This window comes from Canis aureus, chromosome 10, assembly GCF_053574225.1.
Source record: "Canis aureus isolate CA01 chromosome 10, VMU_Caureus_v.1.0, whole genome shotgun sequence".
Lineage (NCBI taxonomy): Eukaryota > Metazoa > Chordata > Mammalia > Carnivora > Canidae > Canis > Canis aureus.
The window spans coordinates 15123323-15267501 of record NC_135620.1 but is presented as its reverse complement, the minus strand read 5'-3'; the positions used below and the strand labels follow the sequence as shown (position 1 = coordinate 15267501).

The window sequence follows — 144179 nt, the reverse complement described above, 5'->3', positions numbered from 1 at the left end:
GCAAGGAGGTCTGTCAGGGTATAGGGATCCATTTCCCCCTCAGCCTTCTTTCAAAAAACCAGCCCTGAGTGGAACGCTCTGAGCTACTGGGACATGGAGTGAGATTTGCTAAATGCATTCAGAGTGAAGAAAATGCAAGCATTTTTTGACCACATCAACTAAAGTGAGAATGTCAGAAGTAAATGACTCCATTTTTGTATAAATAGACATTTGAGTTCTTTTTTTTTTTTTTTTTTTTTTTTTTGAGTTCTTAAAACTCAGACAAATGAGAACATTACCAAAGAGTTGAGGGGAAAAGTCTTAAATATTAGGAACTTGTTACTTTTCAGAGTAATACATGGTTTCAGGGAGTGAGAGCTTGGAGAACTCTACAACAGACAGTACTGTGCTAGGTAAATTTTAACTTTTATGCTGATCTGCACCTGGCAAAATGAAAAAAAAAAAAAAAAAGGAAAATCTTGTTGTAAAAGGCTATGGACCATATTGGAGGAGGAGACATGTAACGTGGCTCTGCATCCTCTGGCAAAGGAGGCAACAGATAGTAATTTGAGCATCTGGAAATCACACCCGTAGGAGACAATGAAAATGTTTTTAAACCTTGAACAGAGGGCAAGAGAAATGCCTGAGCAGTACTTCTCTGGCTTTATACAGCCTCACTGTAAGCGCTGAAGTGGCTGATGGTGCCAAAATCACACAAACAGCAGAAATGGGAGCTTAAGGTGGGTGAAATGAACTCTTACTTCACTCATCAATACTGAATTATTTTCATCTAAAGAAATAAACAGGGGTGCCTGCGTGGCTCATTCGTCAAGCATCTGCCTTCTGCTCAGGTCATGATCCTGGGGTCCTGGAATCAAGCCCCACTGCTCCTATCTCTCCCTCTCACTTTCCCTCTGTTCTCTCTCCCTCTCAAATAAATAAAATCTAAGAAAGAAGGAAAGAAGGAAAGAAGGAAAGAAGGAAGGAAGGAAAGAAGGAAGGAAGGAAGGAAGGAAAGAAAGAGAGAGAGAGAGAAAGAAAAAAGAAAGAAAGAAAGAAAGAAAAGAAAAGAAAGAAGAGAAAGAAAGAAAAAGAAAAGAAAGGAAAGAAAAAAAGAAAGAAAAAAAAGAAAACAAGCAAGCCAGCCGACATCTCTTCCAATGTTTTTAAGGAAAGCCTTTAAGACCATATGTCTTAAGGGGAAGGAGCAATTGGTTGCCCATATCAAAAACTGCAGGAAGAGTCATCATGATCTCAGAAAGATATGACCTACTACAGAGGGAGAGTAGGCATTCTGCGACAGTGAGATAGTCCACACTCAAATGAATGAACTCCCTGATTTTTAAATAGAAGTTGATCTTACCCCTCCCACAATAGTGACATCAGCCCCAAATTAAATGTCATATTTCCATGAACACAGAGATTGATTTTTAAATTGCTGTCTGTATGAGATATGATTAGCACTTCTTTGCAAGCTGAGAGGCACAAACTCAGGTGCAAATTCAAGTGGAAAATGCTGTGCCATTATGGTAAGTGTTGATTCATGTCAAATTAGTGATTATGGTGCCACCCATCCCACCTAATACTACAGACTATAAATACGGGGGTGAAGCGAATTGTCACTGGCTCCTGGGCAAGGCTCTCGTCTGAAATACAAAGGTGGTACGTGGCATACATTTCATCATGGGCAGGAGATGCTGAGGGAGCTAGGTATCAGACTGGGAATAAGCCAGATTCTCTCAGTGACTCAATTACTCCCATGCTACTAGTAGACAATAGAGAGAAGGAGCACTTAGTCTTCCAGTTTACCATGCTAGCATTTAGAAAGGTTTTCATTTGAGTAAATTGCCTTTTCAGTGTACTAAATTGTACCTGGGAGATTGGAAATACTGATGACAGCTTCCTCAGAATGTCTCGTTGATCATCAGGTGGTAACCGAGACATGGTGAGAATGTAATCTACTGAAGAGCAACAGAACCAAGGTGTTAGGACTTAGTCCACTTGCCCTGTTTTTCCCCACCTCTGAGGGACAAAAAGGGGGCTCTTTATTCACTCATTTCTTCACTTACTGCATGGGTAGTGCCAAAGCGTATGGCTCTACCGTATGCTAAACTCTTCAGCTTTGTGTCCTGGCACCATATGGAGCCAAGGCAAGTATTTATGGTACCTGCGTTGCAGTTTTCAATTGTAAATAGAAATAAAAAGTACACTCCTGAGAAAGTTACAGTTGAAATTAACTGGTTGACTGTGGTCTTTGAACATAGCATTTGATAAGTGTTGCCTGTTACTATTAGACAATGATTTACTACGTATCAATTACATATATATCCTAGCAAATAAAATAGACTCTTTAGAAGTCACAGTGGGTCTCTTTGCAGTCATGAGAACAATGCCTTGTCTCACTTAAGTAAGGGTCATGATGTTTTAAGTAAATGTTTAAAATTTGTATAACAAATGAGGTAGCCTGTCCTTGAAATAATATTACATCTGATAACAATTGGGAGGGAAAGAGACATAAAGATGGAATTTTATAGCCAAATGAAAACTTGTTATCTTCATTTAAATTCCCTTTCCTTGGGACACCTGGGTGGCTTAGCGGTTGAGTGCCTGCCTTCGGCCCAGGGCGTGATCCTGGAGTCCTGGGATCGAGTCCCACATCGGGCTCCCCGCACAGAGCCTGCTTTTTCCACTGCCTGTGTCTCTGCCTCTCTCTCTCTGGTTCTCATGAATAAATAAATAAAAACTCTTTTAAAAATTGCCTTTCGTCAAATACCTGTGTGTGTGTATATATATACATATGTATATATATTGTTTTCCTCCATCCCTTCCTTATTTCTGTTTTCAATTCTTTAGCCATGTGCATATCTTTGTCACTTCAGGATTTGTCAGGATTCTTTGTGTTGCAAGGGGCGGCAAATTCAACTTGAGGAAAGAGAATTTCCTGACTTAGGTATGCACCTGAAGTCCAAGGGCAGGGTGGGTCAGGTGTAACTCACATAACGTCACCAGGCCAGGATCCAGGCTCTCTGCCTTTGTCAACTCTATCCTCCATGCTGGTCACATTCTCAGGCTTCCTATGGAGGCAGAAGTAGCTGCCAGCAAATCTAGGTTCATGTCCTCCTAGATCTGGATCTAACAAGAAGGATGGTTTACATCTCTCTCAACCATATCAGCAAAAGTCCTATTGTCTCTCATTGGCTGTTTAGACCACATATGTTCTGGACCAGTCTTGGTGGCTGGGGAAAGTAATCCCTTGGGTGTCAAATCCCAGTCCCAGGGTTTCCCCTGAATCCTCCCTGATGCATAAACCCTATCCTAGGTGTAAGGAAAATGTATGTAGATGAAAATTAGTGTGTTGTTACCAGCAGATGGCCCAAATGGCAGCAAAAAGGACACTGACTCACTCTACGCATCCTGTGGTTCTGATCCTGCCAAAGCCATTCTTACATCACCCAAATGATCCTTTTTACCTCTTGTATGAAATCCAGAGTCTGTGTGTGGCACTCAAAGTTTTTGACCACCCTAATTTATTTCTTACCATACCCCCTCTTGCATTCTAGGTTCTAGTTTATTCTTTAAAAATTTCCATCCTTTTTTAACTTTTGATTTTCTGTCTCCCCCATTCATCTTGGCTGATACCTTCTCTATTACCCAACAAGCTTGTGAAGTCAGGATTATTAGTATTCTCACTTTATAGATGAGAACATTGAAATGCAGACAGTTAAGGAACTCGGTCAAGGTCACGCTATCATTAGAGCCCAAGGATGGATTCTCCTTAGGCATTCTGGATCCAGAGTCCTTCTTCCTAGCTGCACTCTCTCGCCTTTGTTAAATAATTTGGACACATTAATGATACCGTATCCTGTATCATCATCAAACACATGGAAACATGTAGAGGTCAATGTGCTATGTTTGGTATCTTACTTGCCCTGATTTCCTTTGTAAGGATATGGGGATTTCTCAGTGGCATGACATTTTGTTCCTATCTGGGCTACACTTTGTAAAATGTGACAATCAAGGAGATTAGGAAGGGTTTTGAAAAACATGGGTTTTGAAAAATTAAGATGTGGTCAGTATTTTTCAAGATCCCTACCTCACTAATTTGAGTTTAAAGGTAGAAAACATTGCATAAATTTTATTTACCATCTAATATTACATGTCTACTAAAGAACAAAACACAATTTGCAGTCTGATGTTGCTTGTTGTTTAGCTAAGGAGACAGAATTATATACAAATTCGACATCCTTTAGGGTCATTCTTAGAATGAAGAAGGTAGTTGGTTTAAGCTTTTTTGGTGGGGAGGGAGGAAGTTTTCCAGTAATAACAATGAAGATTTAACATTATTTTACTGTTTTAAATTAATAAATAATTATTATAAACATATACTTAATACTAAGTCATTTTTCCATTCAACAACTATTTCTGGCACTTTGCTAGGCATTGATTAATGCCTAGGCATTGTTAAATGATGAACACAGTTGACATGGTCATTGCCTTCATGGCACCGGTCTTGGAGGAGGAGGCTACTTTAGGTAAACAGTCAGATTTGTAATTGAACATGCTGTGGGAGCTGCCTAGAGGGAGGAGGCCTGAGGGCAGTGACAGGAATACCAGGGGGCCCATCAATATGAGGGGATCACCAGTTCTCCAGGGATCACTTCACAATCTGTGAGCTGAAGAATGAGTAGAAAGGAACTAGTGGAGGATTGGGGGGAAAGCAGTGTTCCACTTGAAAGGCTGAATGCATGTGGAGAAGGTGTTTATGTAGAAAAGAACATTTAAGGATGGCTAGAATCTGCAGAACAAGGTCCATGTCAGATGAGTGGCTGGAAAAGAGGCTAGAGGAAGAGGAAGAATTTGAAATATAGGATCTTGTAGCCACAGGAAGAAGCATGGATTTTAAGTAGAGTGGGAAGCCGTTGACATTTTGATGTCAGAATGCATACTGAGGTTTTAACAAGATGGTTCTGGGTGCCAGTAGAGAGGTGGCAAGCCTACAATCAAGAGGGAGTTGTCTAGTGGAGGGTTATAAGGTGGAGGTGGGAATGAAAAGAGGTGGACACATGTGAGAACGATTTGAGAAGTAGTTTCAAGAAAGATGCCTAAGTTCTTTTGTTACAAGGAAGTTTAGGAGACCGTTTACTAAAAATTATTATTTAGAGTAGTCAGATCCCTAAGGAGTGGGGTGGGTAGTCAGATCCAAACTAAAGTTACTTCCGAATGAACGTTCTCCACTGGATTCCGCTTCTGGTTTTGAATAAAGATCACACGCAAGAACTTCCTGTTGATGCTACGGCTCCTGGAGTGGAATCTAAACTTTCCCAAACTGATCCTTTTCTGCTTCCACGTTGTTTCTCTTATAATTTCAGGCTGAGAACCAGCTGGAGAAACAGATGCTATGTGTACTGAGAGGTTTCTGTTCTAAGTCCTGACATATACTGACAGTCCGCCTGTTAGAGTGGTCTACGCTGCTCCCATCTGCAGGCTCCCCCCACCCAAAAGGCTGTCCCCAGGCTTTCTCCGGAAAGGTTAGTTCTGTGCTCTGAGGCGCTCTGTCTTTCATGTCCTGGCTCATCTCTCCCTGCTAGTAGGAACAGATATGTGAAACTCATGGTTCAGCACTGTTCTAAACTTAAAACCACAGTTGCTTTGCACGAAAGACTTATGACTTTTCCCTATTTCTCTTATGCTCGAGATCAACACTTGTGGGTTTATGTTGCTGTGTCTCTGAAATTCTGATTTCATTTTAAAGAGGTATTATTGTGGTTAGTACTCTCAAATAGCATCTGCTTCTTTTATAACTGGTTTTGACTTTACAAGGTGTAACATTGTCAGAGAAAAATTAATATTCCCAGTGTTGTGAAGTTTGTATATGTCTTTCATGTCCACTGTTATGTTCTTGATGATCTCCTTAATAATTAGCAGGAGACAATAGTATTACAGTTACATGAGGCAGTTGAGACTCAGAGGGTCTCAGTGAACTGTCCAGTGTTATTCAGCTAGAAAATGTCTTCTCCAGTCTTAAATTCACCACCGACTGTGATGTCCTTATTTCTGGTTTTGTTACAACAACTCATTTACTGTAGAAGGTGAAGGCAGTATATTTGAAGATATTCGGCTACATTCTATTTGGATATAAAGTTTTTGTTTCTTTTTTTATCAAGGCCTCCAGAAGTATTTATAGCAAATGCTCTATTATTTCCAGCAGAACATTCAGGGCATTAGAAAAGACAAAGAGTTGCAGAAAAGGGTTCGTTTGTCTTGCAGGAAGAAGACTTCTCCTCCCTAAGTAGCAGTCTCAGCTCTTTAGGTAATTTATAAATTGGTTTCTTAACTTACTACAAAAAAAAAAAAAAAAAAAAGGAAAAGAATGTAGGCTGTCTAATCCTGGGAGCAAAATTCAGAGAATAAACTTTGCAGCCAGTAGGTCACAGTTTTATTTAGCAAAGGCAACAGTTTCCATACCAAATGTCATGACCATGACCTCAACTTAAGGGTACACCATACCCATTAGAACAACTCCTGCTGTTGAATACAGAACATGGCTCCAGGAAAAATCTCATCTACCTTCTTCCAATGGGAGTCTAAATCTTTTGTTGTTGTTAACTCATGTTTTTGAAAGCAGGTTTGCGAAAACAAACTCTTAGGAAATCAAGCAACATTTTGTTTTGTGGCATATCCATACATTTGCATTGTTATTTCAAGATTTGAAAATTATTTCATGTTACAATGCCAGTAACAGAGAAATGCAGAAATGAGGGTCTGACTCTGGGATTGTGGAGATGAAGTAATCTGCCTGAGGAAGAAGCTGTGCTCAAACTTGAATCCAGGCATTCTGCACTCCCCTTGAGCTGCTCGGAAGGGTTAGAGTGTCCGACAGAGAAGACACTGTTAATGAAAGCACAACGTATATTAACTCCTCACCTAGCAAATGGACAAATCTGAGTGATCTCTTAACTTCATGACTTGCTTTTAAAGATTTTATATATCATTATAATTCAGTTTAGATCCTCCCCTGAAGTGTCCACATTAGATTGAGGTGAGATCTTTTTAGGATAATCAGGACGTCCTCAGGAAACTTTGCCCTAGGCCAGACTCAAGCATAATATTCTAATAAAAGCTACTACTGGTTGTCGCTTGTTGTGATGGTTACTTATTATGTGTCAATTTGACTAGGCTGTAACAGCCAGTTGTGTAATCAAATGCTAATCTAAGTATTTCTGTGATGGTATTTTGTAGATTTAGTTAACATCTACCTACCTTTCATTCTACCTGTCTACCTAACTATCCTATTGGTTCTGTTTCTCTGGAAACATTGATTTATAAAGATTTTGGTACTAAGAATGGTTCTAGAAGAGCAGAGTGTTAGAGATGAGTTTTCAATAATGGTTATCCAGTTTCTGGAATTGGTTCTCTAATTTGATTAGTTTTGAGAAAGGTATTGACTATTTCCAGTGGTAGAGAGGACACTGATGGCCCATGGTGTAATATAGAAGTAGAGATACACAAAATATCAGTTAGACACTCCTAATCAAACACTCATAAAAAGCAAGGTTCTAAGTGACTGCTGATCTCCTCAGGACCTATCCCCACCAACACCTCCACTCCCACTTTTAGACTTATAATTTGAGTCAAGTCTCAGGAGGTCCCGAAGGGTGAGATGCAATGAGTAGCCCATGAGGCAGTATACTGCACTCCAGAAGAACTGTGTGTGGTTCCAGGTTATGCAGACAGAAATCTGGGGACTATATGAGAAAGGATATGAAGGGTGTAGGATAATGGTGGAAGGAACATAAAGTTGGATCAGGCTGACCTGCTTGCTGTGGGAGCATTAAGCAGAGATTGCATTTAATGTTGCAGCTTGGGAATGCAACATTAGGTCTCTAATTGGTTGGTTGGTTTGTTGTCTAAAACATGCACCAAAAAGTGGCCTCTGGTCAATTGGAGTTGAAAAACTGACTTGCCTTACTATATTATAGAGAAAGGAATTCAAAGGCTTAGGAAAATTGAATGTTAGAGTGGGATTTATCAGTTTAGGACCTGATCATTCACCATGGGAGAGTCCAAAGGGCACACCTTTCACTTTGTGAGAAATAAATTTATTAAGGGAGTTCACTGTCTTTTGAAGTGCTTGGTGATCACTCTTTTCCACATATAGGAAATTACAGTGGGAGCTGCTGCATTTGATTTGGAAAACCTAAATGCAGTGGGGATAATGGTATCCCAGGGTGGCAGGGCCAGGTGGCAACATTTGATAGCCAGAGGCCAGGTGGGCACAGTGTCTAACTGGAGAGCAAAGTCAAAGCAGCAATGAGAATAGGTCTCACTGACAAAGGCTATGGTATTAGCTAGTTGATCATGGTATTCCTAGAAGCAAAACTGATAACAAGCCTGGTAAATTTTTACTTGATCTTTATCAGTGGAACAGTTCTAGGTCAGGGGAACAAAAGTCTAATGTGAATCACAAAAATGGATTCAGGGTTCTTCAGCCCATCTCCTGACTTGAGCCAGTTCTGAGGTCCAGGCCCCTTGAATGAAGGACAGGGAAGGTCCCCTTGAGGAAGGATCTTGGTGCACTAGTAAGTCTTTATCCCAGCCTTCCTGCAGCCTTTTACAAGTGCCTGTGTACTGGGAGAAAGGAAAATAATAATAATCAAACCTCTGAGGTATGACTAATTTGGCTCTGAATGGTCACTAAAAACTGTCACAGTGATCTACCAGTCAGAGGGAGCGTCATGGAGGTCAGGTGCTCAGTGGAGTTTTGGCTCAGGTCCATCTCTCGGTGGGTCCAATGGCTCCTTGAGCCCATCTTGTAGTTACTTCCTCTGTTCTGGAAGGCATCATTGGAAAAGACATACTTAGCAAGAGACAGGATCCCCACCTCGGCTACCTAACCTGTCAGATTAGGGCTGTTAGGTTGGTGAAGGCCAAATGTAAGCCATTTGAGTGTTTAATGTACATTTATAGGTTACTTTTATGAAGGTTATAGCATTTTATTGTTCTTGCCAGCAGAGGATGTAGCCCCATATCCTCACCAGCACTCGATGTTAGTTTTCAATGGTATGTGTGTAAAAATGAGCTCTCATGTATATTCTATTTCAAATTGTTGCTGAAATGACTGAGCACATTTTCATGTGAAGAGCCAGCTGACATTTCTTTTTGTATCACTTGTTTCTTCATTTCCTGTGTCCATTTTTTAAAATAGCATTACATGCCTTTTTGCACAAAACAGACTCTTTACAAGACTTCGATCATCAGTCTACATAATGTGGCCAGAAGCATGAAGGAGTCAGGTCACTGTGTATATAGATCACTGCAGCTTAATTGCACTGATACGTCCTCCCACCCCCAGGGAAAAACCAAAGGACCGACAGGATGGTGAGGATGTGGTGGACCTTGAAACTTCTGTGGCTGGCATGGCCGCTAAAGAAATTCTAAAGAAAAATCATCTTGTCAGCTTCCTCAAACTAGAAATGCATTTAGGCAGCAATATAGATCTAATGCCCAGCTTGCAGAATAGCAGAATTTTCCAATTTGGTGTTGCTCCAGGTTAAAAAACATACCAGCTGAAAAATGGGAATTGGAATCATTTGCCATCCGTCCGTAATGTAATGACTGATTTCCCACTCCAGATTCAGTGAGCTGCAGGCGGTGGGTTTGAATCGAGTCCAGGTGGAAGGGGGCCAGACATATTAAATTTAAGGCCTCTATTGCACAACTCCCTACAGAAATTGTGCAAATAATGTAGCTGAAGTGCTCTCTGCATGCTGTGTAACCCAGCTCTTTTGGCAAACTGATTAATTCCTTGCCCTTTTCTATAGGATGCACAGTTAGCAAATATACTAAAAGGCGACAGAATCCATAATAGAATCTGTCAACGTCATCCTCTTCATTTTCAGTTGAGAAAGATTTTTTTTTTTTTAAAGTAGCCCTCGTGAAGGTAGGATAGCACCTGCCAGTACTATTTGCCTTTGGTTAACCCTGTGGATGTCAGTAATATCTAAGTCCAGCCCCAGAGTAGGTGGTCATTCTCCATCCATGTTGCATCCTACAGCGTGCAAGATAAGTAGATACCCAAGCTTATTAAAAACTGGTTTTGTCAATACAAAACAGCTTTTAATGGTACCGCCTGAAATTGGACCATCATGTCAATGTGGATTCCTCAGTTTTGTATAAGTGTGTACACACAGTCTTCAGAGACGGAACTTCCATGGACCCTTCCTCTGCTCTTGGTACCTTTTCTCAAAAGGAGGCTGTGAGGGGATCCCTGGGTGGCGCAGCGGTTTGGCGCCTGCCTTTGGCCCAGGGCGCGATCCTGGAGACCCGGGATCGAGTCCCACGTCGGGCTCCCGGTGCATGGAGCCTGCTTCTCCCTCTGCCTGTGTCTCTGCCTCTCTCTCTCTCTCTCTCTGTGACTATCATAAATAAATAAAAATTAAAAAAAAATTAAAAAAAAAAAAAAAGGAGGCTGTGAGAGAGAGGTCACTTGTGGGCATGAATAATGAGATAACGTTTAATCCAAGAATTGCGGGAACTCCAGTGTTAGTCTTTACAAAGATGGAGGTGTTGATGTTGTCATGGTTCCAGTGAGAAAGTAAGGCCAAGCTCTATTCAAGTCAGCCAAAGCTAAGGCGTGTCCAAAGTATCTACACGTGTTACGTGGATACTATTTTTTTTCCAAATGGAAACATTTCAGAGGTGACTTCTATACTATTCCTTTTTCACTTGTAAATTCTTCTCTAATTGCAGACTATTGGATAACCAAGGGATATCCTATATTTGGCGTACGAATTCTAGCATATGACTTGGAAGTCAATTTGGCAAAAACAGGGGTGCGGTGACTTGGTGCATTGGTGATCAGGGGTAATGAGTGTCTCGGCAGCTTAAGTGAGGATTGTGTTACAAGTGCTGGGAGGATTTAGCACCGTTGGGAGCTGAAGAAATGAGGCAAAATGGATCTTATTAAGGCAACCTAGAGTTAGAGTCCAATTTTGCTTTTGTTTTCTGGATTTGGGTTTCTACATCTTTGCTACAGGCAGATACTTAGGTTTAAATGGGAGTGAACAAACAGCCTCAGCAATTAGTCACCAATTTGCTTTTAAGTGTCATGTTTCATGTTACACTTAACAGGTATCACGTGTTTTTGCTGGTCTTTTCTGTATGCAGACATTGCTTAGGGGGAAAAGGAATGCTAAATACTAAAGCACCGCCATCCTTTGAGATCATATGCATAAATTGTGCTTTGCTGTAACATCACTGTATGTTTGGGATATAACCATATAGCGTGCCATGAAATATTTGTGTGTACCTGTGTATTATGTGTGTACGTGCGTGTGTGTTTCATGTCTGAAAGTTCTTTTTGTGCAGCCGTCTAGCTTTGGCCTGCTGACCTAAGGAAAAACATCTGGCAATTAAATGGAAAAAAATTGTAGGGTTAATTGATAGGGGAAGACTAATAGGATTCTGACTGTGCTTGGGGTCAAAATGTGACCCCTGAGATATCATGAATAAGAAACTAGAAAACATTTTAGTTCTTGCACTTGAAAAAATATTTGACACAGCCTGACATGCCACAGTTAATCAACATCAAAATGTATTGTTCCACATCTTACTCTTAGAGGCAAAAGGTAAAGGAGTGAAAATAAGTCTGGTCTTTTGTTACAGATGGAGTTGTGTCACCCAACACTCCCCCCCTCTTCGCCACCCAGCATTGCTGATACCCAAACTGCCAGTATGATTGTATTTAGAGATAGGACTTTTAAGGTGATATGATGGTCAAATGAGGTCATGAGGGTGGGACCCTATTCAAATAGAACTGGTATCTTCCTAAAAAAAAAAAAAAAAAAGAGAGAGAGAGATGCCAGGGACATACACACATAGAATAATCCATGTGGGCACAGAGAGAGGAGGCAGCCCTGTGTAAGCCAAGGAGAGAAGCCTCAGGAGAACCTAACCCAGCCAACACCTTGATCTTGTGTTCTAGCCTCCAGAACTGTGAAAACAAATTTCTATCACGTAAGCTACCCAGTCTTATATTTAGTCATGAGAACCCTAGCAGACTAAGCAGACTAATAAACTTTATGTAGTTGCCTGAAAATAGAGGCTAAGGCACTGTGGGTAAAAATACATTCAAGTATCTCTGGTGCCAAAATGATCATCTTGTATTGTTGTGAAATATCTGGGAGCAGGAACAGCTCTAGCATCCAGCTGGAAGTTCTCATTGTGTCTGAAGTGTCTGTAAATGTTGTCAGAGTAGGTTGAGTGGACAGCTCTGGTTTTTGCTTGCTCGCATTTACTCTTCCTTCCCCAATAACACCACCACAGCTTCCCCATGAGGAATGGCTCCTTTTCTCTTAATCCACATGGTTACAGTGCAGGTGCGGCCCACCCCACGTCACCAAGTTGGGCAGATGACTCAGACAAGGGCAGGAATACAGTAGCCTCTTGCCAGGATGATTTTTCAGGAGTGGCTGTATGACAGTCACAGCCATCTCCCATCTACTGGAACGCCTGCAGAAGAGACGTGCACAATCTGCTGGATTTACTGACCTGATGTGTTACCAGCCTGGCCCTGCTGGTGGCCGTTTCTCAGAGAATCAAATCAGGGTAGAGGAAGCCCAAGCCAAGGGAAAGATATTTTGGATAGCATTCTTGAAGAAACATTAAGTCATTCCTGACTTAATGGGATTTTCCCATTATTGGAACTGATAAATCAATCTGTGCACAACCTGCTCGAGTCAGGTTCCTGGCTCTCACCAATTTCTCAGAAAAAAAAGAGAACTTTCTGGTCCCCATTAGAGCTGTAGAGTAAAAGAGAGATTTAAAGCTTTTGCCTTAAATGTCCTTGCCCTTTATCCACCTCCTCCAAACATCTCTTGAGCTCCTCGTAAGGTGGAGTTCAGGTTCCATACTTTCTTCGGATGGCCTCTTCTGGTCTTTTATCTCCTGGTCCAACTCCTGAGGTGTCCAGCATATACTCCTTTGCTCAGTTCTTTTGTGTGCATAGAAGTCCTAAAATCTAGAGTCTTAGAAGATAGCCTGGAAAATTAGTAATGAGGCAATTCTCTGCAGTTTAGTGAGTTGGATGGTGGAGGACAGATGGAAAGGGAAAGTCATCCCTGGGCATCCTCAGAGCCTACGCGAACTATCTGGAAGCAAAGGCATTAGAGGCAGATATCCATAAGTGTTGCAGAAAATAAACGGGGTGGAAGTGATGGTGTTGGTAGAATGCATGTAGTCAGCCACCTGGATTTGTGGGGTATAGGAGACAGCAGGAGCTGAAGGACTACTCTTTAGGAATAGACATGTTTACTCATTGTAGGGGGTTGAACGGTGACCCCTCCCAAATTCATGCCTCTTTTGGAACCTCAGAATGTGACCTTAAATGGAAACGAGGTCTTGGTAGAACTAACATGAAGAGTTTCAAGATGAAATCATGCTGGATTTCATTGGGCTCTAAACCCAAGGACTGGTGTCCTTATAAGAGATGAGAAGATGCAGAGACCTGGGGAGAGGGCTGTATGAGGACAGGCGGAGATTGGAGAGATGCCGCCACAAGCAGTGCCAAGAGCCACCAGGAATTGGGAGAGGCAGGGAAGGATTCTCCCCCACAGCTTCTGGAGGAATCCCCCTGGATTTTGGACTTGTGGCCTCCAATACTAAGGGACTATAAGTTGCTATCGTTTGAAGACCCCATTTTTTGGTGATTTGCTATGGAATCCGTTGGAAGCGGGTGCACTAATGAACCTATGAGTATGGGAAAGTGGGAAGAAAGTGGAAAATGCTAAGAGGTGGCTTTGCTAGAGAAGTGAGTTTTCGTGTGAAATTTCATTAGGGTTGAGATCACAAAGAAAGGAGCTATTCCCCATGTACATTCCACCTCGTGCTTTTAATCCTAATTAATCAGATACCAACTAAGCCTGGTATGTTACCTGCTGGCCATTCCTTGTCCAGAAACGCAGAGATTTTGCTGAGCTTTTTGCACTTTTCTGAGAAGGGGGAGCGATCCAGTGAAAGGGAGCACGGCGATTTTGCCACGGATGTTCTGCAGTGTGCTCTGGCATCGTGACAGTTTGGCCATCTGCTTGGTGGAGGTAGCCCAGCTCCATCAAAGAGACAATATAATTTCTGTCAACTTCTTAGAAAAGCATCCTTGTAACACGACAGTCATTTAGGGGGTTCATTGTCTGGCAGTGTCAATGTGCATGACTCGGGTCACTGTCCCGTTTGCTCCAGACCGTCTCAGTTTACAGGTGTTGTCTCTGCCTAATTAATTACAGCCCTCCTCCCCCTTTCACTGCCCTCTTTGGGGCATAAGCCATCTAGCAACCTGACGTAGGACTCAGTCTTTTATTTCTTTAAAAGCTCTAAAACTTTACAAACTCCTTTGCTTTTGTTTTCTTGCCAACCGCACTAGATTACTGAGTTACGGTGGTTAGAAAGTAGAGCTGGATTTTTATTTTATTTTTTTAATTAAGGGACTCCCGCTCGAGAATGAGGAAAGGGAAGTTTGTGACCGATTTGTTTCCTAAAGGCTGATGGGGGCCCCCAGCCTCCTCCCTTACCTGCTGTTGGCTTTGCAGTCAGAGGAAATTTGGCTGCTTCAGCCTTGTGTCCAAGGACACACAGCCATGTCTGCAGAGCAGGTGTAAGCTGGCATCCTGCCCAAGCTTGGCCAGACAGCTTCATAAATCCTGCCCTTACTGCAGCCCCGAATTACTTTTCATGACACAAAGCCAAGCTGTGTTATTCACCTAATGCCCCGATTTACAGTTCCCAAGACAAAAGAACGTACAGATAGAGTTTCAGGGCTCTGTTTGCCTTCACGTTTATCTAGAGGTTAGTTTCAGGTCAAGCTCAAGGAACCTGACAAATGGTGGTGAATAAACCTAAAAATAAATTAAGTGCAAGTGGGAAACTTATGCATTCCTTGTTCTCGTGCCAAAAGCAAACTCAACCCAATTTACGTTCTTTTAATATCTGAAACAAGCAGCTGTTCTCTTATTTGTGGCATGCTGGGGAATTATTATGCTCCCCGTCAGCTCTCACCAATGTGCATGTGCTAATGCATAAGGCACACGTGTGTACACACACACACACACACACGCACGCACACACACATACCTGCCTGGTCTCCATTTAGGTGGGTGTGCCTGTGTCTTCAAGGAGCAAATGGTTGCCTTAAGTAGTTCAAACCTAGTGAGAAAAGCACCTCTCTGGAAGGGTGCTTTGGGGTCCTGGGGTGCCACCCGCCAACCCGCCAGGTCCAAGAATACTAGGGCTTCAAGTGGGAAACCTCATCACTTTAAACATAAGGGAACCAGACCTAGGTATGCAAGTCCTTGGAGGGAGACACCTGCTCGTCTGTTAGACCCGCGTGAAGGTAGAAGCTGATGGGTGAACCTGAAGAATCGGTGAAGAGGCTCAGGCCTGCAGAGCACAACTGCGCTGGGGACAGTCACAGCTCACTGGCCAAACCGAGTTTGCAAATGAATTTCTTTGCTTTTGTTTTGAGTGGTATCTGCATTTGCAGCCACTGTGGGCACTCTCTCACGCCTCACCTTAGTCTCCCTGTATCCCTTCCTCCTCACCAGCCCTGCTCTCAGGAAGCATTCAGGTGAGAGGATAATGAGAAATAGGATGTGATTATCAATATGGTATTAATTACTGCTTTCTCTGGGCAGGGCTTCTGATTTTATAAAAGTAAATAGATGGGGGATGTCTGGGTGGCTCAGCGGTGGAGTGTCTGCCTTTGGCTCAGGGCGTGATCCCAGGGTCCTGGGATCGAGTCCTGCATCAGTCTCCCCACAGGGAGCCTGCTTCTCCCTCTGCCTGTGTCTCTGCCTCTCTCTGTGTGTCCCTCATAAATAAATAAATAAAATATTTTTAAAAAATGCAAATAGACGGAGACCAGGCAGTGAGTGAGTCTCTTAACACCTGGCCAAGAGCAGCATCGATTGAAAATGTCTCTGCAGTAACCCCAGGATGCCAACACTATCCTTGACCAGGATGGTCACCCCTGAGAGGGGCTGCCAGGACAGCCCTTAGTTCTCCAGACCTGGGGTAAGGGTATTTCTAAGAAAAACAGCTGCTGGCAAGGAAAGTCTACCTTTCCTCCTTCAGAAACCTACAACCAACTTTGAGATTTACGCTACTCCTGCTAATTTTTTCTAGACACATATTTTCTCTAGGATGTATAATTCCCCTTATTCCTCTACCACACCCCCCAGCCTGCTTCATTTTTCTATTCATGGGGTTGGGATAGAAATCTCACTGAGGGAAATAACATTCCTAAGGGGATAAATGCATTGATCCCATCCAAAATTTACAGTGGGTTTGTAGGGTCTAGTGTTCTTTGTTAAAGGGGTTACAGAATAAGCCCAAGATGTTTGCTAAAGACAGAGTCAGGAAACAACAACAACAACAACAACAAACCCACCAAGGTCAATCTTCTGAAGGTCAAGAGGAAATGTGGCAGATAAAGGTGATTCAGTGACCAATCTATAGTATGGCTCATGGAGAGTAGCATTTGGATAATTGAGGTAAAAGGAGCTTGTTGAGTGAAAGATGTGGGGGGACAGACATGTCCTATGTCACCATTAATAGCCACATGTGTTCTACTCCTATCTTGTCAGCGCTCACACTCCTACACCTGCTGATGGGGTTCTGCTGCAAGCCCTCCCGTCTGTCCTCCTGACAGCTTTCCTTGATCCACAAATGATACAGTGAATGAAATCCCAGGGGACAGCTTTTGGCCTCTGGCTCATGGGAGTTGGAGGGTAAGTGCCCCAATTGTGGACAACCAAGATACGCTTGCCACGGGCTCCCAACAGACCCCAGTGGGAGTGCATCCTCATTGCCCATGACACAAACTTGCTTTCTTATCTACCTTTGAATGACTTCTCTGCCTTCCCTGTCTTACTCCCCCTCCTTATTTCAGGGACCCCCCCTCACAAATAAAGTTCTGGTACTCAAACCCTTGCCTAGGAGGATCCCAACCTATGAAAACCCAACACAAGGATATTTGTGAAAGGGTGAGGTGAGACCATGGGACTTAGGTGACTTGTTTGTGAAGAGTGATCCTCATAGTAGATTTGGAAATAGCTCAGAGGACATGGCCCAGAAGCATTCAAATACATGTGTGGGGGTTGTAGCCTTAATTTCCAAATCCAAACGTGTGTGTGTGTGTGTGTGTGTGTGTGTGTGCACACGCACGTGTGTGTATGTGCAAGCAGGAGTAGGGGGCATCCTTCGGGGAGGAGGGGAGACTAGGTAAGGATTTCTAGTCTTCTGCTATTAGCGTCATGACGGGAAAGACAAAGCATCGCTTTGAGATTTGTCTTTGTGTTTGAAAAGGCAGTTGAACATTATTAATGTATTCCAGGAAGTAGTGAACACCAACTTGAAGCTTTTATCAGCTTTTCTTTGCTCTAATTTCTAAAGCAAAAATGCCTTCCCTCCAAATACTCTATTAAAAGAACATATGAAATTAATGAAACATATCATTACTTTTACAATGGCCAAATTGTAGATTTGTCACAGTACAGAGACAGAAACTCATTAAGTCATTGTGCTTCTGCTTCACATTTTATAGTGTATTAAAAGAAAAAGAATTTTCGAAACCTACCAAACCTTCTTTTTTTCCTATTGTTTCTCTGAAACTTCTTTTTATCGTTGGAGCTGCAAATCATCCAACTTGTCTCTCTGCCTCTCGTGCTGGTGGAACAGAAATTAAGGATGGCCATGCCTGAAAACGAGAATCTCAATTTGGGGTTGTGAATTTCATGGTTTATTTGAGAAGTAGGCTAGAGTTGACAATCCTTTGCCTCCTTTGAAAGCAGATGAGGAGAGCAGCATTCTTCTCTATCAGCCCGTGAGAGCCTTCCCTCACATCCTTCAGGGAAACTGAATTATTTATCCCATCGGGTTTGGGCAATTTTAGCAAACGTCAGCACAGTTGCAGTGGAGCCGAGCTGATCGTTCAGTTCCCCTCTACGTTATATTGAACATTGCTGCATCTTTGGAGTGGATGTTATGAATACCGGGAAGAATGATATGAGAAATCAAGTGTGAATCAAGGTGGAACCAGTCCGTTTTCCTCGGAGACTCCATCCTTACACTTAACTGCCATCCAGCAATTTGGAAGAATGTGAAAAGCCTCTAATACCTATGCAAACCAGTGCTTCTTAGCGACCTTTTATTTGTCACAGTCGATCTGCATTTAGGAAAGTGTATCACAGGAATAGTTTGACATGAATTACTTGTAAATATCCACACATTCTTTTCACTTTGGGGGAAAAAAGGAAGCAAGCAAAATTTCTCAGGAGGCACCTGACAGAAAAAGTATTTTTATGACCCTGGTCATGGAGCTTTGTCCTTCTTGTCTTATTCTAGAAAGTCACCAAGAAAATGATCTGTTGAAGGGAAGAAAGAAATGAACTTTGGTCCTTTCCCAGGTACTCTGGGTGGCCTTGGGTTACTTTTGTATCAGTGAGGGTTCTCCAGATAAACAGTATAAAGACAGATATATAGATATAGTGAAAAAAATATATATGCAGAGATAAATAGAATATATATAGATATGCAGGATATGTCTCTATATATCTTTCTCTCTGGAGAGAGAGATTTAATGCAAATTACTCATATGATTATAGGGGCTGACAAGTCCAAAATCCATAGAGCAGACCAGCAAGTTGAAAACCCAGGCAGGATTTCCATGTAATAGTCTTGGGACAAAGTCCCTTCTCCAGGAAACCTCAGTTTTTGTTTTTGAAGGCCTTCCACTGATTAGATGAGGCCCACCATACACATTAATGCAGGATTATTTACTTTACTCCAAGTCACCTGATTGTAAATGTTAATCATATCCACGAGATACCTTTACATCAGCAACCAGACTAGTACCATAGGCCTGTAGCCTAACCTATTGAAATTAACACATAAAAGTCACCATCACATCTTTCATAAAAAGACTATTGCCTTCACATTTCATGTTGAATTGGAAGAATATGGTATGTTGACTGAGAGAGAGACTTGGATTCAAAAATCCAGATCTGCCACTTACTGTATGTCCTTGAGCAAGTGTAAAATTATCTGGAGCCTTAGTTTTCTAACTTATAAAATCATGCATTTCAATTAAGGTCCCTTCTTTTGCAAGTTGCAGCAAACCCAGTCTACTCAAACATAAGAAAGGGAGAATGGATTGGGTCAGGTGACTACAGATTTGAGTCAGCATGAATTCAGGATTTAGTTTGATCCAGCCCACATGTGTCATGGTGACTCACTTAGGATCTGGTTCTTCTCTCTTAGATCTCAGCTCCCTTTGCTCTGTGTTAGTTTCCTTCTCGTATAGTTCTCCTGCTCTGGAGGCAAGCCATTACTGGCAGCTTCGATATACAGCCCTTAACGATAAAGATCATTTAAAGAGCACACTTCTGCTCTCCCAAGTCATGCCTGTCCCCAGCCACTTTCTGTGTCCTGTGGCATGAATTGTTTAGCATAGCAGGGCTTGGCTGTGATGTCTATTTCCTGGAGCTGAGCATAGAGCCTTATCCAAACAGATGGACTGAGCATAGGAGATGCGTGGAGACCCGTGAAATTTCAGATCGTGCATGTTCACAAAGGGGGAATAGATGCTAGAAAGTAAAAGCACGTGTCTTCTTCATGATGATTGTAGTGCTTAACTCACAGGGTGGTTATCAGAATTTGATGTGTGTTTATACAGCCTAAGGAGTGTAGTAAGAATTAAATGAATGGCTATTTCAGTTGTTGGTATACTTCTGATAGTATAAGCACGAGGGAACTCTGAACTGTACCTCTCAACGTTTACACTCCCATATCTTTGTCTTCCTTACTCACTGAATGTCTTTCTGTCTTTCAAAGGTCTGGCCTTTGAAGTTCAGACTCTTTCCAGTCAAATCAGCTCTGATTGGTCTACATAAGCCCCTAACTAAATATTCTCAAACATTAGGGCACACTGTGTTAGGACAGGAATGGATTTAAAATATATATATATCTTAGATGCATTTTTTAAATGATAAGCTATTAGGGGATTTGTCTTAGAGAGTCTTATCTAAAGATGGCCAACATCGTCTTGGTATATCATTTGTGTGTAATCAACCTGTCCTAAAGAGAATGAATAGAACTGATTGGAAGTGAAATTTTGGCAAATTGAAGTGACAGTAGAGGATAATTTTTAGTTGAAATTGAAAGGAAGAGAGTTCAGAGCAAGAAAAAAAAAGAACCATAATGGGATTTCTGAAAGGTTCTGTAATCAGCTTATCTTGAGCAAAAGAATTAAAAGCAATTAATGGAACAGATTGGCTCCTGGGGTAGACTTAAACACAACGCCCACTGCTCTCAGCTCTGTCTTTCGTTCTTTTAGATCTGTGCCCAAAGTTTCTCCCTTCCTCTCCTCTGCAACTTTTTTTTTTTTTTTTTTTTTGGCATTTTTCTCTATATTTCACTTCCAGTAACATTTTTGGGCTTGTCAAGTGGCATCTGTGCTTGTGACTTAATCTCATTTTGCCTCAAGGAGAAATGAAGGGTGTGTGTTTGTGTGTGTTTGTTGATGGTGGTGGGGTGATAGTAGACTTGCTGGAACTAGAGATTCTGAAAATAAAAAAATTATTCCTTTGACAGTATTATTTTGAGCACATCGGAATGGGAAAAGATGGGAGCTAAGAGTAATCCTGAAAATCAACTGTTGGCAGGGCAAGCACCCAGTGAAAACCTTAGACCCTAAGATTGACAGAGACCCAGAGGTGTTACTGTTAATGGGAAACAAAACAAGTATCCACTTTTAACAGCCACATCTAAAGGAAAAGAAGGAGGAAGTCACCTTGAGAAGATAGGGAACAAGATGAGGTGGCAAAAGACAGTTGACTCATGGGAAGAGTTTTACTATAGCTACAGAAATTCTTTGCCAAAGTATTTCTGAATACTTTGTCAAATCATTCTTTGTCCCCCCCCCCCCTTTTTTTTTTGCCAGTTTTTGAGACTTGAGGGTATTTGCATAGTCAAATGTTTTTCTCTGCTGTGCCAACAGCCTGGTTAGGTAGTCAAGGACTACTCTTGCTTCCTGAGCTGCTAGCATCAGCCTTCAGAGGGTAGGGGCGCAAGTGCACTGAAATACTGACTTGGAAAAACACTGGAGTTTTATGAAGAAATATTTAAAAGTAGATCACATTTCAGTCCTCCCAACCTTGGCAGACTTCCTTATACATGCAACTAAATGAAAACCGAGAATAAATCAAATGAGGGGAAAAGGAAGAAAAAGGTTTCAAGGAAAGAACTGTGTAGCTGCTAGACAAGTCATATTTACTGTGTCGTGTACATCTTGAATCATTAGTAAACAATGATTAGTTCAAATTACGATCTCAAAGTGTTAGTCGGCTAGCAAGCACTTGCAATATTTTATTTTTTTTCTAAATCTCTCAGCAGTACTTTTTGTTGACCCATGCTCTTACAGGGCAGCATTATGAACTTGTGCCAACTTGGCCTGGACACCTTTCATTGGAACAAAGCAGAGAGATTGGTGCTTTGGCAATAATTGAATTTTACCATGATCACAGCGGCCATCCAGGTGGAAAGGCAGAGAAATGTTTTCTTTATACCAGCAGTGACAATATTCATGGTGTGCTTCCTAAGGGCTGTTTTTGTAAATTATTACAATCTATATTTATATCAGCTATCCGAAGTTAGTAGAACTATCCTTATTGTTTTGAGTGAAGAATCTGAGGCTCTGCTGGATGAGGGTGAGCTGGTTCCTAACAGAATTTCATCCCATGACCTTCTGAGTCCAAAGCTCATCTTTTTAACCACTCATGTTATACTTAAGAGTAGACCTTGGCTAATACTTTTTTTTTTTTAAATGTTATTTATTTAATCATGAGAGACACACAGAGAGAGGCAGAGACATAGGCAGAGGGAGAAGCAGGCTCTCCACAGTGAGCCAGATGTAGGACTTGATCCCAGGACCCCAGGATTACACCCTGAGTCAAAGGGAGACACTCAACCCAGGTGTCCCCCAAAAAAGACTTTAAAGTGCCTCTCTGACTCCCATAAATTTTAGCCCTACTCACTAGTGCTATTTTTAGAGGATACCTAGATACAGTCCTCAGGCATAGTTATATATGTACCTAAAATTGGTACGTTCTTTATTATATTCAACTGCAACTAAGGACCCCCCAAAACATGTGAAAGACAGTAGCACTACAGCTGTGATGGCTTTCTCATTAGGTTTTCTCAATTATCAGTATAAAGCAACTTACCATGAAGTTTACAAGACTTTAGAAATGGTTTCCACCATGCCTTTCAAGTTACCTAACACTGCTATTCAACTGCCTTGTTTTTATCTTAGGCCATAGGTATGTTTTCCTCTACTCTGTTTAAACTCTGGCTTTCCATTAAGACACATGTCTTAATGGAAAGGCCACAGAGGTGGTCACTATCTCTGCATGGTTAATAGAAACCACTTCTCTAAAGGGAACCCTCTTACACTGTTGGTGGGAATGTGAACTGGTGCAGCCACTCTGGAAAACTGTGGAGGTTCCTCAGAGTTAAAAATAGACCTGCCCTACAACCCAGCAATTGCACTGTTGGGGATTTACCCCAAAGATACAGATGCATGAAACGCCGGGACACCTGCACCCCGATGTTTCTAGCAGCAATGTCCACAATAGCCAAACTGTGGAAGGAGCCGCGGTGTCCATTGAAAGATGAGTGGATAAAGAAGATGTGGTTTATGTATACAATGGAATGTTACTCAGCCGTCAGAAACGACAAATACCCACCATTTGCTTCGACGTGGATGGAACTGGAGGGTATTATGCTGAGTGAAGTAAGTCAATCAGAGAAGGACAAACAGTGTATGTTCTCATTCATTTGGGGATTATAAATAATAGTGAAAGGGAATATAAGGGAAGGGAGAAGAAATGTGTGGGAATATCGGAAAGGGAGACAGAACATAAAGACTCCTAACTCTGGGAAACGAACTAGGGGTGGTGGAAGGGGAGGAGGGCGGGGTGTGGGGGTGACTGGGTGACGGGCACTGAGGGGGGCACTTGACAAGATGAGCACTGGGTGCTATTCTGTATGTTGGTAAATTGAACACCAATAAAAAATAAATTTATTATTAAAAAAAAAGAAACCACTTCTCTGATGGGGTTAGTGACGTGTAAGTGGAAGAAAAAGTGTAGAATATTTGTTGAAAAATGTCCTTGATCGTGGGAGTCACTGAAGTTCTGTTTAAAGAAAAGTGAACATATATATATATTTTTTGTCCTGGCATTTTGGTCCTATTTTGGATGATTTTTTTAAACATTGCTTTGTAAAGGAAAGAATGATGTGGTACAAAGCAACGCATCAGAGTTCATAAAGGCTTCTGGAAAAGAGACAAGAAAGGAATAAACTGATCAAAAGATAGGAAGGAGGACTAAAAGAAAGGAAGGAAACATGAAATGACAGAAATTACAAAGAAAGGAGAACTATTAATTTTTCTATAAATTGAGAAAAAGGTTCCCATAGCTGATCAAAAAGATAGAGGTGCTAGACAAAGCTGAGTTTGATAGGAAAAAAAAAAAGAGGGGAAAGGAACTTACTGGATTTAATCAAATGCTATTAAAAAATGAAGCTAAAATATTTGGAAATTTAAGATTTATAAATTCAGAGTTTTGTGACTACGGAGTAAACAAGCAGTTAGTAAAAATCTTGTCAAGTAATTTGTTTTAAAGATTTTATTTATTTATTCATGAGAATACACAGAGAGAAGAGAGAGAAGTAGAGACATAGGCAGAGGGAGAAGCAGGCTCCATGCAGGGAGCCCGACGTGGGACTCGATCCAGGGTCTCCAGGATCACACCCTGGGCTGCAGGCAGCTCTACCGCTGAGCCACCAGGGCTGCCCACCAAGTAATTTTTTTTTAATTCACAGAAAATCAGAGGTTTAATCACATCTAGGCAGGTAACAAAAAAGATGCTGGAATGCAAAATTCAGGGAAAAAGAGAGCAACTCAGACTATTTGGGGGCGCTTGGATAGGGGTTCAGGGAAGTCTGCTGATGTCTGCAAACGTATCAGACCCTTGTCTTTGGGAATCCACAGGGTTGCCTTGTGTTGTGATTCTCTTTTGAAATCCATGACTAATGGGATGCCTGGGTGGCTCAGCGGTTGAGCTCAGGGCCTGAATCCCAGGGTCCTGGGATCGAGTCCCACATCAGGCTTCCCATAGGGAGCCTGCTTCTCCCTCTGCCTGTGTCTCTACCTCTCTCTGTGTGTCTCTCATGAATAAATAAATAAAATCTTTTTTTTTTTTAAAGAAATCCACGACTAATACAAGGCATATGAAGGAACCAAATCTGTAACTTAAGAACACAATGGGATTATTGTCAAATGATGGACAACAGTGAGCCAGAATCTCCAAAATGTCAACTGGAAACATACATACAAAATTCATTAATGTTGGAACAGAAGGAGGAGGAAGAGGAGGAAGAGAGTGCTTACTTTTGGCAGGCAACTTTCTTAACCCGGAGGGAGTATTTTTTTTAAATATCTTTCTATCTTAATATTGATTATTTTGTTAGAAAAAATATTTATATGTCTGTTAGAGAAAACCTAGAAATACCATTTTCTCTCATATGAAAAGAATCCTTTCTAAAAGGTCTGCCTCTTGCCTGATTTTCAAATAACATCTTTAATTGACATGCTCTTAAATATTCTGTAAAATTTAATTGAATTATCTTCCCCTCCTGTTCTTAGGAAATCAGATAATTTTCACTCTGATTTTTTTTTTTTAATACTATCATGAGCATCTTTTACTAAGATTTTTGTTTTCTTCCTGGATTCTTTCTCAAAGTAGAATTAGTCAAAAATAAGGGCTTAAATGTCCTTAAGACTCTGATTTTTAGTGTGCCTTCAGTTTGCAATCTTAATTTGGGGCCTGATTTAGAAAAGTTCGATTCTTTGTTGACAATTTTCCAAGTAATTTGGACAACATAAAATAACTGGATTATTCAAGTAGTCCATACATCCAACTACACTCCCTCTGCCTCATCTTTATTTCTCTTCCCTCAGATATAGATGGGTTGATTAAGACCTTTTTGTCCATCAGAAAGCATTCCTTCCCAGACAACGAGGGGCTGGTGGGTAAATTTTACACACACACACACACACAAACACACCACCTGTATCTCAGTATTTTGACTTTATTTTACCCATTGGATTCGAGGCTTACCGCAGGTTTTACTCCCCACTTTTAAAAATAGGTTTGTGATCATTTAAATGTAAATCTTGGAAATTGTACTCAAACTCATTAACTTCCTGTAATTTTCTCTAAAAGAAGGTACTCAGAAACACAGGGAATTCAGTGATGTCAATAAAGAATTATGCTATAAAAGGCATGTCCAAAAGCATAGTTACATAACCAGATTGTGGGATATGGGTGATTTAAAATTGTCCGTATCTGTCGCTTGCATCCTGACTTAGACACTTAGGAGAAAAAAAAAGCCAAAAAACAGCATGTGTTTTGGAACTTAGTGTTTCCTAAAATCTGAATTCGAAGATGACTTTGTAGACGGAAGCTTCCATTTACCTCCTCCTCTTTGACATATAAAACGCTGGCAGGAAGGCAGGACATTCTAGGATCCATTTTGTTAACTTTGCACGTCTGTTGTCCAGAAGGCTCCTGTCCTCCAGTCTGCTGCCTCTTACTGGGGCTTCTTTTAACCAGTTTGGTTTCCTGCCCTGCTCTCGGCCTTTTCCTACTGTTCAGCTTCTGACCCATGCAACAGGCCCACCTGCACATTCTTCCAGACTCCCCCCTTTGTCCACTCTTCTTTGGAAAGCAGTATGTTTTTCCACTTTGAGTCCTTGTATGTGTCATGGTCTTCCTGGTCTGTGTGAATCTCAAGATTCTTGCAAAAACACTGTACGTTTTTCTGTAAGTGGAGGCAATCATCATTGAGGTGGATGATGTTTGACCTGTCCAGGAGCAATCTAACTCAGGGCAAGAAAAAAAAAAAAATCTCTGAATGCTCTGTCCTTTATTGGTAACTGCATAAGAAATTGTCTGATTTTGGGTTAAAATTAAGTTGTGAATTTACAAGGATGTAGACATAGTGAGTTACAAAAAACAAGATTTCTGCTAAAATTAAAAGAGCATTCCAGCCTGACCTGCTTCTATCAGAAGAGTTGCAGTTGAGCTGGATGTAGTACCGTGGAGCTCTGAGAGCATATTTTCATAGAACACTTTGCATTTTTTATGTCCACCATGGGGGAACTCTTTCAAGAAAGTTGGCTCATGAGGTTACCTCAGTGCTTTTGAAATTCAAGATGCGGAGCAAGCTTTGCCAAATAGAGCAGTATCTAGTTCAGTGATCAAACACTGTGTGTTTGGAAAGCAGAACTGAAAGTCTGCTAATTGTTTGCCTACATTCATGACAACTAGATAGAGTAGGAGCAGAGCCTTTTTTTTCCATATGATTTGTTGCTTTCATTTCTTCTTTTTGAATAATTAATTCTCTGCATATTTACCTATAACATTTATTCCACCAAAAAATGCTTTGATGAAAGTCTTCACAAGCACAAATCCAAAAATTTTAAGTGATTGTGAATTTCAGGGCAAACTCCTTTGGTGATGTTCTGTTCCATGGAAAGCACAGGAGGCCTAGGAAAGGTACATATATTGATTTATTGATTTTATGCCTGACTAGCAATCCCTTTTTGCAAATTAGTTACTATTAATTCCCAGTTCCACTTAATTTACATTCTTTCCCCTGGTTGCTAAGTAGGCATGCAGTTGTCATATTTAAGAAGTAAATAATAAGACTACAGGTCACAAACTGGCAGCCTGTAGGATGAACCCAGCAGATAGATTTGGTTTAATTTGTAACATGTTCAAAATAGGAAATCTCCCAGCTTTCTCTTGAAAAACCCAAAGGTGTATCATTACTCTCCACACTTCTGCACACTGAGTGACAGATGCTTGCAACAGATAGAGGCTGGATTCTTCTGGTGACCGTCGTGAGCCCTCACCCTGTTATCCCCAGCCATTAATTGTCCATCTGTCCCTTGACGTCTTTTTGTTTTTGTTTTGTTTTTTAAGATTTTTAAAAATGTATTTATAAATGTATACATTTATATACACAGAGATATAGGCATAGACATAGGCAGAGGGAGAAGCGGGCTCCCTACAAGGAGGCTGATGCAGGACTTGATCCCAGGACCCCAGGATCATGCCCCCAGCCAAAGACAAATGCTCAACTGCTGTGAGCTACCCAGGAGCCCCTGAAGGCTCTGCATAAACTATTTTGGTTTTTTTTTTTTAGTTTTGATTTTAAATACTTGAAGAGGCTTGGGTAGAAGCCCAAGCCTTACCCCACAAGGTAAATCCTGGTCTTTTAAATAGTCCAGCCTTTCCCAATACAATAATGCTGATTGGGATCTTCATTTAGGTTAGTTACTGCAGTCGATACCTACAATTCTCTGACCTAAATTTTAAAAACATTACTTAGTATTGGTGATTTGCATTACCAGCATTCATAAATACATGGTGTTCAGAGTCATACTTTTTTATACATCGGTTTTCTACAATTAGAAATCAAATTTGTAGGATGGGATACCCACAAAGTTTTAAAACTTTTTCAGATCAGTAAAGAGAAAATTATAAGCCTGTGAAATATGATAATCAGGTAGGTCAAATAGAGCCTCTGGGACCATAGGAAAAAAAATCCCTATTCCCTGTTAAACTGAATCTCAAGTGTGTTTCGTGTGGAATGCTTTACAAAATACATCTGTTTGCTTTGGATAATAAATTGCTAGGGAGCCTATGGAGCATAAATAATTTTGTACTCAGATATCCCCAGTTCATTCAGCAAACTTTCATCTGGCACACCAGCCGTTATTCACGTTAATAATCCTTAGGCAGCCCTATGGCTTTAGTCAGTACATAGTGCTTTTGTTATTTTTTAAATCAGTTTGTGAGTCCTGGAGGATACCCATCAGCAACCAGGAAATATGTGTCTGAGTGATCATATTAGAATGTACTGTATACCTTTAAAAAGGTAAAATAAATGCACCCCAGATCTTATTTTAATAAAAAATTTGCATGTTGAAGTCATTCCAGACTTATTTATAAAAATGTTAAGATTAGGGCAGTCCCGGTAGCCCAGCGGTTTAGAGCCACCTTCAGTCCAGAGTGTGATCCTGGAGACCCGGGATCGAGTCCCATGTCAGGCTCCCTGCATGGAGCTTGCTTCTTCCTCTCTCTCTCTCTCTCTCTCTCATAAATAAATAAATAAAATCTTTTAAAAAAATGTTAAGATTATAAAATAAGCTAAGTGTGCAATAAGAGTTTGGGCACATAAACCATAGTGTATTCATAAGGTGAAACACTTTGTGTGTATTTCTATGTAGCAATATCACTACCAAGTTAATGGCTTAAAACGGCATACTCATAGGGTCTCACAGTTTGTGTGAATCAGAAATCTTGGAATAGCTTGGCTGGGTCTTTCACTTGGGATATCACAAGGCTACTTTCAAGGTGTCCATAGGGTCTGCAGTGTCATCTGAGGCTTGACTGGGCAAGGATCTGCTTCCAACCTCACTCAGGCTATTGGCCAAATTCCGGTTGTACTACTGAGAGCCTCAAGTTCTTGCTGGGTGTCACCTGGAATTCCATCCTCAGCCACGAGTATCCACCTGTGGTTCCTTGCCACATGGGACCCCCAGCATGGCCAAGTACTCCCTCAAAGCTAGCAAGGGAGAGAGACCCGGAATGATGGGTGCTACGAACCCAGATAGCATAATAGCACACATGTACAAGTAACCTTATACATACACCCTGTCAATTTCACTATATTTTGTGGATTAGAAGCAAATCACAGGTCCCACACAGAGAGCACATGGAGTGTGAGCACCAAGAGATGAAAATAATGTGGGCTATCGTTAGAGTCTGTCCACCACACTCTGCAACATTAAAGTTATGCTTGGGCAGCCCTGGTGGCCCAGTGGTTTAGCGTTGCCTTCGGCCCGGGCTGTGATCCTGAAGACTCGGGATTGAGTCCCGCATCGGGCTCCCTGCATGGAGCCTGCTTCTCCCTCTGCCTGTGTCTCTGCCTCTCTCTCTCTCTGTGTCTGTCATGAATAAATAAATAAAATATTTTAAAAAATAAAATAATAAAATTATGTTTTTGGGGGGATCCCTGGGTGGCTCTGTGGTTTAGAGCCTGCCTTCGGCCCAGGGCATGATCCTGGAGTCCTGGGATGAGTCCCACATCAGGCTCCCTGCATGGGGCCTGCTTCTCCCTCTGCCTGTGTCTCTGCCTCTCTCTCTCTCTCTCTGTCTCTGTCTCTCATGAATAAATAAATAAAATCTTTTTTAAAAAATTATGCTTTTGGAAATTATGATTGAGATTTGGAAAATTGCTCCAAGTATGATGTTAGGATGAAAATCAGACAAAAAGTAGTATGAGTTTTATGTTAAATATATGCATGATTTGTATTAAGTATAAAAATACAAGAAAAGAAAATATACATGCATACATAGCAAAAGCTCTTAATAACACTGCTGATTATTGGATTATAAACACTCTACTTATTTCATATGTTTCAGTGTGTTCCAACTTATCCACAGTCAACATAAATTTCTGTTAGAAATAAATACACTATTTTAAACTCAAGATTTTGAGAATTCAAAATTAAGTTCATTTAATTATAACTTTTCCTTATTTTCATTGCCAAAATGGGCCAAGATTTTTTGTTTTTAAAAGTTCTGGGTTTTTTTAGTTTGCAATAAAACCCAAGGACGTCTTTTAAATGGAATGCTTGCTTGATGGTTGCAATGTGGTTCGTCCGTGAACTGGAGCTGGTTCATCATCAAATCTAGAAGGCTTTATTTGTGACTAACTTTCTAAAAAAAATTTTTAAGAAATAATTTTTTAAAGGAAATTACTTTATTTTTTTTAAAGATTTTATTTATTCATGAGAGACATAGAGAGAGAGACAGAGACACAGGCAAAGGGAGAAGCAGGCTCCATGCAGGGAGCCCGATGTGGGACTCGATCCCAGGATCTGGGATCACGCCCTGAGCCAAGGCAGATGCTCAACCACTGAGCCACCCAGGCGTCCCAGGAAATTATTTTCTTTAATATACAATTATGTGTGGATGCTATTATCTCTTCATTCCTTTGGGGGTTTCATCCTTAAAACAGTAATGCTGCCTAACATGAACAGGGTCATGGGTTCCTCAGGTCCCTGTATATGGGACTCAAGTTTTGCTTTGGAGAATATGGTGTCAGGCAGATCAGAACCCCAAGTCATTTTATTTAGCTCGTCTCAGAAAAGATCAGTACTTTTTTAAAAAATTATTTGTTTGTTTGTTTGTTTATGAGAGTACAAGTGAGCAAGAAGAGAAGCAGAAGGAGGGGGTGGGGAAGGGAGAGGATCTCAAGCAGAGTCCCGACTGAGCACAAAACCCTTTGGAGGGCTTGATCCCATAACCCTGAGATCATGACCTGATTCAAAACCAAGAGTGGGATACTTAACCCTCTGATCCACTGAGGTGCCCCAGTACTCTTCTGATAAGCTAATAACCTCAACAAAACCATAAAGCACCTATATAAACAGTGTGTCCTGGGGAAGAGATATTTCAACATCCATGCTGTCTACAATAGACTCTTATCATGTGATAGTGCTTGAGATTAGCTGACTAATACACATGAGCCATAAATATATACCATGATATTTTTATTCACGTTACTACATTTTTTTAGTGAAAACTTCAGTGTTCTCACTGATAGTTTTGTTTTTGTTTTGTTTTTGTTTTTGTTTTGTTTTTGTTTTTGTTTTTTTTTGTCCCTCTAATTGCAAAGACAAAATAACATGTGGTCTTTATTAGGTAATCCTCGTAATCACTCTGAAAATCTTGCAAAGCAAAGAAATTTTCTCTCCATTTTTCAAATTCATTGTTATGGTCCTTAAATCTCAAAATTATTGTCTCATTTCCTGAACCATTAGATTATTCTTTCTGTGCAAATGTGTGGAAAATATAATTGGGTTCCCAAATCAAGACTTTGTAGAAGAAACAGTATCAAGAAAACTTAGAAAATTGGTACACCTGGGTGGTTCAGTGGGTTGAGTGTTTGCTTTTGGCTCAGGTCATGATCCTGGGGTCTTGGGATGGAGTCTCGCATCGGGCTCCCTTTGGGAAGCCTGCTTCTCCCTCTGCCTGTGTCTCTGCCTCTCCCTGTCTCTCATAAATAGATAAATAAAATCTTTTTTTTAAGAAAACTAAAAAAATTAATAAAGACAAATTCCTTCAATTTTATAGAAGTTTTTAAAAGCCAACTAAAGAAACTCTTTTTTTGGTGATGTGTTGTTTTTGAGATATTAAGTCAAAGGTTGTTATTTTTCCCCATAAGAACCTTATTAGAATGTCTGACCACAGCCCTTAGGAGATGTATTTGGTATTGTTTGGGAACGAATACTTGAGTGTCAGAGCTTTCTGCCAAGTCTAGTTATTCTTGGCAGTGAAACAAACAAAAATCACTTAGGTGTGAATTCAGTTTGAAGCTGGTGTCCTAGGTCAATGGCCAGCATCTTAAAGAGACCTTGTAAAGGAATGAGAGCCCCTCACCAGTAGATCCTGAATCCTATCATTTCCTTTTGAAACTGTAGGCTATTCAAAGAATTGTCCTTGTCGATTTTCCCTATTTTCATAGAGTTCCAATTTTCTGAAATTTGTCACAGCCACTGTACAGGATACTGAATTTCAAAGTGCTCCCATATTGATGTTAAAAGGAAATTATCTCTTTGGTTTAAATAAATTTCTCTATATAATTTTCATCTTATCATGTCTGACTGATGCTCAAGTAATTATCCTTTGCATGTGGTTCACTAGTTTAGTAATTTAGTTTTATGAATTTGAGCAGGGTGTGGGGGAGGGAGGGTGCTAAACAGTAATATTTTGGTAATACATTTGAAAATAAGGGGCACTTTTTTTCTGTTTGACTATCATGTGTTTGTGTTTAACACATAGTAGGCATTCAATAAATATTTGTTAAATGAATTTTGAAAAATGAAGGAATGAATGCAATTGCTGTTTTTGTAGGTCAAAATTTCATATGGTTCTACTCCACAGGGGTATTAGAGGAATTAAATAATATATGAGTTGGAAATTAGATTGGCAACAGAAATTCAAGTGATGGTGGCCTGACAGTTAGGTATTCATTTCTCACAACATGATAAGCGTGGCATTTGGCAGCACAGGACTGGGGCTTCTACTAACATGTTTTTCATGTTTATTGTTGTGAAGTTCCTGTCACTCCTGCTAGTTGAACGAGAAGGAGGTAGCAACTTCTTTTTCAAAAATCTTTTGCGTACGTTCCTACTATGTCTCAGAGACTATTACTGCATCTCATGGCAACCACTTGCTGCAGTGGAAGCTAGAAAATTAGGGGATTTTTGGTTGGTCACATTTCCACTCCGAACAAAATTAGAGAATCCTTACTGAATGGGCACGAGAAATGTTTGCCAGCATGTGAAATGCTCAGTGTCTGCCACGGAATCATCCCTGAGTAAATTGTAGCTCTTATTGCTTATTTATCAACTAATACTATTTCTTTCTTGTGATTCTTTCAGTAACCAAAAAATGGAAGTCTACGGAGAGGTGAACTTTAACGGTTTTGTCTTCTATCCGTGAACTTCTGTGAAACAAATTCTATTTCTTCATTTAGCAAATCTTGATATCTTTCTTTTTTCATTTTAACATTCCAAAGTATTCAAGGTGTTCAATCTTGTCATCATTTCCTTTAAAAAAAATGATCATACCCTTATTATGATCCAGACATCACATGAGGTACTAACATGCTTTCATTGTCAAACAAGATGCAGCCCATGTCTTGTGACTATAGTAATCCTGTAATTTATTATCCAAACCAGGACCCTTTGACAGTGAAAGAGGGAATTAAAATAATTATCCACTGTTAACTGTTGTGACCTGGTGTGAAACCAATACTCAGTCAAATCTGGAAGTAAAGTCACCCTCCTTAAGGAGTTCGCCGTCTTGGGGAGAGACAGACTTATAAATAATTAATTATGATCCAGTGGGTTAAAATAACAGTATTGGCATATATCAGATGCTACAGAAACACAAGGGAGGAAGTAACTAATCCTCCCTGGGATGATAGGCTTTCTCAGTTTAGATTTCCTCTTTGTCTTGGGTCATTTTGTACACTTTTTGAGATGCCCACATTTGCTTGTCATGCTGGTGCAACCCTGGTGATAACTTGCACTATTTTTGAAGATGTGGATGCAGGTTTAGAAACCCCACACATGTGCATTGGCCAAACTAGAGCCCTGGGACCTCTATCTCAGGCAATTGTTACCCAGAGCAGCCCAGAGACAGATAAATGTGAGAATATTAACATTCCAAAGGGCCATCTTGGATCAGAGAGATTCAGTGAATGAAAAGGAGCCATCAGATTCCTTCTTTGTCTTCCTTTCCCACAGACAGACAATCTTGAGACACCCTAGTGTGTAAGTCTTCTCAGAGTACCTCTGTCTTGTTTGGGAAATCACCTACATCTGTTATAAGTGTAGACTAGTAATTCTTCCAACACTCCTATCCTTTCCCTCTGCTCCTGTCTCCTTCCCCAAGCCTCTTTGCTTTTGTTCCTTTCCTCTAGTATTGTACCAAAGCTAAAATAAGCTTCTCTATCTTATTCTTTCCATTCTGTCCCTCAGCAGGATAACCCATCTTCACTTTTAAGTCTGCCCAGTACCTGTTTCTCACAGAGGACCTTTGAGAAGTGGTACAAGTATTTCTAGTAAATGAACACATTCTCTGCATAATTGGGATAGAGAACTCACCATTCCCGCCCCCCCCCCCCCCTTTCCATGGAAACACCAAGCCTGGGTATAGGAGTCTCATAATGACATAGATGTACATGTAAAGGCTGCCCACCCAAATGGGTCTGCTCTTATCCTACAATTTTTGATTTTGCAAGCAGGAGAACCCCCAAAACTGGGAAGATATTCTTAAGTCAGTGCATGTTGTTCTGAAGTGTGGTTGATGAAGTTTTAGAATATAAGTAAGGTTTGGTGTGGTGAGGTCTGGAGCTGATGACCAAGAAAGAATTCTTGAGGCATCTTTGGTGCAAAATGGTGGTTTTATTAAAGTACCGGGACAGGACCCATGGGTAGGAAGAGCGGCTGCCCCAGGCCTGTGAGCGGTAGCTGATTATATACCTTGGGGTTGGGAGGGGTTTGGGGATAGTGTACTCTAAGGAATTTTGGAAGCAAGGTTTCTAGGACCTTGAGGAGGCTAGCTGTTGTTGGGAAAAGGTCACTTATTACCATCTAATAAAATCTTAGTCATGAGACTCATCAGATGTGTATCAGTGGCCCTTGTGCTTGGGGGATGATTGCCAACACCTATCTTGGGGGGTAAAGATAAAGGAAATTTCTAAAGGAATCTTTATATGTTAAAGTAGGCTCACAGGACCCTGAGGGTCAGGCTAAGATTGGCTTTTGCCCTTAGCAAAGTACGAACATCGAGGGAGTTGAGTCTGTAGAAGAATGTCCTTCTGCCTGTTTCAAGGACTTGTCAATGTGCTGCTCCAGGTTTGTGCTTTGTCCTCAGCTAGTCCTCTGTTCCCTCATCATGGTCAGCTCTGGAAGAAGGAAATTCAGGAAGTACCCTTTGACTATTGAAATGTTGATAATGGAGATAGTTTAGTGTCCCCCCACCCCCAGTTCAGCCATAACATTCTTCTTGCTCATAACAAACAGTAGTACTGGCTGAAATGTATTTCAGGGATTGGTAATAATGTAGGACAGCAAGATTATGAAAAGCAGATGTCTAGTGGCTATGTCGATTCAGTGAACATTTCTAAAAATTGTTTTACTCTGTTGGCAAAGATGTCATTACTAGTAATAAATAGCAAACATTCAACATGGGCAGATGATACAAAGGTTATGCAATATTTCATTGCTTTATAGGACATGAAATATATGCTATTTATAGAACTTCAAATGATTTCCATTTTTTAAAAAACAGGATATGGCTTTGAATTATAAGGTTTGATTCCTTGTTTAATGTGTTGTTGAAAGAACCTGTTAAATTTCGAGTTGTAAATCTATTTCCTTTTCTATGAAATATGAATATAGTAGCCCCAAAGCATTTTAAAATTTTAATCGGGAACAATATCATTGGTATAATGTAATCCTCCAAAAACCAGTATGTTGTAGACTTAACACAGGCAAAATTTCTTATCAAATATTTGAGAAGCAGGGAGTTGGTTGATTTTTCTAATGGAGCTAAGCTTTTTTCAGTAGATTCTAAACTCGTGACAACCTGTCTGAAAAAGAGGGAGAAAAAAAATAAAGAGAAGAAATCTTAACGGAAAGAATCAGAAAATTACTTTGAATCTCTAGCTGAGTGAAGAGACAAAGAAATGTAGGAAAAGGAAACTGGGTATTTGCTTTTAATTATGCCTGGATCTTCTTCTTTCTCATTTGGTGTACCTTTTAGATTAGTCACTTAGCTGAACTCTTTTCCTGGTCTTCAGATCTATTTCATTGCTCACCACAAATTTCAAGGTGATTTTAATATGATTTTATATATCTGACATTTCAGGGGTTAACGGTCTCCTCAATTAAATTCCTGAAAGAAGAAAAGAGTCCTTTCAGGGGGCACCTGGGTGGCTCAGTGGTTGAGCATCTGCCTTTGGCTCAGAGCATGATCCTGGGGTCTTGGAATCGAGTCCTGGATCAGGCTCCCCACAAGGAACGTGCTTCTCCCTCTGCCTATATCTCTGCCTCTCTCTATATATATCTCTCATAAATAAATAAAAATATTAAAAAGAAAAAATGGAGTCCTTTCAGGTAAAATTTGATTTCATTTAAGTGAAACAACTCAGTTTACCTTTTTTTTTTTTAAAGGGAAATCTTTGATTCTACAAGGTTCCAGGACTATAGAAACAAAGGTAATAGAAAAATTACCTTCTCTGTGGTTTCTTCCCAATATCCTCTGCCAGAAGTATTTCTATTTTCAGGTGTAATCTAGGATTTGCCCTAGGCTTAGAGTTTCTGTTTTTCATTCACAGTGGTTTACAAGCTAGAAAAAAAGTAGTTCGGGTTCTTTAATGTATAAATTTCATAATGGGAAGGTTTTTTTCCCCCACAAAATATTTGGGAAACTTACCCTAAGAAGGTAGGTGTGGCTTTCCTAAACAGAATTTAGAAGACTTTGGGTCATCAGTGGGTAGAGAAAAAGAATGTATTTGAAATTCTTTCTAGAATTTTCAGTTTCCTTCTCAAGGACATAGAAGCATCACTGATTCTAAGGCAGTACCTGGCACATAAGGGATTCTTCATAAATGCCATATGCCTAGCATAGATACTCAGGAAATATTTATTGAACATATGTCCAATGAATAATAGACGATGAGCAAACATTTAGTAAGTGAATGCCTACAGCTTATTTCTTGCCACTGTCTCCTAGAGATCTAGTCTCTTGATCAGGGAAAAGAGGGAACTAGACATTCCTGTGGAGGACATTCTTTCTTACTGAAGTAAGGAGTCTCTGATGAACTTTAGTGGGTCCTTCTGTACATGCCCATGATGCTCTTGTCTTTGTCTTTATCAAGGCATTTTAGCTTCTGTCTTTGCTGGAATATACAAGGAGGAATAACTTGGAATGAGATATAACCATAAAACCTGGATGGTATAGCGACTCCTCTCTCTTAAAGGCTATTTAATTTTTTTAAAGATTTTTTTATTCCTTAGGGAAAAAGAGAGAGAACACGTGCATAGGGTACAGTTAGCAGGAGAGGGAGAAACAGACCCCTTGCTGAGCAGGGAGCCCAGTGTAGGGCTCTGTCCCAGGACCCCGGGGATCATGATCAGAGCTTACCAAGTGTCATATAGTCATAAACTTTGAATCTATTTTTCTCCCTTGAAAAGTGTACATGCTTTTACACTTAACTAAAGACCTCATGAGTGTATTTCATAATTTATGTAGCTTCCTATATTTTTCATGGAGGTATAACCATTTCACTGGTACAGTTTGGTAAGTGGATAGGGGATGAGGAGAGGCAATGGATTGAATTCACTCTGAATCTCCATTTCCAGAACTTCTTGAGGGTGTTTTTATCCTCTGAATATCTAAAAGCCTGTAACACATTAAGCACTGATAAAATATTTGTTGGATTAATATTAAAAAAAAAACAAATTGAAAAGGATTAAAGAAAGAATTTTCTTAATTGAAGACAAGGCCATGTGGCAGCTTTGACCATATTTTTCTACATGCTTGTCTTTGTGAATGAAACCTGATTGATAATTTCCCAGCTTTCTCCATAATTTTACCTGTGAAGACAGAACCAGAATACCCAGGGATATTACAGTGATTATTAATATTTGCTTAAGTCTTTCCACTAAGTATGACATAGGCAATATAGTGGAAATACATGGACGTACTTTTGGTTGGGAAATAGAAAACTGATTCTGCTTTCATGATTTCCCGTGCTGCCGAACTAACCTGTTTTTCTTCTCTCACTGTGAAAATTTTGGGAGTCTGCTTATCAGGGTCAGGTTAAAAGGAAAAGGCATTGCCAGGTTTTTATGCAGGCTAAAAAAAAAATCATGAAACACTGATGTATTTTTCCACTGCGAGTGGAAAAGTGAATGCAAAACAGAGAAATTCAGTAACTAACATGATAAAGTGGCGAAAACATGAAAAACACCAGATTGGAAAAAATAGCTGAGCTGATGTTTTCAGCTCCCTTAACAACCGAGTAGGCAAGTTGATTAATGGTGCAGATTGCAGGCAATTCAGTGGCCACCTGAATGGAGATAAGCAGATTATAATCACCTGACAAATTGTGGGCCAAACGTTCTGCTTGTGAAATGGGAACAAGAGACATTAGACACCCTGGCTGAACCAAAGCACCCATTAACCTCAAATTAGACACATAGAGAAAGCAGTTTTAAAAACCTCTGTGACACAATCTGGTTAAAATATAGTCCTGATCCACTGCATTATCAGAAGGTAAATTAAGAATATAAATTGACTTATAAATCTGAAACCCCAAGCTGGAAAACATGGATTCTCGTCAAATTGTTGCCTTCTTCCCCAGAAACAGGCAAAGGACTACACTCGTAATTCTGAATCGCTAGTTGCATAGTCTGTGGTTGTTGTTGGGTTTGTTCCATTTTTATATTCCCACCCATTCATCAGAAGCTAAGGAGACCTATAAATCATTTTCTCTAACTACCAAATTACATCATGTATCAATTGTAGTCTTGAAATAAAAATAAGATAAATGATTTGACATGAATCGTGGCCCGATGAACCAAGAACAAAGATCGGATACATGGTAGATCTAAAAATGCCAGCCTTGTTTAAAAGGCACATTTACCAGACTCTTCCGATTTGCCATTTCCTTCATATTGGCGGTCTGAAAGAACTACAGATTACTGAATGGAGAAGTTAAATCCAAATTAAATTGCATATTTCTTGTAAAACAAGAATAAAAGTGCTGGGTAACAGTAATACTATTCTTTTTACAGTCTTTTAGTCTTTCATGAAGGAAGTACCCAATCTTGCCTGTACAGAGTACATTACAGTTATTATTGATCTTCTGTTTGAGGCAGGCTCCTCACAAGGTTGCTCAGCACCATGGGATGAATGACACATTTGACTGAGTGACCAAGGACTTTTAGTAAAAGCCTGTGTTTTGTCTGAGTAAGCCCAGAAAAGAACACGTTACTATAAATACCTTTTAGAAGAAAGGTTATTTACCCACTTAGGGTTTATTATAATTGAATGGGCAATAAAAAATGATTGGGAGAGCTTTAAAAATATGGAAGTAAAACATAATGATAAAGCTAATTTACAGCGTCAAACACAAGAATGACATCTTTAATCCCGGTTTGTGCAAAGGGCTCAATAGTTCTCCAATGAAAGTATGACTTTCTAGAAGACCAACCTGGGTCACTGAGGGCTAAACCAGAGTTGTCATTTTATCATTCCCTTAATATTTGAGTACATGACTGATAAATACATTTGCCACTACCTCCTGCTTCTGTACCCTCACACCGTTAATGATACTGCTAGGAGCTTATGACCTTGTTTCTCACTGAGCCTCAGAATTTTCCCCCAGATGCTTCTCCAGTTTAAGCAGAATCAGCATACACTTGAGGGATCAACCCCTGGTCATTTATTGTGATCTAGAGCCACAATTTTTTATGCCTCCATTTTTTCATCTGGTACAAGATTTAGAGAGGTTGTCATAAAATAAAATATCACAGGCAAAGTGCATGTATTCGGGGGATGCTTGGGTGGCTCAGTGGTTGAGCTCTGCCTTCGGCTCAGGGCATGATCCCAGGGTCCTGGGATCGAGTCCTGCATTGGGCTCCCCGCATGGAGCCTGCTTCTTTCTGTACTTATGTCTCTGCCTCTCTGTGTGTGTGTGTGTCTCATAAATAAATAAATAAATAAATAAGTAAAATATTTTTTAAAATGCATGTATTCAGGATTTGATCAGGAACTAAGCACCCACTCCATGTGCTCCGGGTATGAAGGGCTTTAATATAACAGTTGCAGGGTTATATTGGAAGAGCCAGGGAAGCAAAGATCAGAAGAGCCACCTCTGATCTCAGTTATAAAGTTTTTTTTAATATAAAGTTATATAGAGAGAGGTTTTTTTATAAAGTTATAAAGCAGTTGGTTCTCAACAGCTCCCTGGTAAGCTCCTGTGAGTCCTATATGTCTATATGTCTGGTTGCGGGTGTCTCAGGAAAGGATGCCCATCCTTCCCTCTCCTGCTCTCTGATTTGAATTTGAATAGGAAGATCAGTGTGGTAGAAGAGGCACTGAATTTCAAGTCAAATAGGACTCTTTTACTATATTGATTTTACTACTCACTACCTCAATAGCTTTGAACAACTGGCATTATCTTTTTAAGTTTCATTTTTCCATTGATTATACTTTTCTGAGGACTAAATGAGATAGTAAATGGAATGCATCTTGATTTTGCTGTGTAAATATGGCCCATTGCTTTTCCATATAGTTGACAATATCATGGTACTTAACATTTACAAAGGCTATTCAAATACTCTATTAGTTTATGGTACTATTCAAATAAACATTTCAGAAAATACTTGGTCACAGAGGTCACTACTACCGTTATTTCTCTTTTGTTTATTCTTCCATTCACTCCACAAGAATCAGCTGAATTTCTTTATGAGGCTTAGGTCAAAGAGGCTATACTGTCATGTGGTGACAAATAAAAGAGGGGCTATTGCAAATCAACTTGCCACCTTTTCCCTGGCTTCTAACTTCTGAAAAGGCAATATTTGAACAGACTTGAATGAAACAAAAACCATGAGGAAATTTATGTGGATCCATTTCCAATCGAGGAGAACAAGTGCAAAGATCCTTAGTGAGTATGAATGTGGAGTGCTTACAGCATCATGACCAGAAATATGAAATATTTAGGATGTTTACTCTAGATATTTATATTCTCTTTGGATAATACATAAATAAATATATACTTTTGTAATTCTTATTATTGGATAAAGCTTACTTTTATATGCTAGAGCTTAGTTTTACCTTTTAAAAATAGTTCTCATTTTAAGTGTCGATAGTTCAATTAACTGATGGATTTTTATCAATTTCAGCTTAACATTTTCTTTTTCACCCAGTAATTTTTCACTTTACTTCTTCTTGCTAAAGTACATTCTTTACAGCCTCTTTAGTTAACTCTTGTTCTCCCTGCTGTTTTTGTTCTGTTTATTTTTTTCTTAAGTGATAGGTTAGCTAGGTATAAAATCTGAAGTTAGTAGTTATTTTCTCTCAGCATTTGGAAGATAGTATTGAATATTATTATATTGTCTTCTTGCTTCAGCTATCGCTGCATAAAGATTTTCCCAGTTTAAGGATTATTCTTGGTAGATGCATAGTCTTTTCTCTTTGGCAGTTTAACACTTTTCTTTTTTCACTAATAATCTTCAATTTTGCAGTACATTTCTAGATTTGGAACTTACTGGTATGTATCTTTTTTGGTATTCAGAATACATCCTCCTTCCTTTTCATTTAGAAATCAATTTTGACTTCCAATAGAGCCTCTCAGATTATCCTCCACCTCTTAATGGACCTTCATTTTATTTATCTCTCTGTGATGCACTTGAAGTGAATTCATCAGTTCTTAAAATTCTCTAGTTCTGGGGAGCCTGGGTGGCTTAGTTGGTTAAACATCCAACTTCATTTCAGGTCATGATTTTAGGGTCCTGGGATCAGGCCCTGAATCAGGCTCTTCACTTAGCATGAAGATTCTTTCTCTCTTTCTCTGCCCCTAACCTTTTTTCTCTCTCTCTGTCTCTCTGAAATAAAATCTAAAAAAATTATTTATCTAGTTTTGGTTTTGTGATGATTTCAGCATTTATACAATTTATTGAGACTTTTAAGATCATGTTTTTATTCTGAAGGCTTCTAAGAAGCTTTTTACATAGCCACTTTTTTTGTTCTTTATTTCTCCGCATTTTATTGTGTAATTTCTTTTCCATTTTGAAAAAGATGACCGGAGCATAATAAGTATCCTCATTTTAAAGACTGCCAATTGAAATCCCCCAAATTAATTTTACTTGTAATAAGTCAGTGTTCTAGTTGTTGATTTTCTTGGTTGTCAGCAGTGGTTTTCTTTGGCCTCTTTTTGTGATGGGTTTGGAGAGAGTCCTTGCTTCAGTTTCTGGCTTTAGATCTTAAGATTGGCTTCTGCCTGCCATTTCACCTAAAGTATTTCCAGCCCTGTTAACCTTGAAGGAGCCACAGTTCTGTCTAACCTGTCCAAGAATACAGTAGGCACTGGGTTTCAGCTCTTCTATTCCTTTGTATTTCTGTACTTGTAGTACATGGAGATATTTATATTGTTCTTTGAGCTGTGTTATTTCTAATTGATTTTATCTGCCTTTGCCTTACTTTTTGGAAAAGAGGTTATGTGCTTAAGTGTGAATTTTCAGAGCCATCTTAATGAGACATCTTATTAAAACTTATTTAAATGTCCTATGTTTCCATAATTCATCTTTTTCTTTAGAGATTTTAATAATTTATGTGCTTAGGCTTCCTGTTGAATATATAAGTGAGCTATGCATATTCTGGCACAAGCTTGACTTTAACTCCTTTAGTTCAATAAGAAATACACATGTAGGAATTAAAATTTGTTTATCATGCTTTGTTCCCCCAAAGATTTTAAGTATCATTCAAATATGACTTAAGCTCCATTTCTTTCTTAGAATTTTTCAAATTGCCTCAATTAGTTAAATGCCCAAGTCTTGATTTTTGTCTTAGGTTGTAATCTCAAGGTCTTGGGATCAAGCTCTGTGTCAGGTTCCATGCTCAACCCAGTCTGTTTCTCCTACTTCCTCTGCTCTTCCCCTAGCTCTCTTTCTCTCTCAAATTAACTAAGTAAATTAAAAATTTACTTAATTAAATTAAAAAAATAATTCAGATATTAGCTATTCTTCTTGGCAGAAAATTAAAAAAAATAATTCAGATATTAGCTATTCTTCTTGGCAGAAAATGTAGTATAGTTTTTGGGTTCTGTAAAAAATAACTTTATTTAAAATCCAAAGCCACACTCCAGAGCTCTCCTGCCCCAGACAATTATTTTCTCGTTCATCACTGAAGCTTCAGTCCTTTCCACACCAAAATAACCCATTAAATTGATAATTGGAGTGTCTGTACTTGTAACCTGACTACACTGAAGTCTGCCAATCTTCTCTTTCACCAGCACTGAAGGATTCACCACCATGAATCATGTAATCAGCCAAACATGGCTATAGTATCTGAGTTTGAAGACCTATTTAGGAAAAAATTATTTTCAAAGCAAACCAGGAATTTTTCATACTTAAATTGGGGCATGTAAAGAGGTACTACTTGGGACCTCTTAGTTATTCCCATGTCAGTGTCCTGAAAGAAGCAGATAACACAAACACCTTTAATTTGTGCTAACAAGATGTCTACCTCATTTGGAACAAATCCTCTGCTTTATTTTTTTTTTCTATCCTAAATTATTTCAGCTGTTCACAATTTTAAAAAGATAAAAGGTTTTAAAGGCATTGGTATTATTTGGGAGTAAAAAATGGCTACATCAGCAGTTGATTGTGTAGCTGACTTTGACAAGCAAATGCATTGATCTAAAGAGAGGGATGAGTAGATCCTTGAAGTTAATGTGTAATTTAAATTTTTTTTAAATTGCTGAAAGTCATGATAAATGGAAACATAAGATCTTAATGAGAGAGAGTCAGAGAATATTACCTTGAATTTCTTATAATAAACATTCATCTCAGAACTTTTGGCTTCATTCTTTGGTGTGTAAAATGATTGTGTTGAATATTTTGCCTTTTGAATATGTATTTATGATTCATGAGGGCTTAGGATTTATTATAGGAAACCTAGCTCAAGGCCCTGGATTATATAGAATTTTTTATTTTTTCAGGATGCCTGGGTGGCTCAGCGGTTAAGTATCTGCCTTTAGCTCAGGGTGATCCTGGAGTGCCAGGATCGAGTCCCACATTGGGCTCCCTGCATGGAGCCTGCTTCACTCTCTGCCTATGTCTCTGCCTCTCTCTCTGTGTCTCTCATGAAGAAATAAATAAAACCTTTTAAAAAAAGAATTTTTCATATCTAATTGGTTTGAGTATCTTCAATGTTGAATGAGAGTAGGATCTGCAGTAGAGCAAAACTCTAGGAATCTTGTAGTGTGCATCCATAGACCGTTTCTGACAGTCTGACAGTCCATCATTTATAGGACGAGGGATCCTCATCACTCGACTCAGCAGGCCATAGGAAGCTGCCTGGCTGATAGCATTTCTGTTATCTCTTTTAATAAAAACTTAATTTCCTTTCTTCCTTCTTATACTGTCAGATATCAGCCTGTTATTTATTTTCCTGACAGCTACCGGTCAGCTCGCAAGCACCCAAGACTTGCTGTCCTGAATCTCCCATTTCTTCTCTCCGCCTTCCCATCCTTCTGTCCTGGCCAAGCCATGGGAGGATGTGAGTCTAGGGCTGCTCCCTGGCAGGGCCAGCAGAGTTTCCATAAACATATCACAGCTTGGCACAAAGAAAATGCTGAAGGAGCAGCCACAGCATGTACAGCCAAAAGCACTTGTGGAAATCCTAGGAATGTTAACCAAAAGAATTGCCCCGAGTCCCCAAACACTTTTCTCCCAGAACACTTCACATACTGTGTGGCTGGACAAACAGCTCTTTCAGCTGCGTGGGGCTTTCAGCCTAGGGTTTGAAGCCTGACAGGATGTGGCAGCCCTGACTCTGGATAATGTAGTGCGATGCAACAAAATGCATCAAATTAGAAAATGGAAACTTTTCTTTCCCCGAACTGTAATTTAGCTGTCACTTGGCTTTAAAGCAGCTGAAAACAATTTTTTTGGAAGTGAATGTTTATTTCCTGAAGTTTTGTGAATAATTATAGGCCATTCTCTACATGTTCGACATTCCACCCGCCTTTCCCATAACGCTGTTGGCAATGGAGGCTCCTAGCAATGCATATGGCGGTCCTTTGCATTGAGGGGCTGCCATTAAATGTGTGGCACCTTTGATCTGAGGCATGTGGCATGCTTTACCTACAACTCTCTCATCAAACCCAACACGCTCTGTCAACATGTCTATGTATGTAGGTGTGTGTGGGTGTGTGTCTGTGTGTGTGTGTCTGTGTGTGTTCCCAAGTTCATTTTCTCAGCACTGTGAGAAGGATCTACTGGGAAAATTCATGATTTTACATCTGTCTTACCACAGGAAGAGAAGGGCAATATAATGAATTTTTTATGAGCCATGTTTCCAAGTGTTCACTGTGAGAAACCTTTGCCTTTCTGGGGGAAGCTTTTGACCCCACGCGGTGAGGGAGTTTGTAACCCATTGCTATTGTTAGAATAATTATAGTCTAAGATGTTCCTGTCAGCACCCAAGTTAGCTCAAGAAGGTTATATATTTTGAAATTCTTGTACCTTGTCCTCTTAAAATCCATGCTTTGCAAAATCAGGTGCTTGAAGGCCAATGAGGTGGTCATAAAGCAGCTTTTATGTTCCCGAAAGGAAAGACTTAGAGGTATATGTTTGTATCAAGATTTGCAGAGACAAGGGATATATACATTTAATAGAATTATTGAAAGGACATTTATCAGGATTTCCTGATACAGGAATTCAGTTGAATATTATTTCTGTTGAGTATTAAATTAATATTGGGAAATGAGATTATTATAATTAATAAAACTATTCTTACCTTGGCATTGCATGGCATTTCAGGGAAGGTACACTTTATCAGGATTTTTCATATAATTTCTCTTTTCGCTCATACTTTTCAGGGAAAATGATGTTGTTGTTTTTATTTTCCAGAGGAGGAAACTAGGATTCAGAGAAAATTCCTAGATCTTAAGCTGAACCTGAATATGAGATTTCTAGGATGCTCCTCTTAAAATGCTAAGTTGGCCTCACAGCAAACAACTTTTGCGTATCACCAAATGTTGCATTTGATTCCTGGTGTCAATTTTCTGAACCAGCTATGGTACTTTCCTATTTTCTATTTTGCCATCCCAGGACAGTAAAGATTTGTTGCTCTATGGTGTGTTATTTAGGAACATTTTCTACAGTTCCTAATGATCTCAAGATAAATTTGGTTCCAAACTTCCTGTGCCATAGATATAGAATCAGAACTATTGACAATGAAAATGTGTTGTTTTGTACAACAGTGTGAGACTGCAGATAGTGTGCAGAATTAGCACAGCTGTGCACTGGCTTAAATTTACCAGTACCACATTTAAGCTGGTGAAGTGAACACGTACATATAAGAAAATCACTCTTGGAAGAAAATGCATCCTTACTTTTATTTACTTAACTGTGAATGAGAACAGGGTTTTTAGTTTGTATCGGTCATTTTACTTTTGAATCTGTGGCATGTAAGTTATTGTCTCCAAGACATACATTTGTTCTCTATGTATAACACACACACATATGCACACACATATACATACATACAGCAAATTCTAGTATCTGTACATGAAAACAAACTTCTGACCATTGTTCAAACATATTTACAAAGGAGCAATGGACAGCTGTTTTTCATCCAAATTAGTCTCATAGGACCTACCCCTCAAGTTTTCGGGGAAGTATTTTTCTATGATGCTTCATTTTATGGAACTCATTGCTTTGGAGAAAAATGGAAATTGGGGAGTAGGGGTCAGTGTAAGAGGCAGATTTTTCTATTTAACAGATATTCAGAATATAAGTAGAAGGTGGTGAAAGCAGATCTACGAGCTGTCTCCCCTTATTATCGGCACCCGGATGATTTCACACAGATTAGTGTGGACACCCGAGCTGTCATACGCTAACTACTTCACAGTCACAGAGTGGGTTGCTGTTGGCCACTCTGGTTTGAAGCCATAACTGTGCTCCAGCTCACATCTCACATCCAAACTTCAGACTTGCATATCTAATTGCTTATTCAGTGTCTGTTTAGATACCTAATAGAAATTTTTAATTGAGATGTCCCAAATGGAACGATTAACCTTTCCCCTGCTATTGAGTCTACCTGCAGTGTTCTCGATCTTCATTAAATGGCCCCTGTAAACTTCCACCTGTTCAAGCCAAAACCCTTGAAATTATCCTCCTGTCCTTCCATTTCTCCAACCCCAAGCCTCATCCGTCAGAACATTTTCTTGGTTCTACTCCCTAGGTGTACCTAGAATCTATTCTATAAATCTATGATCTCAATAGCCTTATACCATCTGGGCTTCAAGCCACTCCCATCTCTCACCTTTATTATTACAAAATCCTGCTCATTGGTCCCCCTGCTTTGATTTTTGTCTCACATAAAGCAGAGTGAATCTTTTATTTAATTATTTTAAAGATTTATTTATTTATTTTAGAGAGAAAGAGATCAATAGAATGCAAGCTGGGAAGGGCAGAGGAAGAGGCCCAAGCAGACTCCACGCTAAGTGCAGAGCCTGTGGCGGGGCTTTATCCCACCACCCTCAGATTGTGATTTGAGCTGAAATCAAGAGTTGGACGCTTAACCCATAGAACCACCCAGGCACCCCAGCAGAGTGAATTTTTAAGATGAAAGTCACATTATGTCATTCCTCTGCTAAGAACCCTGCATTAGCATTGGTTTTCCCTTTCACATGACTGAAACTTCATTTCTTTCCATAAAATTTCATTTCTTTAATTCCCTAAAAAACCTACATGATGATATTCCACCTAACTCTGCCCCCCACTCCTTATCAGTTCTCTGATCCCTTCCTCTGTTCTTTTCCCCTTTGCTCACTCTGCTCTAGCCACATTGGCCTTGACCTCGACATGTCAGGCATGAGTACACGCCAGGGGCTTCGCACTGGTTTTCCTCTCTGCCTAGAACACACTCATAACAGCATGACTCACTCTCACCTATTTCAGGTCTTTCCAAACTTACCTTCACAATGAGGCTACCCTGACCTAAAATTTCCTGCCACCAACTCTCCAGGACCATTGATCCTGTTCTTTTGTCTTCTTGCCTCTATAATCTTCTGTTATATTTTCTAATGATTTATTATGTTTATCACGTATAGTCTTTCTCATTTTATTTCAAGACAAGCTCCCCAGGAGGAAGACTCTTGCTCTACTTTGTGCACTGATATATTCTACTCATCTAGGGCAGTGTTTGCATGTGGTAGGTGCTGAATAAATGTTAGTTGAATGAAAGAGAGAATAAAAACTAGTGTGGGTTGGACCTGTGTTACTTGCAGTTTGCAAATTCCTGACTAATATGTTCTCTCACTAGTTTGGTCACTACTTTCTACACCACTCCTCCCCACTGGCCAACATGAATTGTTCATAGCATAAGTGAATGCCAATTCACTGCCACATATTTTATAATTGTGCAATATGGTAGAGTTCTAAATTAAAAGATAGAGTCCTCAACCAAAAAGAGGACAGGTGGTTGACAACAACAAACAAAGCAATAGCTCATGCGCTGTGCTGTTCCGTGCAATATTTTAATTTCTGTAAGGGTTCAGAGGCAAAAGACATCAGTAATGGACTAGTTATACAAGGTTTCCTAGAATAGAAAAGGATTTTAAAATTGAATAACCTAGTACATTATAGAACCGTTTTTATAAGGCTCTGTCTTGTGTTGTATTTATTTACTTTGTTATTATATGAAAGTTTGATATTCTGCAAAAGGAATTTGTGACATTAGCTTCCAAACTGGCTGATAAAGGCCTCTCATGAAAAAGGAAGACTTGTTCACAGATTTCACATTCTGCTAAACTTACTTACCTCTAGAATCAGCTGTTGGGAAGAAGTAGAAGAGTATATATGATTTTCATTCTGCACTAAATCAACCAAATTGAAACTCAGGGATATTATATGGCAAGGAATGCAGGAACTTGAGGCATGTCAAGTTTTCCTGGGAGGGAAGCAGTTTAGTCAGGCAAGCACAAAAGCCAGATAATCACCATATTCATGACTTTGAGTTCATCTCCACTGGTATCGATTGGCAAGCGCTTTCAAAGAGAAAGTAGTGAATGTCACTCCCAGAGAAAAGCTTAGATCTATTAGCTAGTTAATTGAAAGGCTTCAACACATACCCGGCTTCAGATGACCGAAGGACAAAACTAGTTTAAATTTATTAAAGATAGAAATGGAAGAGAGTCAAGATCATCCCCCATTGCCTCTGTTTTATGACTTTTACCTTTTAAGTATTCCACCCTATTTTTTGCAACTCTTATCTGGTGTATATGCTGGTAACATTTTTGTAGTTCCCTGTGCTTTAGTGATAGAATGAAAATGGGCCTGAATAGTAGTTGCTATTAGTTTACACAAGGATGCAACCATGAACAACCACTCAACTCAACCCTGTATACCAGTAGTAATCACATACTGCAATTTAAGGTTTCATGGCTACTTAATGTAAAGTTTAGTATCTTGGCATATTTAATTATGTATCAAGTGACTCGGTGACCTACCACAGCCAATGGCTATAATTTATTGACATAATAAAGATAGAATGTAACTATGGATTTGATAGAGCAACAAGAATACTTCTTGACCAAAGCATAGACTACACATTCATTCATTTATTTATTCACTCAACAAATTTTATGCCGGCCCTTCTAATGCTACAAGTAATGATACAGTACGTGGGGATGGAAAATATAGGGGGAACTCAAAAGTAAAGGTGAGGAATTAAACATTCTATGTCTTAATGCAGGGAATGTTAATGAAATGAACAGAGAGGTAGCACAAAGGAGCAGTAAAGAACCTAAAGAGAAGGAGGGAGTCTGGATTCAGGGCAGAAAATGGAAAAAGCCAGGCTGGTGGTGAAACAGGGAAGGAGAGGGAAGAGAAATCATGATAGGAGACAGCTCTGAAACATAAATAGGCCATAGTAATGATTGCATGAGAAGGGCGGGGAGGAATTCTTTTCTGCAAAGTGCAGAAAACAGAACCCTGGTTTCAGGGTATGTCAGGGGAAATGGAGGCAGTAGACATGGTCTGCTTATTTGAAAAGTTCAGCAGCAAAAGGGAAAAAAAATTATAGCAGTAGCTGTAGAGGGCACCTGGGTCAAGAGAACATTTTCTAGGAGAGGAGAGAACTATACATGTTTGAAGGCATAGGGGGACAGCTGTGGGGAGGGTTTGAAGGTGCCTGAGAGGGTGGGTGGACAGAAATGGAGAATTAGGATCTTGATGGGACTGGGAAGAGAGGAGCAGCATGGCACAAAGAGGGGCTCTGAGCTTGAGAGGATTTCTTTCTTGTGGAGACAGGGATAAGAAGTGACAAAGTCATGTCTCTGAGTCACTGTAACTAAATGCGCCACAGATGATGGCTTGATCTTACCAGTGATGTAAATGCAGTATCTGAGGGGGCTGATAACTCCCTTCTCTTTTACTACCACTTCTTAGGCCCACTCACAATTAAAATGTGTTTCTTCTTCCCTGGTTTGATTTCCACTGAATTTCTTTATTTTTTCTAAAGATTTTTAAAATTCGTTTGAGAGAGCATGTGCAAGACAGTGACATGAATAGGGCGAGGGGAAGAGGGAAAGGAGGGAGAGAAGCAGACTCCCCACTGAGCCAGGAGCCCAACATGGGACTCTATCCCAGGACCCTGAGATCATGACCTGAGCTATAGGCAGATGCTTAACTAACTGAGCCATGCAGGTGCCCCAGAATTTCTCTCATTTTTATCAAAATTTCTTCTCATCAGCTGTCTTTTCTTCCTCTTCATTTTTATATGCTTGCCCTGCCAGCCACATCAGTGTCTCCCATGCTGCCCATATATCCCTGGGGTCACCTCTCCCTATCCTGTGTTACTTTGTTTCCTTCTCTTCTGGGAAAGGAATCATCCGTGCCTTTGGAAAAGTACCACTAGAAATTAATGTATTTTGATTCTTGCCTGTGTTGTCATCCTTTCTTGATTTTCAGTTTGGTTCTTCCTTGGAGCATGATGTGTTTGAGGATTAATAATAGCACTTTTCCTTCCTTTAATCGTGCTGTTTTTCCACTTTCAAATGTGAGTCATTTTTAAGCCAATGGTCTCCAGAGTGGAGGCACATGGCCCAGGGGGTGAGCACAATGAAATACAGAAAGGAAGTATCATAATGTCCCTCTTTTCTATTTAAAAAATATGAAGGAAATTGACTTTTACTTCTTACCTAGTTTGTATATTACACTATCTTATATCAGACATGCTATACACATGTTCAGTGTTGTGTAGCATATTGCAGTTTATGTGTGCCAGATTTAGTTAGTCTGTGCCTTTTACCACGCACTTCAATGAAAGACCATTCTTCATTAAAAAGTGCAAGTGACTTTAAAAGGTTATGGCAGAAAAACCATGGAGTAAAGGTTATACTCGTAATGCAAGCACAGGCAAACAACTAGACATTGGCAGAGTTGTCACTATTACTTTTCAAGCAAGCTCAACATCAGCCAATATTCATTTAAGAAAAAAACAAACAAACTGTAAAAAGATCTGACACGTACTTAGGCAACAAAATTGAAATTATTAAGAAGACTTTCAAATATCATTTTATGCATATCAGTGTTAGAAGTGGTTATAATCTCAAGTGTATATCCTGCTTTTTGGTACCACTTAATAATGATACTACATGCATATAATTTATAAATAAATAAATATGCATGTATTGGGGGATTTTTGTTCAACATCATTTTACTAATAGGAATGTACCATAAGTTTGGAGACCTCTGATCTAGTGCATTTTTTATTGGAGAATATGAATAGTTTTTTTTTTTTATGAAATGACAAAACATTAAGGTCTCTATAACATTAAAATGTAGCTTTGAGAACAGAAGATTTTCAGGGCTTTTACAAATATACTTGTTTCTCCTTAAGTCACTATACAGCAAAAGTCAAAAGTTTCTTTATTGACCAAGATTTGTAAAATGCCCCACGGATGTGGACAGACACTCTACTGAACTGCCACATAGCACAGGCACTGATGTTTAGGTTGGGTTACTATTTGCTCTGCATATCATAGTATGTCCAAGTAGCCAGTGCAGAATGTGGGCCTTGAGTGAGGGAATGATGAACACTCTTTGGAAACTTAATTTCACTCCTGCCATGTTTTGAATGTCGTAATTCTAAAGTAGCATTTTTAGCTGCTTCAATAATAGATATGCTTATTTGGAACTTCAGTTTTCTCCTTGGAACACTATCAAAAGGAGTCTTCTCAATGGTCTTGCTATGCTGGGTGACAAGCACTCTAATAATCCTGTCCTCAAATCCTTACCAAGACCATCCGGCACACTTCATTTTCTGGGATTACATGATGTTTTCCCATGAGCTATCACTGAGACATAATCGCAAATGCAATTTGATGGACTACCATTGATTCAAATAGACTATTACATCTAATTGGAATCCTGCAAACTGTCTTTCCCTCCAAGATTTTAGAAACTCCATGAGGATTCCCATGTGTACATATCATTATAGTTTAAAATTAAAGTGAACCAGTTTGGTATTTTATTAGTGTTTTGTTTAGAAACTTAGAAGCTAGATCCCTGAATTATTAGCTCATTCACATCTACTTGGTGATGAATACTATACAACTGAAAAGACTAGTATAATTTTTAACTATAAAAATAACTTTTAAAATAGATGTCTGTGGCAATGACTGCTTCAATTTATGTAGTTCTTTTTTAAAAGTTTTCAAGGTACTTTAGAGACTTATTAATTCTCACATTTCTCCCTGGAGTGGATAATGAACAGATTAAGAAAATTGAAGCAATGAAGTCACATGGTACTCCCAAGCTTCATTAGTAAGCGATGAAGAAACAAAGAATATAGTCAAGAATCACCTTGTGACAGAGTTCCACTAGACCAAAAAGCTTTCTAAACAGTACAGTTAGAGTGTTTAAAATGATGATGTTTTAATAAATTATCTACCTAATAAAACTAATGTCAACTAGCCTATGTACTGTCAAACCATCTTTGTGTGGATTGCATGATTTTTAAAAACAGATGTCTGGTGAGGTAGTAATATGATATCTCTAAATGATGATTCTGAGACACATCCTCTTAGGATAAATATTTACTTAAACAGCTAAGATAAACCTCTTGAGACAATCTAGACTTTTACATTCAGAATATTGTTGGGCTTGTAGGAGAGCTCAGAGAACAAACAGTCTCTCTGCCCAGGAGCTCCAGGCTCTAGTTATCAAAAATTGATGTGGGCTGAAGAGCTAAGAGAAGTGCTCTAAGGCACAGAGTCTCTTCATAAGTGTAAGTCCATCTGCTTTGTAAAGAACAGAAAAGGTGGAAGAAAGATTGCAAAATATCTCCTGAGGTACCCAAAGAAGTTGGTGGTAAGACAAGAAAGGAAAGAGACTCTACAGAGCAATCCCAAAAATCTTGCAACTGGGTAGTAAAATATGGTGATATATAAAACAATTCAGAAAGCTGGTGGCTTGGATGTGAAACGTGGACATACCTCTGGAGTATTTTCAATGCTCAGATCTCAGTTCCTCCTGATGAAGGGACTGTAATCCCACCCTCAAAATATTTCAAGTGAATGGCGAACTGGGTTAAACTAAAGCAGCAACAAAGTCCAGACACAACACAGATACACACACACACACACACATACACACACACACCTCACCTCCAGTAGGTTGACAGAGAAAGGAGCCTGCACCTCTGAAAGTAAAAATTATTTTAGACTCTTCTGTCCTCTTATATGAAAAGTCTGCTGCATACTTCAAGGTTACAAGACACACAATTAGGCAAGAAAATGGCATCCATGGTCAAGAGAGGAAATAGTCAATAGAAAAAGGTTCAGAGATGGACCAAATGTTGGAGTCATCAGAAAGTGCTTTAAAATATACATGATAGAAAAGATAAAAGATATAGTGGAAATGGTGCACCACATTCATGAAGAAATAGGGAATGTTGGCAGATGTACAAAAAAAGTTTTTAAAATCAAACTAAATGGAAAAGCTAGAAATGAAAAATGTAACATCAGGGAAAATTCATTAGATACACCTGAGAAAAGATTGCACACAGTAGAGGAAGATTTCAATAAATTTGAAATAGTCAATATAAAATACCTAAGTTGAAAAAAAAAAGAGTTAAAAGAAAAGCAAGGACCATCTAAGATCAGTGGGAAAATAACAAATAGTTCAAGAAGAGGAAAAGGACAATGGTGCAGAAGTAATATTTGATGAAATAATAGTTAAGAACTTTGTAAAATTGATGAAAGATCCAAGCCACTTGCAAATCTAAGGAGGATGAATAAAAAGAAAACCACACTGTAGTCAGTTACTAAAAAACAAACAGAAAAAGCAGTGCTTCAAAGTAGCTGGAGAAAAAAGACACATGTATATAAGTGAACAGCAATAGAGAGGATAGTTATGTTCTTTCTAGTAATAGTGGAAGCCATAAGACTAATGAAAGACGTCTTAAAAATGCCGAAAGAACAAAATAGAACTGTCAACCTAGCATTTTATATCTAGCAAAAATATCCTTTAAAAAAGGAAAACAACAGAATTACATTTTCAAATGGAAGAAAGCTGAAATTATTTATTTCCAGGGGACCTTTACCACTGAAATGCAGAAAGAAATTCTTCAGGGTGAACCAGATAATATCAAATGGAACTCAAGAAATTTTTTAAAAAATCCTTTTATGTTACAGTTATATGTATTTGTTTTTTAAAAGACCACGTGTTTAATGCAAAAACAGTACCAATGTATCATGAGGTTTTTAACGTATATCAAAGTAAAGTAGAAGACAAATATAGAAAAAGTAAAATAGAAAAAGTAATGGTGGAGGGGTACATGGAATAATACTATACATTTTTTATACTATTTATGAATGAGTATACTATTATTTGAAAGAAATAAAAATGTACATTATATTCAGATCCTCTATTAAAATTTTGAATAAAATGTTTAACTTCATTAATACACAAAACAAAATAGAATTCTCAGTAATACCCACTTCTTCCCCAACAGGGCAGGAAAGAAGTTACAGAGATACAAAGTACAAATGGAGTAAATAAAAAATTAACACCCAGGGTGCCTGGGTATGTTGAGTGTCCACCTTTGGCTCAGGTCATGATTGAGCCCCACATCAGACTCCCTATTCAGCGGGGATCCTGCTTCTCCCTCCACACCTCTCCCACTTGTGTGCTTTATCTATCTCTCTCTCAAATAAATAAAATCCTTAAAAAGTAGAATAAAAACAAAAAAAGCCACACCAATTGGGGAAAATAAAGCACATTAATAATGCTATCAAATATAAATTGACCAAATGCTTCACTTAAAAGGCAAAGATTTGTAGACAAGATTAAAAAGTAAGACCCAACTAAAAACTATCTACAGAAAACACAGGTTAAAAGTAAAATGGAAAGAATATATATATATATATATATATATATATATATATATATATATATATATAATGTATCCATTAAATATAAAAAAATAATAGTTATATTAACATCAGAAAAAGAAAATTACTAGAGATAAAGATATTCCATATTAGCAGAAGATGAATTTGTCAAGACATAAGTTTTCAGGATAAAAATCAGTATATTTCTATATAATTGGTATAAATTGATATATATTGATTCTGTAAAATTGATAAGATGGCAGTAACAATTACATTTATAGTAACATCAAAAAACATCAAATATGTAAAATATACAAAATATGGAAAAGGTCTATTCATTGAAATTAGAAGACATGGATGAATGAAATTAAAGACTTAAGGGCACTTGGGTGGCTCAGTTGCATAAGCATCTGCCTTTGGCTCAGGTCATGATCCTGGCTTCCTGGGATGGAGGCCTGCATTGGGCTCCCGGCTCAGTGGAAAGTCTGTTCTAGCTCTCCCTCTGCCCCTCTCCTCTGTTCTGCTGTCTCTGTCTCTCACTCAGTCTCTCTCAAATAAATAAATAAAATCTTAAAAAAAAAAAAAAAGAAGAAGACTTACTTAAATGGAAAGATACAAAATGTTCTTGGTTAGGTAGAAACAACATACTCATTTTCTATAAATTGATATATAGATTGAAAGCAGTATCATAATTCCAGCAGATGAATTTTGTTGGAAGAAATTAATAAATTGGTTCTAAAATTCACGTGGGATGCAAAGGATCTAAGATAGCCAAAACAACACTGAGAAGATAATTCCAGAAACTTATCTAATTTTAAGATTTTATAAAGCTATGACAATCAAGACTGTGTGCTTTGGCACAATGTTAGACAATAGTTCAGTGGAGAAGACCTGGAATTCCAGAAACAGACAAGCACACATATGGCAAGTTGGGTTTTGATTGAGATACCAAGTCAATCCTAAAGGGATAGCCAAATCATGTTGAACAGATGTTGCTGGGATAATTAGAAATGAACAGCAATCCAATTCTCATTCTTTATATGAGCATTAATTTGAAATGGTCATGGGTACAAACATGAAGCTCAGAATCATAAGATGCTTTGAAGTAAGAGAATATCTTCATTGCCTTGAGATAGAGTATTAATCATAAAGACAAAATTAATAGATTGGGCCTCTTCACAATTAAGAATATTTGCTCATCGAAAGATACTATGGAAAATGCATAGGGAAGCCACAGACTGGGGAAAAAATTATTGCAGCAAAATTATCTGAATGGATACCTAGAATAGCTAACAGGCACCTGCAAATCAATGATAGAAAGACAAATATCCCCACCTCCCAAATAAGTGAGAGCAAAGCTTAGGGACTTGATGAAAGAATATGTGAATAGTCACAAAGCTCATGAACAAGGTGCTTACTGTCATCAGTCATCAAGCCTATGCCATTAAAACCATAATAAGTTACCACACAAAGGATCAACAAAGGCTTCTAGAAGGATAGGGCAGTGGGTGAGTGTGGCTCTAATATCTTAAATTTTGATCACATTTTTCAGTTAACTTCAGAATCTGATCCAAAGAGGTCAGTTGTTAAAAAGAAACCACAGGCCACTTAGGCTACAGTCCCAAGTCAGCAAAGGGGAGTTTAATACCTCATCCGATTGCCCTTTTAACATCCCCTTGAAATTTAGTCTTAATGATCAGAAAGCAATTTTATGGTGGGCGCCAATGAGTCTGCCACATGGGCCCTCCTCTACTCCCAAAGGAAGATGAGGTAATCTGCTTTCTAAGATCCTCTACCCCCGCACCCCACCCCAGGGAAATCGACCTTGCCTCAAACAATCCTTTCCTTTTGCTACTGACTTTCTTGTTCCACTCCACTTGTAAAAACCTTCCATCCTTCCACTTTGTATAATGCAATGGAGCTTTCCTCTTGGTAGATGGAATGCTTGCTGTCCAGGTCATGAATCATTTAATAAATCCAATTAGAGATCTTCAAAACATACACACACAATGGTATGCTATTCATAGTCACAAGAATGACCAGAATGAAAAAAGAGATGGACATCTCCAAATGTTGGTCATTAAAGCTAAATTATTTTTTTTTTTGTTTTAATCTTTAGGTTCATTAGAAAATATATTGCTCATCTCTGGACTCAGTCAGATTTTTTAGAATTCCTCCTTCATCAACCTCAGAGTTTCTTATCACTGATAAACAGGCCCAGTAAAAAATTACTGGAATTGTTGAGATCATGCCTATACACAAAAGGAAACCACCTCAGCAACAGCAACAAAATATTCTCATTTTATCTGGAGGTTCAAATACGTATACTTTGTCAAATATGAAAACTGAATTTTAAAACCTCACAGAATACTAATTTTACTAGAAGTCATTTAAAATTACGATCTATTTGTGGAAAAAAAAATTATCCATGTACTTTAACTGATAATCAGCCCACAACATACAAGGAAAAGGAATGATGGAGTAAAATGGGAAAGAGAGGAAAAATAGTATTAATTCCCTATGGTTTCAAAGAAGAAAATCAGAAAAAATTAAAAATCATTACGAACATAGCGTTTTCATGATTAAGATAAAGATGGAATGAAAGGAGATAAGAAACAAAGGGAAGTCTTTGTTTTTCATTTATTCAGAATAATTGCATTTCTCGTAATGTGTCCCATTCTCATCATTTGAGGGCAGGACCTCTTAATCTGATCCCTAAATTCATATAGACAGTGAATCAAATCAGGATTGGGAAGTTCCTCTCATCTTGCTACTTACAAATAATCTACTACTTGACAAATAATCTGTGTGAGAAATATGAAGTATTTATTAACACAGAGCTATTCAGAGTTATTGATGAAAAGGAAAGATCCATCATATAATTCCCAGGGCACTGAAGGAGATTCTACTTTATTGATTCAGTAGTTAATAGAATCAGTCATTTATATGACCTGTTAAAAATGATTTATATTTGAATGATGAATTTTATTTGGCCACTTTGAATTTTTTGAAGTAGGGAAGGAAAACAATTTGCTAAAATGAATAGTTTGTTCATTTCTTTTTTTTTAAACTTGGAGTTCAATTCACATGACAAGAATGAATTGAGGAGTAGTTAGAACACAGTCATGGAAAAGAAACAAGTGAGTCTTTAGCAAACCATCTTCTTGGCTCGAAATAAAGTGGGGTAACCAGCTGTTGTATTTTGCTTTGATGGTAGCATTCCCTCTTCTTTCCATGCTTTTGTTGTTTTCCATTGTAATAAGTAAATACAAAAACTCAACAGGGTCCCAAGTCCCACAAATACAGTATCATAGTATTCCCTCACCTAAGTGGTTTTATCTGTTTGGTTTCTTGTATTTGAAAAAACAAGGTCATTTTTGGTAGATCTCTCTTACTTCTAAATAAGCATCTATATTTGGGTTCTCAGAACCTCCAGAATGTGCTCGAGTGTTCTAAAACAAAATTTAAGAGCATTCCCATTGTGGCTAAGCAGACCTACATCTGCCTTTGACAGCTACGCGATCTTGGGCAAATCATTTAACTTCCTAGCTCTTTATTTCCTGTGTTTGTAGAGTATTGCACACAGTGGTCATTGTGGTTGGCCTCCAAACATCATTCCACTTCTGATGATTTGTCTAAGATATTTGTTGCCATGCAAGCTCCTTTCCAGTATTTGTTTCACACATGGACAAGCCCGTGCTACTTGGAGTTTTATTTAGAACAATTGTAATTATAAACAAGACACAGAAGAGTGGCTAGTTCTATTGTATGTGGACAAGGAATTACTCAATTGCTGGTGGCAGATATCTCCTGACCATGAGGGTGATAAGCTTTAGGATGAAGCCAACACATCCAGGGAGGATGAACACACTGAAAGCTCTTTGATGATGCTCTTGAGGATCTGATAAACCTGAAGCCTTCTATTTAGGCTTCTGCTCATTACACAGTCCGTTTGACTTGCAACAAAAAGTTCAGTAATAAGGGCAGAAACAATAGACCGACTTCATAGAGTTTTTTATAAAACTTGAAAGAAATAATGCATATAAAGCACTTAGCTTTATATAGTGCCTAGGTACATGGAAAGTTCTCAGTTAAATGTAGTTGTTGCTGCTGTTCTAGTGAAAAAACCTGGGAAGATGTGAACTTCTTTTTGTTTGCAGGGAGGGGGTCTCAGAAAAGGAACAAGGTTTGAGCAAGATCTAATCTCTCAGCAACTCTTCCCACTTGTAGTAAGACTTTCTCATGTACCCTCTAACCTCACATTTTAATTCCTAACCTTTTCTCCTCTGTTTGGGTATCTACTGATTTCTATGAGGTTTTCTTCTTCCTAGAGTTTTTATTCTGTTAAATGCCTTTATATGAAATGAAAAGAGTTAGTGATGAGGAAGTCAACTAATGCCTTTTCTTGTTTGCTCCATGTTTCCAAAGAATTACAAGACGATCCTCTCATCCAGGGAATGCAGACCAGGGGTGTGGCTCATAGCTTCTTTGCTTCCTTGTGACAGGAAGGAATGACATCTTTTTGCTTCAGCAGTACAGAAAGTCACATTCCTGGGTACTTATAGAGTATCTACAGGCAAAGTTTGTTTTTGAAAGTGATAGGAAGACTGGGAGCATCAAGGTGGCTTTTCTGAAGGTAAAAAGGCTAACCCCTGAGTCGTGAGAGGAAAGGGGTGCTGTGACTACAAAGATGGCATGAATTGCATTTCTGTGGTCTGAGGGGTAGAGACCATTGACTGGTCTCAGGAGTTGTGCAGTTCTGCTGTTATGTAAGTGGTGGGGATTCCTGCCCTCATTCACATCTCTCTGACCAACATATGTCATGGCCTGGGGAGCTGGGATCAAGTCCTTGTGCCTGAGCCTGTCATGATACCAGCGGAGTCCCTTGCTTTTATGAGAATCACCGAAGCCCAAACAATGAGCAACTCATTAGCAACCAACAAAAAGTGCCATCAGAGGCCTCTTCACAATTTTCCTGAACCACACAAGCCCTGGAAGTCCCGGTGTTTGACTAGGAAGGATATGGAAGCAATAAAATATTAACCTTTGTGTGAACCTTGGCCATTGAAGCTTGGAGGTAGATATGATTTATTTTAGAAATAGGAAGCGATGTTACATTTTATGTACCTAGAATAGCAGAGGCAAATTCCCTTGTGATTCAGACTCCTAAGATGCATGGTTTGCCAGGCTAACTCATGTTTTATGCTCTGATACCTCCAGGCTTAGGCCTTTGCATTTCTGGAAAACTCCAAATACCAATTTTTATCATTATTAACTTCCTTTGTTATAATGAGCCCCTGACTATTAAAATACTCAAAAGGAAAATATTTATTTTTCTGTCCTTTTTTCTGTTTTCATTTTTCTCTCAACTTATGAACTGGAGTTTAGGGTCAGATATTAGAAAGACAAACCAGTTTTCTGCATGTTATGTAGTAAAACAGTTATTACACCATTAGTAACAGATTCCATCCAGAGCATCTCTCTACCTGACAAAGTGTTTGAAAGAGGAAACACTTAGTGAAAGCTTTAAGAACAAAATGCATTTCAGCTAAGGCAACGTGGTATACAGCGCATCAAAATACAGAGATTAAAGCATCAATTTTTCTCTATCACAAAACTGTTCTACTTGTCATTTTAAGAAACTAGCCTATCAAGCATATTCTTTGATCACTTATAATAGATTCTTTCTGACTGGTTGTCAACCTGGAAATTAAAATGCCTAGTTGAGAAAGCGCAACAAGAACTTTGGTTAAAAAAAAAAAAAAAGATTAATCATTTGTTCCAAATACTAAAGCCTTCTTTGCTAGGATAAAACAATCTAATATCATTAGGAACTCTTTTTTAGAAATCACATATCACATCTAACATTAAATTAAGGTAAACTAATTATGTTTAATACCTATGATGCGTTTTTTTATCTCTCAATTTGGTCCTTGACCATCCATGCAGTAGATTTTGTAAGGGTATTAAATGACTAGTAAGAGATCCATCCTTTAAGAGCTAAGTCATTTACATATTTGATTTTTATTGTTAAAAATTATTATATTTTCTATCTTTTGACATGTTAAAGGAAGGACACAAAATCAAACACAGCTGGGCATTTATTACATATAGTCCTTCATTGGCAGTAAGCCTTAAGTAATTTAAAAAAAAAAATTGACTTTCTCCCTTCTAGTTCATGCAAGGAGTTTTTTTTATTTTTTTAATTCAACAAATTTTTATTCAAACAAATTGTTTTTTATTAATTTATTGAATAAAAATTTGTGCCAGACATTAGGCACTTAGGACAATAGAACAAAGATTCCTGCCCACATGGAGCTTATTTGTTGTGTGTGTGCCAGATGGAATTTTTTTTTATTCCAGTAGAGTTAACATGTGCTCTATTAGCTTTGAGTATGCAATGTAGTGATTCAACACTTCTATCCATTATTCAGAGCTCATCCACATCGAAATTTGGATTTAAAGAAATGGCCTTATGAGGAAAGGAAAAAATCAGTAACATATTCCTAAGGGTTTACTTATAATAATTAAAAAGTAAAACACATGTTAGCTAGTTAATATAATCATCTCCTATATAAATCTGTTTGACATAACTGCATGCATGTTACCTATCACGTCTCTTTTCATTTCATGATTTTAACCTAGTTCAAATGATTCACATCACAGTCCTAACTTAGACACCTGATTCATCAGTGATAGAGACAAATTGAAATTCCTGATGTGAGTATGTGAACATAAAGCATCAAAGTGGTCATTAAAAATAAGGTAGCTATCTATTTGAACAAGAACACAAAAAGACAAGATCAGTCATTGCAGGACATAACCAGATCCATCACTTTCCTTGCCATGGACCAGATAGCGCATTTTCTATTTTATATCTCTACCATGTGTTTTGCTGTGTGTCTCCTTACTAATCAATAAAGAATTTATTTTAACTTATTTATATTGGATATTAAAACAAATGCAGCTAATACAACACCTGACATCTAGTCTTCCCAGACTGGGAAAGGTCAAAGAAGAGGTTTTTTTTTTTTTAATTTATGTAGTCATGTTTTCCAAACTCTGCTCTCTAAAGCACTAGTTCTCAAGATAAGTGTTGTCTGTTAAGAAATGACATGGTCAAAGATGTTTGAGGAACTATAATGTATATAATCCTATGGAAATCATATTGTAGTATCAAGAAAAGTTCCAAGTAGAGAAATGAAAATTTTTACAAATAAAATGACACTAGATTGGATTAAGTCTGTGTGTGTATATGTGTGTGTAGCTGAGGGGGTGTATCTTAGACACTGCCTTAGATCTGTTAGCAATCTTAACCAAGTCTTATAGCCACATACTTGATCTATACCCCAGGCAGTGTTTCACTTTGAGAATCTTTTCAGAATAGGAATGAGAAATAGTTTTATTTTTTCAAATCAGCAATTCCTCATCCCTCTCTGGTCCCTTGAAATTTTGCTCAATGATCTGCTATCTCATACACCTTTGCAATTAAAGAAGCCATCTGACCCTTTTCACATTCTACCTAAAAATTGTCTTACTGTGATCTCGAAGATAGTTAGCTTACTTTCTTTCTTCCACCTTCCCACCAGAATCAGTTTTCCACTTGTTTCACTACTAAGTCATCTGGGGCACCATTTTTCCAACTTTCAATAAACATTTTGTCAATGTTTTTCCAGCCTTTGCTAGCAGTTTCCTTGCCATTTTTATAACCATCACTGACAATTTAATTACTGTTATTTCTGCTCCTGCTAATGTTTGCTCTCTGACCATAGGGAGCCATCTTTGGGTGCCTGGAGTGTGGTGGTATTCTCAGCATAGTTCTAGCTTTGCATCTTGCCTGGCCATCTAATGGCTATTCCAGTTCCTTGTGCTTTCTTTCCTTGTCATGAATCCATAGAATGAATCCCATCTATCTATCTATCTACCCTTCCTTCCTTCCTTCCTGGTACATGGACTACATAATTTATTACCATAATTTATTGACACCTTTGAAAATGAAAGTAGACACTATAAATATTCTTGGATAACTGGCAAAAAGTGAGACCCTCCTGAGCAGAATGAGATGCATGCCTACCACATTTTTAGGTAATCTGGGTTTCTGTCTCCTATGTAAACATTATAAATAGCTGGAAAGGACATTATGAAGATATATATGTAATAAAAACTATATATATATATATATATATACATAAAATACATATATTACTTCAGTAAATAAGGCTTCCTGATACGTGGACATAGTTTAGAGCTAATCAAATTGTGAAAAACAGCCCTAGCTCTGAATCTTGAATATCTGGTTGTAGATCTGGTTAGGGTTCCCTATACATTTTAAGAAAGTCTTGTATAATATTGTGCCTTGGTATTTGTCAAAAGTTTTGTTTGTATGTCGTTAGGAAAATCAGGCTTTCACCCTTTTTAGATACTATGTTTAATTATGAAATCCAGAGTTGATAATACAGTATGAACAAATTAAGCTCAGTGATTTTAGATAATAATGCATCATTTATTATATTAATGAATGTACTCAAGGGGAACCTGGATCAGTTAACTGTTTGACTCTTGATTTTGTCTCAGGTCATGATCTCAGGGTTCTGGGGTCAAGCCCTGCATTGGGCCCCCTGCCAAGTGGGGAGTCTGCTTGTCTCACTCTCCTGCTGCCCCTACCCGCACACCATCTCTCTCTCTCTCTCTCTCTCTCTCTCTCTCTCTTTCAAATAAATAAAAAATCTTTATAAACAAACAAACTCAAGAAAATTTTATCATTTGGTCAGTCTGGCTGACTTCCTACCAGAAATCTAAAAAGGCAAGAGTAGAAGATTGTTCCATGCAGAAAGAAAGGCATGATTCAATCCAAACCTCATTCTATCAGCATTCAGATGGCTCAGCAGAATATGAGAATTTCCTCTGTTTAGAGTAAAATAAGCCAGCAGAGAGTGAATTCTATCTTCCCAGGCCTTCCATGTGTGTGCTAGGTGCTCTGGAGCATATTAGTTTTTCAGAAATTCTAGAAACTCAGGTGGTTATTGAAGGACCTTAACTTACTGAAAATGTTCCTAAAATTGCTAAATCTCTGATGTATGGGGAATTAGTCTGCATTTCAGTGTTTTATTCTATGCCATTTGAGTATAGTAGCTTCTATCATTTGCCTGTGGCGCTAGGAAACCTGTTTCATGATTTCCTTCTATCAGCGTTTTTGGGTTTGGATCAGTAAATGTGCCAGTTGTCTTTATCTGCTGCAGGAAGCAATTTTGGTGGACAAAACAAACTATTCTTTTAAGAGACTAGTTTCTATCCTAGGAGGTGACCTTGGACACTGGGGAAAAAATAAATATGAAAGACCCTAGATTTAGCTACAAGTTGCATTATCTAAAAACAGAGTTACTCCTGCAGGGTGGTTGAGAATCCAGGCCTTGATAGTCAAGTACAGTCTGTAAAATCAGACTTTACATATAGAACCCTTTGAATTTCATCCTTTGGTATTTCTTTAAGGTTCTTAGCCACACACAATGTGTGGTCAACGTGTAGAGTTTTGGAAATGGGTACCAACATGAGCACATACATCACCTAACTATTTGGGGAACATTTAGTTCAGTGACCAAGTTATATGTAAAATATTGTGTTGGATATAAGTCAGGGGACGTGGGGAACTTCAGAGAGGTGAAATACAGGCAAGTAATGTTAAAGTAGCTTTCCTCTCCAAAAATGACTGTTGGTGTTTGACTATGTGATCTCAAGGTGTCGGCTATATCTGAACTTCTAAACTTTGAATGCATAGAGTAGTATGCTTTCTGAAAATACAGAATTCAAGTCAAACCATTTCATATATATTTTATCTCTGCAAGATATAAATCAGTATTTTCTTTACATTTCCTCCCTAGAAATGTACTATGCATGCCAACACACTCTGCCATTAAGAAATGTAATTATTTGCTCTATTATTTTTTCCTCTAGAAACTCATTTTCTTTTTCCAGTTAACAATGCAGAATTGCTGTGGGAGAGGCCCTAGCTCTGGGGTAAATCTGTTGCATAATTTGAATAAAACGGATGTTGTAGACAGACAGGTGGATGTGTGCTCGTCTGACTTCCCTCCAGGGGTGGGGGGTTCCTTGTGAGCCCTTTCGCTGGACACATTTCATTTTCCTGAGTTTATTCAGGAGTCAATGTTGGCTTATATGGATTCCCTACTAAGGTGGAGCTGTATCCTTTGGGTTTACTCTGTATGAGTTACAGTATTTCAGGCTTTGCTTTTTGCTGTGAACAAGATTGCAGGGGCAGTCTCCAAGGACCCTGAAGTCCTGGAAGGATTTGATAGGGGTTTCAACTTAAACTTGCATGTTAACATACAAATCAGAGGGGCTTTTTGCTGTATGATGAACATGAAGATGATTCTTTCCAGACAGATCATTGTCTATTAAACTGTGAAAATGATTTGGGTCCGCAAGCCCAGAGTCAAAGGGGAATCAGAGCAGTCTCCATAATCATCACTAACATTCCCTCACTTCCAGTTATATATCTGTGCTACATACACACACACACACACACACACACACACACACACACACACACACAACTTGATATGCAGCCTCGTGCTTGACATAATCTCAAAAGCCAAGAGGGATTCAGAGAGCCAACCTGTCTAACATCATAGCACAGTGAGTTGTTGAGCTGGGATTCAAGTCCAGGTCTCGCTGATTGAAAAGTCCAGATTTTTCCATTACTCCACGCTCTCTCTCTCAGGACATCATGAAAAGGGAATTGTGAAGTCATCTAAGAAATCGTTTACCCCAAATCCTCACTTCACTTCGAAGTAATGGAAAATGGAAGCTTTGCCCAAGTGTCGCAGAGAGCAAAGTCTAAACTCAGAAATGCTAAGCCTCCGTGTAGTATCCTTTCACTTAGTGTGAGACGCATGCAGAATTTCCAGAGAAATCGACTTTTTCTTGCACAATAATTATTTTCCAAGTTGCTCTGTCATCCGCAGTTGCCTTAACACATCGCAGTTCTGTTCCAACATTAACAGGAAATACAACCACATGCAATTAAAATTATTATCACTCTTGGTGTATGCTGTTAGAAACCCACCCACTGTTATGCACGCACCATTGATGATTTTGCCCTTGGGATGATGGGGAGAACATTCACATTGGAGACTCTTGAGAGAGTCATAGGGAGGCCTCAAGCAAAATCCTCTTGGTGTTGGTGAGGGAGAGAGGCTGGGGTAAGCTCCCTGTGGGCTTCCCTCAAGGGAGGAGTTACTGCTTTGGTTTACCCTTTGATTTTCTGCACCTGTCTCGTGCCCTTGTCACCACATCACCTGTCTTACCTTTAAACTAACTTTGCTTGTTTTTATCTCTGCACAGCCACATCTAAGCCAAACAAAACACAAGTGCACACGTACATAAAGGGGGGAAAACACTGAATAAAAAAAGATAAAGATAAACCATAGGGAAATACAAACACAGTTGATGGCCTGGCTCGAAATCTCAGTGCCATATGATTGCTGATCCTGTTTCCTTGTAGTGGAGAATTTACCCACAGAAAAGCCTCATATTAGAGATGTTCCTTGGACTTGCTTCTAGCTTTCTGGCCTCTCTTTTCAGTAGCCCAGAAACAGCTAGCAGCCTTACTAATAGGATCTCAGGCTTTCATATTCATTCATTCTTTCACTCATTCACTCAATCATTTATTTCTACCAGATATGGTTAAGACATGTTCCTTTCACATTAAAAAAAATAAATCCTCTAGTAAGGGGCACCTGGGTGGCTCAGTGGTTGGGCATCTGTCTTCTTCTCAGGTCATGATCCCAGGGTCCTGGAATTGAGTCCCATGCCAGGCTCCCCGTAGTAGCCTGCTTCTCCCTCTGCCTGTGTCCCTCTCTCTGTGTGTGTCTCTCACAAATAAATTAAAAAAAAAAAATCCTCTAGTGTTCTAAAGCAATCTAAAAACACTGTTTTAAGAAGGATGCCTAAGCCTCACCAACCCCTCATGGTTCTACTGCTCCATCTGTGGGTATCACACACGCTGAATCTTATCATGTCCTTTATTAGGTCCTGTCTTTCAGAGGACATTTCATCTTTTTTATATTGGCTTCTTTCTTAAAAAAAAAAAAAAAAAAAAAGGAATCCTCACACCTTTATATTACCTAAAGGAGAAGGTCTTCATAAACTTTATTAATAAATGGTATTTATTACCACAGATAATGGGCTACATGCTCCATTCATTTATGACTGAGTCCTTATTGCATTGACAGACTATCTCTTGCTCAGGAGGACTCTTAAAAAGAAAGATTAACCCCCATCCCTACCCCCACCCCTGCACCACCTTGCTGGTTGAGTAATTATTTTAAAAAAATAAAAATCCACACCTCTGCAAGCGGGCACACACTCGCCTCAAGTCCCCATGACACTCGTCCCGAAAGGGCTCCTAAGCCCCTGTCTGCCCTGGATCCTGCCAACTCCAGCCCTCGCCTCCACATTTCCCTTTCTCCTGCCTGTCATTTTCTCCAGACTCTTATTATCTACAATATGAAATGCTGTGCGCTGATAGATATTGGCAGAACCTGGTTAAAATTCATTTCACATAGCTTGCTCTTACTTCAAAGGAACAAAGGTTTTCTTTTCTTTTTTTGCTTTCTTTCTTTCCTTTTTTTTTTTTTTTTTTTTTTTAATCCTAAGAACAGAAAACCAAGTTATCTTTGTGGTGTTAAGCATGAAACTGGGTCTTTGTTTGAAAAGCAACATCTGATGTTTCCTCTCTTTTCAACTCACACAACTGGGCCCTTCTGTATTACGCATCCTCAGTCCCCCGGCTTTGGGATTTTTGTCATGTCAGGAGCTGCTGACAGCTGGCAGACTGCTGTGTGAAGAGGGATACTTCTCCTCGCCAAATTCCTGAGCCTACGAGGCAAAGAAAAGGCCTCTGTCTAAAACAAGGGGAGTATGTTTGCCTCGATTCTCTACTGCTTTCATGCAGCTGGTATTTGTCGCAGGGGAGGGTGGCTCTGTGCATCTTAGAGCGGAGCATGATCTGGTCCCTACCGCAGACCCCTCCCAGCCCTCTGCTCCACCAGGCTGCCCTGGAAATCACTAACCTCTTGCGCTTCCCACGTCCCGACGAATTTCCAGTCAATTCTACCTCCCAGGAGTTCAGCCTATAAATAATAATTGAAAATGTGATCTTTGATTAAAACATAAAAGCCCCAACATTTAGCAGCTGAAACATTTAAGCCAAGTGTTTTGTACTGATTGATAGGCGTGGGTTGGACAGAGAAACCGGAATGAAGATGATAAAACAAGTCATTGTTTTGGGCAGGATGCTGGGCAGAGTTTTCTGCCTTTTGTTAGCGCGGCGTGCTGCATTAATGTGGGTCAGTAGTTGGGACACCACTAATGTCTAGCACATCAGAAGTGTTGACTCGCTTATCACCATCTGTCATTTAAAGAGATCTAATATGAACTCCGCTGCTGTCAACCTCATAAAAGACTTAATTTTTATACTTAGATTCTGGATAGACCACAGAAGGAGACATTCCCAAAGCATTTTTGATTGAACCCTTTTTTTTTATTTTTTATTTTTTTTGCCTTCCTACAGGAAAAAAGATGGCATTCCGCCCAGATACACTGGTGTTTTGAACATAATGTCCAAGCCACTCTGTAATAGAGCCAGGGCTGGACATTCTTCAAGACAGCACGATTCAGTGTTGATCACTTTCTTTACATTTTGATTCTATGCAAAGCCGCCTGTGAAATCCTTGAAGCCAAATAAACAAACAAAATAAATAACAGGCTGCACTTAACGTGCTTACAGAATTATAGGGTTTTGAGAGATGGCATGGTATCCTGCTAGAAGCCATAAAAATACCCCAGCTGTTTCATAGTGTGGAAGAAATATATTGGTTTTACATTTTATAATTTCAAACTCTGTTGTCAACAGGCAACTTATGTTACTTTATATTCCACTCATCACAACCCACCGTAATTCCTCATGGCAGAGCAAAGTAAAATATATTCCTCTGTGCTGACACTACTTATTGTTTTTTGTCTCCTATAAATGATTTGTGGCCCTGCTTTGAATTTGGGTAAGGAAGTGCATTTCCAGAAGCTTTTATAAGAAACAGCACATTCTGTAGCATAGGACAGTCAGTCTCTAAGGAAACAGGAAAAGGCTATTTGGCTCTTTCTCACGGGGCATTTATGTTTTCTCCCCTTTCTTTCTGGCAGGGTCTGTTAGGCCTCTCTTGTCAGAGAAATTCATCAAGCCGCTGTTGAATCTATTAATCCCTTGGTTTAGAGCCCATCGGCCCACGTCTTCCCCAGGTAATCATTGTAAGCCCTCTACAGCAGCCTCGAAAGGTCCAGGTCAGAAAATCTCTTCCATTTTCATTTCATTGTTGATTCAGAGGCTATCAAGTGATAATCGTCAAGGGCTCAAGAAGAGGAGGTGACACCATTGTCCGGGCACCTCACAATGATGAGGAGCTCTGTCCGTTGGTTTTGAACACCTTACCCACACATTGGCTTACCCCCAAGTCATAAGAGAGGCCACAAGTTTTTCTTGAGAGGAGATTTGTACTTGCCACATCAAGATACAGTATCTTCACGGAATTTTTTCTTTTTGGAGTCATAACCTGTTTTGATAGGGTGGTCCACCCGGGTCTTCTAGGTTTGTGCTAAAGGTGGGACTCGAGAATGGTGTTGTGAGCTGTGCCTCCTGGGGGGGAGGCAGAGGCTCTGTCTGCCTCAGAGGGCTACTCTGACAGTGCCCAGGGATCTTCTGTGATGAGGACAACCCTGCTTTCTCGAAATGATTTGAAGTTGAGCCAGCTCAGCGTAGGCCTACTTTATTGTAATTTCAGGCACTCCTGTTTCTCTAATAAAATAAAACCTTATGGCAAAGAGATAATAACACCAACAACCGCCCACATTAGTAATAAAAGCATGAATTACCATTAAAGTTTCCATCGGAAAAACATTTTTAAATGTCCTTAAAACACTTCCATGGATGGAATTACGGTTAAGACGGTTGAAATAATTGAGAATTGTGAAGAGTAACATGGATGTTTTAAGCTTTTTTGCAGATTAGTTAAATCTCCATCAGTCCTAATGACGTGGGTACTATTGTATGCCCATAGTTTGCAGGTAAAGAGGTAAGACCCAGAGAGGTCAAGTAACTTGCTGGGGGTTATCCAGGTAGTAGTAGCAGAGTGAGTGAGAATTTAAACCCATGCCCGGGATCCAGTGACTACTCTAACCATCGTGCACGCTCCTCCCAAATGGTTATTGTGACAATTTCAATGTCTCCTTATTTTTTGTCATGTCTTTATTTTTTATAGTAAACTCCTGAGTGTAATACCAAACAAAGTATCTTCCTGAAGTTAAGGGGTGCTTGTCTTTGCAACAGAACAAAAGTGGCCATTCCCTCTTAATGTGTGGGAAGTCACCTGGTATTTATCTACCAGGGGAGGTGAGGCAGCAGAAACGTCAAAAAAACGACAGAGAGACCATGACATTTAGCAAGGGCTCCCATTCATCGTGACTTTATTAAACACTCCGTCAACATTGCTTTTAAAATCTGCCTACAAAGGTTTGGTCTGTATGTGTCTAACTAAGGAAAATGACTCTGATTTTTTTTACCCAGCAGTAGATTCTGGAATGTGGTTTCGAACCCAGATCCATATGCCTGAAGAGGCTTACAGGGCCCTCTGTCCCCGGAGCTCCACATTGCCAGCAGCGAGATGGGACCCCAGATACTCCCCCACCCAATAATCCCAGGTTCACTTTGCAGAAAGGTTGCAGGCTTGAGAATTTGGTTTAAAATGCAATGAAGAAGGGTTGTACTATATATGGCAGCCTTGAATCTCCAGGGTGGGGAGGTATGTAGTCATTTTCTCGAGGGAACATGTTCACATTTATTTCATTAATCTGAAATAAGCAACTCATATTTTCACACAACCTCATTTCCATTCATCCAGCTGCATGGAAGCCGGTTTCTGTGCTTGGCTTCTTCATTGTTCAAGGGAGATTTCATCAACTAATTGAAAAGAACACATCTCTGTCCTCCACAGAGCTAAATACATACAACAATTTCACCACCAATGCCAGACACATTATCAGTGTCCTGATCTTTGGCCTTTGATACTTTCAAGAGATGTCCCAGGGGAAATCTTTCCCTGGAATGTTAATCTGTTGCTTCTCTGACCTTCTACACATGTACCACATTATTATTACAACCCACATGCTTCTCTTTTCATGCTGTCATTTTGACAATAGAACCATCGGGCAATTCATCTTTAGACCAGAGAGCTGTAACAAAGTGCATACCAGTAAGTGAAATCAGATTGGCTAATGGTATTGTTTAAATGCAATAACATTTCTCTCCTGAAATCCACCCAGATTTCAAATGATATGTCATTCCTGAGGGGGATGCTCGGCAACAATTAGCTACTGGTGATTCATCACAGGGTCTCACTGTGGGGATCTCTCTTTCACTTTTTTCTGAACATGCTTAGGAAACATAAATTAGTCCCTGAATTGGAGCGGTGTGGATTTATCAGTCAGGTTTTCTGCCTTTACCTTCTTTCTTCTTTCATCTGGCAGATGTTTATTTCATCTCCAGATTTATTGAAAGCAGTGTGGGGATCTGAGAGCATTTAGCAATACTGAAAAGCCATTTCTTTTAAATTCTCCCCAAATGTCAAATGTCACCTCCTCAGAGAGGCCTTCTTTTGACCACCCCCCATACAATAAACCTCACTCCTATTAGTATCTATCCTCTTTGTCCGGCTGGCTGGCTGGCTGGCTGGCTTGCTTGCTTTTGCAACACCTAGCATCAGCTGTCATAGGATATACTTATTCATTGGTTGGCTATTGCCCATCGTCAGAATGTGAGTTCGGTGAGCACGAGAGTGTGGCTGTTCCACCCACTGCAGTCTTCATTAGCACTAGGATTGTGCCTGGCTCCTCGTAGGGGCTCCAAAGATTAGTATCTGTCAAGTGATAAAGAATCTTCCACCCTAGAGTAGACAGGAGGATGCTTTGGAGGCATATGAGCTGTGAATCTCACTGATACCCAGTAGGCATTTTTTTTCTGTTCCAATGTGATAATGAAGGCAGAGGAGAGACTACTGCACACAAATTACTGCTTGTTTGTAGCCCAGCCTTATCATCTGAAGCATTTGAAAAATATACTGTGGGAAGGCTCTAGTCTGTTTTGTTTTATGGATTCCTTTGTGGTACTAACCATCGTTTTCAAACACAAAGTAACCAAGGTTTATTTGCAAACATTAGTCATGGTTGACGGCAGGAAATTCTGAAGCTCGTATGAATAGAGCTTTTATCTATATACCTGAGCCAAAGAATCATCACTGAAGAATCTTCTAAGGTTGGTGGAGAATATGTGTGGGTGGGTGGGTGTGCGCACATGCGCGCAACTGTACCTTCAAGCCCCTCCCTCATTACCGTCCACAGGACTGTAAATTGACCTGCTCTGCTCTGCTTCTGTCCATTTGCAGACAACCAGTAAAAGCCAACAGGGTGAGCCCTACTTACGTAGACTCATGGTAGATTAGGTATTGTTGCAGGGTGCCTCGGTGGCCTGAAAGGGTTCGTTCTCCTCCCCTAATGAGCAAACTTACAAGGAACAGGTTTTGAAGAAGTGCTAGGGAATGCTTCAGGATGTACTTAGATGAGAAGAGTATAAATGATTCATCTTCCTTGGATCCTCCATAGACTGTGGTTCTTTTCTTTCCCTACTGAGAAAATGACCACTCTTCCTTTGTGGATGTGATAATTGCTACCCTGGCATAGTAACAATTAAGGAGAGTTGCCATGGGAATCTGTGCAATCCTGAGTGGTGGAGGAAGTGGGCCGGTGAAGGAGTCACTCACAGGTGCAATTTTTGCTATCTGATAATAATATTTAAAATAATTTTCCATTTCTCTGTCTACCTGTCTACCTACCCACCTATCTGCTCTTCTCTTCCTCTGTATCTCCCAGAACACTCTCTATACTCTCTTCCAAATATTGGCTTGGATTGCTAGTCAGGATTAGTGTCAGATTCTTATTCTCATGGACTGGAAGCAGTTAGAAACAAAGGAAGGTAAAGAATGTCAGGAGAAGTAGAAAGGAGACCGGGGTGGACGAATTGTATTTAAAAAATATAATCTTCTAAAACCCAGGATAAAAGGCTTGGGGGAGAAAAGATGATGTGAAACCACAGTTAGTGAGAGATCAAGCAGCTTCAAATAGCACTCTTTTGGTTGGTGAGACAGGTGTCCAGGTTGGTAGGGGAAAGGAAGCAAATCACATGACTAGATTGAAATCATCAGTCTCAAGAAAGGAAAGGTAGATGCTGACGATGACAGGAATTCTGGGCCCTTCCAGTACTCCTGGAGGAAAGCTCACACATATTTTGGCTTTCTCACGGTGGACTGCAAGGGTAACACTGGTTTCTCTGAATGCTGAATTAAGTGATGCGGTTGTTGCTTTCAAAGCATGTCAGTGGGAGCAAGAGATGAACACACGGGAGCCCAGAATCTCAGCCACAAAGATTTTTCTTTGTGAGCAGGAGCTTGTTGCGCCCTTTCAAATCCAGCTCAAAATATGTACTTTGCAAGGTTATTGCTTTTCATCTTTATCGTTCGCTCCCTCTAAAGAAATTGGTAAAAGCGTAATGACAAATCCCGGAGCTGCTTAAACCTGCAGAGAAAGCTTCTAATTTCTAATTCATCTCAACGGAGATTGAATTGTTCAGATCGGCATTTCATTTAAGGAAGATAGAAATGAGAGAAGGTTAGTCTGAAATAGCTCTTCCACAGGGATGAACGGAGATTCGTCAAGTTTTAGCTCGCACCATCAACTTTCAGGTGACATGTCCACTTTTGAATAACACTGGGCATAACACAGGAGATGAAAACAATTTTGAGAGCAGATAGGGCAGCCTTTAAAATTTAGAGCTTCTGAGATGCCTGGGGGCTCAGTGGGTTGAGCCTCAGACTTGATTTCTGGATGTCGGGGCTGTGAAATTGAGCCCCACATGGGCTCCACGTGGATCTTCCCTCTTCCTCTACCTCTCTCCCTGCTCTCTCGTCCTCTGTCTCTGTCTCTCTCAAATAAATAAGTAAAATCTTTAAATAAAAATTAAAATTAAGAGATAAAATTTGGAGCTTTTGTTTGAGCAGCTGAGGAGGTTGGGAAGATAGAAGTGAGGTCAGAGTGCAATTAAAAAAAAACCTGAAAATGCTCTGAAATAGTAATTTATTTAGTACATATTAGTTGAGCATCTATGGCACATCAAGGATAGTTCTAGATTCCAGTCACAGCTATGGTGATCAGCCACTTGGTGGTCATCCAGGCAACTGTTTACCATATATGGGCAGTTCAGGCACCTGTCCAAGCCAAGTTGGATCTCTTTACATGGACCTCCCACCATGCTCTTAAGGGACTCTATCAGTTTCCTATGGCTGCTGTAACTCATTACTACAACCCACACATTTTTCTTATAGTTGTGCAGGTCAGAGGTCTGCAATGGACCTTATGGGACTTGAACTGAAGGGCCCACAAAGCTCTGTCCCTCCTGGAGACTGCAGAAGGCGGGCTGCTCACATTCCTTAGCTTCTGGCTGCATCAGTCTCATCTCTGCTTCTGTCGTCCCATCTGCTCTGACTCTGAACCTTCTACCCCCTTCTTCTAGGGACCCTTGTGATTATATGGCATTCACCCCATGATCTAAGATAACCTTCCCACTTAGGTTCCTTAACTTAATCCTATCTGTAAAATCTCATTTGCCACACAAGATGACATATTCACAGGTCACAAGGATCGGAGCATGAACAATCTTGAGGGGCTACTATTCTGACTCCTCCGGAGACTAAACATTGTTACTTATTTTTCTATTTATGATCCGATATTCAGGCTCATCCATCTCTTGCTTGCAGTGCCCCTTTTGACACTCTCATAACAGCCTTCAACTCTCCACACAATTATTTCCTCATAGAAACTGCTCTTTGTAAGGTCACCTAGATTCCTCCCACTGCAATATTAACCCGATGCATTTTAGGGCTTCTCTTTCTTCATTGTAAGAGTAACACATTGATGACCATTCCTACCCTCTTTTTAATAACAACAAGGCTGCTCTCATTATTTATTATTTACTAAGCTCCAGGCACTAAACTGAACACTTTATAAATGTTAATTCCCTTGATCTTTTCCATGGTCCCATGAGTTCAGCATTATTTTCCACACTATCAGTGATAATACAGAGACTTAGCACCGCAGGTCCCACCTAGAACTTTCGAGCCTCCATGTCCTAACTCCCACTTCTCTGCCAAATGATAAATCTAGACAACTGAGTGGCTCCTGGGTGTCTTCATGGGTTGTCCCAATTCTCTTCTCAACCTTAACCCACAGAGATACCACCAATCAACTGTGACCAGAAATGTGGCAGTCACCTCAGATTTCTCCTTCTCTTCTACATCCAAGAAGCATCCAAGCCCTGTTGATTCCATGTCCTAAATGTCCTTGAACCCAGCTCCTCATCTCCACTTTGATGGCTACCACCTTAGTTTTGGTTTATCTTGACTCCTGTCTTCTTGTGTCTCTTACTGAGCTAGCTTCTAAGTAACTTTGTACCCTGATGGTTCCCCATGCATTCTCTTCCAGTTTTTGCAAATTTTTTCTGCACTTGGTCTCCATAATAATCTTAGGAAAATAGAATTCTCATGCTGTCATTTCCATACTTAAAAGTCTGTAATTGTTCTCATATGTTGTCAAGTCTTGCCTTCTCCTATCTTGGTACCTCTTCTCCACTTGTTTTTTCTCCTCCACACGTCTCACCACCTCTTTCCCCTCCCTCAGTAAACACTGGACTAAATTAATCAACTTAGAAATAAAACAAATGAATATTTGGATAACTTTTTTCACACTCGGTAAAAAATAAAAAAAAAACAATTGCAAGATGAATTTTTTTCATAATTGGAAATTTTGATATAACAATCCTAGGAAAGGTCTGGCAAGCATACAAGCACTTAAATGGTTGAAGGGAGTGTGACTTGGTTTTCTTTTCCTGAAAATAATTATGTTAATATATAATAAGAGCCGTAAAGATGTACAATTGACCTTGTGTTTCCATTTCTGTGGATTTATGCTAAGAAAATAATCAGGCAGTATGTATGCAATTAAAGACTGTATTCTTGAATATAAATCTTCATGTTCAAGAATATTTCAGCATTATTCATTAGGAGAAATCGAGAGACATGTCCAATAATAACCTAATGATTTAAAAATTAAGATCTGTAATAGGCTGGAAATATACCCATTAGAAATCATGTTTTCTAAAATATACCATAAGAAAATATTCACAAGTATTTTAGAATATACCATAAGAAAATATTCATAAATATTCACAAATATTCACAAATATTTTTAAATAGAAAAAGCAGAATTTTCTAGGAAACAAGGCAAATACACCAAATAGGTCAATGTGTTAACATAGTTGTTTGTAGATTTGTGATGGCTTAAAGTACATTTTTTATACTTTAAATTTTCTTTACAGGAGATAGAGATAGGGGATAGATGAATAGAATATGGAGGGGTTTTAGAGCAGCAAAAATACTATCTGTATGAAACTCTAATGGTGGTTGCTTATCCTTATGCATTTATCCAAACCCAAAGGATGTACAGTGAAAGTGAACCCTAATGTAGACTCCAGACTTTGAGGTGATTGTAATGTGTCACTGTAGGTTCATCATTCATCATGGATATTCAGCTGTGATGGGGAAGAGGGGTGTTCTATGTGTAGAAGGCTATGCATGTGTACAGATGGGGGGTCTGTTGGAAATCTCCATACCTTCCTCTCATTTTTGCTGTGAACCTAAAGCTACTCTTATAAAGATGAGTCTTTTCAAGAATTTTTTCTTTATACTTGACAGCATTTGAGTATGACCTCTGGATACAAATGGTCTAGATTCAGATTCCTATCCTAATTTCACTTCTTACTATGGTGACCATGAGCAAGTCACGTAACTTCCCTACAACTCCATTTTCCCATCTGTGAATTGGGAAACATAGAAAGATGGATAATAGCAATAATAAAAGATGTTGAATGTTGATGTAATATAATCATAAAGATCATAGTGTAGTGTCTAACACAGCCTGAGCACTCATTGGACTTCTAGCATTGCCACTCATGGGTTGTGAGACCACAAAAAAAGTTATGTAGCTGCTGTGAATCTTGGCAAGTCCTTCTGGAGTGAATGCAAAATGCACAGTGCAAAGCACAGTCCTCTCACTTGGTCAATAAATGGTAAGATATGAATAACAGTGCAGGGGCTTAGAGCTTGGATTTTGACATCAAAAGTTGACACAGTGGGGGTCAAATCCTAGCTTTACTTCTTACTGTGAAAAAGGCAAATCAAGAAAGAAAAAAGAAAAAAAGAGAAAGAATGAATGAATGCAGGGTGTTTTGGCCTCAGTTTCTTGTCCTGAATGGGTGCAGGATCTCTTTTAGAAGGTGACCGTGAGGATAAAATGTATATTATATAAATGTATAGGGTTCTTAACCTGGTCCCTGAGTAAGTCAGTCCTTAAAAACTATGGTTAGCTTTCAAATGACTGAATGAAACCAAGTTAACTTGATGTAAAATTTTCATGATATTTCTCAGTGGATTATAAATGACAGAAAGGATTCATAATTGATGATGAATTGGAGGTTAGCCAAACAACAAAAAATGTCCTAGAATAAAAGCAAGGAAATCAATCTATAAGCCTATAGAAGTTACTAGTAAAGTGTTGGGAGGAGGGGCAGGTACAGTCAAAAGCATGATTCACTAGAACTAAAGGAGCAGATTATTTAATAAAAAAACATACCTAGTAAGTGGCCATTCAAGGTCAACACTGCTTTTAAATACTTTCCATTTATGGATTGCCTCCTACAATAAAGATGCTGCAAAGCTCATCAAATGGATCTTGTTGTCTCAAGGTTGACATAAGACTTGGGCTTCCTCTGGAGAGATTAATAAATTGACACTTCTTATATCATATTTCCTTTAAATAGTTGTGCCTCCTTGTTTTAGGGAAGGTAGGAGAAACTGATTTTTTTCCATTAACAAAAACTGTATATAAAAAGCAATCACTCAACTGATTTCACTGGCTTCACAGAAAAGTGACCAAAAGAAAAACAAGTCCAAAAAAAAAAAAAAAAAAAAAAAAGAAGAAGAAGAAGAAGAAGAAAGAAAAAAGAACCCAAAATATATTTCCCCATTTTCTATAGTTCTCTCAATTTTTTTTCTTGCAATTTTCTAGATGAGACAATATCTTGGGAGGCAAATTAAGGGATTTGACATTTAGATAATTAGACTAAATCACTTATTTGTGGTAAGCAAAACAACATGCATTATTGATTTTTGAACTCAGCTGACAGCAAGCTCATGTGAGATTCACAAAAGTACTCAACCCAGACAGGTTGACACCAGTGAGGAGTTAAACCAATTTACATTTAGCCAATTTATTCCAGTGATATTTCAGTTCCCCTTCTCGATCTACATCCTCAGTGGATACCCAGCGTGCCTTCCCATTAATTTGGCTTTGAATTCTACTCCAAAATCTGTGGGTTGTTGAAACAGGATGAAAAAATATTCCAGGGATGTGACTCTTCTAGGGGAAGTAATTCTGAAGATAACACTTCACAGGAAATTCCTGCCATTGGATGATCAAACTGTGCTGTGGGTTAATTGGCAGGAAGGCATTGGAGAGGCAGTGACTTTTATGGTATGCACAGTAATTAGGCTAGATCGGTTATCCCTCCACTGAGCACTGAGATGGAATCCACTGAATCCATGATGTTTTCTTTCTTTCTCCCAAAGCTGAGTAGCTGAGTGGAAAATCTTCCCAAAATGGAGAAAGGACATTCTTCATTCTTCTGATCATGCACACTTAGATCGGCAGTGTTTCCTTGGACCACTTTGTGTTGCAGAGGTAGTTGGGGATAAGAATGAGAGGGGGTTTTTTGTTGTTTTTTGTTAAGATTTATTTATTATATATAGAAAGAGAATGTGAGTGAGCAGGGGGAGGGGCAGAAGGAGAGAGAGAATCTTCTTCATGCAGACTGCCCACTGAGCATGGAGTCCTATGCAGGGCTCGACCTGGAGATTATGACCTGAGCTGAAATTAGGAGTTGGATGCTTAACTGACTGAGCCACCCAGGTGCCCCAAGAATGAAATGTTTGGCATGAATTTCAGTGATGAAAGATTATCAAGATGGAATATGCTAAACTTGGAAGAAAAATACATCACTAGATAGATTTTCCCCATACACTCTTCCAAATATTTAATAAAAATTAGAACTTATTCTCCAAGGCTTCAGTGCCTATTCCTCTTCATGAATGTGCACCCCTCATGGTTTCAGTTACCAGTTTATGCATAGGGAGAAAAATCAGGTTCGGAAGATTTCATGCTAATCTGTCGCAAACAGTAGAATACCTTCTTGAAATTGGGAAAGAAAGTGAAAGGAAGTGACAACACTATAAAACATGTTTCCTAGTTCCCTGAACACTTGAACCTCAGTGTGCTCTGAGCTAAGGTTAGTCCTCCACAGTATGTTGTTGCTCAGGAAGATTCATCATTCAGAAGGAAAAAAAAAAAAAAAAAGATGCTACCACTAGTTACACAAAAGAGGGAATGGGCACTGGCAAGCCAACTCAATTAAACACATCTTACACCAGTGGATCCCAGCCATGTTGATTTTCCACAGTCCAGTCAGATTCAGTTTTAAAATATACATTTCTAGGGGATCCCTGGGTGGCTCAGGAATTTAGCGCCTGCCTTCGGCCCAGGGCGTGATCCTGGAGTCCCGGGATTGAGTCCCACATCGGGCTCCCTGCATGGAGCCTGTTTCTCCCTCTGTCTGTGTCTCTGCCTCTGTCTCTCTCTCTCTCTCTCTCTTTCTCTCTCTTTCTCTCTATCTCTCTGTCTCATGAATAAATAAATAAAATCTTTAAAAAATAATAATAAAATAAAATAATAAAAAAAATATACATTTCTAGAACACCTTTCTGCCTTTCAAAACAGTATGTGAGCTAATATCATCTTGATTTACTTTTAATTGGTAGCCAGCCCTCTCACCCTGTGACCTGGATTGGGGAAACAGTTGACAGAGGGAGTATCAGGACCTGCAATTAACATTTCAGTGTCTTGATAACACTGGCATCGGGAGCCTCGAGCAGTATCTGTTCTTTCTTTGTGAACTAAGTCTAGATTTTTTTGAGTGATTTTTCTTTCATTCTTTACTTTTTCATACATTCAGGACTGGGGCAAGGTACTGTGAATATGAACCATACAGGATCTCTTTTCTAGCAAGCTTCTTCCAGGGATAAGAGGAGAAAAATTGTGTCCCCAGAGACTACATTCTAGGAGATAATTCCTTTCCAGACAGAAAAGATGAATAAGATAGAGCCTTTGGGTCATCTCCTATGGTTTTCTGATTTTTCCTCCAGTCTGAACAACTAAGGCTCTCTTGCCAGTAAGCAGAATTTTCTCTTTTCTTTCTTTGCTAAATGATGCTGCTGTAGAATGCGGTTTCTTAGTATCTTGCATAGCACTTTGCATGCTGTTCCATCCCACACAGTGCTGCCATTTTGTTGACATCCTGGTACCCATGTCTCTCTCACACCACCACCACTACCCCTCCTTGGTTCTGCCTCTGCTCTGGGAAGAGATTTGGGGTCCAACCAGAGTGTCTCATTGCTCAGTCCTGGGTCAGATCCCCTGAGCTGATGCTCAGGGCTCTGTAGTTCACACTTTATAAGAAGAGTCCTCTTTCCACTGGACCGAGTAGACCCCAAACCCTCCCCAAAGACCTTGGGTAAGAGAGTTAGTTTAAAGGTATCTGTTTGAACATGATTTCTGTGACTCTAGGTCTCTTAACAAAATAGAGTGGGGCATGGTTCACTCATTCTAAATAACTCATAATGACTCATCTCTTTGTTTCTCAACTCCATATTTTAATTCCTGAAGGAGGGGAAGGATTTTCATTTTAGCATCATAAAATTATTACGGGAAAATTATAGTCCTTGAAACCAAACATTTCTGTGGTAAATTATATTTTTAAAGTAGCCACAGAATAGCTCTCCTTGCACATGGTCTTCTAAAACCATAGAGAGGTGGAGCCTAACTACCCTCTCCTTCAAATGCATTAGGTTGTGACTTACTTATGACCAATAGAATGGATGAAAGTAAAGCAATGATTTCTGAGGTTGGGTCATAGAAGACAGTGGCACTTCTGCCTTGTTTTCCAGAATACTAATTCTTGAAAGTTTCATGCAACATGGAAGCAATCTGACAACCCTGAGGTTTCATTCTGTTAGGGAATCCAACAGCCTGTGCAGAAAAACCCCATAGGGAAGGCCCTGAGCCTACTCAAGGAGAGGGGGATGCCAGACCTCAGCTCCTAGTTCCAGTTGGAATTTGGCTATAACCACAAGAACAGCTACCATGGCAGAACTGCCCAATGTAACCCTTCGAGAGTTTCTGATCCACAGAAATCATAAGAAGATTATTGCTATCATTTTAAGACACCAAGTTATAGAATGATTCATTATGTGGCGGTAGCTTAGTAGAATAAGGCCACTAGTCAGATCAGACTGTGATAAAAAAAAAAAAAACCCAGCACAGTTTGGATGGCTTAAATGGCACAAATTTATTTTCTCAAAGTTTTGGAGGCTGAAAGTCCAAGATCAAGTTTCTGGCCAATTTGATGCCAGGTGAGGGCTCTCTTCCTGGCTTGTGGATGGCCACATTCTCACTCTGTCCTCACCATGGCCTTTTCTCAGTATGTGTGCATGGTGGGAGAGGGGGAGACTAGGAGGCAGACAAGGGAGGGGGAGAAAGAGAGAGAAAGAAAAACGCTTATGAGTTCATTAATTAACCTTAATTACTTCCTTAGAGATAGCTTTTCCAAATACAGCCACCCTGGGAGCTGGAGCTTCAACATATGAATTTGCAGGGGAAACCCACATTCAGTTCATAACAATGTCTAAGTTCAGATTACACTTCTACCACTGTAAAATACACTCAAACTGAGCAATTGGACACTGGTAGAAGAGAACATGCTAAGTAGTCTTTTGCCACTTCTCAGCTCAGCCAGAAAAAAAGAGTTTTTTTTCCCTTTCCTAAGCAGGGAGAAAAAGGACAGTCTGCTCTTCTGAGGTGGGAGAACTCGCGGTTTCAAAGCACAGGGGGAAAAAAAGAAAACTATATAGGACAAAGAGTTCTTTTCTCTTTTCAAAGTATGAGAACATGTGTGTGTGTGTGTGTGTGTGTGTGTGTGTTGGTAGGGTGTGTGTGCATAGGAGGTGTGTGTGTGGTGTATGTGATTGAAAAGGAAACTCACAAATACGTGCAATACATGTTTTTGAGTGTAATTATGGTGTAATTATGTTCTACCCCTTTCCTCTGAAAAAAATCGGTTCACACATTTAGTGTCTGATGGACAGAATTGGGAGGTCAGAGAGTTTTGTGTCTGAGATAAGAATTAACCAATATCTTTTTACAGAACAATTAAATGCTGGACCTGTTAAACCATAACACGTCATAACACATTGTATTTTTTTCTTTGGTTACTAATCCATATCATTAAAAAGACAAAACAGGGTAAGGGAGATATGAGGAAACTTTGGGGGTGATGGATATGTTTATTATAAACATATTAGCTTAATAATAAATATTATTTGATGATGATATCACAGGTATAGGCATATGTCCAAATTAATTGTGTATGTTAAGTGTGCAGGGTTTGTTTGTTTGTTTGTTTGTTTGTTTTTTGGTATAGCAGTTAAACATCAATAAGGCTGCTAAGGAAGAAGCAGACCAGTATTTCAAAAATAGCTTTCTTATTTCATGTACACATTGAATCCTTTCTCTCTCGCTCTTTTTTTAAGATTTTATTTATTTACTCATGAGAGACACAGAGAGAGAGAAGCAGGCTCCATGCAGGGAGCCCGACGTGGGATCCGACCCCGGGTCTCCAGGATCAGGCCCTGGACCAAAGGCGGCGCTAAACCGCTGAGCCACCTGGGCTGCCCTGCATCCTTTCTCATCAGGATGATTTTTTTTGTTTCTCATTTTTTCTTTAATTCTGTGGAGTGAAAGCATCTTACAAAGTGATACAGAGGACTGCCTAATCGTGGTGTATACAGACGTAGCTACTCACTGAAGTGACTATAATTTATGCATACCAGAAAACTTCACAAACTTAAATAATCCAGTGAAGGAAAGTAGCTGATAATCAGTGTGGTTGCTCACTTAGTAAGTCAAGGTCAGGAGATCTCTTTAACATCTGAATATCCAAGTTCCCATCTGTCAGATGGAAAAATGTTATCTACTCCCTTCATTCCTTCCAGGAAGAGTTTAATAAGTTGCACAAAGAACTTTTTGACCAATAGACTATGCAAGTAAAATGTTTTAGGGTTACTCAATGACCAACCAATAGATGGTTGAGACCTTCATGTGGTGTTCAGGGGAAATTACTCCAGTGAACTGGCATTATCCATGTTTAAGCATTCTTTCTGGTACCCACGGTCAAATGGAGGATGAAGAAGAAAAACTTTAAAATGAAGCAGTAGTTAGGAGAATGAAAAGATGAGACAAAGAATAGAAAATATTTTTTTTAAAAAACATTTAATAAAAGACTGTTATCCAAAATATACAAAAAACTCTTACTGCTGAATAGTAAGAAAGTTCAGAGTCCCATTTAAAAGTGAGCAGAAGTTGACTTCGTTAAGCATCTGTCTTGGACTCAGGTTGTGATTCTAGGGTCCTGGGATAGAGCACTGCATCAGACTCCCTGCTCCATGGGGAGTCTACTTCTTCCTCTCTCCCTCTCCTGCCCCACCCCCTGCTTATGTTCTATGTCTCTCAAATAAATAAATAAAATCTTAAAAAAATAATAAATGTAAGCAGAAGATCTGAGCAGACGCCTCACCAACAGTAATACATAAATGGGAAAGAGTAAATGAAAAGATGCTCATTATGCTGTTACTTGGGAATTAGAAATTAAAACAATAATGAGATACCATGATGTATCTATTAAAATGGTTAAAATTCAAAACATTAGAAATATTGACACCACCAAAGGCTGGTGACAATGTACAGCAACAGAAACTCATATTTATATTGGTGGGAGTGCAACATAGGATGGCTACTCTGGAAGACAATTTGACAGTTTCTTACAAAGGTAAACATACCATTTAATCCATCAGTCATTTCCTTGGTATTTCCACAAAAAGTTGAAAACTTAACCTCCACACAAAAACCTATACTAAAATGTTTATAGAAGCTTTATTCAAAATTGCCAAAACTTGGACACAACAAGATGTGCTTTGTTAGGTCAATAGGTTACACATCAATGCAATAGAATATTATTTAGCTCTATAAGGAAGTAAGCTATCAAGGTATGAAAAGACAGGGAGGAAATGTAAATGCATATTGCTCAGTAAAGTAAGTGAATATGAAAGGGTCACAAACTGTGTGCTGCCAACTGTATGACATTCTGGAAAGGATATAACTATGGAGACAATAAAATGACCAGTGGTTGCCAGGGGTTGCTGGGAAAGAGGGGTGAATGGACATAGCACAGAGTATTTTTATGGCAATGAAGCAGTTCTGTATGATACTACAATGGTGGATATATGTCATTATATATTTGTCAAAAGCCACAGAATGCACAATCTCAAGAGTGGACTGTAGTATAAACTATGGACTTTGAGTGATAATGATGTGATAGTCGGGCAGGCTGTGCATGGAAGGAGAGAGAGAGTAAATGAAAAACCTTTGTACTTTCTACTCACTTTTTCTGTGAACTTATAACTGCTTTTATAATAGTCTCTTTATTAAAATGAAGATGAAGCAACACTGACATGATTCCTAATTGCCTTGTTCATTCCTATGGCTGACTTCATGGAAACAGGATGTATGACTATCATTATCAGCCTCACTTGAAAACAAAAGAAGGAAGCATCATTTCATGATCATGAGGTGTTCTCATTTCCTCTCCCCAAAAAGTGCATTCTAAATTTAAATGTTTCCAACTAGTTTAAAAGGCTCACATCACCCTTTCTCTAAACTAGATATTCAAAACACTTTCCCTGATTAAGCCCTTGAATATAGAGCTGCTGCTATATTACACAGAAGTAATCATGGTGGAGGAGTGCCTGGGTAGTACAGTTGATGAAGCATCAGACTCTTGGTTTTGTGATCTCAGGGTTGTGAGATTGAGCCACACGTCAGGCTCTGTGCTCAGTGCAGAGTCTGCTTGGAGTTTCTCTCCCCCTCAGCACCTCCCGCCTCATAAATAAATAAATAAATAAATAAATAAATAAATAAATAAATAATAAATAAATATTAAAAAGAATAGTGGTAGAGTGAGGCAAGGAAGAATGAAGGTCGACCCATGAATTAATAGGTTTGCCAGCAGATTGCCACTTTGATCCAAACTGTTCACTTTAGAATAAACTGAGACTCACAGAGTCTTCAGTCATGATGGCACAGTTTGCTTCAACATATTATTCAGCCATGAAATGAAATGAAATCTTGCCATTTGCAACAACACGAATGGATCTAGAGGGTATGATGCTAAGTGAAATAAGTCAGTCAGAGGAAGACAAATACCATATGATTTCAATCATGTGGAAGTTAAGGAACAAAACAAATGAACAATTTAAAAGAGAGAAACAGCCAGACTCTGGGGATGCCTGGGTGGCTCAGCTGATAGAGCGGTGACTCTGGATCTCAGCTCAGGTCATAATCTCAGGGTTGTGGCATTGAGCCCCGTGTCAGGCTCTACCCTGGGTGTGGAGCCTACTTAAGATTCTCTCTCTGCCCCTCTCCACCTGCTCACATGTGCACTCACTCTCTCTTGCTCTCTCTCTCTCTCTCTATCTCAAAAACAAAACCAAAAAGACCCCAGACTCTTAAATATAGAAAACAAATTCATGGTTGCCAGAGAGGATAGGGGGATAGGAGAGAAATCAGTGAAGAGGATTAAGAGGAGTACACTTACCATGATGAGCACTGAGTAGTGTGTAGAATCATTGAATCACTATATTGTACACTTAAAATTAATGTAACACTGTATGTTAACTATACTTGAATAAAAAATAATAAAATTCTTAAAAGCTGAAGCCTATTTTATGAAAGGATGTTCCAGCGAGAACTCTTTGTCCTCCAACACATTTGTTTATTTGGGGTAGAGGTAGGAAGGAGGGAATGCTCAGAGAAAATGAGCTTTTAAATATGGAAGATCATATATAAGAGCATATCAAAAGACATCCATATGTATATCAATATGCAGTTGGAAATATTTATATGACTGTGTGTATCTCTGTGACTTCATTGTCTCCATGCCATTCCCTTTTTAAAATTTAAAGCATTTGAGGAAAATTACTTTAAAAAGGGAAAAGTCTACTTACTATAGAGATTCATGTTATGTGTTGATATCTGTCATCTATCTGTTTAGTGGGAGTGTTTACATGCAGAATTAAGTCCTAGAAGAGAGTCATAAATTCTTCGATTGCATTCTCATTTTATAGGGAGGTTTGAGGGCAGAAATGTGTTCAGTCCCATACTTACCGAGTTCTTTGTTCTGATATACACACACGTATCCATCCATCCATTTGGGATGGGCCGTGTGATACTGGCTTTGGGCTTTGCTGAGCTCTTCAGGGCATCCCCATATGATCTTTGTGTAGTTGTGGGAATTCTTGAAAATTTCAAAAGGAATGGCTCCTTAGGCTACAACCTCCATTAGTTCTGAGAGAGAATACAAAGTGGGTTATCCTCAGATCTGAACTCTACCTCTCCTGGTTTGGTAACCAATCTTGAATATGAATTAAATACCAGATAGTGTGACGAGTACATTACTGAACAGAAACTGAAACCTCACAAGAAGCCTCAAGACTGAGCCTTGGCTTGACGTAGGCTTCCCCTCTCAGGTCACCCCAGAAGGTCCTCTGGGCTAGGACCAAGATCTGATCCATTGGTAGGACTAGCTGTTGTCGGTCCAGCTTCCCTACCCCGCTTCTACCTTCTTCAACAGTATGTGCCAAAATGAACTGACCATTTTGCTGCAGAATTCAGGAAAACCCCGGGAGGTGCATGATCAAGAGATGTTGAACTGGCTCAATTTCACTCACTAGCCAGTAACCTCTGAAGCACAAAGCAAATGGCTAGTAACAGTCCGTCTCAAAATTTGATACCACACTGCTTCTTGCAGTGGCCGCTGTGAGCATTTTTGTTCTGTGGTCCTGTCACTGGCTTTCACATGAATGGGAAAATAATGAGGAAGAAAAATAATCTAATGTCGGGTGGCAAGTCTCAGAACAAGGCCATGGAGAATAAGAAATGGCACACCCCCGCCTCAGAGGGCTTGTCTGTAGGGGGGCAGGCTAGCATGTTCTCTTTTAAGGGCAAAGATAAGGGGCCAGCTGTTGAGAAGAGAGAAAAAAAAACAGAGAATTGAAGAAAAGGTTTCAAATTTAAAAAGACCAATTGAAAGAAGGTCTGATAGGCTATTGGAGAAATCCATGAACTGCAGAGTAAGGAAGATAGGTCCACAGCTTTCTTGCTCTGTTTCCAGTTTTTCTTTTTTTTTCATCAGCAAGAAATCATTTCTTCTCCCGAAACACTTCTGCACTAAAATCAAGTTTTCATTCTCATTGGCCATGGGGATACCAACATCTTTGATCTTCAACTTACTGAAGCAGCTGCCTACTGTTCTACTTCAAAGCACGTTTTTATGACTTAAGGGCATTTTAATAAAGAGTTCTTCCAAACCCAGTTGCGTATCATCTGGAATAGTAAGGAGCCCTGTAGCTCATCAGGTGATACAATACTGGAATCATAAGGAAACTTCTGCGAGAAAAAAAAAAAAAAAAAAAAAAAACCCTAAATGTTAGAATGGCTTTTGAAACATTTATACTGGCTTTGTAAAGGGACATGCTCCTATAGTGGGTCCCTTCTGCTTATCCACACGTCTGCTGTTTAGAAATCATAGTTACACCCTCAAAATAGGATGGCGTGGGTTTGAAAGGCTTCTATTCTAAAGAATGTGTGAAAATACAACTCAGAAAAATCTCCTTTATGTATATCTAACATGCAAAATGTCTGTAGTGTGGTGAGAAGCTGTTTAGGTCAAAAAAGAATCTCTTCTGTTATGGAATCGTTTGCAAACAAACAAGTCATCAAACCTGTCCATTTGAAAGGAGATAATTTTGCCATAAGGATAGAAATTGCCCATTACTTCTTGACCTGGGCGGAGAAATGAAGACATTTCCTTACCTGTGAAAGACTGAAGCTCTCTCACTGTGTTCATCTTAACCATCGGCTTATGAAGGAAGCAAAAGTTCTATGGAGTCTTGAAAGAAGCAAAGAGAGAAAGTTTTCTGGCTAGGGAAGCTCACAGTAGCCAGATGATTCAAGTCTCACTTGTGAAGCATTTAAGCCAAGTTGGGAAATCTGGCAAGAGGCACACAATTCCGCACACGTAGATGGAAAAGTTGTAGCTTTTCAGAAGATTGAGGGTTCATTATTTGGCATGTTGGGCCAAATATTCAAGACAAATGAAGTGGTTGTTGGTGCCCTGGGGTGAAACAGACCATGCACATGACAAGCACAAGTGAGAAATCTGGGCAATGAAGTTCCCCTTTCAGTTAGTTTCACTAAATGTTACAATTTTTGTCAAACTCACTTTTGCTCCTTTGCTCTGTGTGCCCTCCCACACGCATCTTACACACCACCTCTCCTTTCTTCCGGCCAAGCTGTCAGAAAGCACACTGAAGACGTCATGGTGGCTCAACCCAAAATGTCGTCTCTTCAGAGCAAGGACATTGTCTCATGTGACCACAACATCGCGGTCATGGATAAGCTCCGTATGGATCAAGTAATTGTACAGGTTAAACAGACCAGATCTAAAATTCTCGAATTGTTCTAGAAATATTTCTTTTGCTGATTTCCCTCTACAACTCAGGATCTAATCAAGGATAACTCACGGCATTCCCCTGTCACATCTCTTGGGGCTCTCTTAATCTCCAATAGTTGACTTGCTGCTTTTTTCTTTCATGCCATTGCGATTTTTTTAAGAATCTGGGCCAGTTGTTTGTCATAGGCTGTGTGTCTCAGCCTGAATTTGTGGATTTCTTTCCTGTTTTAATTAATATTACATATTTTGGGCAAAAAATTACATGAGTGAGTTAATATTCTTATTGCTTTATACCTGGAGGCTCATTTATCCCATTACTGGTGAAGCTACATTTGAGCCCTTAATTAAGCTAGAACTCTATCTTATAAAGGTACTTTTCATTCCTTTATAAGAATCAAGAATAATCTGGGGTATAAAACTTGGAGACCATGAAAATTTCTGCCCTACTAAGATAGACAGGATAATATCACCTCTATCCCCACATCCTGTAGATGTCCACAGCCTGTAGATGTCCATGGAACTTGTGAATTTGTTAGGTTAAAGGATAGGTAAAGGGAATGAAGGTAGCAGTTGGAATTAAGGTTGTTAACCAGCTGACCGGAATATAGGGAAGTTAGCCTGGGTTATCTAGGTGGGTCCAATAGAATCAGGGGATCCCTGGGTGGTGCAATGGTTTGGCGCCTGCCTTTGGCCAAGGGCATGATCCTGGAGACCCGGGATCGAATCCCACGTCGGGCTCCCGGTGCATGGAGCCTGCTTCTCCCTCTGCCTGTGTCTCTGCCTCTCTCTCTCTCTCTCTCTCTCTCTCTCTCATAAATAAATAAAAATTTTTAAAAAAAAGATTGTTAACCAGCTGACCTGAATATAGGAAAGTTAGCCTGGGTTATCTAGGTGGGTCCAATATAATCACAAGTGACTTGGAAAGTAGAGGATAGCTAACAGAGTCAGAGGGACATGTGTTGAAGGTAGAATGATCAGGGTTGTAAAATGTGCTTGCTTTGAAGGTGGAGAAAAAGGGCCACAAGCCCAACAATGCAGGCATCTTCTAGAAGCTGGACAGGGCGAGGAACCACATTCATGCCTATGGCTTCCAGAAAGGAACCCAAACCTGCTGATACTATGATGTTGGCACAGCAAGTCCACTTTGAGGCTTCTAACTCCCACATCTGTAAGTTCACAAATTTGTCTTATTTTAAGCTCCTAAATTTTTGGTAGTATGTTACAAAAAAGCAGTAGAAAACTAACACACCCCCTAAAATTGGGTCGGTTCATTTTAGCATTTCTCGATGATCCTTGCCTGAATCATTTCTTATTTGGGGACTTGTAAGTGGTGGTGTTTACTGTGTTGCTTTTTCCTTACTTTTATTGACTGGCATTCTGCTGAAAGAAGAGCAGAAGCCTTCTTGTTTGTTCTTCTCTCTCCCTCTTTGTCTCTTGAATACCGTTATGAACTCATTAGATCTCTTTTTCAAATTCAGTTCCATAATGTAGTACTTTCATTATGTTTCTGATCCTTTGCTTGTCCCAGATTGGACCAATAGTAGCCACTTCTATGCCCACTTGGCATACCCTCAGTAGTTTTTGAGCACTTTCTGCTTTCTAGAATGTAATATTTAGGGTTTACTTAATCATTTTTTTTTTACCACCCCAAACCTGAAAGCCACCATTTTCCCAAGGAGCCTCGAATCATTTAATGGGAAAAGAAGGGATGGCTTTGATTGTGACTTTGATGCCTCAGTTTACTCTTTGGTTTTTAGTGTGTGCTGGAACATCTCTCCATAGTTTCCAAGGCCTCTGTTGGAAATTTTTCTGTGAACCATTAATGTATTTTGCCCATTTTATATCAGTGTGAGATTTTTTTCATTGTAAGTTATTGTAGTAATTAGCCTTTTACTTGATAAACACATTGCAGTTGTATTCTCCCAAATTTATATTCATTCTTTGACATTATTTTGCAATGCGAACTTCCTTTATGTGAATTTATTCCTTTTTTTTTTTTATTGCTACTGGGTTTTGAATCCGAGTTACAGAAGGCTTCTCCACATCATGGTTGTAAAGAAATTAACCCATGTTTTATTCTAGTATATTTGGATCTCCTATCTGTTTGGTATAAGGTCTGAGTCCAAAATTAATGTTCAGCAGTTGTCTCAGGAACATTTGTTGTCAACCCCACCTTTTCGCCCCAGCCACTTGGTATGCCTTATTTATCACTCACTGAATTTCTACGTTTTGAGGTTCATTTTTGGACTTCCTATTCTGTTCTGTTGGTCATTCTACACATGCACCAATACCACACTATTTTAGTTAGAGTTTTGATAATGTCTTAAATCCTAAGGCTAGGCAACCTTTCAATGTTTTTTTTTTTTTCTTTTTTTTTTTTTTTTTGAGTTTCCTAGCTATGTTCTCATTTTATATGAATGTTAGAAGTACCTATTCTAGCTCCCAGAAAACTTGTTGGTATGTTTTCTGGGACTGCATTAAATTTATATATTATCTTAGGGATGTTTAAAACTTGACCTACCTGCTATTGTGAATATGCTTAATGTAGAAAGAATGTTTTGCTACTTTTCCCATCACTGTGCATCTTTCTCAGTGGTTTTCAGTCAGCTAAGCATATTGGAAATACCTGGCAAGCCTCATTGTCAGGGCTCAACTGTCTCCCACACTGGCTTGGTATCTCTAGATGACATAGCACAGGATCAGTGTAAATGAAGTTCCTCAGGTGATGGCAATGCACAATAAAAGCTGAGAACCCTGATTTATTGGGGGTTGGAGGGAGCTGAGAACCCTGATTTATTGGGGGTTGGAGGGAGTAGGATCCTTGGGAGCCTGGATATGAAGGCAAAGGAAGGGAGAAAAAGTGTTTTAAAGACCCTCGTATTAGTGATTTGCTTCTATTTGGTATTTACTATTTACAGGTATATGTATTGTATATAATGGTATTTACTATATACAAGCATATACTTGCAAAAGCTAAAAGGTCTTTGTCACATTTAGTGCTTTTTGGTCTGAATTCTAGCTTGTTTGCTCTCAGAATTGCTGTCACTAGTGTCTTTTGTTTATTCCAAGTTTTTATTTCAATTCCAGATTGTTAACATAAACTGTAGTGTTAGTTTCAAGTGTAGGATTTAGTGATTCATTGCTTACATAAAACATCCGGTGCTCAACACAAAAAGTATCCTCGTGGTATACATTTCCTCAACCCTTTATTTCTAGCTTTCATGATTTATGTGCTTTAAACAGTTTTTTGCATTTAGTATGTAATAGGGTTTTGTTGGGTGACTGAATTTTTAAAGTAGGTAAAATAAGCCCATTTCATATTATATGAAATAGAATATGTCCTATATGATCCCATCTATATACCTTATTACATAGAGTATTATATAGAAGTGTACTGCAGGCTGGAGACAGAGCTCCCAAGTTCTTTGCAAGCTCGTGATCCCCTGAGGATGCAGAAAAGGGAGTATGGATCGCTGTGTGGTAATTAATGCAGCAGCGTAAGAGAATGCTAGAGGAACCCCAAGTGGAGACTGTTTGTGTCTTGCAGGGAGGGGAGTCCTCTTTGAAGTCTAAACTCCAGCTGGTTATGAAAATTAGTGCTGGGACAGATTTTGAAAATGATGAGACAAGGCAAAGCTAAATGAATAACACCTACCAACCATTGCCCCGTAGGAAATTTGAAGTGAGTTTTCTGGTCTAGTGCCTAAATCAGTGGTTACCATGACAGTGGCACCACAGCTAAATGGGGTACAGCTGGTGGGAAGATATTGGCTCCAGCTGACTCTAGTATTCCAAGCATTCAGGATGATCAATGAGAAGTAGAAGATCTTTCTGTAATAAACTACTGATCTTTACTTTGCATCATGAATGTGTAGATTACTTAAATGATGTGTTTGGTCCCAGCTTCATCCTACCAAGGTGTGTTTACTACTTTTCTTTTTCTCTGTGCTCTATTTTCTTTGCCTCTTTTTCCAGAGCACCCTTGTTTATTAGGAAGAATTGGTTTGTTGTTTGTTTTTGTTTTTTGTTTTTTTTTTGTGATACTGGTTACATTTATGGTAATAATTTGTGTGTTAGTCCTCTTTCCCTTATTTAGATACCTATGCTTTGTTTTAAAAGACTTCCACCTGTTGGATAATCAGTGAGCATATCTAACTTCTCTTAGTGTACTTTTCCTTTATTGAATTACTTTTTATTGAATTATTTCTACTGGGGCAGAATACATAACCTATATGCCCTGTTCTTCCATGTGGACCATGCACATTTCCTTTAACTTTAAATCTGTGATTAAACATTTAATGCTTATTTTTTTTTTTTGTTTTTTTTTTTTTTTACATTTAATGCTTATTATTAAGCTGGTGCCCTCACAGATCTTGAGGAATTGTTCATGGGGACCGTGTTCCCCAGGTGTTAGCACATTCCCATTGTTTGTCTGAAGAGGCTAGCTGGATTAAGAGTCCTGGCTCACACTTTGTCTTTAAAGTTTCTTTCAGGGCAGCTCAGGTGGCTCAGCGGTTTAGCGCTGCCTTCAGCCCCGGGACCTGGGATCAAATCCCACATCGGACTCCCTGCATGGAGCCTGCTTCTCCCTCTGCTTGTGTCTCTGCCTCTCTCTCTCTCTCTGTGTGTGTGTCTCTCATGAATAAATAAAATCTTAAACAATAATAAAGTTTCTTTCAAATGTTGCTCTCCATTGTCTTTATATATTTCTGTGTAAAAGTCTGATGCCAACCTGATTTTTCTTTATTTGGAGTAACTTAGTTTTGTTTTTGTTTTTTACTTGGAGGCTCAGGGGATGTTTTTTCCCCCGTATCCTTAATATCTAACAGTTTTACTAGGATATATCTTAGAACCGATGAGCTTGGGTTATATACTTTAGGTTTATAGTGGAGTCTTGGCATATCTAACATCATCGTTTTCTTTCTAGAAAGTTTTCTTAGATGGCATCTTTAAAGACTTAAATATGCCATTGCATTGCTTTGCTTTTCTTCAAACTCTCTAGTTATGTGATTGGTCTTCTATCTTTTATCCGTGTCTTTTATCTCTTTATTTTCCATCTCATGGCTATTTTACCTTTTTCTTCGATGTCATATATATATATGTTTTGGTTGAATCTGATTTGTCATACTTCTACAAATGATTGTGTGAGAATGTTTATTTCAGGTTGTGCTGTTAGGTTTTCACCTGCTTTATCTTTATTGGAGAATTTTTTTCAGCTAACCTCTTCAGATTTTTTTCTCTATTAATAATACCTTTGTGGATGTTGTTTGCCAATGCATGCTCATTTTGAAATGGCTTCTCTTTCTGTATGAGCAATAATGGGATATGTAGGCAGGGGTAAGCATACGTTTGGCCGACCCCATTTCTAGTTTGCAGGTGCCCTCTCCTCTGTTCATTGCATTGCAGTCTTGAAAAACAATAGTGCTTGATTTTGGTGGAGAGGGGTTACTTTATGTCTCCTGATTTTACTATTATTTTTAAAATTTCAATAGATCCTGTATTTTTTAAGATTTTATTTATTTATTCATGCGAGACACAGAGAAACAGAGACATAGGCAAAGGGAGAACAGGCTCCTTGCAGGGAGCCTGATGCAGAACTCGATCCCAGGACCCCAGGATCACACCCTAGGCCAAAGGCAGATGACCAACCACTGAGCCACTCAAGGTGCCCCTAGACTCTTTAATTTCCAATACTTGCTTCCTTCTTCCTCTTCACCCCTAATCCTAGAAAAAAACCTTTCCAATTCCTATTCCCCAGAATAGTATTTTCTTGAGATTCTGATCCATGCTCCTGCATTGCCAAATCTCTACCTGTGGATTCTTTAGCAGCCAGTGCACAGAACCACTGTGTCTCAGCACTCTTTCAGTTTGACATTTACAGTGTGAGTCTCTCCTCTAAGGAGATGATTTTCATCCATTTTCTGTCCTTAGGCCTCTGATCCTGTCTTGCCCTCCTATAGTTGCCACCCCCTGTGCATTGAGCTCTGGAGCTTGGTCTGCTGCTTCAAAGTTTTGATTTGCCTTGTTGAACAGAGTTGGAAATCTATAGTAGTAGCTGATCCTACCCAGGCTGTAAGTGTGGGTTCTGAAAAACTTTGTGATACTTGTTGATCTGAATTTTTTTCCCATATAATAGATGAAAAGAGATGAATATAAATAACCACCATCTTTCTCTGGAAACTCAAATGTTTCTTAAAGATGCCTAAAGTTTGTATCTTAGCATTTTTTTTCTTAACATGAATGTCTTGGATTAATACAGCATATTTTTCTCATAGTACTTATATGTGGAGTTTTTGTTCAGTGATGCTTTAAAATAAGCACAATTTCAAGTGAGAAAACCAAGCCTCAGAAAGGTTACATAAATTCTTCAATATCACACACCTACATATATTGGAATTCAAATTCTACAGGGGAGTGCTCTTCTAAAATGAAATAGACAGCTTTTTAAGCTGTGACTCTTGACTAGCACCAATCCCTCACACACATTGAAAATGCTTAATCAGAGTTAAGATGATCACCTCTTGAAGTTGTAGGAAAAGTTCCTGCGTTATGGGGATGTTTTCTAAGACAGTTGTGACATGAGAACTATATTTGGTCTCTGTCCCCAGTTCCTTACACAGAGCTTCTAAAAAGAATTACCTGAGTAATAGAGGTGATAGGAGGGTCATTCACAGAGTTCCTAAATCTCTTAGAATTTTTTGAATGATAGGATCATCTTTTGTTCTAATGAGGTGACTCCTGGTGGGCTCCTGGGTAGCTTCAGGGTGAAGGTGGGTCACCAGAAAGAATAAGCCATGACTAGCAGCTTGAAACTTTCAACCCCAGGAGGGGAGAGTGCCATGAGATGGAGTTAATAATTGATCATACTGGGGATCCCTGGGTGGCTCAGCAGTTTAGCGCCTGCCTTCAGCCCAGGGCGTGATCCTGGAGTCCCGGGATCGAGCCCTGCATGGGGCTTCCTGCATGGAGCCTCCTGCATGGAGCCTGCTTCTCCTTCTGCCTGTGTCTCTGCTTCTCTCTCTCTTTCTGTATCTTTCATGAATAAATAAAAATCTTTAAAAAAAAAATAATTGATCATACCTATATGATGAAGCCTCCATAAAAATCCCTAAACTGGAGGCTTCAGAGAATTTGTGCTTTTGGTGAATACTTCCATGTGCCAGAAGAGTGGTATACCCCAACCTTGCAAGAACAGAAGTTCCTGTGCTTGGGACATTTCCAGACCTTATACCATGTACTTCTTCATTTGTCTATTCATCAGTATTTTTTATAATAAATTAGCTATAGTAAATAATTCCTTGAGTTTTTTGAACTGTTTCAGTAACTTATAAAACCTCAAGGTGGGGGTTGGTGGTTGGTGGTTATAGGACACCCTGGTTTTGTAGCCAAGTTGGACAGAAGTGTGGTTACCCTGGGGTCCCATTACTTGAGACTGTCTTCCAAAGTGAGGACAGTCTCGTGGGACTGAGCCTTTGAATCTGTGGAATTGGATTAATTGTAGGACACCCAGTTGATGTCCAGGGAGCTGGTTCCCAGCCATGGGTAAATCAAAATCACACTGAGATACTTTTTTAAAAGAGGGAGTCTAGAAACCTAATCTATAGACTCTTCTTCTGTAAGTCTAAGGCAAAGCCCATAAATTTGTGTCTTAAAATTGTTAATTATTCAGTCAACCTGCTGATGGCTCATATCTGACTCTGACACTCGGGTAGAGTGGTTCCTGAACTTAACAGCTCTTGCGCTTGTGGAGTTGACAGTTTCATGGGAGAGAAAAATAGTAATTTAGAAATCACACTGTTGATATGAAAATGAAATTACAAACTCTCAGGTCATTGATCTAAGGGGGAAAAAAAAGAGGAGAGTATAAGAAATTCATGTGATGTAGCCTGAGAGCCTAGAGAAGGCTTCATTGATAAAGGGACACTTAGCTGAGAAGTGGAATATGAGAGTGCTAGTTACTCAGCAAGACCACAGCATGTGCAAAGGTCCTGTGGCAGAATGAGAGTGGAGTGTTAGAAGAATGGGAGGAAGGGAAAGATGAGTATGGCTGATGATGAGACAGAGCCATGCAGGAGCCGTTACTAGTGTGTTGAGGATTTTGGCCTTGATCATAAAAGCAAAGGAAAATCACTGCAGGGTTATGTGCATTCCATGCAAATAAAGTGTGGATACTCTGATCAGAGTTGCATTGTTAAATGAAAATCCCAGCTTCTTTGTAAAAAGTAGAAGGGGTGTACACTGGAACAAATGTTAGAAATGGCTGAATTACAGACAAGGTTCATGTGGCATTAAAGGGAAAATGTTATGCCTAAGAACAATTTCAGATGTACAATAAAGACGATTGGTGATGGAATTGAGTGGAGGGTTAAGATTTGAAATGTTCTCACACATGCCTGTTTGGGGAGCTTGTGCAGTTGCATGGCGGGAAGTGTGATTCATTGGGATAGAGTCATTGAAATGAGCACCATGTAGTGAAGACATTTTGATTCATTCTCAAACATGTTGAGATTGGAGATGCATTTTGATATCAAAATGGATTTGCTGAATAAGCTCTGGTATATATTAGTCTGGAGGTCTGCGGACAGGCGAGACAGCATGGTTCCTACCACGGCAGGGCATCCCATTAAGAAAAAATGCCCCCAGAAAGAATCCTTGGATAATGGCTTTTGCAACTGAAGAGTATAGTTAAATATCAGGGTTATTGGCATCTATCCTGCTGGTGTCATCTATTCATTAAAGGGAACATAATTTTAAAGAACCCAGATAAGGCTGGAAGCCCTTGGAGTTGTGGTAAGCATGCTTGGCTATGTCTGTAGTTGTACTACAGTATTTTTTTTTTTTTATAACGATGTAGCATGTACTCTCATGGGAGCTGAAATGACTTCAAAGAAACCTTCACCCATCTTCATTTCTGCAGAAGAGGAGGCAGGAGCCTGTGGAGTGAGTGAATAGGATGTGGAAGGTGGAGAAACAGCCCAATTAAATTGCAGTGGAATGATAGAAGTGAGTAAAATTTTGAAAAAAAAAAAAAAACTCGCAGTATCTCTGGTAAGCAAGTAAGTTTAAAAAGAATTAGAAAAATATGGGGGGAAAAGGCAGCTCATCAGCTCTGTTAGTTTTGCTCTCTGACCATTTCTCTATTTATTAATTGGTGATCAGTGATAAGACAGAACAATGTTCCATTTGCTCCGTGTCTCGAAAATTTCAGTGGCAAAAACAACATCAAATTCAGAGAAGCATCTTGAATCAGAAAGCTTAGGGGATCTGTTCCACAAGTTTCCTGGGCAATTGGCTTATAGGAAGGAATAAGAAGACTGTTTTATGGAGGTTCGTTGATGGCTCACAGGGACTGATGAGTTGCGAGACCCTTGTCACTTTACCAGGAGAAAAGAGTTGGCTGATGGCAAAGTGAAAGAAATGTGAAAGTTGATGACAACACCTGTTTGTAGGCCACAGATGTCCAAATCTGTTTTCTTTCTCATCTCACAACTTCAAATACTTATATTTTATGGTAGGCATACCTTTGATAATTATCCTCAAGTCTTATTGGGAAGTGACACAAATAAAGTGTATATATACATTTGCACAAATACAATGTACTTGCATACATTGTATACAATGTACAGAAGTGCATTATACAAATAAAATGAATATAAAATGGGACTGTGCTGGTTCCACTCTTAACCACACATGAAGCCAGAATCTGCTATTTGAATGATTACACCTGGCCTTCTCTGCTCGCACCCACTCACACCAGCCTCCTGCTACTCTGGGAAAAAGGATGTAAGGGAAATAAGCAAAGTAGTAGCTCAGCAAAGTCACCAGGAAGTGCCAGCCTACTCTCTCCCTGCTCCTCAGCGTAGCCCCAGGTAAACAGTGAGCCGCTCCAGTGCCACCTCGGTGCTTGTTTGCCTTGCACATCTAGGCTGGTGCCTCCACACACACACACACACCTTGAGTTTCCTCCCTAATCCGCTTTTCTTCTGCACTGAGGGCACCTCTCGCCGTGTTCTCACTAATTATCTGTGACATGCAGTTGGCAACCCTGTTTGTGAGGCTTCGTCTATATTCTGTGTTAGGTTGGCCTTGCCCCTTGGGAGATGAGAAGATGTGTGTCTTTGAATCAAAAGATCAGAGCATGCAGTCAAGATATACTCCTGTGATCCCTTAATATACTTTCAGCCAAGGCCCCTTTTATTGTCTCTCAGACACCATTTCCCAAATGCACTGCAGTGTCAGCCTCTTCTTCAAAGTGCCCTTACAGAGAGCACCTGATGGCTCTGGCTGGAAGAAAAAGCTAAGGACAGACTCAACCCTGCTGCTCTTCACTCAGGGCCCCAGAATGTGTCAGGAGGAAGCGCTGGTTTTCCCACTGAGATGGGGGTAAATGCAGAATGTTTGAATTTCAGAGTCATCCAGTGCTTCCTAAAGATGATAGTGTATGTGTGTGTGTGTGTGTGTGTGTGTGTGTGTGTGTGTGTGTATTGCGGGGGGGATTTCTGAGTGTAGCACTGATGGCACAGATGAGATCACACATAGAGAATTAAACATAGTGAAACTCAAATGTTCTCTTGCTTGGGAGTTGATGTATTTGATTAGGCGGCTGCCCTCCTGCTCTTCCTTGTAATCTTTGCAAAATTGAAAGGAAATTCTTGAGTCAAGAGTGGTACAGAAAACCCTTTGCAGGCCATACTGGACTCTCAGACTATAGTAGGAAGACCTCAGTTTTAGATTCCCTGGGATTGTAACTGCAGTATTACCTTGGGTTTTCACTGAGAATATGAAAACCAAGCATATGCTTTGAGAGCACCTTAGTCCCTATTACTCATGCCTCCTCCTGTGTTCTTGGTGCTCCGTGCATCCCAACACAGGTGGACTCCCTTTTGCTCCTTTCCTCACTCTGCTTTAGGGAAGGGCAGTTCTGGCAAGATGGTGAATTTGGGCCAAACACCTGAGCATGTTGGGCTCAATTCCCCCCTTCTTCCTCTTAGACATGAGCCAACCATTCGTTCATTCAACAGATAGTATCAAGAGCTTATGAATGTCAGATGGCTTTCTAGCCACTGGATTCGAAGCAAATAAAATAGGCAAATATGAATAAAATAGACAAAGAACCCCTACTCTAATAGGAGGTACAGAAAATAAACATAAGAAACAGAAGTGCTTTTAAAGTGGCAAGTGTTACCATGATGAGCCCTGAGCCATGTCTAGCATTGTTGAATCATTCTATCATACCCCTGGAACTAATAGAACACTGTAGGTTAACTCTCTTGCAATTAAGATTAAAAAATTAATACAACAAATAAAGTGGCAAGTGTTGGAGGAAAAACTGTGGAGCAGAGAGAAGAAATATCAAGGGTTGGGGGCCAGAATTTTAGAAGGGAGTCACAGGGGCTAAAGCAGAGAATTCCTGCAATAATTCCGATTATTGGCAATAATCGGCTGGAGCCCAGAATTCACCTAATTTGACTTGTGTTCTAATGAAATCACTGGTCTCCTGTCCTAAGACTCATCTGAGGAAGGAGGAGGTTGTGACAAGAAGAGGTCATTGCAAAAGTGGAGAAGTGATGTGATGGTGCGAGCAGGGAAGGTGGTGAGGAGGAAAGGGCTACTGAGCATATTTGAAGTAGGCAAGTTTTGCCAACAGGTGATGAACAGTGTGAGGAAAGATAAGCATTAAGGATGGAGATGCACGTCAAAGATTTTGAAGTGAGTAACTAAAGGATGAATTTGCAATTAAGTGAGGTGGAAAGACTGAGGTCAGACATGTTTGGGATGGGGCCGGCAGTAAAAATTCTGAGTTTAGTTTTAGATAAGCTGAGTTTAAGAAGCTTGTTAGACATCTGGTGCAGAGAGTAATCAGGGGATTAGAGATGTGGTTTGGTGCTCAGAGGAGAAGCCCAAACCTGACATCAGCTCAGAAGTGGAATTCAAAGTCACAGGCCTGCCTGAGATCATCCTGGAATGTGAATGTTGTCAGAAAAATAAATGTGGCCCAAGGACTAATCCCTGGTCACTCCAACATTTAGAAGTGCAGACAAAAGGAAGGAGCAACAGTGGAGATCAGGAGAAGGAGGAAAACTAAGTGGGGTGTGTTATGTCCAAGTACAAGATCCAGTGCTCATCCTCTGGGGGATGTCTCCCACACTTGCCTGGGTCTACATGGGGAGTTTGGCCACATTCTGTGTTCTCAACACTACTTACCTAGAAAGCTTGAATGAAGCCACGTCCTTGAATTTGATCCCATGTGCCACTTGAGTTTCTTCTAAAACTGTTCAGACCTGGGTGGGAGAGAATGGTGAGCTACATCAAGGGTCTCCTGGGGCCTCCTAAAAGAAATACCAAAAATTTGGGTTGGCTAATTCTTTTTTTTAACTCTTGTTTTAAGCCAAGAATCAATGTTCAGGGTACAATATGATTTTCTTGTTTAACAAATAAAGGTAATCTATGTTAAAAACAAACCATAGTATTTTTGCCAATATTTAGTTTTAGTTTTCTTTTGACAAAGCAGTGAGCTGTTCTTCATCTTTGTTCTCCTGTAATTCAGCCTTTTTTGGGTAGTCATGTGCTCTTAGGCCTTGGTAACAAAGTGATCTTGTTTGAATGTTGACATTTTCTTTTTAGCAAGCATATCTGAGCATATTTACAAAGTCAGCTCATAGCCACAGCTGAAGTCACTTGGGACCAGTAATCAACATTGTTTGACAGGATCAAGTCTCATGTGTGGGTTTAGAATATGCCTACGTGTGAAAAGAAAGAAAAAAAAATGCAGAAGACATCCATACCGAAATGATTACATCTCAAAGCATTCCTTGCTAAACAGAGTCTCACATCTTTGCTATTCAGAGGGAAAGGAAAGAGAGAATCCCAAGAAAGCTTAAACCCAGTGCTGAGCCCAACAGGGGGCTAGCGATTATGAGCAGAAATCATGACCTGAGCCAAAACCAAGAGTCTGACGCTCAATCAAGTGAGCCACCCAGGTGCCCCATGACTTAATGTCTTTAAAAAAAAACAATTTAAAAGATAGGCAGAGGTCCCGAATAGACATTTTTCCAAAGAACACAATACAGATGGCCAACAGGGACATGAAGGATGCTAAATATTCGTAATTATCAGAGAAATGCAAATTAAAACCACAATGAGATATCACCTCCTACCTGTTAAATTTGCTATTTTTCTTAATAACTAGTGTTGGTGAGACTATGGAGTAAGAGGAACCCTCCTGTGCTTCTGGTGGGCATGTAATTTGGTGTAGCCACTATGGAAAACCAGTATGGAGGCTTCTCAAAAAATTAAAAGTAGCACTATTATATCCACTGATTCTACTTTAGGATGTTTATCAAGCAAATGAAAACACTAATATGAACACCTTTTTGCAACTGTATGTCCCTTGTAGCTTTATTTTCAGTAGACAAGATCCTGAGGCAACGAGTGTCTGTTGGTGAATGAATGGATAAAGAAGTTGTGCTATGTATATACTGTGTATGTGTATTATGTGGAATATCAATCATAAAAAAGAATGAAATCTTAGTATTTATGACAACTTGGATGGACCTAGAGGGCATCATGCTAAATGAATTAAATCTGAGAGACGAAGACAAATACTGTATGATTTCACTTACGTGTGGGCTCTAAAAAACAACCGAGGAATAAAAACAGAAACAGACTCACAGATACAAGAAACCATAGTTACCAGATCGGGGAGCTTGTATGGGCTCGGTGAAATAGGTGAATGGCACTGGGAGTAACAAACTTTCTGTTAAAATTAAGTCCAGGCGTCTGCCTGGGCAGCGCCTGAGCCCTTCCGCTCAGGGCGTGATTCTGGGTCTGGGGATGAGTCCCCCATTGAGCTCCCCCGGGGGAGCCTGCTTCTCACTCTATGTCTCTGCCTCCCTCTCTCTCTCTCTCTCTCTCTCTCTCTCTGTCTCTCATGAATAAATAAATAGAATCTTTTTAAAAAAATAAATAAATGAAAAGTAAGTCATGGGAATGTAATGTACAGCATAGGGAATACAGTCAATTATATTGTGATAACTTTGTATGGCGACAGATCGTAACTAGACTTCTTGTGGAGGTGATTTCATAGTGTAAAAAAATATTGAATGACTGGGACGTACATGTAAAACTAATAGGATATCGTTTGTCAACTGTACTTCAAAAAATTATCCCTTTGAATGGTTTTTATTTTGATTTTCGTTGGATCTGTTATTAATGTGGTGACCCTTGGTTTTATATTTCTTTGCATTTTCCTAATGCATTTTACCCATTTTCTGAGTTACTTCCTTTTAAATGTAAATATAACAGCATGAACCATACTTGGATTCTGGATTTCAATCAAGTATCTTAGGTTTTTCTTTCAAATATTTAAGGTCACTCATATTATATAATATGCTTATAAATTTTTATTTTGTTTTCTTTTTGGGGGATACTTTTTGATTGATTTCTTTTTTTCTCATAATTTTCTGTGACACATTGACATTTTTCTCTCTCCACCCTAGCCACTCTTTAATTGTATTGTTTTATTTATGTCTTTAAAAAATGAACACCATCTTTGTACAGTTAATGCTCTAAGTAGTGAAATAATGGCAGTTAATTTTCTAATTAAACTCTTTTTAGAGCAATTTTAGCATTATCTCAAACTTGAAAGGAAGTACAGAGAGTTCTCTCTACTCCCTCTCCTTATATACATACAACCTTCGCGATTACCAGCATCCCTCACCAGACTGGTACATTTGTTACAGTCAGTGAACCTACACTGGCATGTAATTACCACCCAAAGTCTGTAGTAGTTTGTATGGGACTCTCGATATTGTACATCTTAGGAGTTTTGACAAATGTATCAATTATCGTAGTAACACACTGAATGATTTTTTTATTCTTCTGCTAACCAGTGAACTCTACTGTCTCCGAACTTTTGCCTTTTCCAGAATGTCATAGAGTTGTGATCATACACCTTGAAAAGCTTTTCCGGTTGGTTCTCTTCACACAGTAATAAGCATTTAAGTTTCCTCCACGTCTTTTCATAGCTTGATAGCTCATTTCTCTTTAGCACTGAAAAATACACTATTGTCTGGATGTATCTTAGTTTATTTACCCATTTACCTCCTGAAGGACATCCTGGTTGCTTCCAGGTTTTGGCAATTAAGAATAACACTGCTGTAAATACGTGAGGGCAGGTTTTTGTGTGGATGTAAGGTTTCAGTTCATTTGGGTAAATTCCAAAGAGCATTACTACTAAATCATATGGTAAACATGTGCCTAGTGTTCTAAGAAACCACCAAAATGGTTTCACAGTCTTCCAGAGTGGCTGTACAATTTTGCAGTCCCACCAGGAATGAATGAGAGTCTCTATTGCTCCCTATCCTTGCCAGCATTGGGTGTTGTCATTGTTTTGGATTTTGGCCAGTTTAACAGGTATGTAGAGTGGTATCTCATTGTTTTTGAAATTTGTAATTTCCTAACAACATATGATGAAAAACATATTTTCATATGTTCATTTGGCATCTGTATATCTTCTTTGGTGTCTGTTCAGGTCTTTTGCCTCCTTTTTAAATTTTTGTTGTTGATGAGTTTTAAGAATCTTCGTATATTTTGTATAACAATCCTTTATCATATATGCCTCTAAAGATATTTTCTGTCATTCTATAGCCTCTCTTCACATTCTCTTGATACCATATTTAATGGAGCAGAAGTTTTTGATGAAATCTGTATTATTAGACATTTCTTTCATGGATTGTGCCTTTGGTGTTGTGTCTAGAAAGTTATAGCCATCCCCAAGGCCGCCAAGATCTTCTTCTATGGTAGCTCCCAGGAGTTTTATTGTTTTTTCATTTTATGTAGAGGTGCCTGATGCATTTTGAGTCATTTTTTGTAAATGGTGTAAGGTCTGTGTATGGATTCATTTCTTTGCACATGTATGTCCATTTGGCCCACCACTGTTTGTTGAAGAGTCTGCCTTTGCCCCATTGCATTGCATTTGCTCCTTTCTTAAAGAAAAATTGACTATTATTTATGTGGGTCTACTTCTAGGCTCTCGATTCTCTTCATTGATTTGTTTTTCCCTTCTTTCACCAGTACACGCTGGAGTGCAAGAGGTGAGTAAAAGACATAATAAAAAAATAAGTGAAAATGAAAAATTGTATGAGAAAGTAAACTACTTCAAGACTAACTGTAGAGCTATACAACCAAGACAATGTCACTTTATACTAAGTCTTAAAGTCAGGTAGTGTCAGTCCTCCAATCTTGTGCTTCTCCTTCAATATTGTGTTCACTCTTGTGGGTCTTATGCCTCTACCTAGAAACTTTAGAATTAGTTTCTCATTATCCACAAAATAACTTGATAGGGTTTTGATTGGGATTGAGTTGAATCTTCAAATCTAGTGGGAAAGAACCAACTACTTTGACCATATTGAGTCTACACATGAACATGGAATGTCTTTCTATGTAGTTCTTCTTTGACATTTTTCATCTGCATCGTCCTCATAGATGTCTTAGACATATTTTGTTGTATGTATACCTAAGTACTTCATTTGGGGGTTTGCTAAGTAAATGGTAATGTATTTTTAACATCAAATTCCATTTGTTCATTGTGTTATATAGGAAAGCAATTGACTTCTGTATATTAACCTTGTAGCTTACAATCTTGCCATAGTAACTTAATAGTTACAGGAGATATCATATTGATTCTTTTCAGTTTCTCTACATAGACTATACTTAGTCATATACTACTAAAGACAGTTTTATTTTTTTTTCCAGTATGTATACCTTTTGTACACTCTTCTTGTCTTACTAAATGAGCCAGGACTTACAGTACAAGGTTGAAAAGCAGTGCTGAGAGGGAACATCCTCACTTTGTTACTGATATTAGCAGGAGAGCTTTGAGTTTTTCATCATTAAGTACAGTGCTAGCTGTAGGTTATTTTGCTCTGTATCAAGTTGAAGGAATTCCCTTCTAATCCTTGTTCACAGAGAGTTTTTATCATGAATGGGTGTTTGATTTTGTCAAATGACTTTTCTGCATGTATTGATAGGATCATGTGGTTTTCTTTTCTTCTTCAGCCTGTTGATGAGTTGGATTATGTTAACTGATTTTGTAGTGTAAAAGCAGCCTTGCATACCTAGGATAAATCCTTCTTGATTGTGGTGTGTAATTGTCTTTTATTTGTTGTTGGATTCAATTTACAATTTTTTTTGTTAGAGATTTTTACATTTATGTTCAAGAGAGTGGTCTGTAGCTTTTTGTTTTGTTTTTGTCTTGTAATGCTTGTTGGATTTTGTACTAGGATAATGTTGGTCTCATAGAATGAGTTATGAAGCATTCCTTATGCTTCTGTCTTCTAAGAGAGATTGTAGAGGATAGCTATAATTCACTTGAAAAAATAGATATAGGCCTATTCAGATTGTCTGTTTCTTCTCACAAGTTTTTTTGCATTCAAGGAATTGGTCCATTTTGTTTATGTTACCAAATTTGTGGGCATACAGTTGTCCATAGTATTTCTTTATTACCTTATTAATCTCCATGGATCTGTAGTGATGTCCCTTCTTTCTGATTTTAGAAATTTATGTCAGTTCTTTTTGTCTTAGTCTGGTTATAGGCCTATTAATTGCATTGATCTTTTCAGAGAACCAGCTTTGGTTTCATTGGTTTTTCTCTCTTGGTTTGCAATTTTCAATTTCATTAAATTCTGTCTTACTATTTTTTCTGTTTAGTTTGCATTTAATTTGTGCTTCTTTTATTTTCCTCCAATGGAAACTTAGATTATTAATATTAGACATTTCTTCTTTCCTAATATTTTCATTTAATATATAAATATTGAATTTTAAAAATATTTATATATTAAATTTTATTTATAAAATTTATAAATTTTCCTCTAATACTGTTTTCACTCCATCTCAGCAATTTTTGTTAAGTTCTATTTTATTTCCATTTAGTTCAAAATATTTTTAAAATTTTTCTTGAGAATTCTTCATGGACTATGTGTTATTCAGAAGCATGTTGTTTAATTTTGAAGCATTTAGGATTTTCCAACTATCTTTCCATTGATTTTTTTTAAAAATATTTTATTTATTTATTTGCAAGAAAGAGAAAAAAGGGGGAGAGAGAGTGCACAGAGGGAGAGGGAGCAGACTCATCACTGAACAGAGAGCCCAACACCGGACTCAATCCCAAGACACTGAGATCATGACCGGAGCTGAAGACAAACATTCAACTAACTGAACCACCAAAGCACCCCTCCATTATTGATTTCTAATTTAATCCTACTGTGGTCTGAGGACAGACATTTGATGATTTCTATGCCTTTAAATTTATTAGGATATGTTGCATGGTCCAGTATATGGTCTGTGTTGGGGGATGTTCCATAGCAGCTTAAGAAAAATGCATATTCTGCTGTTGCTGAAGTAATCTAGAGAAGTAAATTATATCCATCTGATTGATGGTGCTTTAAATTCAACTGTGTTCTTACTAATATTCTGTCTGACTGGTTTGTCCATTTCTGATAGAGGAGTGTTAAAATACCGAATCAAAAGAGTAGATTCATTTATTTTTCCTTGGAATTTTTTTGCTCTGATATTGGGTGCATATGCTTTAATGACTGTTGTGCTTTCTTTGAATATTGACTCCTTTGTCATTATGGAATGTCATATTTATCCTTGTATCCCTGATAACTTTCCTTGAAAGTTCTGAAATCTGTTCTGAAATAGTACAATTACTCCTGCTTTCTTTTCATTAGTGTATTAGAGTTTTCTCTGGGAACACAGATTAGGAGATGAATGGATAGATGGATGAGAAGTTTTACTCTAGGGACAGGCTCACATGATGATTATGGAATTTGAGAAATCTCATGATCTGCTGTCTAGAAGTGAGATACCCAAGGAAGCCAGTGGTGTAATTGAGTCTGAGATAAGGGACTAAGAACCATGAAAGCAGAAGAAGATGGATGTCTCAGCTCAAGCAGAGAGCTGATGAATTAACCTTTCCTCCCTCTACCTTTTTATTCTATTCAGGCCCTCAATAGGTTGGATGATACCTGCCCACATTGTGGGGAGCCATCTGCTTTACTCAGTTCACCAGTTCAAATGCTCATCTTTTCTATAAACAATGTCACAGACACTCACAGAAATGTTTTGCCAACTATCTAGGCATCCTTTTATTCAGTCAAGTTGACATATAAAATTAATGATCTTAATTAGTGTTAGCATGTGTCTATACTTACTTTTAATCCCTGTGTCTATATTTTCCAGTTTTTCCTCTTTTCAGATTTGAAGTTCTCCATTATATACTCAAGCTCAGAGAGTCATTCCTCAACTGTGTCTAGTCTGCTATGAGCCCACTCAAAGTTCTACTAATTTTGATTGCTAGCAGGTTTTTTTGAATTTCCATTTTTCTTTTTATATTATCCATCTGTTCTTACATCTTTTCTACTTGTTCCATTAAAGCCATTTGTATATTAATCACAATTTTAAAAAGTTCCTTGATAATGCCAACATACCTGTAGTATCTGTCTCTGGTTCTGATGCTTTTATAGTCTCTTCAAACTGTGTTTTTGCCTTTTGGTATGACTTGTAATTTTTTTGTGAGAAGTAGACATGAGGTACTAGTGAAAAGGAACTACATTAGTAATGTAGTGAGAAGGTATGGGGAAGAGGATGCTTTCTGTAGTTCTGGGATTAGGTTTTCATTTCCCGGCAAAACCATGCTCTTAACTGTTTTTGTTTCCTGGACCATGCTCCTCACCTTTGCTTTTCATTTCCTTCTGCACTCCCGTTAGGTGGAACCAGACAGCCAGTGGGGGCTGGTTTGGATATTTTCCTTCCTCCAGGTTGTTGACACTCTGGTAGGATAAATTCTGTTGAGGTAACAGAGTGCTCTGGCATATTTCAACATGCATCCTTTTTCTGCCCTCCTGCCAAAAGCAAAACTGGATTTTCTCTGACATTCACCATGACAATCTGGTAGATTTCCCAGAGTTAGAACTTTAAAAAGTGGGGGATCCTCCATAACTGGTTCCCCTGGAGTTTTTATCTCTAAGGCTTGTCCATACTGAAGCTCCAGCAATTCATCAATTACATGTCACATTTCCCTTCTCTGGTATTGTTTTCCTTGAAAGTTTCTACTCCAATTTGGGATTTTCTATATCCTCCTTTCTGTCTTCCCACTCTGTGGTGGTAGTTTGCCCTGTGATTTACCTTCTCTCATGCATCTAAGAAGCATTTTTGATATATCTATTTATAAACATTTCTGCTAGTTGTTAGAATAGAGTAGCAACATCTGAGCTCCTTTCCTGCTGGATGGGAAACCAGAAATCCCTGACAAGTGACCCTTTTCTTTGTAAATTAAAGAATTGGCACATTCAGACTTCCCTCCACCTCCTTTTACATATAGTTTGTTTGTTTTTTTCATTGAATTATTGTTTTAGTTATGATGGTTATTTTTCTTGACTGGAAGGAATTAGTTTGAAAATATATTTGCCTTGTTTTTGTTTTGACATTTTTATTCTATTTATTTAAACAACAACAAGCAGTTCACCCATAACCTCCCTCCTGACCAACCCTCAGCCACCAAGGAGAAGGGAAGGAGCCTCATAAGAAATATGAACTAAACAATGAGCAACTCAAATCATCATTAAAAAAAATTACCTACTGCTGATGACAGCTGAGATAGAACCAGGTGTTGATTTTTTTCTGATTTTTTTTTTAAATCCCTCTTGGACAAGTACTTCTTCTTGAGCTGAGTAAAAGGAGAGATGGCTGCACCCAGAAGATCACTTGGCCAATGCCCACAGCACATTTCACAGCTCCGTTTCAGAGAAAGGGACTTGAGCTGTTTCTGTTCCCACAAAGCTGCTCCGAGGGTAGTCAGCCAGCCTCAAGTGCCATGCTGGAGGTCCTGGGTGGGCTGCCTACCTTCCACGCAGAAGCCTTCCTCCAGGCACTGACCAGGCCTCCTTCAGAAGGGTTCTAGGTCTTTGAGACTCAGTCTGAGCTTTGAATGTGCAGGCTACTTCTCCAGCTGCCTGGTGAAGTACGTTTCTCCCTAGTATTGGCTTTAGGTGTGTCCGTTTCATTTCCTTTAATTCATTCTCTCTGTGGCTAAAATTCCTTATAGTTTTTTGTGGTTCCTGAGTTAAAGAGTGAGCATGTATTTTTTCACTCTATGGCTTTTTCAGAATTTGCTTTGTATTTGTCATTGTATTTGGCTTCAGTGGAAAATGGTCTCTAAACCCACTCCTCCATTACCAGCCTTTCCAGAAGTTCTCAATTTCATCTTTAAAAACATGTTGCAGGGATCCCTGGGTGGCGCAGCGGTTTGGCGCCTGCCTTTGGCCCAGGGCGCGATCCTGGAGACCTGGGATCGAATCCCACGTCGGGCTCCCGGTGCATGGAGCCTGCTTCTCCCTCTGCCTGTGTCTCTGCGCCTCTCTCTCTCTCTCTGTGACTATCATAAATAAATAAAAATTTAAAAAAATAAAAATAAATAAAAAAATAAAAACATGTTGCAGGACAGCCAGGATGGCTTAGCTAAGGTTTAGCGCCGCCTTCAGCCCAGGGGGTGATCCTGGAGACCCGGGATGGAGGCCTGTGTCAGGCTCCCTGCATGGAGCCTGCTTCTCCCTCAGCCTATATCTCTGCCTCTCTCTTTTTTTCTCTCTCTCTCTGTCTCTCTGTGTCTCTCATGAATAAATAAATAAAATCTTAAAGAAAATGTTGCAGAAGAAACTTTGCTTTCATTAACACCATTTCATTTTTATCACCCTGAAAAAGATGGGTGTAATATGAAAGGATATTAGTATGAAGGCTAGTTGCAAATATCTAGAAGTGGGTATCTCCTATAGTGGGTCCTTTTTTGATAAGTGTGTATTGTCTATTGCCATTGGAGTGTACATAACTACAGATTAGGAAGGTGCACTCTAAAATCTGTGCTTACTGTCCAAGCAAGTACTACATAAAACAGGTGAATTAAGACATATACCCTGACAGCCTGTTCACTGAACCTTTATAATCCATGTATTTTAATTAACTAGCTTCTTTGGCTCACAGAAAGGTTTCACTGAATAAATTCTTTTTTTTTCTTTACCCTTTTCTTTTTCTTTTATAAAATCAAATTTACCTAAACACTCCATTTAATGACTGTTAATTAAAAGTAAACAAGTACTTTCTAATTCCCTCTGGAATTTTAAATAGATTATCCAGAACACCATTTCTCCAAAATAGCTTACTAACCTTTAGAGGTTTTGTTGGGTTTTTTTTGTTTTTTTTTTTTTTTTGTAACCTTTAGAGTTTTGTGTGAAAGACACTCAAGTGGAGGTGCCCAGGTGGCTCAGTCAGTTAGGTGTCTGCCTTTGGCTCAGGTCATGATCCCAGAGTCCTGGGATTGAACCCTGCATCAGGTTCCCTGCTCAGTGAGGAGTCCACTTCTCCTTCTGACCCTCCCATTTCTTGTGCTCTCACTCACTTTCTCTCTCTCAAATAAATAGACAAAATCTGGAGGGAAAGAAGGATACCCAACTAGCTGCTTTATAAGCTTGTTGGAATTTTAAGATTATGAATTCTTTGCATAGCGTTTCATCTTTTAGGGCATATTTATATGCATAATCTTGGACTATCCTAGTTGTTTCATTATTTATAGAAAGTTAGAATAACAGTAGGTAGTCTATGCTTGCTTTCTCTTGAAGAATGAATGACTTCTCTAACATTTTATGTTAATGTTACTTTTTAGTTCTCTCATTCTCTTCCATGTTTTCTGGGAAGCATGTGGTGGTAGGATGACTATGCATCTATGACCTCTGCCTCCTGTTGGTTATGTTACCTTATATAGAAAAAGGATATTTTGAAGATGCATTGAAGGCTAAAAATTGTTTGATTTTAAAATAAAGAGATTATTCTGGATTATGTGTACTTTTGGCTCAATTTAATCATCACATGGACTTTTAAAAGCAAAAGAGGGAAGTAAGGGGGAAAAAGGCCAGAGAGATTGGAGGGGTAAGGGGAATTCATTATGTCATCGTGGCTTTGGTGATGGATGGGCCAGATAGGAAGGAATGCAGGTAGCATCTAGGAGCAGACAGCAGACCCTGGCTGACAGCCAGCAAGAAAATGGGGACCTCAGACCTACAAGACCTCCAAAAAAGAACCTAACCTACCTGACATTATAGATTTGTGAGGCCCAGAACAGAGGATCAGGCCAGTCCCAACCAAACTTCTGATCTCCAGAAGATAGGGGATAATAAATCTTAGGCAGGATATGAAGATAATAAATGGGTTACTTGTTTTTCTGTCATTTGTTACAGCAGCAATAGGAAACCAAAACAGGTGCCATTCACACTCCAGAAACTTGGAATTTATGCCGGAGGACAAAGTGGGAAGGAGGTGGTGTGAAGAACTAATTGGCAATGTTAGTCCCTCTCAAAGAGAAGCATGCCCCCCACATTCATGTAAGGACCTTTCTGGGGTTGAGGTTCTATGCCAGGCAAACAGGAAGCCCAATGCACATCTCCCTTTGGGAGCAGAATAACTTGAAGTGGAAAAGGCAAGGTCCAGGCATAGCAATCAGTGAGGCCATGGGGAGAGCCTTTGTCCACAATAGGCAAACACAGAGGGGAAAAAAAAATTGGGGCCTTTGAAAATCTAGAGAAACCACTTTTGGAAAAAAAAATAATCCTTTTAATTTGATTCATTTCCTCACAAGTCAATAAAGTGCACATGCATTTAGGAGAATAAATTAGAAGGAAGAAATCACCTGCAATCACAAAAGATTCCCTGGATAATAAAAATTGACTGCAAATTTTAAAAAGTGATGAGTGTGGTGAATAGCTTGCAGGAGGGAAGGAAAATGAATTCATGCAGTAAAAAGGCAACCTGGCTTACAAAAGCCACAGAAGGAAAAGGGAATAAAATACAGAGAAAAGATAGGAAAGATCAAGAAAGTGCGTCTGTGTAATAAATGTACCATTTGGCTTGAAGTACTAAAGAAAAACTAGAAAATTTTATTGGTTAAAAAAATTAAAAGGCCTGAATATACATACTGCATGGATTTAACAATAACTAGAAAAAATAATGAAGAAAGGTCAAGAAATATGATGCATATGTTTGGAGATTGAAAATGATTCTGTGCACATCTGAGGAGAAGGGGAAGTTATATCCAAAGAAAGGAAAGTACAAGGCTTCAGAATTTTCTTCTGCAACACCAAACACTAAAAGCCAATAGACGATTAGAGTATTGGAAGTGGCTTTTTTTTTTTTCCTAATTAAAATGTAATGCTTTGGAGAGAGAAAGCATTTGCAGTGGGGGTCAAGAGAACCATGAGAAAAAGAGATGGAAGGAATCACCTATTGCCAAAGTCTCAGAGACTACTATCCTTCTGAATATTTTCAATAAAATTCCCTTAGGCAGTAAGATTTGTTAAAATGTTCAATGAATATTTAAGGTCACGAGGAAGGAAATAAATCCGGTCATCATCCCACCACTCAGGGACAACTACCAATAACACTCTATTTGGGAAGTTACTTATATGTTTCTTCACAATAATTGAACTCACACAGTGCAGACTTTATTGTACTTGGATTTTTTCTGATTTAAAACTATGTTCTGCGAACTTTCCAAGTTAGTGTCAGGCTACACCTGCCCCTCAGCTTCAAATCCAGCATCCTACTTAGCAACCTGCTTTACAAAACAGGTCACAATCTGTGTAAACCACCTTTCTTTTTCTTTCTTTTTTTTTTTTTTTTACCTCCACTGCTAGGGAGACTCCTATCTAGTCTCTTTACTTGTTATGCTTCTCTTTAATTAACACTCCACTCAAAAAAGATATACTTGTTTAATAACTTAAACTGCCCCATGTTTAAAATCAATTTAAAACAGATTAGAAACACATGTACTAAGAAACAATTCTAAATCCCTTACTTTTAAAACTTTCTAAAGCCTTTAAAGCTGTGAATGTAAAGGTCCCTGGCCACCTTATTCAACCTTTTAACATCACGACTCCCTCTTTGTGGGGTGTGCTTCAGTCCTGCAACATCTCATTAGCTTGCAAACTGTGCTAAGTTCTGGCTCCTCCTAGATTCCTTAGACATGCTGTTCCCACTGCCTGAACTGCTGTTCCTGCCACTCCTGTGACTGCATCTTTCTCATAAGGCCTTAACTTTGCTAAGAAAAGCTTTTGGACTTGCTGATGCTTGAGATCTGCAGCTTTGCTTTTACCCGCCATTACATCAGAATTTGTGATTCGATGTTTGTTTACTATCTTGTCTCTTCTATATTATATAAGCTCCATGTATATTTTATTTATTTATGCATAATCAGCCCCTGCTGCAGTATTTAATTTTACTGAGTGCTCAAAAGAATCCCTTTTGAAAAAAACTTGCCCTTTTTTTTTCATATTACAGAGGCTTCAAAAATGTGATCTTTTTCTTTGCTGCTGTGTATTTCAACACAGGAATAAAAAACAACATATCTCATCATTCATTATTATTAAATACTTAGTCTTTTGCAAAGCTTTGCATAAACATGCTAATGTATTGAAACATTCTTTTTTTTTAAACTTTTTAACATTTTATTGTGGAAAACACAGTTAATAGGAGATGTACCCTCTTAAAGTTTTAAGTGTGCAGTACAGTATTGTTGACTCTTCATACAGTGTTGCTCTTCAGATCTCTAGGAATTAACTAAATTTAGCTGAAAATGTATGCCTGTTAACCAGCTACTGCCCGTTTCTTCTTTCCCCTCAACAACACCTGGCAACCACTTCAGTGAGCCTATTTTCAATACCTCCTAGAAGGAGGATTGTGCAGGACTTGACCTTCTGTGTCTGGCCTGTATGCCTTAGCAGAGTATCCTTGAGGTTTATCATATTGTGGCATAATTTTTTTTTTCTTGAGAGGCAGAATAGTATCCCATTGTATATATATGCCATGCCACATTTTCTCTGATGTTTCTTATACCACATTTTATCTGTTGTGTACACTCAGGTGATTTTCACATCTTGGTTATTATGAATAGTGTTGCAGTTAATATGGGAGTGCTCATGTCTCTTCAAGGCACTAATCTGTGTTCCTTCAGATAAATACACAGAAGTGGGACTGTTGGGTCAGTCATATGGGAGTTCTGAATTTTTTATTTTTTGAGAAAAACTTCCATGCGCCATTCTGCATACCTATGAAAAGTGTGTGGGATTCCACTTTGTCCACATCCCTACCAATGTTAGCCATCTTAAGAGGTGCAAGATGAAACCTCATTGTGGTTGTGATTTATGTTTCCCTGATGGTTAATGGTGTTGAGCATTTTTCATAGAACTTTTGGCCATTTATAGGTCTTTTTTTGAAGAACGGTTTCTTCAGGTCTTTTGCACATTTTTAAATGAGGTTATTAGTTTTCTGCTATTCAGTTGTAGGAATTCCTTATATATTTTGGAGATTAATCTCTTACAAGATGAATGATTTGCAAATACATTTCTTTCATTCTCTAACTTGCTTTTTCACTATTTTGTTTCCCTTGCTATACAGAACTTTTTAGTTAGTAGTCCCACTTGTCTAATTTTGCCTTTGTTGTCTGATTTTGTTTTGTTTTTTTTCTTTTGTTGTTTTGGTGTCCTCTACTTGAAAGCACTGGCAAGACCACTGTCATGAGTCTCCTCCATTATGTTGATTTTTCAAGATTTTAACAGTTCCAGGTCATATGTTTAAGTCTTTAATCCATTTTGAATTGACTTTTGTATAAAAGCTTCATTCTTTTGCTGGTGGCTGTCTGATTTTCCCAGCACTATTTTGTCAAAGAGACTGTTCTTCCCTCATTGTGCATTTTTGGCACCCTTGTCAGAGCTCTGTTGACCATATATGCTTAGATTTATGTCTGGGCTCTCTTTTGCGGTCCATTGGTCTTTGTATCTTTATGCCAGTTCCAAATCGTTTTGATTACTGTAGCTTTGTAATAGAATTTGGAAGCAGGAAATGTGATGGCTCTAGCTTTGTAACATATGTTGAAAGGAACTCTGATGTCTCTAGGTTTGTTCTCCTTTTTCCAGATTGATTTGGCTACTCATGGTTTTTCTTTTTGTGCCTTCCAGAATTTATTTTCCTGTTTTTGTGAAATATGGCATTAGGATTTTGATGGGGATTGTATTGAATCTGTAGATTATTTTCAATAGGAATATGAGTTCTTCCAATTCATAAACATGGGTTGTCTTTCCATTTGTGTCTTAATATTTTTGAAGATGTGGCTATGAAATTTATTACATTATAATATTTATAATGCATTTGGATTAAATTTGAAAATTATTTTCTGAATTCACATATTGCATCTAATTAACATATCAGGTTAACATATTGATTTTATTTTACTTCTATTTTAATCTTTCCTGGGTCTGAAAGTGCAATCCCATTCTCAGCCTGGTGTTGTTTCATTTTTGTTTTTCTTTTTATTTCCTTTACATTAACATACAGTGTTACATTAGTTTCACATGTACAATCTAGTGATTCAACAATTCTATACATTACTCTGCCCACCATAGTAAGTGACTCTTTAAATCCCCATCACATATTTCACTCATCCTCCCCCACCCACCTCCTCTCTGGTAACCACCAGTTTGTTCTCTGTAGTTAAGAATCTCTTCTTGGTCTGTCTCTCTCTCTTTATTCCCCTTTGCTTATTTATTTTGTTTCTTAAATTCCACATAAGAGTGAAATCATATGGTATTTGTCTTTATCTGACTGACTTAATTCACTTAACATTGTACTCTCTAGATCCATCCATGTTGTTGCAAATAGCAAGATGTCACTTTTTATGGGTAATATTCCATTGTGTATGTATATGACATCTTCTTTATCCATTCATCTGTTGATGGATACTTGGACTTCTTCCATAATTTGGCAATTTAGATAATGTGGCTATAAACATAGAGTGTACATATTCTTTTGAATCAGTGTTTTTGTATAGTTTGGGTCAATATCCTGTAGTACATTCCTGGATTGTAGAGAGGTTTTATTTTTAAGTTTTTGAGGAATCTCCATACAGTCCTCCACAATAACTGCAGCAGTTTTCATTCCCACTAACAGTTCACAAGTGTTTCCCTTTCTCCACATCCTCATCAACACTTGTTATTTCTTGTGTTGCTGGTTTTAGCCATTCTGACAGGTGTGAGGTGGGTATCTCATTGTATGATGTGCAATTCCCTGATAAGTAGTGATGCTGAACATCTTTTCATATATCTGTTGGCCATCTGGATGGATGACATCTTTGGAGAAATGTCTGTTAATTTCTTCTTCCCAATGTTTAATTGGATTTATTTATTTTTGGAGTGTTGAGTTGCGTAAGCACTTTATATATTTTGGATACTAACCCTTTCTTGGATACGTTTTTTGCAAATACCTTCCTCCACTCAGCAGGTTGTCTTTTAGTAGTAGTTTTGTTAATTGTTTTCCTTGCTGTGCTTTAGTTCATTTTTGCTTATATCTCCCTTGCCTCCAGAGACATATCTAGAAAAATGTTGCTATGACCAAAGTCAGAAAAATTACTGCCTGTGCTCTCTTCAAAGATTTTTAGGGTGTCAGGTCTGTCTTGTTTAATTTCACAAATCAATATTTTTGTAGTTGTCAGTCGGTAAGTCTTTGACCTCCTTGGTCAAGTTTGCTCCTAAGTATTTATTTACTAGAGCTATTGTAAATGTAATCATCTTCCTAATTTCCCTTTTAGACAATTCATTATTAGTGTATAAAAACATAACTTATTTTGGTATGTTGATTTTGTAACACTGCAACTTTATGGAATTTATTATTTCTCACAGTTTTTAGATAGAGTATCGAGGGTTTTCCATATGAAGATCATGTAATCTGCAAATGGACAATTTTACTTCTTCCACTGCAATTTGAGTATGCATTTTCCTTCTTTCTTTTGTTTTTCCTAATTTGTCTGGCTAGGACTTCCAGTACTATGTTGAATAGAAGTTATGGGACTGGGCATCTGAGCCTTGTTCCTGATCTGTGAGCAAATGTTTTAAGTTCTCATCATGAGTGCAATGTTAGTGGTAGGATATCTTATTATGTTGAGGTAGTTTTCATCTCTTCTGAGTTGGAGAGTTTTTATTATGAAAGGTGTTGGATTTTATCAAAATTCTTTTTTTTGCATCTCTTGAAATGACCATATTATTTCAGTCCTTCATTCTACTAATATGGAGTATCACATTAGATGATTTTTGTATGTTGAGCCATTTTTACATACTAGAGATAAATCCTGGTTGGCTGTGGTATATGATTCTTTTAGTCGGCTGTTGAATTTGATTTGCTATTATTTTGTTGAGGATTTTTGCATCTATATTCATCAAGGGCACTATCCTGTGTTTTTCTGTTCTTCTGGTATCTTTGTATGGATTTGGTCTCAGTTGCTGTTGGCCTCATAAAATGACATTGGAAGTGATAAATATTTTTGAAGAATTAGAGTAAAATTGATGTTAATTCCTCTTTGTTTGGTAAAATTTACCACTGAAGCCAGCTGGTCTTGGGTTAGTTGGTTTTTTTGTTCTTTGTTTTTAATTTGAGAGGTTTGGGTTCAATCTCCATGTTAGTTATAGATCTATTCAGACTTATGATGCCTTCATGGTTTAGTCTTTATGGGTTGTATGTTTCTTGGGATCTACCTACTAAGTTATCCTGTTGGCTGGCATATAATTATTCATAGTTGTCTTTTATGATCTTTTTTTATTTCTAAGGCATTTGTTATAATGTCCCTCCTTTTATTTCTGACTGGGAGTTTTCGCTTACCCTGGCTAATGGTTTCTCATGTATTCAAATGTTTTCAACTTAAAACACAGTTAAGAATTGTTTCTCTGGGTAAATATTTGAAAGTGGGAACTGTGTAAAAGTATATAAACATTAAATAGAGAAATAGGGTGTATTTCAGGATGGCAAATTTGGTTATGTTGAGTTACCAGTTTTGCCAAATGATTAATTAGCTGAACTATATTTTGCAAGAATTCCAGTAGGGACCCTGCATTACCAATTAAGATATGGAAAGCCACAAAACACTGTTGCTTCTCTCCTAGCAATGAGAATACAAGCTGGATAGGTGGGCAAGATACAGTTTGGTTTTTTAAAAAAAATCAGAGCTTAAGGCACAAAGATAACTAAATGAACTAAATTTTAAAAGCATTGGGCTCATCCAGGGGAGAAAGACCTATGGATATTTTAAGTGTTGTTGGAGCAGTGGGAAGAGAAGAAAACCACCACAGCCAAAGGAATAAGCCTGTTGAAATTTTAATTAACTTTTAATGGTCTTGGGGGCAGACAAGACGGATTACAGTACTAAGGATTCTCAGTCATAAAACAAACCTACATCTAGGCCTATTTCGTAAAGGCCTAAATGAGTGCATGGGAAAGGTATGTTGAAGCTTGTAAGGGAAAAGGAGAGTTGAGAAAATTCTTCTAAATCAATTAGGGGATTCACTGCTATGGCTTGCTGGAGGCAGGGTATAAGGCAGGGGAAACAGAAGTCTCCACTGACCAGGCCCTTCTGATGTTCACAAGTACCCAGCAGTGGCCTGCCAAAGGTTGAGATTAGGGCAAAAGAAGGAATAAAATCTCTCAAAGGTACCCTGGACTTTCACTGATGGGGAAGGCAGTATGTTCCGAATGCTGGAGGCAGAGGAACAGGTTGAGCAAAGTCTTTAAAAACCTAGAAAGCCGGTAAGGACTGGAGAGGAAAAAAGAAACTCCTTGGTGAACCACAAAGCTGTCAACCAGGTTGTAAAACAGAGAAAAAACTGGCATTTAGGATGTAAAACATTAAGAGATATCTAAAATCTGGCTAATGCCCAGATTGCAAGCATCGTTAAAGTGAAAATTTTAGTTTCACCTTCAAACCATTTGAGGTCATACTAAATTTATCTAAAACTATCACACAATCTCACCCAAATTCAACTGTAGGTTATATGAATTTATCTGTCTACATTAGCAGTATGACAAAAGAAGGGGGATGACCTTTTCTAGAGGTTGATAATATTTACTAACTAGTATATGATTAAAATTCAGCATTAACTGGATGAATCAGTTATCAAGTTATTTACAAGTATCTATAATAATATTTAAAGGCAAAGTTTGAAAGTAAAGCAGTAAAAAGACTATGCGAACTCAAAGCATAAAAAAGGTAGTGTTAACAATTTAATACTCACAGTGTAGGTTTCTAGACAAGAAGGATTATCAGAGGGACGCCTAGGTGGCACGGTGGTGGAGCATCTGCCTTAGCCTCAGGATGTGATCCCAGGGTCCTGGGATTGAATCCCACATTGGGTCCTCACAGGAAGCCTGCTTCTTCCTCTGCCTATATCTCTGCCTCTCTCTCTGTGTCTCTCATGAATAAATAAATGAAAATCTTTAAAGAAAAAAAGAGGATTATCAGAGATAATGAACATTCCATAATGATAAAAGCTCAGTTCACCAATAAAATGTGACCATCTTAGAGCTGAGGTTCAAAGTAACCTGAAACAAACAAAAAGACAGAAAAAATGGAGTAACCCGTGTCCAGTGTCCAATCATAGCTGTAGATCTTGCTCGCCCCTCTGAGTAACTGATAGAAGCACATGATTCCAGATATTATGTTTTTTTTTTTTTTTAAGTATAGTAAGGGGACTTTTTAAAAACATTACCATGCCAATAAATTTAACAGCTTAGGTGAAATGGACTTCTTCCTTGAAAAATACTTCTCAAAACTGACACAAGAAGAAAAAAATCTAAAAGGCTCTATATCTCATAAGGAAATGAAACACCTTCTCAAGAAGAAATCCTGTAATTGAAAAACAAGTAAATTCTGTTAAAATTTTAAAAAATAAAAATACTAAACTGCCCAACTTATTTTCAGAATTTAGAGAAACACAAAGTATTTCCCAACTCATGTTTGAGGACTGTACAACTTGAGCTGTAAAATCTTTTCTTTTTTTTTTTTTTAAGATTTTACTTATTCATGAGAGACAAAGAGAGGGAGAGAGAGAGAAGGAGAGAGAGGCAGAGACACAGGCAGAGGGTGAAGCAGACTCCATGAAGGGAGCTGGATGTGGGATTTGATCCTGGGACTCCAGGATCATGCCCTGAGCTGAAGGCAGGTGCTAAACCGCTGAGCCACCCAGACATCCCATTGAGCTGTAAAATCTAATGAAGACATTATGAAAAAATTATAGACTGGTATCCCTTATAAACATATACAAAAATTCTTAGCAAAATATGAGCATATCAAATACAGTCATATGTAAAAAGGATAACACGTCATGACATTTATCCCAGCAAAGCATGAGAAAAATTTTCACATGAGAAAATCTGTCCATGCAATTCACCATGTTAAGAGCATAAAAAAGAAAAAATATATGATTAGAACATTTAATATAGATAGAGAAAAAATGATTTGAGCACGCAACCATAATTTTAAGATATATTCTTAGTAAACTAAGTATAGAATCAAACTTCTTAGAGTTTATAAAAGGTAACTAAAAGCCTTTTAGTTATGACAGTATACACATCTAGAAAAGCCTACAGCTAAATGCTGAAAAGCATTTTTAACTGAAAAGCCTACAGCTAAAATGATACTGAATAGTGAAAATACTGAATACTTCTTTTACTAAAATTGGAAGCAAAACAAAAATAGTCATTTTCATAATGTCAGTGTCACATGGAGATCTTGCCAATGCAATATGCCAAGAAAAGGGATAAATAGCATAAAGAAAGAAAATTGTTAGCATGACAGATACTATGATTGTGTATGTAAAGAACCCTATAAAATCAGACAACAAAAAGCCAGTAGAAATAGTCAATGAATTTATCAAGGGCACAGTATACAAGTAAATATACAAAATTCTATTTTATTTCTAAATTTTAGCAACAAACAATTGGATAATGCAATCGAGAAAACCTTATAGCATTATAGCATCATAACATCACCTAGAAATGATCACTATATGTGCAATTTCTATATGTTGAATACTTACATAACATTGCTGAGAGAAATGAAAGAAGACCTAAATAAGTTGAGAAAAAAACATATGAAGTAGCAGACTAAATAGTAAGATGTTCATTATCCCAAAGTTGACATGTAGATTTACCACCAATCAAAATGCAAATTTTTAAAAGAAATTGATGAGTTGATACTAAAAACTAAAAGGAAATATAAAGGAGTTAGAGTCATCAAAATCTTATAGAAGAAATTTGCAAGATTTGTATTACTTGATTTCAAATTTACTATAAAATTTTAAGTAATCAAGACAGTAGAAATAAGGATGGAAATAAGGACAAATGAAACACTGTTGGGTCAAGAAAAAGACCCATTCATGTCCAGTCAAATGAACTTCAATCAAGGCACCAAGTCCATATAATAGAGAAAAGAAAATTTTTGAACAGTTGATGCTGCAACACTAGGATATATTTGTGAGAAAAACAAAATGAATCTCAGTATCTCATAACAAAGCTTAACTCAAGATGGATCACAGGTCTATACATAAAAGCAAGAACTATAGGTTTTCTAGAAGAAAATGTAAAATGGTACCTATAAGACATTGGTATAGGTAAAAATTTCGTGGAAAACAAAAGCATTATGTGTATATACATGAATATTCACATGGTGGGAGGAGGCAGGGGCTTAAAATGTTCTTTCAATCAAATAATTTACTTCTAATAATTTCTGTTGAAGTTATCAAAGATGTTTGAAAATGCACATGTATTTCTTTCATATGTGAGGTGTAGATAAGAGTATGACAATTTGATAGCAGAATCTATCTGAAATTCAAATTGTTGAAACCAGGAGAATTATAAAAGTATACAGTATCTGGAGGATAAAATAAAATGTGAACTTTTAAGGTCCTGTCTTACCAATTAAAATGTGTCTTCCACAAAATCATATATTCAAATCTTAACCCCCAAGGTGACCCTATTTGCAGATAGGACCTTTAAAGAGATAATCAAGGTTAAACGAGATCCTCAGGGTGAGACCCTAACCAGATAGAATTGATGTTCCTGTGAGGAGCAGAAGAGATATCAGGAATAGGTTTTTAAAAGAGAAAAGGCCATGTGGAAACATAGAGACGAGGTGGTCATCTACAAGCCAAGGAGAGAGGCCTCAGGAGAAACCAAACCTACCAACTCCTTGATGTGGGACTTTGAGTTTCCATACCTCGGAAAATAAATTTCTGTTGTTGAGGGAACTTAGGCTGTGGTATTTTGTTGGAGAAGCCGTGGAAAACTAATATATCATGTTTCTAGATGTATATACTGTCATAAGAAAATGTATTTGCTGTCAAATAGACAATATGGAAAGTCAAATTCTCTCTCTCGATCTCACACACACATATACACACAGGAGAAATTTACCCAGATTTGACATTGTTTGGTAGGGGTTCACTTTTATTGTCTTTCTTATAGTTATATTTAAATTCTTCAATGTATTTTTCAGTATTTATGAACAAATAAAACATCTAAAAATTTACTGGGTTCAAATTCCCAATTGTGGCAAATCTTAGAATACTCATGGAAGATTGAAACGTGATCCTCTTGATGTGATCATTGAACTTTTTACTACACAGCGACTTTGCCATAAATTACTTTTGGCTTCCTCAAATACATTTACTGCCACGAAGCAAGAGAGTACACTTACTGCCACAAAGCAATTTCTTATCTCTGCAAAATTTTTTAAAACAATAAAAGGTGAGATAATTATCGGAAAACATTGTAAAGATGAAAAAAATGTGAAAGCAACACTGTGATGCCAGAATAGCTATTCTAAACATTTGTGCTAGCTATGGCTTGCAGTTAAAATTTAAAAATAGCACTTAAATATGCGTGTTAATAACATCCAGAAGGCATTTCTTTCAAGCCTGTTTGGGCTGTTGAAGGGTTTAATTTAACCACAGCCTTCATTTATGTCTAGCAGTTAAGTTTTTTCTTTTAAGCTCAAAGGAACTGTGAGTTGTAACTATGATCTAATTGGTGAGGAATGAAGAATGTTTTTCATGTTTTATAGACAACATGAATCCTGATCATTTTACAGCAGTAAATTATGAAGCACTCCACTTGCTGTGTCTCCCCATGGAAGCCAGGGCCCAGCTCATTAAAGTATTAAAAAAAAAAAAAAAAAAAAAAAAAAAGAAAGAAAGAAAGAAAGAAAGAAAGAAAGAAAGAAAGAAAGAAAGAAAGAAAGAAAGAAAGAAAAAAAACAACCTTGGTGGGTTCCACTGCTCCTAGAAAGGCCCCCTGACAAGGTGCGTTATTTTTATTTTGCTAATGCACATTCACTAGGCAGTCCAGAGCAAGTGAGATTCTTTACAGTCCCCAACTAAATCAATTTATAACTACATCTACATGTCAGAGGGGACGTGCAAAGAACCTAAACTGCTGTATAGGAAGATAATTTATTATTGATTTTTTTTCCAACTCTTTTTTAAAAGCCACTACAATTCACTGGTGCCTTGGTTCCTTTTTGTGGCAGAAGTGATCTATACAACACTGGTGGTGCATCACCTGTGGCAGAGGAAAAGGACATAGGAGCCAGGAGTGCCTGGCTTCTTGATGACTTAAAGAGAAATAAAGAATGACTATACCCACCTTTAAAAACAAGGATCAGAAATCAAGTGCCAGCTCCATCCTGTTGGGAAAGACCTTAAAAAAATAAGTGCAAATGATAGATTGTTTAAATATGCATGGTAAATTAGCTCTTACCTAATAAATTGGGTACTTCCCTTAATTTTTACTGGCAGAAAAATTACTGTAAATTTTATATTTTTCTTTTGGCCTCAAAGAGTTGAGTATCCAGTTGCAAGTAATTAGACAGCCATGCCCACAGCTCAGGACCAGAGGGAAGTTAGAAAAAGGTGACCCAAAATCTGTGTCCTGCAGACTTTGCTATGAGCCCTCACTCTATTGATTCTGGTCTCTTTACTCCAGTTCTGCAGCGAGTGCATGCTGGCGTGTGGAATTCCTAATTTCAGCACCAATTTCAACAAAACATGCTTCCTTTTCTGTGATTAGAATCGAAGCCATGTACTAAGAGGACTTCAGTTGTAAGCTTCACCTACCACAGGTTAGGTCACATCTACCCTTGACCTTGATCAAGTCAAATGCCAACAATCTCTATCATCCTACTACTGTTAGAATTTACAGTAATATGTAATATACATATAAATACATATTTATACATACAGTCATAAAATACACAATGACACCATTACTGGAGATTGCTATAATCATCATTATTTTAAAACGATTGTGATATGATAAAAACAACAAAAAGCCTCAGAAACACATTGCAGTCTATTTGGGCAAAAAAATCTACCAGTTTCCCATAGTTCCCGCTCTCACACCCAATGTCAAGGTCACTCTTAAACTTGGCAAACTTGTTAAAGGCTGACACTTTCTCCCACAAGGAAATTGTCTGTTTCCTCCCTTAAGTTGAAAAACTTTTAAATTCCAATGCTTTCACAGGTAAATGAGAATTAGGAGATGGAGACCCCTGGTGCAGTATATTTGGATACTGTTGAAATTGAAATATCTGAGTTTGAATCTTTGGATTCACCACTTCATAGGTTTTGTTTGGTTGGTTGGTTGGTGTTTATCTTGGCTATGCCACTTTATATTAGTTTCCTAACCTATGAAATGATAACAGTAAAAAAAGTCCACAATTCAGATGTTTTCAAAGAGTAAATAAGGTAAAGTATAGGAAATGTCACGGGAACCACACAGCACTATACAAATAGTAGTTACTAGTGTACTAGTATTTAATATTTTACTTAATAGATGGTCCTACTTTGGCCAACCAAACCTTCTGGAAAAATTGTAACACACCTGTGAATAAAGACAGAGTGGGGGTGGTCTCTGTGTATCAAGGAAGATAACCATCAGCAATGTGCTTTCGGCTTATAGAGAAATGTGGGTACACCCAGAGTCTACTGAAAGAAGATGATGACTTGTATAATTAATCTGGTTTCTAAGAATAATATTGGTAATATCGATCAAGAGAGCAAAGGTAGACTCAGGATTTTCATGACTTGCAAAAGTGATGGTTATCCCAGAGGATGGTGACAGAAGTAGTCTCCCACCTACTGACATTTATACCCATTTGATGGTCACTCCTACAAATATAGATCAAGTGTCTCTACTCCTTGCTCACCCCATCCCAAAACTTGTGCACCTCCCATCCCCTCTATGTTCAAGAAGATGACTGAAGCAATTATTAGGTTTTTTCTGTCTTTCTTCCAAATTTCTGCCAATAGCAATCAAATATGTAAGTCGTTTTCCCATTTAAAAAGCAGTTTGTCTATTAACCTCACTCCCCACTCCCTGCCACCTATCACTCCCTTCATTTGTCTCCTTACCTTGAAAATAAAATTTGAATTTTTGTGTGTGTGTTTGTGCTGGATGTCTCCATTTTTTTCTTTTCTTCTTTTTTTGAGATAAAATTGACATGTAATGTTTGGATATGGCTGTTTGGATATGGCTACAACATGATTCGATATCTGTATACATTGTAAAGTGATCACCACAGTAAGTCTTGTTAACATCTGTCATCATACTTAGTTAAAAATAAAAAATTGGGGGCAGCCCGGGTGACTTAGCGGTTTAGCACAGCCTTTGGCAGGATGTGATCCTGGAAACCTGGGATCGAGTCCCACATTGGGCTCCCTGCATGGAGCCTGCTTCTCCCTCTGCCTGTGTCTCTGCCTCTCTCTCTCTGTATCTCTCATGAGTAAATAAATAAAATCTTTAAAAAAAAAATTTTCTTGTGGTGAGGACTTATTCTATGATCTATTCTCCTAGCAATTTTCAAACATGCCATATAGAAAATTCTTTATTTTATAGATTTTATTTTTCGTTCTTTATTTTGCAATTGGAAGTTGTACCTGTTGACACCTGTGCCCATTTCACCTCTCCCCCCATCCTCTGGCAGCCACCAATTCTAATATCTCTATCTCTGAGCTTGCTGTTTGTGTTTGTTTGCACTTATACATATAAATGAGGTCCTATGGTAATTTGTCTTTGTCTTCACTTAGCATAATGTCCATAAGTCTGTAAATGTGGTCACAAAAGGCAAGGTTTTAGTCCTTTTTGTGAATGAAAAGAGTCTTTTGTATACCTACCTATACCGTATTTTTATCCATGCATCCATCAGTAGATGCTTAAGACTGTTTCCATGTCTTAGCTATTATAAATAATGTTGGAATTAACATGGGGGTCAATATATTTTTGGTTTAGTGTTTTAATTTTCCTTGGACAAATACCCAGAAATGAAATTGGTGGATCTTATGGTAGTCCTGTTTTTAATTTTTGAGGAAACTCCATATTGTCTTCCATAGTGGCTGCACCAATTCACATTTCATCATTGCACATCAGTGCACCATCAGTGCAATAAGAATCCTTGCCAGCACTTGTTATTTCTAATCTTTTTGATACTAGCCATTCTGACAGATGCGAGGTGATCTCTCATTGTGATTTTGATTCGCATTTCCCTGAAGGTTAGTGACATTGAGCATCTTTCTATGTGCTTGTTGCCAGCTGTAGGTTGTCTTTGGAAAAAGGTCTATTAAGTTCCTCTGCCCATTTTTTCTAAATCATTTTTTTTGCTATTGAGTTGTATGAATTTTTCATACATCTTGGGTATTAGTCCCTTATCAGATATATTATTTCTAAATATTTTCTATTCAATAGGTTGCCTCTTCATTTTGTTCATGGCTTCCTTCTCTATGCAGAAGATTTTTAGTTTGATAACATCCCACTTGCTTATTTTTGCTTTTGTTGCCTTTGTGTTTTGGAATCAGATCCAAAATCAGGTCATGGCCAAGACAGACATCAAGGAGCTCACTGCCTATGCTTTTTTCCAGGAATGTTAACATTTAAGTCTTAAGCTCAAGTGTTTCATCCATTTTGAATCAGTTTTTGTGTGTGGTATAAGATAGTGGTCCAGTTTCATTCTTTGGCCTGTGGCTGTCCAATTTTCCCAACACCATTTATTGAAGACTGTCCTTTCCTATTGTATATTCTTGACTCCTTTGTTATAAACTAGTTGACCACATACAAAGGATTTATTACTGGGATCTTGCTTCTCTATTCCATTGATCTATGTGTCTATTCTTAGCCCAGTATCATACTCTTTTGATTACTATTGCTTTGAAATAGTTTGGAATCATGAAGTGGGGTGCCTCCAGCTTTGCTGTTCTTTTTTTTTTTAAGATTTATTTATTCATGAGAGACACAGACAGAGAGGCACGCAGGCAGAGGGAGAAGCAGGCTCTTTGCAGGGACCCTGATGTGGGACTCGATCCCGGATCCTGGGATCACGACCTGAGCCAAAGGCAGGTGCCCAGCCGCTGAGCCACCCAGGCATCAAGCTTTGCTGTTCTTAAGATTGCTTTTGCTTTTCATGGTCTGTTGTGGTTCCACATACATTTTTGGATCATTTGTTCTAGTTCTGTGAAAAATGCCATTGGTATTTTAATAAGGATTGCATTGTATTTGTGGATTGCTGATAGATAATAGGAACATTATAACAATATCAATACCTCTAAGAGCACAAAATATCTTTGCATTTATTAGTTTCTTCATTTTTAAATCAATGTTATATATTTTTCAGTGTACAGGTCTTTCACCTTCTGGCTAAATTTATTCCTAGACATTTTATTATTCTTGATATACCTGCAAATGGGATTGTTTTCTTAATTTATTTTTCTGATATTCAATATTAGTGTACAGAAACACAACTTATGTATATTGATAGTGTATTTTATAACTTTAGTATATTTTTATAATAGTTCCAACAGATTTTTGGTGCAATCTTTGGAGTTTTCTGCATATAGTGTATCATCTGCAAATAGTGACAGATTTACTTCTCACTTCCCAGTTTGGTTGCCTTTTGTTTCTTTTCCATACCTAATTACTCAGGTTAGCAGTTACCATACTGTATTTAATAAAAGTGACCAGAGTGGGCATCCTTGTCTTGTTTCTGTTCTTGAAGAAAAGGTTTCATCCTTTCAGCTTTAAGGATATTACATGTGAGCTTGTCACTTCTGATCTTTATTATGTTGAGGCGTATTTCCTCTGCATCTGCTTTGATGAGAATGTTTATCAAAATTGAATTTTGAATTTTGTCCAATGTTTATTCTGCATCTATTGAAATGATCATATGATTCTTAGCCTTCATTTTGTGAATGTGGTCCATCACAGTGATTGATTTAAGGATGTTGCACAATCCTTGCATTCCTGGAATAAATCCTACTTGATTATGGTGTAAGATCTTCTCAGTGTTTTTTTTCAATTCACTTTGCCAATATTTTGGTGGGGATTTTTTCATCTATGTTCATCAGGAATGTTGGGATCTTTTTTTTTTTCTTTTGTGATGTCTTTACCGATTTTGGTATCAAAATAATTGTGGCCTTGTAAAATGAATTTGGAAGTGTTCTCTCCTTTTCTATATTTTGGGATGAGTGCTATTAATTCTTCTTTGAATGTTTGCTAGAATTTTCCAGTGAAGCCATCTGGTCCTGTTAACTTTGTTGGGAAATTTTATTATTACTAATTTCATCTCCTTATTACTAAATGGTCTATTTCTTTATGATTCAGTCTTGGGAGGTTATATATTTCTAGAAATTTATCCATTTCTTCTAGGTTATCCAGTTTGTTGATGTATAACTGTTCATACTAGTGTCTTATGATCCTTTACATTTCTGTGGTATGTGTTGTATTATCTCCATTCTCATTGATTATTTTACTTGAGTTTTGTTTTATTCTTGGTGAGTTTACTGAAAGACCAATTTTATCTTTCTAAATACACTTTTGGTTTCATTGGCTTTTTAGTCTCTCTTTCATTTATTTCTGCTCTGGTCTCTGTTATTTCCTTATTTCTACTACCTTTGGGTTTTTGGTGTTGTTAGTTTTATTACTTGAGGTGTTTGACATCTTTTTTCTTGATGTAGATATCACTGTAATTTTCCCTTTTAGATTTGCTCTTAACTGCATTGCATAAATTTTGTTATGTTCTATTTCCATTTTCATATGTTTGAGGGTATGTTTTATTTCTCTTTGAATCTCTTCCTTGTCATATTAGTTGTTCAGTAGCATGTGGTTTAATGTGTACATATTTGTGAATTTTCCAATTTTCTTCTTGTAAATGATATTTGATTTAATACCATTGTGGTTGAAGATGCTTGGTAGGATTCCAATCTTCTTTAATTAATTCTTGTTTTGTGTCTTAACATATGATCTATCTTTGAGATACTTCAGGTGCATTATGACGAATGTGTATTCTTTTAGATGGAATGTTCAGTATATGTCTGTTAAGTCCATCTGGTGTAATGTGTCGTTTAAGGCTTGTATTTCTCTATTGAGTTTCTGTCTGGATGATTTATCCATTGATTTAAGGAGAGGTTTTTAAGTCCTCTATTATTGTATTATTGCTGTCTTATTTCTCCCTTTCATCTGTTAATGTTTGCTTTCTATATTTGGGGGGTCCTGTTTCAAGTGCCTAATTATTTGCAAATATTAAATCCTTTTGTTGGATTTGACCCCCTTATCATTATATAATGCCCTTCTCTGTCTCTTAATATAGTCTTTGTTTTAAAGCCCTTTTTTGTGTGTGTGTGTGATACCAATATTGCTACCCCAGCTATCTTTTGGTTTCCATTTGCGTGGAACATCTTTTCCATGCCTCCACTTTCAGATGTGTGTCAATTGAGATCTGAATTTCAGATCTGAATTGAGTCTCTTGTAAGCAGCATGTAGGTGGGTCTTTTTTCTCATCCATTTGGCCACTCTGTTTTTTGACTGGAAGATTTAGTTAGTTAGTTAGTTAGTTAGTTAGTTAGTTAGTTGAGAGAGCATGAGTTGGGGGGAGAGGCAAAGGGAGAAGGAGAAGCAGGCTCCTCACTGTGCAAGGAGCCCAATGACGGGCTTGATCCCAGGACTCTGAGATTATGACCTGAACTGAAGGCAGATGCTTAGTCCACTAAGCTACCCAGATGCCCTGGATTTAGTACATTTTAATAATTACTAATAATTATATAGTTATTGCCACTTTATTAATTGTCTTCTGGATGTTTGACACTTCACCTCTATTCCTTTCTTCTCTTCCTTTTTTTCTTTGTGGTTTGATAACTTTCTTTAGTGTATCTTTAGATTCCCTTCTCATTCTCTTTAGTGTATCTACTATAGGTTTTTGCTTTGTGGTTACTATGAGGCTTACATACAACCGCCAATTTAAGATATGTTAACATATTATCTTAAATTGGTAACACCTTAAGTTGGAACACAGTGTAAAGCTCTGTATGTTTACTCCGTTTCTTTTTACCTTCACAATAAGATGTGTAATATTTATTTATACTGGGTATATCCAATTTCTTTTATTCTAGTCTCTCTTAAGCCCACACTATAAATATTTTCCCCCATCAAGCCATAAAACTGCTCTTATTTTGCCAAAGATAACCATATTGCTAAATCTAACAAGCATTCTCAGTTTTCATGCCATGTGATTCCTTAACCAGCTAATCACACCCTCCTTGAAATGTTATTTCCTTGGGTTCAAGGATACACACTCTCTTTATTTTCCACATACTTCTTTGGCAGTTCCTTCCTAATCCATCTTGCTGGCTCCTATTCATTGTTTTGTTCTCTGCATGCTGTAGTGTTCTGGAGCTCAATCCTAGGCCTCCTCTTTATAATGTCACCCACTCTAATGTATTTAAATACCAACAAAATGCTGCTAACACCCTAATTTTTATCTCCAGCTTAAATTCACTCTCTCCTGAAATACAAGTGTATATGTATTACTTGACATTCTCATTTTTTTTATTTGCATAGCTTAGTTATCATCCATTGAGTGGACAGAGGTGGTCTGCAAGCACATGCAATTAGTGAGACTTCAGTTCTCTCCCATTGGCAGTGCATTTAAAGTTCAGTCTTAAAGACCACCTTGATTTTATCCCCTGCTGGGTTCTTTTGCATTTCTCCATGTCTGCATTGAGATGTGGAAAGGGGATTGAAGAGATTTATAAATTTATATCATTTTGTCAAGTTACTGGGAATTTGCATGTTGTGTCTGTTGAGATTCTAGAAGGTTGTGTGAGAGGGGAAGAATCTGGAGGCAAGAGTAGCATTTAAGAACATAACCCTCCCACCATCTCATGAAAAGGGAAATTCTTTCAGGGCTGAGCATATGAACGTTGTATCTTCTCATGTATGTAGCACAAAGGACTAAAATGTGAAGATAGATAGGTTCCCCATAAGCATTTATGTTCACATTGATGACAGTAATGATGAGAATAACGTGAAGAATCTCAGATACCATGTGCTAAGTTAAGAGAAGAACTTTATTGAGAAGAGCAGAGTAAGAAAGGAAAACAAATCTTTAATGTTGGAAATAAACAGTTTTAATTGATTCACACTAAACACACTCAAATTTGAGGGGCAATTTTTAAATTAGGGATCATGAAGAAATAAAAAATGCCAAGAATGGTTTTCAACCTTAACAAGAAATCTGTTCAGGAAAGCCTTAGAAAAACTGTATTTATATCTCACACTGGGCCACCAAAAGAAAATTTTCTCTAATTGCTGTTAGCAAACACATATTTTGAAGTTGACCTTTCTCACTGGACAGCATAAAGGGACATGTTCTTGCATTTCAGTTGTACCCCATGTGAAGCTTCATTTATATGTAACTGTTATATGTATATATGTTTTCAACAAACTTTTAATAAGTTCCTATTGTGGGGGTGCCTGGGTGGCTCAGTAGTTGAGCGTCTGCCTTAGGCTCAGGCCATGATCCCAGGGTCCTGGGACTGAGTCCTGCATCGGGTTCTCCACAGGGAGCCTGCTTCTCCCTCTGCTTATGTCTCTGTCTGTGTGTGTGTCTCATGAATAAATCAAATCTTTAAAAAAAAATTTTTTTTTTAAGTAGTTCCTACTATGTCTACAAGTCACTCACTTCCCTTTGCATTAACCACAGACTTCCACGTGGCTTTCTTAGATATCAAACGAGACATGCCCAAGTTGGTAAAAGCCATCAAATGAAATCTCTCTGAAATAAAAAATTTCACAGAGAACTACTATAGCCTTTCTAAAGATTTTAAGTATGCATTGGTACTTGCAAAGATAACTTTACAGGAACTGAAAAAGATTTGCAAAGCAACTATAAATTATTTTACTGTGTTAGTTTTAAATCTAATGACATTCTTAAGACTATGACCCTAATGTATTTCAGGGTACTTGTAAACAGTATTTCCCATAATTCACATGTTTTATTCTTTAGGCTATTTCCAAGGACCACTTTTTTACTAAAAACTCTTTTTTGAAATGTGCAAAAGGCATAGAGACTACTTTATTTCAGATTTTTAAATTGCAAAGAAACCACTTTGCTTTTGCTTGGTACCACAAGCAATTTAGGTCTCACTTCTCTAGTCCCCAGTGGTATATAAGCAATACAGCTACCCTTCAAAGACATATCAATAACCATCTTCTTGGCAAAGTTGTATTGAACACATCTTTCTTCTGCAACAAAATGCAATCTGTTTTTGATGAGTAGGTAGGATTGTGGACAGAAAGGTTAAAGTATCACTCAGTAACAAGTATTGGCCAAAAGGAAAAAAAAAAAAGAAAGGGTATTTGAAACTCTGGTCTGAATACTCTAAATTGGATGAAAGCTATGGGACTAAGGGAGTGGTATCCAACCACATAATAAAAGCAATAGATGAGTATAATTATCCAAAGCACATAAGCAGTAACATGACATACAGGGAATGAGATATAAATTTAGGAAATCTTGATTAATATTGGCTCAGTATTACAAAGCATAACCATCAAGCATGAGCCAATGTAATTATGGTTTGCAAAACTGTAATTTACTCAAATTTGAAAAGGCAATGACACAGTATGACATAAAAATATGCAGATGCACTCACCGAAATAATCTTTTAGCACCTTAACCACTTATAAAGTGTATTTTAATTAATTTTGTGCATACCCATATACTTGTAATCTATCTGAGATTTTGGTATGTGTGAGTCTGAAATAAGTTCAGTTCCAGCTGAGCGAGATGTCTGCTGAATGTTAATGAGACAGATTGTCTATTTTAATGTGTGTGTTTTTGTATAAACTGATTATATTAAAGTATGTTGTAATTGAATTATTTTCTAGGCTATTATTTAGGAATATATTTTTTAGCAGACCAATAGCAATCTTGAAGTATTTAAAGTAACATGGTTTCAAAGAGAAAGAAGAGCCTATTACCAGTAAAGGTTACTTGTATAACAGGTAAAAATAAATTTCGAGGGGGATTTTATATTTCTCCTTGGAGGTTGTTTGCTCTATGCTTTTCCATTGCAGCAAAATTGATTCAGATTCAAACCAGGCACTCTCTTCAATCTACCAAGCACCAAGCATTTTAAATTAGTTAAATCTGTGGTCACATAAAAAGCGATCATGTCATTAAAGTTCTTATTTTATTCACCTACCAAATTCTCCCACATGGGCAGTATTCTGAATTATAAAACCATCTGCATACATATAATTGAAGCCAGTTGTTTCCCCACAATTGGCTCCCTTAATATGTGAAAGTTGAGTTTGAAGCTAGTAAAATCAATTATATTTGCTTCTGGAGAGTCAACAGAGTTGTGGAGACCTTTCTAATTTACTTCTTAGAATAATGTTTCTAATGTATGCACTTCAAAACACATAAACATATGTAATATAAGAAAAACAGTAGCAGTAACGACAATAGGTGTTATTTAATGAATACTTACCATGTTGTAGGGACTTGGTAAGTACATTATAAATATTATTTCACTTAATCTTTAGAGCACCATTAATATCTGTTTTTACCATGAGAAAATAGGCTTAGAAAAGTTTGATGATATATCTGGTTAAAACAAGTAGATCGAGCCTGTTGGTGACAAAAAGAAAAAAAAAGGCAAGCATATGTGAATTTTGGAAGAAATATTGATCAACTAATAAGGAAACATTCTAGCCTCAATATATATCACGATCAGAGATTTTCCAACAGTATTCTACAAATACTTAAGATGTCCCACAAAGCGTCTGATTTAAACTTCTCTATATAACATAGTAATCCATATTAAACCTGTAAAAAGAGTAGTTCATGTCATAATGCATATTAACATAGGGGTTGCCTTGCACTTTGATTTTTAACTCAATTTTGGGAAAAAGCTTCAACGACCCTACCGGGAACATGTTTGGACTTGTTATAAGTGTGTTATTTATTGAGAGGTTTATAGCTCAGGACTGGCCCTTTTGAAATTTCAGTTCAAGGAATGTTTGTGCTAATAAAATGGAATATCACATCGACCATTCCCATTCTTCAGGCTACTCAATGCCTAAAAAGGTTCAAGTAAGATCTGCTTGTAGAACAAGTCCATACTATGTAATAGTCTGCAGGCAAGAATGTTTCAGATTTTAATCATCATGACATTACTTTTATATATTATTTATAGTTTGTACAACTTCTATATTATAATATATTACATAATATTTCTACCTAAAAACAATAGCTAATATCTTTGAAGCTCTAACATTTTACTGATAAGAAAGTGGGGTTTTACTGATTTTTTTTACTGATAAGAAAGTGGGTTTTAAGTCATTTGCCCAAGGCCAGTCTCTTAGAAGAGTTAATATTTGAAAACCAGCAGTATGATTGCAGAACCCCTCTGGCCCCTCCCATGACTCAAGGATAAGCAATGTGAGTACTTCTCAGTCTTAATGACTGCACTTTGAACAAAATTGTGCTCCTCTTCCACTTTGAAGCTACTGAATCAGTTTAATTGAAACATTATCTGTAGGCACATATGTAAAACATAGAAAAGAAATTTGATATGTTGATATGCTATGACTATAAATAATATTTATAGCCACAAACTAAAAGCTTGTATTCAGCATCCAAGAAGCCTCATTGTCTTGTTAATTGATTTTGGAGTGAGTAAACGTTTTAAATCTAACTCAGAACTCAGCATTATTTACTGTTAAATGGCATATTCACCTTTTTTAGACATTGAGCTTCACGTATGACTTCATTCAAGAAAATGATTCAGAGTTGAAAAAGTGTATCTCATAGAAAGTAAAGAGGTTTTGGAATCCAAAGAACTGGTATTGAGTCTTGGATTCCATGGTGTTGGCCATTTGCATAATTGCTCTCAACTGCAGGTTAGAATGGGAAAAAGAAAGGGGAGGAACTTTTATTCAGGGCTTATTGTAGGCTGTTTTCTTATTTAATGGGAGTGGTAACATCTACTTGAGAGGATTGTTGCATGAAATAAAGGGGAAGATGCAGGAGGGATGGGCCTTCTGCTCCAGTCCAGCAGCCCCAGAATCATTCACTCACAGTGGTTGGAATGCGAACCAAGGCAGCACACTGATTCCTAAAGGTGTGCTTGCTCTGCCAGTGATGTTCTAACTCATGATAAATAGAGCCAGTGAGATCAACTTGGGGTGAAATCTGGAGAGGTTTGGAGATCGAAGAAAAACCACAAGTCTGATCCTGGAAAAGTGGACCCTTTAAAAGTGTTGGCCTCATCTCTACCTTCCAGGGGCCGTGGGGTGGGGGGGGGGATAAGTTTTGTTCATTGGAGCCAAGTAAACAACCAATGATCTGAAAAGTGTTTTACAGAGAACAAAATAGCACAAAATATAACTGCCTTAAAATATTGGAAGCTACTCAAATAGAAGTAAAATAGGATTTCCAAAAGATACATATAGACAGATGGTTAGAAATTGGGTATAAAGACAGCTTTCAACTTAATACCTAAAATCATTATCTTACATTTAGTTTCCTCAAGAGTAGAATGCATTGGAAATAAACTCATTTCTAATGACATCGGGCTCTTAAGGTATTATTCAAATCTATAGAGTTACAAACATGTGAAAGACACCTGTAGAGAATCACAGTGTATTTTTGATGATTGGCAAAGGGTAAATGAGGTCTCTTAAATGCATTTTTCAAAAGGAAAATTGCTGATGTAGGAATAAAGGCCATTGCTCACTGGAAAGCAGAATTTTATTATGGTTTTGAACCTAGGACTTAGAGTCACTCAACTTGAAACCAGTCCGTGCTCTGCCAACACTTGTTTCTCATTAACTGAGATGGAAGGGAGTTAATGTTTACCATTTAGTGTCATTTTGCTCATCTGTTAAATAAGAATAAGGATAAAATAAGAAAATAAATGTAAAAACACTATAGTGTCTGGCAGAGAAAAAGCACAAAAATCATTGAAATTGGCACAGGATGAAGAAAGCAAAAAGGCTCTGATACTAGTCATTTTGGGAGTAACAAATAGAAAAGGACATTATTTCTGTTATGTTTTCGAATTATCTTTTCTTCATTAGGCAGATGACATCACCCAAAACAGACAGACCATGTTTTCCAGGTAGGATATAGCTATCTTAAAATTCTCTTCCCTGACTGGGAATGAAATTTATATCAGGCATTCTTCTAACTGTTGCATAATCGAGGGCAAATAGATAACATTTTACAATGTATAATTGAGGCCATATTCTAAGTGATCTTTCATCTTTCCAGAAGAAGAAATGGAGACTTTTCTACATTTGACACCTGACAGCTTATTGAGGTTATACAATCTCCACCCCCTACACACATACACACAAAGAAATGAAACTGAATATCACAAAGATAGAAATATAAAGGACTTACACTATTGGTAGCAACAAACTATAAGTTGTCATCTTTCATCTGTTTCTGACAGGGCCAACACGGTATTTTTAGACTTCTAAAAAGAATGCATATGAACTGCCAGCAGTTGTTTCAAATATCAAGTTCTACTGACCCCCAACTGTCAAAATAGCCTCACTCTATTTGGAACTCCTTTCTCCAATGTGACTAGTTAACACTGATGTTTTGACTTCTCATTTCTACTGTGCCTCTATCACCAGTAGGAGAGTCACTGGTATTGTTTACCCATCATCCCTCTTCCAGGAGTCGATTCACTCTGCATCTTTCCACATGGCTTTCACAGGGGTCTCTCTGTTAATTACAGCATCCACACATCCTTTTGGTTTGAGTCAGTCCTGTTCACAACTGCTACATCTTCAGCTTCAGCCATTTGTCCAGGATCTCCTACTTGTTTTGAGGCATCATGAGGAGTTGTATTAAAATAAGCCAAGATGGGTTTGGAGGACTCCACTAGATACATTGACTTCTGCCCTGACCACATCCAGCAGCCAGTGAGATGCCCAGGCAGTGAACCAACCTCTCAGCCCTGGGCACGTGACTAAATCACACAGATGATCAGAATGACAATTTTACAAAGGAAAAGAGAAATTCTTAACTGAGATCGTGAGAGCTCAAGCACCATAGGAGACTTAATTTTCAAGTGCTGTACCTACATTATACAATGTGTTGATTGGAGTAAAATATAATTTTTTGAACTTTAATTTTGAAAAAGCTTCAAACTTAGAAAAGTTGCTAAAATAAAACTGTCACACACACAAAAACCCATATACCCTTTCCTCACATTATTTTTCCCATTTTTGCCTCACCAATTTTCTTGTCCCTTCCCCTTCTTCTATCTTAACGCTTTTCAAAGTTTGTTCCTACATTGTAACCCTTCACCCTAAATATTATGTATTTCCTAAGATCAGTGATACTCTCTTGTATAACTCTCTACCGATATATAAATTTATATCTGTAGAATAATCCCCGGGCATGTTCCAAGTTTGTCAGTTTATCTAATAACCTTCTTGAGAGCGTTTTCCTCACCTAGTACAAAATCTGCTCTTCAGAGTCATATGTTACACTTTGTTGTCATTGGGCTTATCCCTTTAGTTTCCTTTAATGTGGAACATTGAACATTTTCACAGCTTTTCTTTGTTTTATGATATTGGGGTTTCTTTGGATTTTTTGTTATTTCTGTTGTTTTTTTAAGAATCTAGTCCCCCTCCCTTCTTTGATTTTAATCCAGTATTGGGAAGAGTATTTTAGTGGATTTGTTTTTAGATGAATAAATATATACTCTACACTAAAAAAGAATGGAATTAAGAAGGCCCATTATTTTAGGACATCCAAGTTTGGAAAAATCTTCAAGAGATCATAGCAGTATCTTTATGGAATTTTGTGTTTTAGAGTCATTTCTCAGGGTAAGGTACTTTGCATGTAGGAAAAAAAAAAAATAGGACCTCTAAAAGTATTGTATCTGAAGTATTTTTGGGCAGCCTAGGTGGCTCAGTGGTTTAGCACCGCCTTCAGCCCAGAGCATGATCCCGGAGACCCAGGATTGTGTCCCACATCAGGTTCCCTGCATGGAGCCTGTTTCTCCCTCTGCATGTGTCTCTGCCTCTCTCTCTCTCTCTCTCTCTCTCTCTCTCTCCTCTCTGTATATTCTCATGAATAAATAAATAAAATCTTTAAAAAAGAAGTATTTTTATTTGTCAACAAAAAAATTTAAATCAGAATATCTAAATCGATAACCACGATTTAGCAGAATTTTCTTTCTGTCCTTCAAGATCTATAGAGAGAATATTTTTAAAAATATTTTACTTATTTATGAGAGATGCAGAAAGAGTTAGAGGCAGAGGTGGTGCCTGACCCCTTAGGAAGGTTATTTAAACCAGTGGATTGCAGGATGGAAGTCCTTGAGGAAGCACTGCTGGCAAGAGAAGCGTGGTTATCTCTGATACCAAGAAGTCCCTGTCTCGCTCAGTTGGTCACAGGGAATGTTTCAAAGAGATGTCATCTCTCCTCCAAGGATCTCTGAAATGCTCACAGATTCTCAGGGTAGCTGAGCTGTGGTCTGAATCCAGACCTACTCAAATAGAGGGTTTAATAACAGTTGTAGAATTTCTCTAGTTAGCATCTCAGAGCAATAAAAGGTCATTGAAATCCTCAAGTCTCCTTCATCTCTTTATCTGTCAAATATTTACTGAGTACCTACTCTTATTTGGTCCTAAAACCCTATGTTATTTTTTTAACGTTCTGATAATTGACATAAGGAAGTAATTTTCTATTTTGCTTTATTGTAGATGGATTTAAATCATCTCATTCTTGTGGAAAGAAAATTTTCTTGGGATAGTTCTGAGTAAGATTTTTTTTTTAAAACAGTATAATTATAATAAAACCCATTTGTGGCTCAATAAACAGTATTTCAAAAACTACGTAGTTATTGTCACGCCCATTTGGGGAGGCTATTTGATCATCCTATTGTTAATACAGTGTGACTCTGTCCATTGAATATAGTTAATCTTCCACAGGTGGTCATTTGGTCCAATTTGAATGAAACAGAGGTCTTCCCTAGGAATATTGGAATCAGAACTTAAAGACAAAAATCCAATCTGTTTTTAGGTAGTGGGACTAGAATATTTTAGTGGCCTGTTACCTATCATAGGTATTGGAGAAGCAAGGGAATCAAGGGTATAGAACATGAAGCAGAAACTTAAGCAGAGAAGAACCCTCGCCCATGTTAAGGCTCATGGACCCAGGCAAGGGAAGAGGAAGTCATTTGTACTCAAAGGATTTCTGCTTCACACTATCAGTCCCTGGATAGTCCTCTGTACTCTTAAACAGTGGACTGATATTTCCCTTGTCCCTTGGTAATTCAAATACCTTCTGTGTCACAGGTTGTTGCTCACTTGGCAGGCCCATCACCTTCCCCCCCACCTCACCCCCATTCCTGTGGCTTTAGATGAAAACTGATAAAAACTCTGCCTATACATTTGCATTTCCACTTCTAAGATAAGTAGATACTTGAGTAGGGACTTGAGTATTTTTGGAAAGACAGCTCTTGAAAAGTCAGCAGCTTCTTCCTCCTCTCATTCAATGAGTATTTATTGAGCCCCCTACTGGGTGTCATGGTGCTTCTGGTTTGGAGATTAAACATTGAACAAAACAAACACCTCTGACCTCCGTTTAGCAGAGACCATAATTAAACATATAGCGTGTTACATGGTAACAAAGCCAATGAACAACAAGTCAAGAGAGGATAACATGAGCAATATCCTGAATAAGAGAAGAGGAAGAGCCAAGGCCCCGGCTTTGCCAGGCAGGAGTTCCTCAAGCCTGCATTGCTCCCAACAGCTGCTTTTTTTCCTGCAAAAAATAAAATCTTGCAATTTATGTTTTTGCTAAACAGACATACATATACATATAAACTCAGCAGAAAATTGCCTTCAGCAAAGAATTGCTATCATTTAGGCTGATGTTGATTGGAAAGTAAGATTCACCGTGCATCTTTCAAAACAGTGTCTGAAATGCTTGAGCTTTCAGAAGGATTGTCATCTTGGAACGTTTGTGTATTTAACATGATTAATCCATTGTAGGTTGTCTCGTTGTCTGGGGCTTTCTACTTGTTAACAGTGACTATCAAAAATATTATTATAAAATCAATCTCCACAGTGCAAGTGAGGATAACTCAAGATGGCTTCCATGTCTTAAAAACCCATGGTTAACATTGTAGAGACTGTACCTTTGAAGTTGTAACTATTTACTGGTCTTCATAAGCTGTATAAGCCTAATACAAAAAAATTTCTAATTACTGTGATTGGTGTGTGACCTTTCTAATGAAAAGTGGCTGGAAATCAACTCCGTGGCTGTCAAGTCAAACCAAGTCACAATTGTAGCTCTGTTTAGTTGACATTAAATATATTGTGACCTCTATTGAGTTTCTCTAATGGCACCTGGAGCTCTGCATTGCTTCCTGGAATTCCAAATATTTTTTTTAGTTTCTTATTTTATAAAAATTAGACCTTGGGGGCAGCCCAGGTGGCTCAGCGGTTTAGCGCCGCCTTCAGCCTAGGGTGTCATCCTGGAGACTTGGGATTGAGTCACACGTCAGGCTCCCTGCACAGAATCTGCTTCTCCCTCTGCCTGTGTCTCTGCCCCTCTCCCTCCCTCCCTCTCTCTCTCTCTTTCTCTGTGTGTGTGTGTGTGTCATGAATAAATAAATAAATAAAATCTTTTTTAAAAAGCCATTCTCTTAAAAACAATTAGACCTTGGTTATGGAATATGATGAAGAACTGAGTGAATATTAAAAAAAAAAAAAACTGGCCAATTTCCATAACCCTCCATACAGCAAATGGATTAGGACCAGAGGAAATCTAAAATCCCATGAACATTTTGCCTTAATTTTATAACTAGAGAATCCTGCCAGTCAAGACTTCCCTTTAACCCAGTGTGTGACCCAAGTACAAGAGAAATATTTCACTGAAATTTTGAAGAACCAAACATCCCTACCTCTCAGTCTTCCTACTGCTCTCCCCAATGCCATACATCCATGGCCAGAGTCCATCTGTTAAGGGACTTCACATACTTCAGTTTGCACTCTGTTGAGATCAACTCTCAATTGCTCTAGGATTCTTGATTTCTCCTTTATTAAACCCACAGTTAATACCTGCAACACTATTTTGACATATTCTAATTATTATATCCTTAGCTACTGGTTTGCAAGTTTATTCTTTTTTTTTCTTTTTTAACTTATTTAAATTCACTTAGTCAACATATAGTGTGTCATTAGTTTCAGATTTAGAGTTCAGTCATTCATGTGTTGCATATAACTAACTCAGTGCTCATTACATCGTATGTTCTCCTCAATGCCCATCACCCACCCTATCCACCTCCCCTCCAGCAACCTTCGGTTTGTTTCCTAAAGTTGAGTCTCTCTTATGATTTGTCTCCCTCTGATTTCACTTATTTGATTTTCCCCTCCCTTCACCTATGATCCTCTGTATTGTTTATTAAATTCCACATATGATTGAAACTCTATGGTAATGGTGTTTCTCTGATTGACTTATTTCACTCAGCATAATACCACCCAGTTCCATCCATGTCATTGCAAATAGTAAGATTTCATCCTTTTTGATAGCTGAGTATGATTCCATCATTTGTGTGTGTGTGTGTGTGTGTGTGTGTGTGTGTATGTGTATCTCCCAGTTTTTCTTTACCCATTGATCTGTCAGTAGCATCTGGGGTCTTTCTGTAATTTGGCTATTGTGGACATTGCTGCTATACACATTGGGGCACAACTGGCCTTTCAGATCACGGTGTTTGTATCCCTTGGGTAAATACCTATAAGTGCAGTTTCTGGGTCATAGGGTAGCTCTATTTTTAACTTCTTGAGAAATCTCCATACTGTTTTCCAGAGTGGCTGTACCAGCTTGCATTCCCACCTACAGTATAAGAGGGTTCCCTTTTTTCTATATCCTTGCCAACACTTGTTGTTTCCTGAGTCATTAATTTTAGCCATTTTAATTGTTGTAAGGTGGTATCTCATTGTGGTTTTGATTTGTATTTCCCTGATTCACAAGTTTATTCTAAGTTCTTGGATGACACTCTCTGTCCTGTCAAGTTTTTTTTTTTTTTTTTTTTTTTTTGGTCCTGTCAAGTTTTGAGATGGATTACTAAATGGCCTAATGAAATGGTATTTCACAAGAACAGAGGAGAGTCATCAGTAATGAGCAAACATGTTCTAAAAGAAGTTACTAGCTTCTCTCATAGAGTCATTGCATGCCCTGTGTGGAAACAGTGCAATGTACATTCACTGTCATATACATTTCATTGCTAATCATTATATCTTTATCAGGTATGTTTTTCACAAACTAGAAATTAGGGTTAGTAGATGAGGCACTTTTTAATTTTTTTATTTTTTATTTATTTTTTTTAAAAGAGAATAGGCTATTACCCCAAGGAGGGGGCCCAAGGAGCTGTGTCTGGAGAACATGGGTCAAGTGTCAGGACCTCACGTATCCCCAGGGTGCTGAGGACTATGACATTCAGTTCCCAGACAAATCCCACAGCTGGTTACCCACAAGGTGGAGCAGGCTCTGACTTTGTCAGATATCTGATTTTTTTTTTTTTCAAGTAGGCTCCTTGCCCAAGGTGGGGCTTGAACTCATGACCATGAGATCAAGATTCTGACAGTTCAGGGCATTTTACCAACTCAGCCAGCCAGCATCCCGATGAGGCACTTTTTTAGAGTGGAAATACCAAAACCACTTGTAACAAGGTATATGTTGATTCTGAGATGATGTACCACAAGGCTCTATTATCCTCAGATTTACTTTTGCACACATGTCCCTGTGATGCAGATCACAAGAGTTTCAAGATCCTCTTTGGAGTGTTAGTACAGCTTTCTATGCTGTTTTCCCTGAGAGTGCTCACAGCTGTCTGTCATTGGTAAAGGTATTTCAAGGACGGCTTATACATTTCCTCGAGACATTTCATTTATTAGCAGTGACACTAGTGTCAAGATAAGGTAAATATATATTTGAGAATCAAGAGTCTTACTCACGTTTTCGATTCATTCAACAAATATTTATTGAATACTCAGTATATGTTGTTATATTCCCATGTAATTAAATGCAAGTTACTTATATCAGTAAGGTTCTTAT

The 144179-nt window shown here is 38.4% G+C and overlaps 1 long non-coding RNA gene across 6 annotated transcripts; it reads right to left on the bottom strand.

The window, feature by feature from the left end:
• Positions 1 to 34121: 34121 nt before the first annotated feature.
• Positions 34122 to 137824, bottom strand: LOC144322009 (uncharacterized). 6 transcript variants are annotated; one of them, XR_013387571.1, is made up of 10 exons: positions 137496 to 137820; positions 134578 to 134717; positions 124406 to 124459; positions 101048 to 101172; positions 88613 to 88682; positions 88204 to 88504; positions 86497 to 86676; positions 67971 to 68030; positions 67648 to 67776; positions 63106 to 65882 (listed from the first exon to the last, which is right to left on the bottom strand). It is a non-coding gene; the product is annotated as an uncharacterized LOC144322009 (long non-coding RNA). The 6 variants fall into 6 exon arrangements; XR_013387570.1 differs by lacking the exons at positions 63106 to 65882; positions 67648 to 67776; positions 67971 to 68030 and adding exons at positions 34122 to 34644; positions 135828 to 135985 and having other exon boundaries at positions 137496 to 137824; XR_013387572.1 differs by lacking the exons at positions 63106 to 65882; positions 67648 to 67776; positions 67971 to 68030 and adding exons at positions 34122 to 34644; positions 119998 to 120197 and having other exon boundaries at positions 137496 to 137824.
• Positions 137825 to 144179: the final 6355 nt, after the last annotated feature.